The following is a 144,179-nucleotide window of genomic DNA, read 5'->3' on the forward strand; positions in this document are numbered from 1 at the left end:
ATGAAAATCTTGAGGGTTCCAGACTGTTGTTTTCAAATGCAGCCATAGGAACTGTTTACTCCAGAGAGCTCAGGAAAAAAAAAAAAAATTTAGTCTAATTCTTTTGTGTTTATGAAAAAAAAAGAGTGCTAAAATAAAAATTTGGTCTGTCAGCAAGAATGAATGTACTGGGAGGACCAAGGAGACTGATACTAATCCACACTTCCCTTCGCAACAGAAGCATCATCTGCCATTGTTGTTTCTTCTATGCAGCCCGACTCTGGCTGCAGGGAAGCAGAGAAGAGTGGTGACTCTGTGTAGAACCCAAGGCTACATCTCTACATCTGTGTCACAGTTCTGTCCATACAAAATTTGGCCCTGAAGTTTGTACTCAGCACAGGAATTCTCAGTATTGCCCTTCACTTCAAATTGGAAACTACCTATAAAACAAATCCAATTTCAGAGCTTTTTGAACACAGAGAAACAAAAACCATTATTGGCATATTTTGTAAATTAAGCCTTTTATTCATGACATTCAAGTACTGCTTCTCTTTCACCCTTGGTTGCAGAGCTACTAGACTATGATATTCTTGAAAGAGAATCATAGAGCATTATTCCAATAACTCTGACATATCTGTACATCTGCAATTAGCAGAATTGTGTAGGCATATTACTCTGAGTTGAGCTATCCAAGAAATTAAAGTTACCAGATGACTACTAGGACATTAGGCAAGTTGATAGTGAAGCCTGTAAGATTAATCTCTTGAGATAAAATGAAAAAAGAAAAAAAAATTTTTTTTTTTTCAAGTGGATACCTTTATGTTTCAAAACATAAAAAGTGCAGTTGAGGCATAAAACAATATAAAACACATTCTTAAATGTAAGCTTGAAGTCTGCTCAGATCTTGCTCTTGTGCATTGTGTACGTTAAAGAAGAATGCAGTTTGTTTTTTTGACATCACTTGTACCCCAGTCTTGTATCATAGTTTGCTGTAGCTGGTAAAGTTTTATCTTGAATAAGAAATTTCTCTCATTTTCTAAAATGTACTAAGAACTTGATATAGCTGCAAGCATTACTACTCCGTCATACTCAAAGAATAAGTACAAAACTACTCATTGGAGTAATTTTTTGTTTTTTGAATATGATTTTCAGACAAAATTGAATCTATATATTATATGCTAGTGAAAAATATACACATCTCTGCAATCTCCCCACATCCAAATATCTCAAAAGAAAAATGCTGCCAGAACTAGACTGAGTATCTTACCTCCACTTTATTTTACTGTAGTTTTGTTGTAAAGCTATATGTAATTTTTTTCTCTTCTTTCCTTGAGCTTTCCACCTCTGAAATGGGATAAAAATATTGCAGTTAGCATCTGAACAGTGGCTCAAAATTTAACATTACGTATTACTTCCCCATGTTAGTTTTGAACCATAACTGTGCCTTTGATCATATTCAGGATGTCACAAAGTGATGCTATGAGTAAAATTAGATCCTGTCCATTACTTCGTTCAACCTTTTGACCATAGAACAGGAACACCTAATATGGCAATTCCCATGTCACTTGTGTTATTATGCACTTCAAGCCTCAAGATTTCTGACTATGCAAATGCATTTCTAAGATTACAGGAAAAGATACAGATGTTAAACAGACTCCAGCAGAACTACATTTGTTTACAGCAGCTGAAGATCTTTCTAAAAGCTTCATGTAATTACTAATCAGCAATTTTTATAAGGTATTGAAAATATTTATCTAAGTTAATATTGGGATAGACTGTGCAAGTTTTGTTCAAAAATCAATTCAGAATTAGGACATTTTAAATGTCCTAATTTAAATGTTACAAGATAACAAGCACATTTCCTTGTGGCCAGTCTCTTCAGAAATTCCAGATTATTCCCAAAGCCAATGGCAGCTTCACAGACAGGAGCAATGGAACCAAATGAGAGCTTTTCAAAAACAACAGACCACAAAATAAAGGAAATATTTAAAATGAACTTGCACAGTATTAAAAGCTTCTTCAGATTCCCTTTATCTTAGCCATTCATGTCTAACCAATCAAAATCTGCTTGCAGTTTTCATTCTTATGTGCTCAAATCCAAAGTCAGATTAATAAATGGGTAAACGTATAAGTAATAGAAGATTGCTCAGACAGATAAATGATTTAGCAATGTCACTCAAAAGTAAGAGCAAATGACAGAAATACTGAAGGAGTAGAAAGAAAATTTTCTCATGCAACATGCAGCAGGCATCAGGGCCTCCCCCCTCTAGCTCCACAGCAGAGATTCAGGAGCTGCATGCCAGCATAACCCACATGCTGAGCCTCACCAAGCTTACTATGCAGCTTCCCCTGTTCCTGGCTAGATCTTATGACGTGCAGGCTTGACTTCTGCCTGCATCCAGATTCACCACATCACTGGGGATAGCTGTGTCTGACCCTGGCCACCCTCATCAGCCTTCCCCCCCAGAAACTGTGGGACTCCTGCTGTATCTGCTCCTTGACTGCATGTAGAGCCTTCTTACTACCAAAAAAACTGCTGATTACTGTGAGCAACTATGTACCCTCAGCTCCATCCAGGAAATGGTGATCCCAAGTACTCATGATCTCAAGGATGCGAGGTTTATTAATGTTTTAATTACAGCACACCTGGTCATAGCTACACTGTTGGATGAACAGCAAACAGAAAATATGTTACATTATATATCTGAACGTTCTTTTGAAGATGTACAAATATTATCTTCCAAAAGGGCTAGGACTAAAAAGGGCTTTATCTGTCTCTTTCACATTTAAGTCAGCCTGTGCAAAACCTAAGCGTCTTTCTCCTGTCAGATAAAAAAAGCTGCAGGCGTGGAAGGTCCTGACCATAACAAGAAAGCTGAGGGTCTGCATATAGTAAGTGATGCAGATCTCTGCTGTTCAGGACCTCTCAGTGCCTAGCAAGGAGAAACAGAGCCTAGTGGCAGGATAGGGTGGGTGATAAGCTCATGGGTGTCTAACTTTTTGGCTTGCCTGGGCTGCACTGAATCGTGAAGAATTGTCTTGGGCTGGATATACATAGGTCGCTCTGAAGTTAATGCCTCCTGTGTATTTTCATGGAAACTACAACAGAAAGGAGCACAATAACACTATTTAATAGAGCAAATTCTCAGCTACAAAACACTGTTTTTCATCATAGTCACCACCATTAGCTCTACATTTTCACCAGTGATCAACAAGAGCCTGCAAGCTGCACTTGTAAAAACCTATACCAGCCGAAGTGACCCACAGTTGCAGTCGTCACTGGTGAAACACATAACTCACTGCCTCACAGTGCTCACATCCACTGTTTCATCCTCCATAACATCTCATTTCAGGAACTGGAAAGTGGTAGTCCTGTCTGGCAGCAAAATCCAACCTGAGATCTACTTTTATGCTCTTCTGTATAATAGATAGGCCAGATTATGACTAGCAGGAAACAACATTGGAAACACCTCCCAGAGGCATCACATTTCTTTCAAGTTTGACTAGTGAATACAGATTTGGCAGCATAATCTGCAGCTAGTACGAGTGGCTTTGAATTAAACCCAATTATAACTCTGGCACTGATGCTGCCTTAATGACTCCCAAGAATTCCTTTTGTAGGAAGACTCTGGAAGCTGAGGATACTGCTCAATGGAACTATTTAAAATATATCTCAAAAAAAGCCAGTCTCCAGGAGACCTGCAAGTTGGGAGATAAAACAAAAGCATATTCATGAATTAAAGCATGTGCATAAAGAGATTTTCTGCTTCTTTTTTTTTTTTTCTGCTTCTGAAATCTGAACACAGAAGAAAAAGATATTAAAACAGATAGAGACCATAGGACAGTAAATGGCTCCATATGGATTAGATAGATCCCTTTCTTCTTAAGCCAGAAACAACTACCAATGAGCTACCAAAAGCCCCGTCTGAGCATGTTTGGGTTGCGTTTTTACTGCCTTGACTCATCAATATCCTCAGATGACTCAGGAAACTCAGAATTTTGAATAACATGGGGAATTAGGCACCACAGTTAATGAATCCAGAGAACAAATGTGATATCCCTGATATCTCAGAGTAAGCGTGAAGCCACTCTAGTTATACGCTTCACAAAGCATGACGCTTCTCACAATAAACTAAAAGAATCAGACTCTTCAGCATAAAAAAATAAAAAAAATACAAAATACAAAAATTAAAAAAAAAAAATCAAAAGGATATGTGGTCCTTTTCTCTTGAGAGACCTCGTAGCAATTTTCATATAATTGAAAGCCATTTTGGGCAATAGCAGACTTTTAGTATTATACCAGTGCTCTCCTTTCCGGGTGTTGTGGTTTAATACTACTTGGGAAGTTTGGATGTGGAGAAGATAGGGCAAGACAATTGCCAGCAGTCCCTCAGCCTCACTTTCTCTTGTCCTTTCTATAGAGCTCAAGAGCTGATTACAATAGCTCTTTAGTGTGTTAAACATTTGTGGGATGTTCAAACCAGCGTGATCCTGTTTGCTATGTGTTGTAAAAGTGTTTCAGGTTATGTTTAAGATTAAACAATTATTTAAGAGTATCATCCAGAAATCTGCCCCAAGGAAATATATTTCTGAATGGCAGGGAGTGTAGGATGGTATGAGCAGGCGTTTAGAGCAGCGGGCACCCTACAGCGTTTGTAACTTCACTTCTGAACAACTGCAGACTCATGAAAAACAAGTGGAATATTTGGAAAAGGTCTGCAGTTACCCTGGTAATCCTAAAGAGATACAAATCTCTGCAGCATGCTGGGGCCTGACCCATGCCTACCAACTTCTGTTCAACATTATTCAGCATCTTCAAGGGGTAGAGAACACTTCTGAATCTGATAACAGTACAGCAGAGCCTCCAATTCCAATGACAGACTGCAGCAACTCCAATTCCCGCAACAGGTTCCATGGTTGCTTTGAGCATTGTGACAGACCCTAGTGTCACTCCAACCTTCATAGTGAGCACTGCAATTGCTCCTGCTACAGGTCCTGTGTCTGTTTCATATATTGCGATGAGAAAAAGAAAAAAATTCCTCCTGAGGGAGATGTAACGTGCCCAGAGATACAGTCCTGTGGCTGCTCCACTCCCTACAAAGAGCACTGTGGCTGCTCCAACTCCTGTGACAGGCCCTGCGGTTGTTCTGACTTTTTTGACATACCCTACAGTTACCCTAACACTTCTCACGGGCCCTGCAGGTGCCATGACATTCACAATCAATCCTGTGGTCACTCCAATTCCTCCAAGCCCCACACTGGGTGCCAAAATGACTTCTTTGGTTTAACATGGCAGATTGCTGAGCACCACACAGTTGTTCACTCACTCTTTCACTTCCCAGTGGGATGGGGGAGAGAAATGGAGGGAAAAAAAAGAAAAAAAAAAAATTAGAACTCTTGGGTTGAGATAAAACTATTTACTAAGATAGACAAAAGGATAGCAATTACAATGAATATATACAGAGAGAAATGTATATGACAAGTGATGCACAAGCAATTTCTCACTAATCCCCGAGCAATGCCCACCTAGCTCCCCAAGCAGTGAAAGAAAGAGATGAACTCCCATCCCTTTCAAATTCCTTTCTCTTCATGTCATATGGTAAGGAATACCCATTTGGATGGTTTAACTGACCTGTTCTAATTCTGTTCCCTCCTACCTCCTTGGCCCTTTACTGAGAATGGTCTTGGTTCTGTGTAACAGTGCTTAGCAGAAACTATAAACACTGGTGTGTTATCAACATTGTTTTTCTTACAGAACAAAAGCATAACATCATACTAGACACTCTGAAAAAAACAATTCAATCAAAACTGAAACTAGGATACTTAGGAATAAAACAGAGCTGAAACATGCCCAGAGAATTTTTTTGGTTAATACACTTCTGAGATAGCCTTTACCTGTCTGGGCCCGCAGCATGCTAGACATCACAGAATCACAGAATCACAGAATGGCCAGGGTTGGAAGGGACCTCAAGGATCATGAATCTCCAACCCCCCACATAGATGTGATGAAGTGAATCAGGAGCCTTGCAGAAGGCAGTGCTTCACAGGAGTTCATCACTTAGACTATGTCCTCTAAGCCTTATACTTTGGGTTGAAGAAACCTGAATGATATTAATTCAAGTTGTAACTTACAACATCTTCGGGAAATGTGATGGATATGTGGATCAAGGTGTGGAATGCAGTGATCCTGACCAGGTCACCATTGTACACAGATGAGTCGGTGACTCATACAACAGCAGACTCCAGTAGGTGCAGATCTGTGTACTGGTAGGTACTGGTAGGTACAGATAGGTGCTGTACTATGTGTCCAATACAGACCCATGTTAAGCTGCACAGATCTTCTAGCCAAAGGATAACTTCAGCCAGCTCATCATAACAGAAGCATTCTCTTCTGTCACGTCTCTGGAATATATTACAAATTCTCTTATCCTTTTCAACTCAAGATGTAATGTTTCTATATGTGTTTTTGGATTTAAGCCAACATTTAACTCTGAATTTAAGAGCCCAACTGACCAGAAGACAAATGTATGCCACCACCATCCATATGAAAGCCTGGACCAATAATGCCCACATAAGCCAAGTGACAATTGAGGTTCCCCAGACCTTGACACCACAGGCAGATCCAGAGAGGTGTGGAGGAGACCAGGGAAGCCACATCACACTCAGTCTGTTCGCACAGCTTCCATAAGCCAAATATATTGCAGCAAAGTGTTGTGGTGGCAAGACACTATTGTAGCTGTGCAGCACCTTTATGGTGGCATGGCACTGTCTTCCTTCCATGGCACTCCTTAAACCCAAGATGGATTTATGTGGCTGAAAGCAGGGTCAAGACACTTGCTGCCCAAGGCAAGGTGCTGCCCAAAGCCAGCTGTCCAGCCACCCACCAATGGATCACTACCTGTTCCATAGAATCACAGAATCATAGAATTGCTCAGATTGGAAAAGACCTTCAAGATCATCAAGTCCAACCATGACCTAACCATACTACCCTAACTTTAACAATCCACTGCTAAATCATGTCCCTGAGCACCACATCAGTTTTTAAATACATTGAGGGATGGCGACTCAACCACCTCCCTGGGCAGCCTATTCCAGTACTTAACAACCCTTTCTGTAGTTGTTTTTTCTGGTATCCAACCTAGACCTGGCACAACTTGAGGCCATTTCCCCTTGTCCTGTCACCCATCACCAGTAAGAAGAGACCAACCCCACTCACGCTGTAATCACCTTTCAGGTATTGGAAGAGAGCAATAAGGTCTTCCCTCAGCCTCCTCTTCCACAGATTAAACAGCCCCAGTTCCTTCAGTCTCTTCTCACAGGGCGTATTCTCCAAGCCCTTCACAAGCTTTGTTGCCCTCTTTGGACCTGCTCCAGCACCTCAGTGTCCTTCCTTCATTAAGCTGCCCCAAAACTGAACATAGTATGCAAGGTGAGGAATCACCAATGCTGAGTACAGGGGCAGGATCACTTCCTTAGTCCTGTTTACCATTTCTGATGGTAAGCCAGGATGCCATTGGCTTTGGCCAGCTGGGCACACTGCTGGCTCATATTCAGCTGACTGTCCATCAGTACACCAAGATCCCTTTCCTTCAGGCAGCTTTCCAACCACTCCTCCCCAAGCCAGTGGGATTGCCTAGGGTTGTTGTGGCCAAAATGCAGGACCCGACACTTGGCCCTATTGAAACTCATACAGTTAAGCTTGGCCCATCAATCCAGTCTATCCAGGTCCCTCTGTAGTGCCTTTCTACCCTCCGCAGATCAACACTCCACACTCTTTCCCAACTTGGTGTTGCCTCCAAACTTACTGAGGATACACTCAATCCCCTCATCAAGATCACTGATAAAGATGCTGAATAGGAGCGACCCCAGTACCAAGCCCAGAGGGGAAATCATGAGCGGCTGCCAACTCGACTTAACTCCATTGACCACAAATCTTTGGACCCGGCCACTGTTTCACCCAGCAGAGCATATGCCCATTCAAACCGCAGGCAGCCAGCTTCTCCCTGAGAAAGTTATGGGGGACAGTGTCAAAGGCTTCAGTGACATCCAGGTAGACCACATCAACAGCCTTAGCTTTATCCACTAAGCGTGTCACCTTGTCATAGAATGGAATCAGATTTGTCAAACAGGATATATCATTTGTAAACCCATGCTGACTGGGCCTGATCCCCTAAAGGTTGACCTTTAATTGGTCCATGATGGCTCCTGAGATTATCTGTTCCATAACCTTCCCGGGCACCGAGGTGAGACTGATCGGTCTGTAGCTCCTGGATCATTGTTCTGGCTATTTTTGAAGATGGGCGTCACATTTGCCAGTCTCCAGTCCACTGGGACAACCTCGGTTAGCCAGGACTGCCAAAAAATGATGGACAGTGGCTTGGCAACCACATCTGCCAACTCCCTCAGCACCCTTGGGTGCAATCCATCCAGCCCCATGGACTTGTGAGCAGCCAGCTTTGGGAGCTGGTCCAAAACCACCTCAACATGGTTCTATTCTGATCGCCATCCCTACCTACCAGTGCAGGGGGCTGTGTTCCCAGGGAGCAACAAGTCTTACTGTTAAAGGCAAAGAAGGTATCAAGCACCTCAGTCTTATCCTGATCTTTAGTCACCATGTTCCTCTCTGCATCCAGCCTCTTGCTGTTGATGTATTTATAAAAATACACATTGTTGCCTTTCACCTCAGTTCTTTTGGCTTTGGTCTTTCTAATATTCTCTATGACGAACTTCACACAGCCGCACGACTACCGACGCGCACCGACCCCCCACGCCGCCCTTCCTTTCCCCAGGCCGCCCAGGCGGAGCAGCGGGCCAGGCGGCAGCGCAGAAGAGCCCGCCTTCCGAGCCGAGGCGCAGGCGCCCGTACGCACGCAGGCGCCTTTCGCTGCCGGGGCCGCTCGGGGCCCTCGCCGGCGTTCGCCTCCGGGAACTGACCCGGGCGCTGGGCGAGGTGAGGGCAGCGAGGTGGGCGGCCGGGGTCGCAGCTCTCTTCAAGAGTGCGGGTGCGGAGCTTGTAGTCGAGAGGCGGGCTCCATAGTGGCCTGGAGCCTCCCGGCGCAGAGCACCGGCCCCGGCTTTGGCTGTGGGGAACCGCCCTTCCTCTGGGGCGGTGTGCGGGGCCGCCGGGCCCCGTGTCTGCCTGACTGAGAGGCTGACAGGGCCGAGGAACGAGCAGTCACTGACTCTGTCATTACTCAGCGCTTTTCTTTTCTGAAGTCTCCTCATGCTTAGAAGCGCTGAAGTACTGGGTGTGCGCCGCTGTCGTGTCTTCGGGCTGTTAGTGGGTTTTGGGGTCCAAATCAGGAGTGCTGCTTATTCCTGCACCTGGTTGGCGTGTGTGTCCCTGTGAGCTGCCGAGACTCGGGTTGTAACGGGCGCCAGAGGAGGTGAGCAACCCGCTCACGTCCTGCAGTGCCCGGTCACTGACATGTTGCTGTACTATGTTTGGAGATAGATTTGTCACCTGTAACCCATTTTTGTCTCTCCCTTTGCCAGGTGTCCGTGTGTGTGTTGCTGCAGCTGACAGGACCAGCACAACCGTGTTTTTGCCAGTTCTCCGTTAATATAAGCAGTGTGAGTCCTTGCTAGTGGGTGCCTGTGTTCATTCTGCTATTGTTTGAGAGGGTCGCTGGTTTGAAGTGGGAGGCCTTCCTTAAAAGCAAACCACAGCAAATATAAGAAATGTGGTCAAAATGGCAGTTCTCTGTGTTCTGTTATTTAGTTTACCTTAACTTGTAATAGTGACTTCAAGTAAACTTTTAGTATGGACCAAATCCGAACATGTAATGCCAAGAGAACCCTTCTCTGGTTCCACTCTGTAAGTTTTGCATTAGGATGTTTACCATGTCAAAAAGTGGGCCCATGAGAACCTCATAAAGTTCAACAACGCCAAGCGCAAGATTTTGCCCTTGGATCGGGGTAATCCCTGGTATGTGTACAGGCTGGGAGAACTCACGGGGAGCAACAGCCCTGCAGAGAAGGACTTGGGAGCTATGATGGACAAAAAGCTGAACATGAGCCAGCAGTGTGCTCTTGCAGCCCTACAGGCCAAGAGTATAGTGGGCTGCATCAAAAGAGGGGTTGCCTGAGGGGAAAGAGAAGCAATTTTCCCTTCTGAGGCCCTTTCTGGAGCAATATGTCCAGGTCTGAGTCCCCCATCGCAACAAAGACATTGAAGCTCTTGAAGCATGTCCAGAGGAGAGCCTCAAATCTGATCAGAGGGCTCAAGCATATCTCCTACAAAGTCAGGCTGAAGGAGCCAAACTTGTTGGGCCTGGAGAATAGAAGGGTCTAGTGAGATCTCTTTGCATCCTGCTAGTACTTGAAGGGAGCTTATAAGCAAGAGTGACTCTTTGCATGGTTTAATAGTGATAGTACAAGGGGGAATGGTTTTAAACTGACAAAGGGAAAAATTAGGTTGGATGCTGGGAGGGAATTCTTTACTCAGAGGGCAGTGAGGCCCTGGCATAAGGTGCCCAGAGAAGCTGTAGTGCCCCATCCCTGGGGAGACATTCAAGGCCAGGTTGAATGGAGCCCTGGGAAATCTGACCTGGTGGGTGGTTGACCTTGGGCCCAGGAAACAAAGAGTCCTTATCAAGACAAGAACAATGTAACTTGTTAACACTTAGCATTGCAGACTTCTGGCCTGAGAGGCTTCAGGATTTGTAAGGGCCAGTTTATCCCTGCTGGCGTGAGCTATTTTGGCGTGGCTCTAGCAACACGTTAGGAATTGGTTGCTGTGAGAATCTGTAAGATTTTGTAGCGTATCTGTTTTTTATTTGTTTTTCAGCAGGCAGGGAAATGAGACATTGATCACATTGAACCTCTTTTGCAAATGGATGGATTTGATTCAGGGTGACGTTGCTTCCTTTGAAAGATTGTTTTGTGTACAATGCTAACAATCTGTAAGCTGTAAAGTGAAAAGAACAGCAGTATTGGAGTTATTGCTATTAAGGGAGATTCTGCTAGGTGTGGATATTTTTGAGAGGAGCGGAGGGTGGTGGGAGTTGAGGCGATACTATCCCAAATGTTGTAGGGTAAAGCTTTAAGTACTTTTTAAGGTTGTTGCCGGTAGGCCAGAGACTTGCTAACTACCATGAGCTGGGCCTTCCTTTCTTTTGTGCTAAAAATAAGAAATATATAAAAATAGGAAATACTTCTTTATTGTTGCTTTTGCATTTGTTGGAATGATTCTGTAGTAGTTAAGCCAATCATAGGAAGGAGAGAAAGGTGTTGCAAGAAATACTGATGTTTATTCTTACTTATAGAAGTGGCTTGTCATGCTGATTGTCAGCTGTTGCTCCCTGTGAGTTCTCCCAGCCTGTACACATATCTGGGATTACCCTGATCCAAGGGCAAAATCTTGCGCTTGGCATTGTTGAACTGTATGAGGTTCTCATGGGCCCACTTTTTGACATGGTAAACATCCCAATGCAAAGGACAACAGCCATCTCTCCTAAGTGGGATGAAGCAGTTGTTCAGAATTTCATTTAACTAATATCAAGTACTCTCCAAATTAAAATACTTAACCTTAGGAAGGGAAGAAACTTCACCTTTTTGTTTTATTTATTTTCACTGCACCTGTCTTGTCTTACTCTCATTAGATTTTACATCTTCAGTGCAAGGCAGAAGGTTGAGAAAAAAGGTTCTGTGGCAGCAGTGGTGGCAGTGTTAGTTTTTCTTGGTTGTTTTTTTTTTGTTTTGTTTTTGTTTAATTAACTCTAGTTTTTGGTAGTGGTGAGATCCTGTTTTATAAATCATATTTGGAAGTGTCTGCAGCAAGATTTTGGCTGTTGACTCTTCAGTTACTGTTGAAATTTTATATTCATGAAAGTGATAAGCGTTATTTTAGAGTCTTCCTTTTGTGAATAGAATTTGCTGTGGTACATAGTGCATTTGCATATTTCCAGAGTATGATCCTATCGTTTGGAAAATTGGTGCCAATGTTCTGAATGCACTGCACCAATAGCATATGTTGCAATTGAAGTACGCTGTATGCATATTTTGTCTTGGTTCTTTTTGCAAGTGATTAGAGTTAGCTCTTCAGCAAATGCTAGATTGTAGTATTGATTCTTTTTCTTTTTTTAAGGAAGACTTCTGAAATGACTGAAGATGTGTTTATAACAAACGCAACAATTTTGTTGCAGCAGTGGCGTGCAGCAAAGTAAACTGAGTTCTGATTCCTCAAGTTTTGGTTTCCATGTGCTGGAAGATGCATACATATTCAACTTCTAGAGAAATTTGGCTTTTTTTTTTTTTTTGTCAACTGTTCCAATCTCTAACTGCAATTCTGATTTACAGTCTTACAGATGGATTTTTGTTTTATTTCTGCTAATGTGGTAAGCTTAGGAGATGAAAAAAAGTGCTGTAATGTTCACAGCTGCTGTTTAAGCACGCTTAGGCATCATGCTGTTAAGCATGTTTTCTAGCAAATATCAAATTCTATTGCCCAGTCCCGAGCATATTTTTTCTTAATCTGTTTTGCAGGGTATGAGTTAGTGTTCTATGACAGAGCCAAAATGTCGGATGACATCAAGAAGCGGTTTGAATTCCCTAATGCAGTTATTCAATCACAGGTAATTTTTTTTTAAATGTTAAAGAAGTGGAATAATCTGTGAAGACTTTTCTTCGGTTCTGCTATCTGGCTCCAAAGTGGTTTTAAGAAAGACCTTTAGCTTCAAACCAGAAAACCTAAGTAGTTGTTATGCTTAAGATGCAAAAAGAAGCTAATTGCTGTGTCTGTGTAGCCTGAACATAGTACATAATCACTCATCGCCGTGAAATCTCTGCATAAAAATTAGAAGACTTTCAGTCCTGGAAAGTTTAAGTAGGGCCAAATGCTTTTTTAGTAGTCCTGTCAGTTGGGAGAAGCAAAGAGTTACCAGATGTCATGTATGAGGTGGAAGTTCTTGACAATACTTTGTGTAACTGTCTTTAGGATTAATATATTTTTTTCCTTGTGATGACAGCTGAATTACTGCCATCTTGTCTGATCTTAGTAACTCTGTAGAGATTCAGTGTGATCAGCAGACAAAACGCCTTTATTTTCATATCATATGAATAAACATCTGCCTTTAACTTTCTCATTTAAATAAAGTGTTTATCATAATGTCTTTAACAAGCAGCAGGGAAGAAAGTAATACCCTCTGTTTCCAGAGGTTCTGGCTTCCACTTCTATTCTGTGACCCCTCAAAAGCACACTGACATCAGCCGTCCAGGTATTCTAGCTGTCATCAAACATCTGCTCTGCAGATCATTTTACCTGTACAGACAAGGATCAGGAAAGTGAGGGACTTGAGCAGGGTTTTTTAGAAGAAAAGGTTTTACTGATGAATCTTGGAATGTGGTGAGCTAATCTGTGTTTTGACTTCACTATATAGCTCACTTTCTGTTGATAAGCCTTGATAGCCACTTCTGTTGAAGCTTCTTTCTGTTGATAAGCCTTTTTTCCAGTATAATGAAACTTGAATTTTTAAGGACACAGTTGTTTATTTCTAAAGTTTCTGATTGTAGAATGGTTTGGGTTGGAAGGGACCTTTAAGATCACCTAGTTCCAACCCTCCCTGCTATAGGCAGGGACACCTCCCACTAGACCAGGTTGTTCAAAGTCCCATCCAGCCTGGTCTTGAATGCTTCCAGGGAGGGGGCTTCCACACCTTCACTGGGCAACCTGCTCCAGTGACTCACTACTCTCACAGTAAATAATTTCTTCCTATTATCTAAGCCCCAGCTCTCAGCCTGTCCTAGCAGAGAGGTGCTCCAGCCCTCTGATCATCTTCATGGCTCTCCTCTGGACTCACTCCAACAAATCCATGTCCTGTTTGTGTTGGGGCCTCCAGAACTGGATGCAATAATCCAGGTATGGTCTCAAGAGACCAGAATAGTGGGGCAGAATCACCTCCCTTAACCTGCTAGCCATGCTTCTCTTGGAGCAACCCAGAATACATTTGGCCTTATGGCATGCAAGTGCACATTGTTGGCTCATGTCAAGTCTTTCATCAACTGACACTTCCAAATCCTATTTTTCACAGCTGTTCTCAAGTGTTCTCCACCCAGCCTGTATTTCGCTTGGGATTGCCCTGACTCAGGCGCAGCATCTTGCACTTGGCCTTATAGCATTTCATGAGGTTGGCATGGGCCCACCTCTCACACCTGTCTAGGTCCCTCTGTATGGCATCTGTTCCTTACCAAGCTGCACTACTCAGCTTGGTTTCATCTTCAAACTTGCTGAGGGTGCACTCAGTCCTACTGTACAGACTGCCTACAGAGATGTTAAATAGCACTGGTCCCAACACTGATCACTGATGAAAGCCACTCATCACTGGTCTCTACTTGGACACTGCGCTGTTGACCACGACTCTCTGAGTGTGACCATCTAGCCAATTCTTTACCTAGAGAATGGTCCATTCATCAAATCCATTTTTTTCCAATTTGGTGACCAGGATGTCATGCAGGAGAGTGTTAAGTGCTTTGCATAAGTTCAGATAGATGATGTCAGTTGCTTTTCCTTTATCCACTGATGCTGTAATTCCATCATAAATGGCCACCAAATTTGTCAGGTATGACTTGCCCCTGCTGAAGGTATGTTGGTTACCACCAATCACCTCATCTTTATTTTCCATGTGCCTTAGTATGGCCTTCAGGAGGATCTGCTCCATGATCTTGTCAAGTACAGAGGTGAGACTGACTGGCCTGTAGTTTCATGGATATTCGTTTTTTTTTTCTTTTCTGAAAATGGGGTTTATGTTTCCCCTTTTCCAGTCAGTGGGAACTCCACCAGACTGCCATGACCTTTCAATGAATAGCAGCTTGGCAATTTCATAGAATCACAGGGTTGGAAAGGACCTACAAGATCATCTAGTCCAACACTCCTCCTATTACCATTGCTACCACAAGCTACTAAACCATGTCTTGTAGCACCTCATCCAGATGCCTCTTGAACACTGCCAGGGATGGCAACTCCACCACCTCCCTGGCAGGCCATTCCAGTGCCTGACCACGCTCTGAGATAAAAAGCTTTTCACTATGTCTAATCTAAACCTCCTCTGGTACAACTTGTGTCCATTTCCCTGGGTCCTGTTTGTTGCCTGGGGGAAGAGGCCAAAACGCTCCTCATCACAGCCTCCCTTCAGGAAGTTGTAGAGTGCAATGAGGTCTCCCTGAACCTCCTCTTCTCCAGACTAAACAATCCCAGCTCTCTCAGCTGCTTCTCATAAGATTTATGCTCCAGACCTCTCACCAGTTTTGTTGCCCTTCTCTGGGCAAGTTCCAAAGCCTCAATGTCTTTCTTACAGTAAGGGGCCCAAAACTGAACACAATACTTGAGGTGTGGCCTCACCAGTGCTGAGTAGAGGGGCATGATCACCTCCCTGCTCCTGCTGGCCACACTATTTCTAATGCAGGCCAGGTTGCTGTTGGCCCTCTTGGCCACCTGGGCACACTGTTGGCTCACATTCAGCCGAGCATCAACCAATACCCCCAGGTCCCTTTCTCTTCACAGTCATCCAGCTACTCAGTCCCAAGCTTATAGTGCTGCTTTCATTCACCAGTTCACTCAGAACCCATTGATGGATCTGGTCAGGTCCTATGGACTTGTGCGTCTCCAGATTCTTTAGATGGTCTCAAACCTGACCTTCACTTACAGCAGGAAAAAGAAAAATAATAGAAGGCTCACTTGTTCTCTAAAAAACTGTGGTAAAGCTGTGGTCTGAGTGGGCAGACTGTATGTTGCTGCTCTTTCAATGAAATAGCTGCACAGAAGCAAAGTCCTGACTTAGTTCAATTTTCTCATTCTATTTCCATAGTACTGAGGTTCTCAGATAAGCTTTTTTGTTGTTTTTTTGTTTGTTTGTGTGTGTGTGTGTGTGTGTGTGTGAAGTATGGCAGAGTACACATTGAAACCTTTGAGAAGTGCAATCTTGTAGTCTAGGAAGGTATATATGTTTATAGTGACATTGTTCCTGGAAACGTGACCTGCTATCGCAGAGTTCATCATATCAGACTAATGGCCAGCCTTTGAAGGAGCTGCAAATAATTCCTAAAAAGAGAAGAAACCAGGAAACATTTAAAGTATTTTCTGTATTTTTGTACACATAACAGAAATGTTAATCATGTGATTTGTGGTTTTTTTTTGTGGTTTTTTTTTTCTTGGTTTCCTAGTTTATTTTTGTCCAAAAGTAAATATCTGTTCTTACCATAGTAGAGCAGATGGAGCTGTTGTTCTGGTTATGTTGATAATCTGAAACATTCTCATTTTTTCTGCTATGAACTGATATTTTTGTATTTCTCAGGGTTTTCAGTGTAGTACTATCAGTGATTATGAAACATGTACATTTTAAAGGAATTTTGAGGAAGCCAGATATTTCTTCTATTAAAATTCAGTGAGAAAATTATTTTCATACTGATCATATGAACAACCTACTGTATTTAGAATTGAAGCCCTGTTCTTAAAAATTTTTTTTCTGGAGGACCTGGAAAATCAGTCTTGTTTTTTTTTTGCCACTGAATAGCTTTATGAGAAATACAGTTAAATACAAATGTTCGATTTAAAGTAAATTAAACATTTCTGAGTGTAGGTGTGCTGTCAGGTATGCTAACGGTTTAGGTTGTGAGACCATGTTTATCATCAGTGTTTTCCTAAAGCAGTGCTTCAGAACTTTGCGTGTTTCTGATCTGTGTTCAAGTCTACTTGCCTTCACTAAGCAAGTTCAAGTCTAGCTTTAACTAACTTGTGTGGTAAAGAATATAATAATGGCCAGTGCTGTAAAGTGTGCTGAGGTCTGTACAGTGATGGAGCTGTAGGTCTATTACAGCTGATAAATTAAAATGTCTGCAATTCCTGAGTATATGAATAATCCTAATCTTACAGGAAACTCTGTAAAAAGATGCACTTATTTCTGTTTATTTCTGTAGTGGAGAATAAAAAAATAACATTTGATCTGCATGTGTTTTTTATTTCTTATTTAGGCAGTAGGCCATCTGATTGCTGCAGTACTGAAAGAAAATGCTTCTTCAGAGAAGATCATGCAGGCCTCTCACCAGGTCTGTGCCATTCTTTGACTTCTGCCTTCTTTCCCATCCATGGACGCCTACATTTTTCTGTGTATTCTTATTCCTATGTGTGACTTTAATAAATCCCAGAAGTTAAGCACATTGACAGCGTGTGTTGGGTGTACAGGTGATAACTCAGCCTTCAGGGTCAGAAGGCAGAAACCTTAACTCTGCATAATAGCAATATCTCGCTCTGCTCAACCACAGAGAGTTTTGAATTTATTTACATTACCAGAAGTGATGTGCTTTGTGGTGAGATACTGTCATTTTGTTAAAAATAAATAAATTACAACAATATGGGCAATATACAGAAAGTATAAGCTTTCAAATAGCTGTACTGATGCTTTCTTACGTATTAACTATGGAAGAGGTCACATTTATGTTAGAGAGTATGGTGTAGAAGCACACTTTTAATTGAGCCAAGCTCATGTAAGTATGGAGCTGTCTTATTAACCAAGAGCCATATGCAGTGCTGGTGATCGCAGGTGTCACAGTCGTGTTGGGGAGGTCTTAGGATTTCCTCCATTTTTCCTCTCCAGTGCTAATTTGCACTGAAATTAGCAGGAAAAAAAAGTGTGGATTTTTCCTTTGTCTGAAGTCCCAAACCCAAACTAAGAAACCCAAAATCAAAGCTCAAAAAAAGCTCAGTTTTGATGTGAGGAAATGTTTGGGGTGTGTAGTTTCTCTAACAGACTTTTCCAAATTACTAAGCATGGTCATATTTCTAAATGAGATTCTATCTTGATCTAAAACCTGATTTCTCACTTCTGCTACCCTCTGCTACTTAAGTACTGAACTTAAACATAGCAACACTTTCTAAAACAGTAGGAAGCAGAAAGTGGCTCCTGTTAATATTACGTGTGCCCTTTTTTTTTCTTTCCTCTTTTCATAGGAGAATTTTGCAGTATGCAGTTGTTTTTAAATGTTTTCCTTTCTCCATTTGGAAACCACAAAGTCAGCAAACCAACTTAGAAATGCAAATGTAGTATTAAAATAAACAGTGGTTTGATGGACAGATCCTTGTCTTTAACAGCAAGTGGAGAGAATGGAAGGCTTCATTTGAAGAATGAAGATGACTTCCTTCTCTGTAGCTAGAGGCAGGCATATAAACAGCTGTCTGCACTACACTGTACTATAGACACAGTTTGATGTAGCAGTTCCCAATGTCTCTAATTATATATTAACATTTCTAAGGAAAGTAGAATTGACGTGAGCCTAATCTCACAGGCACAGCTGAAAATCCCATTGTGTCTTATTTTTCTGTACATACTGAAGGCAGTGTGTCTGGGGACAAGAAACATGAGAGCCATGCTAGGTAGTCCTTTCCTAGATGAAGAATCTATATTCCAGCTTCCTCTTTGTGCTCTCTAAGGCTTGAGGAGAAGCTGTTAAGCACGTTTTTACTTATAAGTGTATTTGAAATGAAAGAAGATGTCAGCCTTCTTATTGCTTGTCTCATACTTTTAATTTTAGACTCCTGCTCTGAACTTACTCTGGGAGAAGTGCTGCAGTGAGAATGTTGCCTTGAGAACAGCTTGCTCTGAGGGTTTGGTGGCGCTTGTTGCAGAGAACCATGCCGAGCTCAGCTATGTTCTTCATGGAGCTGTCAACCTAATTCCCTCAGCAAGGTAGTATTTGTTTGTCTCATTTTGTGTCTTGTCAGCTACTTATCAATCACTGTTTTTTTCCCTTGTAAGCCATATGGAAGAGAAATGGCTCTGTGAATGAATGTACTCAAACTGATATTCATTCAGGGTTGACAGTGCTGCTGCAGGACAGTGTTTTCATCTTGGCAGTCACCATATTGGTTTGACTCTGAAAGAAGAACTCACAGTCTCTCCCACACATGCAGGTGGACGTTGTTAGAAATTTAAGCTAATGGTCTGAAATGTAATAGCCTCAGAAATCAAGACACTTCCTGGTTTTGTTCCCTCTGTCCTGGGGAGGAGAATGGCAGTAATTTCTTTAAGGGAAGGGGGAATACCTTCCTAATCTGCCTGTCCAAATAACTGATTGTTCACATGGATCCACCATCATTCTCTGGATAGGTATTAGGAATTGCTGGCTTGTGTTTCCACTTCTGCTAAAGGAGAAATAACTATACCTAAATGTGCAGCTATTACCTCTTAGAAAATTCTGCAAACATAACACTTACATGTTGTGATGTACTTTTGATATAAGTAGTCAGTACAATATACTGAGAGAATGCAAATCTGGGGAAAAAGTATACAATGTGTAAAACTTAAAAATGAAAAGTCAAATGATGACTTGGAAAGTGTTATCACTCAAGTCACCCAGCCTTACAAAAAATTTTGGGGTACTTTTGTCTGTCTCCCTAGTGTCATTTTTAGCCAAAGCTAAAATGGAGGCTGTTCCAAAAGTAACGCCTCCTGTTTTATTGTGTTGGTCCACAACATCAGAGGCAGATGTTGCTGATGTGGCAGTAGAGATGGAACCCTCTCACCAGTGTTCCATTACGTTTTATTGCCGTGTGACAGATAGCAGCCGAGGGGCTGTCTGACGAAATGGTGGCTGACATGGAAGTGTGTCTGAAGCAAAGATGTGGAACCTAATCCTTGCATGCAGAAAAATTGGCACCCATTGACATTCATGAATACTTGCTGAATGTTTCTGGAGGCCAAACAGTGGGTGTGAGTGCAGTGAGGTAGTGGGTAGTGCCTTTCAGCAGTGGCAACAGTGGCAGTGGGTGAATTTCACTGGTGCAGATTTTTATGAGTGCAGCATTCAGTCTCATGTTCATTTTTGGTGAAAATATTGAAAAACAGAATTTTGTAGCTGAGATCTTTCTCTATCAAAAAATGTGCTCTTTGTTATAGTTTCCATGTTATTGTGCTCTTTGTTGTAGTTTCCATAGAAATAAATAGGAGGCATTATTTTCAGAGAGATCTATGTAACTAGTGCTACACTGTTATGTAGTATGTCTTACGCTGGTGAGCTCAGTGCAGAGGTTGCAGAAACCATGCAGTTGAAAAGTTTTACACCCCTTCTAAACTCACAGAATCAATTTTAGGCTGAAGTTTCTCATGATCAGTCTGAGCCCAGGATGAATTTAGTTTTGAGTAAATTGCAGTGAAAAGATGAAGAAATCACTTGCTTAAAAAAAAAAAAGAAAGAAAGAAAAAAAGGACTTGAACCTTGTGGCTGACTTGCTTAAAGTTGAATTATGCGTAGAATCTTACTGTGATGATGAGACTGTGCTGAGTTTACAGTAGTTGGTTATGAATCCCTATGGAACGTTTTGTGCATATGTTCTTACAATGTAAATAATTTCTGCAAACCACTGCAGTCAAAAGGATCTGCAATTTGGGAACAAGGGAGGAATCAGCATTGTTAACAAAGAAGCAAAAGCACCTGTGCTTTAGACACTGGGAATCTGAGCACTGTGACATAAATGATACGGAGAGCTTCATTAGCTGCGGCTTACAGACTAAAAAATATTTAATTCCTGTTCTGCTAAGGATTGTTAAGAGTATCACCAGTATATAGGGAAGTTTAAATTTTCATACTATTTCTGCTTCAGGATAAAAACTACTAAAAGACAGTATTTTAGACTGAACTGATCTTAAAGACAAAAACAGAGTTAAAGTACTGCAAGGACGTGACCCTGCCCCAGTTCCACTCATTCTTAGATTTTTCCACGTGTTAAATCACCACGAATGGTTAGTTGCTATGGTAAGTGCTGGCAAATTACCTAGGAACCACTATACATATATTTTTGACATTTTTTCCTCAAGCTGCCACAGTTCAAACCACATCCTCTACAGACTGCAAAGCAGGATTTAGCCTAACCACAGAAGTCCCTGGGTTTAAAATGTCTGTAGCCTCAGGAGCTGATTAAAATGATTGTTTCTCATTGGTTCTTTTTGGTGCTGATGCCTTTTTTTTTCCCCCTCTCAATTGTTTTAGAGTCTTAGCCTGCTGTTTCTTGTTATTCCCAGCCAAATTTTCATCCAGGTTTGCTCTGGGGCTTTGCACAGCAGTGTGCACAGTGTCTTTAAAAGAAAATAAATGTGAGATTAGCAGCCAGAAAGGCACATGAAATTGCTGAGTGCATTTCAGTGCTGGATGAAGTTAAGTAAATGTTTTATTGGCAGAGACTACTGATGTTTTGTTCTTTCTTCCCTTCTTTTTGTTATGACGAATTTAGCAGGGGCTTAGCACACCCAGTGGTTTTTATTTTGTCAGGTGTATCAAATTCTACATGCTAGGAAAGACATTGTTTGTGATGCATCCATTGCTTATCTGCATTGACTTTTTACATGGTTCTCAGTATCTGCTTATTATTATAGTAAGAAACTATTCATATCTCTGGTGCATTGTTGTACTTGTCTGTTAGACTCAGAATTCAGGTTTCCTCTGATGCCTCTAAAGTGTAAACCTCATGGAGAGTTACATTTTGTCTGAGTCTGTTTGTTTATACATACTTTCTGGTGTGTATGCATAAATATGCATACTTATATATATATATGGATATACATGTACACATTTTACTTTGTTTTTGACATTGACTTTCAACTTCCTTTGCTTTGATTCCGTAAAATAGCAGTTTTCTGCCAGTATGAATCATCACAGCCCTTTCTATTATAGAATAGGTAAAACCTGCAGTCAGTATTCCATAATGAATGATCATAAATAACCAGAATATTATATTAAAACCTATTCAGCAATAAATTATTGTGATCTTTAAGAAACTGTTAGAGGGATTTTTGTGGATTTACATTTCAGAATGTCCTTTTTACCTGAGCAGGAGCACTGCAGGGAATTCTTGCAGTATGGCATAGCAGCATGCTACTTGAGTTCAGGAACTGAGTGCAAAGCCTCAAGCAGGTGTTCTTGCCCCATCTCCTATCAGGGAAATTCAGACCAGCAGTACTGAAATATCCAATCAGTCTAGCCTGTTCTCTTACTGTTTTATTGTTTGCTTTTTCTGCACTGCATAGTTGCTCTGCTGATGTTGGGGATACGTCAACAGATTGACCTTTAAATGGCTCAAGCCTTACAGTGCCTCCAAGATCATTTTTCTCTTTCTCCCCAGGCCTGTCCAAAAGACTCCCCTCCTCTGTGTGTTAGGCTGGCTGCTCTGGGATCTATAGGCCTGCTGCGCTCCTTTGTTTTGGTTGCTTGGCAACAGAATTCTGCTGAACCTCCTATTCTTGTCTATGGTTGGATTTCTGTGTTTGAAGAGCCAGGTGTCATGATAGCCACTAATTTTAATGATTACAAGCACATTTTTCAACTGATCCATTTTTGGAAGAAAACAAGCAAACACAGTATGTTGGTTTTTCAGCATTGCTGCAAAGTGTATAAAAGGCACAGAAGAAGGCATATGCTTCTTTGCCTCTATCTGGAGTATGAACCTAAACATTTTCTGCTGGAGGCATCTACTGTTGGAATCTCTGTGGGATATTCCTGGTGTACCTTGCCACTTACGGAAGAGTTGCTCTGCAGGTGGTGTTAAATGTTATGATGATCTGGCAGCTAGACGTAATATTTATTTGTCCATTTTCTTTGTTCTGAGTTTTAGGTTTTGATTCCATTATTTCAGTTCCTTGAATCTTCAGTGAAGTATTCATAAATATCAAGTCTTGCATTTTTTGTTGTTTTTTTTTGGGGGGGGGGAGGAAAAGGAACTACATCAGTCCGTTTTTGATTTTACATGGGCCTAGCCTGGTCGTGCAAGCTCTTGTCTTTTAATAGTGCTAATGTAAAGTCTCATTGCTCTTAGACAGAAATTACTTACTTTTGTTCAGACTTCTTGCATCACTTAAAAGTCTAAATTTAGGTTGATTAAACTCAACATTTAGGAAAGTGTTTATGGAGCATACTGCACTCTATGCATAACGGTTAGTATTAAGTATCTCAGTTTGCTCATCTGCTGAATGAGAATGGTGATTTCTCTTTGAACTGTAAGAGGCTCGTGTGAACTTCATGAAATGTGTAACTTCATGTTTCCAGCTGGTCCATTCGCTGTTGGAGAAGCGGAGTTACAGATGAAAGAGATTTTTCTGACTTTCTACTGCTAGGAAATAAAGAGGAAAAAATGATAAAGAACAATAAAACAACATTAGCCTCTTTTTTCCGTCCTTATTTTTCACTGTGTGATAGAAGCAACTTCTTGCATTTGTTAGGTAACGACCTTTTATAAAACGTATTGTTAATTCTTCCTGTTCATTTTTCTTCAGCTACTGTTTTAGTAATGGAAGCAGTGAACTATATGATAGCATTTTCGGGATGAACCATCAAATAATAGATAATGACTTTTCCTCTGTGTCTACATTTTCACTGTGTAAAACTGGTTCTTCAGAATGTAGTTTGGATTCTGTAAAGAACTGGGTTGGGTGTGGTGTGATATGGTTCGAAAGGTGTGGAACACTGTGAAAAAGGAAACAGAATTTTGAATATCATGCTTTTGAACTCAATCAAGCAGTATCAACCTTTACATTTGTTACTGTCTTTACTACACAATTAGAGGACTTCTATTTCTCCTTATGGTGGACTTTTTTTGCCTTCATTATCGTCATCCCTTGAAAATGGGATAAATCCTAACAGTCAAAAATGTTTCTTGTGTTTTCACTGAAAGCAAACTTAAAAGTGTAAGAGGAGGGAAATAAAATAGTTGTATGTAACAATCTCTTGAGATTTAAAGTCAGGATAATCTAGATATCTCAAGCATTGTTTTCTGAGAACGTATGTTTTAGTGTATTTAGATGCTTTTCTCGTGGAGATGAGGAGTAAGCCTGAAATTTGTGTACTACACTGAATGTTTACCTGTCTATTTGTGCGCAGAGAATCACTAATTTCAGGTTTTAATATTTTTGAATACCAGTGACTATTAAACTGGGGACACTATTTTGCTATTAAATTAGGTAGAAAGAAACCATCACAGGTGTTAATTCACACACTAATAATTGTCTGCTATATAGTTCATTTTCTGAAAAACAGAAAGACTGAAAACAAAGACATGGATATACAGTGTGCCTAAAACTGTGTAGATAGATGTAAAGAGGTCCATAAGGAGAATTCAGTGTTTCTTTAGTGTCAGTTTTGTTACTACGTTCCTCCTTTTTTTGTAAGAATCAAATAACTTGGCTCCACACTTGACAGTATTCTACTTCTTTTTGTCAACAGGAATGTGCATGGTTTAGTAAAAACTATTTGGAAACTACTGCAAATTCAAGCTACACAACTGGGAAGAGATGGAGATGAGGCTGTTCAGAATTTGTATGGAATCAGGTTAGTTTCAATTTGTTTTAAATAGACTCCTTAAAAACATTTTGTAATAAGGGTTAATACTGGCATTTAGTCCGTTTACTTGTTTGTTTGCTTGGGTTATTTGGTCCTGCTAACCAATTCTGGCCAAATTTGATAGAGTAGTGTCTGTGCAAGACAGTTAACTGCTGCACATTTCTTGAGTGATTCAGGGGACAGCTAGCTGACTACAACTGAACCTGGCTTCATTTTTGAGCTAAGACTTTATTATCTTAATGTGTGCTTATCAGCTGGGGGAAGACGTTATTCCAAGTTCACAGCTATACAGATGCTTAACAACATAAAGCAGTTGTTTCTGAAGAAAGAGTTCTCAGCAATTACAGTTCTCACAAAACAAATCTTTATTAGGATACTGTTGTTAATAGAATAATTTGCCACAACCATCTCTGTACATTTTTTAATGCGTTCGAACAGTCCTTATGGTACAGAGAGGTATGTCCTGAAGTAGTGAGTAGCAACAAATGACGCAGAAAAGACTTTTGTGAAATGAGTAATATTATGAGGATGTCTGATGGTCGCAGTGTAATTTTCAGAGGTGATACTTCGCTACTTTCTTTAACCAAGCTTTGGAAATTCATTCAAGGTCTTAGTCATATTTGAGAATCTCACTAGGATAGATATAGAGTATTAGCTGCTTTCTTTTTGCAAAATACGAGGGAGATAATGTGTTAGTTCAGCAGAACTGATCTTCATCAACTTCAGACAACTCCTCAATAACTTAGAACAGCATATTTGCCATTTCCCTGAACCAGTAATGCACCCTTGTGGCAAAGAAGGCCTGCAGCAGCCAGGGATGCAGTAGGAAGAGTGATGCCAGCAGGCTGACAGAAGCAATCCTTCCCTCTGCTCAGCCATGGTGAGACAGATTTTGGTGCTGTGTCCACTGCCAACTTATCAGTGCAAAAAAAATGGAACTTAATGGTGAGAGTCCAGAAAGGACCACACAGATGACAGAGGGGCTGGAGCACGTTTCATATGAGGAAAAGCTGAGAGAACTGGGACCCTTCAGTCCTGAGAAGGCTCAACGATATCCGCATGTATATGTTCCTGAGAGAACGTATGAAGAAGACATTCCTAGACAATAGTGACTACAGACAAGAAAATGGGCACAAATTGTAACACGGGAGATTCCATATTATTCAAGAAAATACTTTTTTTTTTATACTGTGCAGGTGATCAAACACTGGAGCAGGTTGCCTAGAAGTGTGTAGGGTTTCTATCCTTAGAGATGCTCAAAACCCGACTGAGCAATTCTGGACAACCTTCTCTAGCTGTCTCTGCTGGAGCAGATGAGTTGGAGTAGATGGTCTCAAGAAGTTCCTTACAACTTAAAAATGGTTTTCTGACCCTGCTTTTCCTTAAAAGTTTTAACAAGTTTGATAGTACAGAGATAAAATGAATGCTAGAAGCTCAAAAGGGGCAAAGGCAAAGGAAGACTTTGTGACAAAGAACCAATACCAGGGCTTGTGCAAATACAGTAGCATGATGATTGCTAAAAGTGCTTTTATTTTAAGTAAACTGAAGACCACTTCCCTCTCATCTGTTTTTATTTTTTTTTCCATCAAAATAAAGTTCTTAAATGTTCTTACTCTTAAAGTGCTTGCCATGTTAAAGTAGATGATTTCAAAATGCATCGAGAGCGACTAATATGAAGCAGTGACTGCAGTAGCAGTCTCCTTGAGAGGAGATCTTGGTAAATTCCTCCAGCTCTAGAGAAATTATGAATCATCTTGATTTTAGCAACTACTCTTCTGTCTTTCTATGCAGAGAAGAGATATTGTCATGGCATGTTGTATTCTAATGCTTTAAGAACATAAAATACGTTGTTTGGTAGAGGAAAACCATATATTTTCCTTAGTATTTAATTTTGCCTTTGTAGAATGGAGGATACTTTGGAGAACTAGGTGCACTTATATAAGTCACTCTGAAGGTAATGCCTCCTATTTATTTCCATGGAAATGACGATAGTTAAAGAGAGTACACTTTAACAATACTATTTAATAGACCACATTCTCAGCTACAAAACACTACCTTTTTCAACATAGTCACCAGTATTAACTATTTATTTTTACCATCTGTGAACAAGAGCCATCATGGCACACTGTGTGGCTCTCTGGAATGTGATTTGTCTTTTACTATTGCTGCTGAAATCCACCACCCACCACCTCACTGTGCCAACATCAACTTTCTAATCTCCATAAACGTTCTGCAAGCGTCAATGGATGTCAGTGTATGCCATTTTTTCTGCATGGAAGAATTCAATTCCATCAATTTCCTCCATAAGCACTTCTGTGTCAGGTAATGTTTTGTCAGACTGCCCCTCTGCTGCCATCTGTTGCACAGCAACAGAATGTAATGAAATACTGGCAGGAAAGTTCAACCTCTGCTGCCATACCAACATCCACACCTGGTGTTGTGGGCAAATGTAGTAAAAAAGGAGACATTAATTTTGGAGCATCCCTTGTATTGTACTGTCAACTGTGCAAGAGTATACAAAAATCATCAATGAATAATGAAAACGTACAAGAATGTTCACAAAAGTTCATGATACTCAGCCTCCCTTGGAACGTTTGTAAAATAATATTACAGGCTAATGGATAGATTTTTTTAAGGCCAATCTCAATTGTAAGTAATAGAACTACTTACAGTGCATCTTCTTGGCATGATATGATATCATATTTAATTCTTAAAAAGATTTGGGAGAAAATAACATGTTGTAGTTTGCAGGATTTTGTGTGGTTGTGTGTTCTGATTTCATTTAGGAAAGCTTCTGTAGTTTGAGAGCTGTGACTCTACACTTCCTTTAAGCAAATCAACCTTGGAAAACTGAGAAGGGTATGTCTCTGCTGCCGAAGAAAGCAGGAAATGTTCCTTTTAACCTAGTAAATTGATAGGAACTGCCTCATTTATCACTTAGCTTTGGGATTCCTAATTGTTTCCTTAAGCTGTAAGTATCGCCGTCTTTCTAACAAACTGGTATCCCAGGGGTCGCTAAATACCAAATCAAACATGCCATTCAGTATATATGAAATAATTGATGCAACTTAAATTTAAATCTGGGATGGTCTGATTTTTTATGATGAAGTTGGAACCAGCTGTAGCTAGACACAAGTAGTGAAAAAGTGGTTGTGACTGTGAATGAGAACTGTACATTCCCATTGGATTAGTTCTCTCTCTGCTCTAGCATAAAGTTGTTTGGTGGCTTTTTCAAGCAATCCTGAAGTTACTGCTGAAGAAAAACTTCTCTATACACATCTTTTTCCAAATGCCCATAGCACTGTAAAATAAAACTGTTTGGGGTTATGTATTTTGATGTTTCATTATTAATCACAGTTAACTATGGAGCTTAACAGGTTTATTTTAGCATTGAGCTCTGTGCATGAGAGCACACAAAAGTTGTAATAAAAGCTGCTTTTTATTGGATGACAAGCCATCTTTATTTTGGGCTTGATGTCATGTGTGCCTACTTCATGGCATTTTGATTTCGGCATTGGAGGAGCACTTTGGTTACTGATTACATAGTTTTCTCACTAGGAATGGTAATTAAAATATGATAAAGGTATTGAAATAAGCAGATGCTGTAACTCTGTATGCCTATAGAGGGCTGTGCTCTTTCAAGGTTCTGGCATGTCAGTACTGTTGCTAACCGGCTGCCTGAAAAAATGATTCTTTTCATGGTTTGCTGGATTCCAGTGCTAGATAGGCAACAAATTGTCTCTTGAATGCTGCAGTCTTCGAAAGCTGCAGTGCAGCAATAGCCTTAGTCTTTCGAATTTCTGTGCACAGATTATAGAAGATTCTTTAACTCCAGTAAAATGTTTACAGAATCAGGGAAGGTAGACATCTGAAGACCATGTATATAAGTAAACAAATTTTAGATAAATGAATATGGGGATTATCACACATCCAGCCCAAAAATGAGGACTAGAACTGTAATGTATGCCTACTTCTCAGTTAATACATGTTTTCTGAATGCACTGCAAGTAGTCTGTCACAGTGGTCAGTCTCACAGCAGTCCCTGTACTTTGAAGTTACTTATTTTCCTGAATAGAATCACAGATCTAAAGAAGAAAAAATTATTTGACGAGCAGAGGGAAAATCCGGTATAATTAAAAAAAACAAACAAACAAGCAAAAAACTTCTGTGCTTGAAGAATTGTTCCAGTAACTGATTTTTTTCTTAGTGAAAATACATTCTCTTTATATAGACTAAATTTGCCAATTTCAGTTCCCAGCATCTAGTTATTGTTTGCTAGTTTCATCAGTCTTACTGTATTGGCACTCACTAGATGACATCTGAAGTACTGTGTTCAGTTTTCAGTCCAAAGAAGAAGCGATAAACCTGAGTGAGTTTGTTGGAGGGCCTGTAGGATAATCAGAGGGCTGGAGCCCAGAGCACCAACTTCAGCTTGATTAAGCAGCAATCCTGTCTGCATGCCAGTCAATTAGAGCTCTTTCAGGCCTTCTGGGTGGTGTAAGTGGCACTCAGTGATTGATTCTGCGGACTTGCATTGGTGGTAGGAGGCCTGTCTGTGAAGAATAGCTGACTCTGATGCCTTGGTGATCTTTTCAAATCAGCAGTTGTCACAAGGCTGGCAATAAAGAGGAGGATTGCAGGCTGCTGTGGGACCTTCTAAAAAGAAAAGCTGGTTAGGGCAGTCAGCTGAGAACAGATTTCAAGTGTTCAATTGGACAAATGGTTGATTTCGTTTCAGACACTGAAGATTAGTACCTGTGCTTAAAAGACAGAAGTATGTTGTGGTTCAATAGTTTGTGTGCATTATTTGTAACCTACTGCTAAAGGTGCTGCTACCAACTCAAATCAGGTGAAACATCTTAACACTGTTGATTACACTGATTTTAAAAAAAAAGAAATAGAACTGAGCCAAGAATTTTCAGACTGACTTTTTGTTTAATTCTCTTCTCCCAAGGATCCTAGAAAATGTACTAATTTCATAGTGTAAGTCTTGGGAAAGCAGGTAAAGAGGGTTGGTAATACCAAGGTATTAAACTGTGCATCTCTACAGCTGCTTTTATTTTGAACTTAGTAAATTTACACACTTACTTTCTGCGTTATAGATCCAAATGTGATTTCTCTGCATTTCAGGAACAATCCTCATCCATTAATCACTGCCCTTGAAAATAGACCTGATTGCTGGCCTGTTCTACTGCAGCAGATAACAGTATTTTTCCATCAGTGTTCAGAGAGGTAAGTAAATGAATAAACTGAAAAGCAGTAAATATAGGTAACTCAATTGTCAGCAAAATCTTCATGAAGTGAACTGCAATTGTAGAGGCTTGTATGTAAGCAATATTAAGAGTGTCTTTGGAAAAAGAGAATTGTGTCATTGAATTTTGTAATTTAAAGGTTAAAAATAGAACAGTAAGTAACAATATGATCCATTAAAAATCTATTTTTAATTTTTTTCTTTACTCACCTATATTGGTAACATTTTTGTGGATGTGGAGAAATGTGTGCAAAGTTTATTAAAAAATTATTTTGATTATTTATTTTGTAAACAGAGTTAAAAATAGAAATCAAATAAAATTAATTTAAAAAAATTCCACATTCTATGCTAGAAACCACAAATACTGTAGTTCAGCTACTCATGGAAGAAGCTTACTAATCCCATTGAAAACTGTAATCTCCAGCATGTTTTAGCAAGTAGAGTTTTAGAATACAAGAATGTTTTGTATTTGCCAAAATTTTGACTATTTAGTCAAAGATGACAATTAATATATCATGTATATAACTGATCTATACGAAACATGGATGATGTAAGATAAGCACAGGAAGCTATATCTCAGAGGAAAGATGAGGTATTTATGTATGGTATATGCTTCTTGATTTAAAAAAAGAAAATCAGTGGCATAGTCATACAATTTAACAAGAAATAGATATCTAATCTGCCAACAGTTTCAACATTCTTTCATGCTTATCTCTAAGGAACTTCTCCAGTAAAACTTTGGTGTAAGATACCAGACAGAGGAGCTGCCTTGTGGGCAAATGTTTTAAATGTTTTTGCAACCGTATGCATGCATTTCAGATAAAAAGAAACTCCTTTCTCTCATGTCTGGAAGATTCGTGTAAACAGATCAGAGTAATATTACAGTGAAACTGACTTCTATATTCCGCTTATGTAAATAAGTTTATTGATCTTAAAATTCTGGTAGGTATAAGCTTATATGATCAACAGAGAGACATTCAAGTAAAAGTCCAATTTAAATAATCAGAGTATTTTTTAAATATTATTTGCAGACTTGTCTTTCCACTCAGCTACTAAATCTGAGATTCACGAAGAGTCTCAACAGAGGTCTGACTGTGTTTTTTTTGCTGGTGTGTTTCAAATTAAACATCTTAAAGTTTCTTACCACTTTTGGTGCAAAAATGTCTGTGGACTTGAATTCCAGACTGATAATATATTGATGTAGATTTCTTACTAAGTTGCACTAAAGCTCTATCAAAGCAGAGTCCTATTTGTAATTGATCTCTAACATTGATTTTCAGTGTATTTGCTAATGTATTGACCATTATAGAATCACAGAATTGTAGGGGTTGGAAGGTACTTGGATCATCAAGTCCAATCTCCTGCTAAAGCAAATTCTCTAGAATTTGCACAGGAAAGCATACAGATGCAAGGCCATGCCCCAAGCCATGTTCAGCTGCTAAAGGTTCCTGTCAGCCTGCTTCTCCAAATTATCCAGTTTCCTTTGAAAAAATGTGCTTAACAGTGCCTTGAAATCTTTCTCCTGTTTGACATCAGCAATAAATTTGCAGACTGTACTCCATCTTATTACCAAATCACTAATGAAGACTAAGGAGCCCTGAACCCACTAATTATTCCTGTGGAACACCATCACTTGACAGCCTGATGATGCACTTTCCATCACTGATCATTACACTTTGAGCCTAAATGTCTAGCTTGTTTTCCATCCCCTATAGAATGCACTTACCAGGTGTATTTCGCCAAATTTCTGATAGGGAGACAATGGATGACGTTATTAAAGGTCTTGGTAATTAGTCTTATTTGACAAGTCTAATAATAGACTTATTTGACTAGTCTAATAATGTCAGGATCAACTGGCAATCCTAATATGGTCAAACTGAAAGAATTGCTACATAAAAATTTTTTTGCCAGGAAGCTGCATTAGTTAAACTAGCTGTTGTTTCCTGTAATTGTTTAGGATTGTTGCCCAGGGTGGATGGGACTTTGAGCAACACAATCCAGAGGGAGGTGTCTCTGCCCATAGCAGTGGAGTTGGAACTAGATGATCTTTTAGGTCCCTTCCAACCCAAACCATTCTATGATTCTAAGAACTGAGAAGGAATAGATAGCTCTTTTTAGTTGAAATCAGATTTAATAATTAAAAAAGGATAATTCTGAATAATGTTTTCCAAGTTTCATTATGGTGCAGTAGACTCATATTATTCACCACAAAAAGTAACTTTCTTCAATTGAGGAAAAATAGAGTAAAATGAAGAGTATCTTAATGTTCAAGTATATATCAAATCATATTCCTGAGTGAATACTTAGTCTCTTACAATTGTGTTTCATTGTGTGGTTGCTAGATAAGATCTCATGAGCTTTGTCATAGTAAATCGTGTGGGGTTTTTTTCTTTTTTTTTTTTGTTTTGTTTTGTTTTGTGAGAGCTAGTAATGTTTTTGTTAATGCCTTTCTGTTAATTGTATCCTGTGAATTACTGCAGACCCAGGGAATGTAATCTTACTTGAGTTTTCCTTGGAATTTGTTCAGTTTATGGTAGGTTGGCAAAATTCTTTTTTTTTTTTAACTGCAGGGCACAGAGTTCATGTGTTGCTATAATGGCTCCATTTCTGAGATACCTGTACTGCGAACCATCTCAGTTACGGGAATATGCTGAACTGCGTATGGGCTTACTTAGGATTTTACTTCAGCCACGTGGTCCAAAGCATAAAGAAGGACCCTGTGTTCTGGAGCATCATATTCTTCAGCTCCTGTATGATTTGATTCCACACCTTCAGGTAAATTTGTTGCCAGATCCCAACAGCAATGAGAGTACTGTTACTGCCTTTCAAGTGAACAAATACAGCACTATCTTCCATTTTCTGTAGACTTGATTCTGCATGGGGGTAAATTCTACTATTTCTTTTGAGATGTATGTTGAAATCTTAGTTGCATTATAGAGGAAGTAGCCTAGAAATATCTGATTGAAGAATATTTCTGTTAAAATAATATTTCCCTGTTGTATGAAATCCCCATACAATTTATTTGGCTGATAGGACCTCAAGAACTGAGTTAATTTTCTACTGCATTTGAGGAACAAGGCATTTTTCTCATCAGTCACTTTAGGACTTTAATTCTTAAGTTCATCTGTTGATGTTGTGGATAAGTTTTATTAAAGATTCCTGAATTTTGTTCTCTAAAACCTTAATAATAACTGCAATGAAAAGGCTGTAGAGCTAATACAACTAATTTTAAACTTGAAGGAATTCTGCATAAATAAGGAAGGACAGTTAAACTGGGATGTGTTTTTCAACTACCTCTCTATAGGTTAAAGACTTGCCACAAGTTACAGAAGCCTTGTTTTTTCTTCAAGAGCTATTCCTGAGCTTGTTGCGCTTTCCTGTGTTTTGGAAAGTTCAATTATCCCAATTTTGTCTGCAACTGATATGCTTCTGTGAAGTGTGTTTAAATGTAACAGGAGAATGTTCATCTCTGATCTCCATAATAGAGGACAACTTTGAGCTCTTACAAGAGGTAAGAGTAGATTTTTGTGGAGGGAAATAGTTATGTTAAATTTAAAGGATGTCATGCTAAAGGCAGGATTTCAAGACTTTGATATATGGTATTCATCTTTGAGTGATCAGTGTTGTTTGAAAGCTGATTTTTTTTCTTTGTTAGAAACATTCTGAAGGAAAAAAAAGCGAACTGATGCTGTGTATATAAGCTAATTTTTAAACATAGGGGTTGTTTTAAACTGAGCACTGTGTTGTAGTTACTCACTTAAAATACTGCGTGCTATTTTTATTCTTAATTGCATGTTCTGTATCACTGCGTTCATTACAAGGCAATAAGAAACTCCTTAGAGAATTATTGTTGCTTTGCTTGTTTGTCCCCTTGAAAAACAAAGATAACTTGAACCTTTTTCATTTTTTCCCTATAGGTGTTTCCAGTGGAACAGTGTGTAATTGGACTAGCACTTCTGCTGCTGCAAACACCAGAAAGTCAACAGAAGTCTATCTTGAGTCTAGGTAAGGGTCTTCTGAAAGAAGAATCCACGCACTTAAGACTGCGTATTTATTTTTGTTTTGTGAAAATAGGCTCTGCACTCCTCTGCATTTAGATTGAAGTGTGGAATATTTTATATATACAGGATTTTCCATAGATTTGAAAAGTAAAATCTGATCTGATGGCTCAATTTTTCCCACTACGTTGACTTTTTCCATGAATGTTACTGTATTCTATCCCTTTTTATTGAAGCTTATTTGTTTCATTTTTAAGACAATAGGAGGATATTTTCAGTGGAGATTAATACATTCTGAATGGTTAATTTTGATAGATCTTAAGAGAGTAGGCCTGGTAATCTTCTTAATGTTTGTCTGAGCTTTTGACTAACAGTTTTGATTAATTGAGTTATTACAGTAAAAGTGAGGGACTACATTACCTTCCATTATTGAATTTTGTGCAGCCATCAAGTGCTTTACTATAAAGAACAAAAGAGCAGGGTCTCTAAGTAGAATGTTCTACCGAAAATAAAAGGGATTCTCCAAAAGTATTGCCTCCTTTATTATTACATTGGCCCACAACACAGTAGTGGATGTTAGTGGTATGGCAGTAGAGACTGAACCTTCCCAATAATATTCCATTACATTTTGTTGCTGACAAAGGGGCAGTCAAAATAGAAATTGAACAAAATAGCATCTGACATGGAAGTGTGTATGGAGGAAGGGGGTGGAATTGAATTTTTCCATGCAGAAAAAATGGTATCTGTTGACATCCATCGGTGCTTGCTGGATGTTTTTGGAGACCAAACCATGGGTGTGAATGCAGTGAGGCATTGGGTGGTACCTTTCAACAGCAACCGTGGGTCACCTCTGCTGGTGCAGATTTGTATGAGCATGACATGCAGGCTCTTGTTCATTGCTGGTGAAAATGCAGAGCTAACAGTGGTGACTACGTTGAAGAATTTTTGTATAGAAAAAGTTTTGTAGCTGAGGATTTGCTCTATCAGATAGTGTTATTGTGCTCTTTGTATCTGTTGTAGTTTCCATGGAAATGAATAGGCAGCATTACTATGCACTGTGTAATCCTTGAAAATGCTACTTTGTTTGACCAGCCTGTTTCCTGGAAATGTTTGTATCATGCAAAAATACAAACAATATTAGTTCTTTTTCCTCAAGCTGATTATCTTTTTCTCCCTATTATCTTTAATAGTCTACAAGCTCCTTTCCTCTTCAGAAAACATTTCAGCCACAGCCCTTGTTTTGGTGATGCCTCTGCTACAAATCTTATCTTCTTCATCAGTCGGAGACTGCTTACAGGAGGGTGATTCTGGAACTACTAGGCAGCAACTTGCGACAGATATTTTGGAAATATTAAAGAAGGAAGATGTGAAGAATAAAAAGGAATTGGTAATATTCTGAGTTTCTTTTGTTGTTATTTGTTTTTATTTTATGGTACTTATAGGGGTACATCTAACATTTTGCTGCATTATGCCTAGCTGACTGGAAAAAACTTTATATCTATTGTTTATGTAATACTGTTTTATGGAATTACTCTGCAATGTTTATATTGCGTAACACTAGACTACTAATATAACTGAATGACATGTCTTGCTTTCCTTTTAGAGAGCATATAAAAAATTCACCTGAAATATTTATTTAGTAATAGGAATTAGTAGAAAACCACATTATATATACTTATTTTGTTTATTCTGCTTAGCTGTATTCCTTCTCTTACTAGCTAGTTATCCTGGCTTTTTTTTAATATATACTACTGTTCTCCATCTATTTACTTCTGCCTGTTTTTCACATGCAATAATTGTAGTGCCCAAGAAATGTATTAATTTATCTTTAAATTAAATGCTATTTCACAAAGCTATCCAAAGTGGAGGCATTATGCTTCCCATTAGTGAAGAAAAGTATCATTAAAATGAAGCTCTGCAGTGTTATGGAGAACAGCAGTTACCACTCAGAATCTTGTTTTCCCTGGTAATTTAAAGATGTGTGAGCCTGTCCCACTGGGGTCTGAATTCTATTTCTAATTTAAATTTGGAGACTTCTTTTCAAATACTTTAAGACTTGCTTTCTAAGTAAGTGTTTTTCATCTAATTACTACATGCTAGTTATTGTCTTGATAATAATCAAGATTTCTGAAAACTTTGTGTTTTCTAAGGAAGCAGAATTATAAGGAAAAAGATGCTTTGTCTTGGATTTCTTTTAATGAAGAACTTTGAACACATGCATTCTATATAATGAAGACATATTATTTTGCAGGAGCTTTATATTTATTATTTTGTATATGCAATTTAATATATAACTTATATCTAAATATTTTTCTCTGTATAAATAGCCTTTTTTATGTGTGTATTGTATGTATATAATATGTCTTTATATATACATATAAGTAAATTAAATAGCCCGAGTCAGGAGAATTTCTCACTTGTGTTTTAATGCTTTCCTGCTTCTAAACTTCATCTACCATGATGAAAACTGTAAAACATGAATTCTGAGAAATAAAACAGTTACAGCAAAAATAAGTGTAGAGTAAGATTAACATAAAATATGTGTTTTTTTAGTGAGTGCATTGAAAAGCATGAGAATTTCTTTAAAATATTTAAATATTTATATAATGTACATGTCATGGTGAGGAACATAAGCTTTTAATGTATTCCAGTTTTATTGTGTACGTTTTCATGAGGACATAGCACTGCAGTTATCTACAGAAATAGGAGTGATGGATTCCAAATAAAGGGGAAATTTGTGAGTAGAGTATTAACACATTCAATCATCCTAAATTAAAAATTAACGTAAAGCATTGTAAAGAAACGTATTGTAACTTATTAATTACACTTACTGTGTTGGGATCCTCAGTAAAAGATTTGTTTCAGATGATAGAACTGAATAAGTTACTCTTTTTTCTTTGCTCTTTCGTGATGTTTTACGTGTTGAAAATTGTATGTTTCATTTGTTTTCAGATGTCCTGTAAACTCCTGTTCCCCATAACCAGCTCTTATTGTTCATTATACACTACTTGGAAGATTTTAGAGCTCATGAAAGAAAAGTCAGCAGTTATTGACTGGTTATCTTCAGTGAGGTCACTGCTGCCTGTTACAACTCAAGTCCCTACCCACATTTTTCTGCTGCTGGCTTATCTACTGATCCAAGAAAAAGGAGACAGTCTTCGTAATGTACTGCAGACTACTACAGAGGTAGCCAAAACAGATTGTTCTCAGGTAAACACTCAGTATTACTGTATTTTCTTACAGGAATTGGGGTGGATTCCCCACCTCAAGTGGTTCAAGTCTGCCACAGCTTCCTGCTCTCAGCTCAAACCGGTCATGAAACTGAGCATGCACTCCCAGTAGGTACACACACAGGGCACGTGCGTACATCACATATCTGTGGCTGTATGTATATAATGCAGACACACTGTACACTCTCATGAACTTCAGCAGCACTAGTGGCTTTATTTTGCTCCCCTTTCCTGAACTGAGCACATTGGCTGTCAGCTAATAAGGAATACATGCACATTGTGCATGTATGTGCAGTGTGGCTATTTCCAGCAGCAGGGCTCAGACTCTCAGGCACACAGCTGACCTCTGGATCCATCTCCCCAGTTGCTGTCATCTGGACATAAGAGCCCGTGTGGCTGCAGCTCAACTACAGTTGCTGGTACAGACTGCCTTCCAATCAGGCACACTATCCTGGTGATACACGCATGTATACATGTGTATCTTCAGCCACGCATTTAATACATGCGTATTCACACCCATATACTTGACACACACAGATCACCAGACCATTCCTAGTCTCTGTCTGGCTTTTCAACTTGTAGAATTTTTTGCTGTGTATAGTAATGTGTGCATTATGCCTCTGTGTTAGGGTGTTTTCCTATTTTCAGGGTAAGGAAAAAAAACTGCTTTATTTCATGAAATTACCTCATAAGGATGGAATAAAACACCAACAAGTTGAAGAAAGGCTACTAAAGTGTTTCTGGCTTTTGAAGGATCTTCATCCTATAAGTTACAGGAGGACCACCAAGTCACTTGTGATGTCTGTTGTATTACATAGTCAGTACAGTCTTAGTCTCATTCACTATTGAATCCAAGTCAGATTTATGCAGTATGCTTATGTTTGTGCATAACTTAGGTAAATGAGGACATATGGCTTTTTAGTGTAGATAAATAGGTAGATTAGGAATCGCCAAACAGAAATAATCATCTTGTAAAATGAAAAAAAAATGTAGGTAAGAGAGAAGTGTTGTTTTGAGTGTCAGATATACCGTAAGGACAAGTTTTATTTGCTTAAGTTTTCTAATTGCTTTCTTTTTCAAATAACTTTCACACTTCTGTTGCACGAAAGTTGTAAAAAGTTACAGCTTATGAGTATGCACTTAATGCCTTAGGGCACCAAGAAGTGCAGGTCTGGGATGTGCTTGCTATTGAACATGTCCTGAAATGCTGTGCTAAAACAGAATCACTATACAGTGCTTTTGGAGATACCTGTAATTCCTAAGCTAGGAATGGAGATGTTTTTTTATCTTGATGCCAGCTTCATCTTCTTTGGATTGCTCACTGATAACTTTCTTAAATATGCCTTGTAAATTCTCTGTCAAGCTCTCCTTTGTTTTGTTGTTTTCTTGTATGGGTTTGTTTCATATGCAACAAAATTGAAACAGATTAGGGAGCATGTGATTTCTTCATTTTTTTTTCTACCATTGTTTGAACTTGCATTTTTTAACTTGCACAAAATTTATAGCATTATACTACTTCTGTGTTGTAATTAGTTTTGGTGGGCTCTAATTATCTTATTTCAGGGCTTACAAGTTAATTAATAGTTTTTTATGTCATGACTTTGAAATTCAGTAACTTTAAAAACTGAGGATTTTATGTATTTTATTTTTTTTATTTAATCCTATTTGAAAAGTAATTTTGACTCCAATACAGAGACGTACTAACAGATTAAAAGGTCTGTTTTTCAGTCTGGAAAAAATCGCAGGCTTTTGCTGTAGAATTACCAGAACTGTGAGCATTATGTGGGAATAGAAGAATGTGTGGAATGTATTTATTTACATGAGCTGTAAGATCACCGCTGTGGTGGGGAGAAAAAAATAAATAAATTGTATTTAAATGCTAGCTAAACCAACTAAAAGCCTTTGGATGTATTGTTCTGCAATGTAGCTGGGTTTCCAAGAAGTGAGTAACTTCCAAATACATTTAACTCATGGCATTTCCCTCTGCAGCTTGGAGAAACAGACACAATCATTTAAAGGGACTAATTAAAAAAGGAAGGTTTATGTGGCATTTTAAAATGTTTTGTTGTGGTGTCTGTAGCTATAGAATTGACTTTTCTTTTTGGTTTGAAATTAAACAATGGATGCAGCATATTAGCAAGAGGTAAAGTTAAAATTGCATACTAGTAATTCCATTGCAGTTGTGACACTTCCAACCACAAGTAGCCATCCATTATATTGAAAAGGGTTATTGGCTAATCTGCTGTTTTAGTATACAAGTGTAGTATGTGAATTAATTAGGGAGATGTCTATCTTCCTTCATTCTATTGTATTTTGAAGTTCCTGTTATGTCCTGTTTGTACTGCTGTTATTAAACCAATGCTAGCAAGGTAGTTTTTCATCTTAATGTATATAAAGATGGATAGAGATTCAAAATGCTGTTGTACAAAGCCTGAATCTCAACGTTGATATTTGCTGAACTCTTCAAGAAACCTGCAAGACTGCATAGTTAATTCTTACAATTCAAAATAGGAATGAGACCTAGCTCTTAGGTAGTTTTTATTTTTGAAATATTAGTTTGTGTGCTTCGTATACTCCTTAACTTGTGTGTAGAAGAGCTGCCTTAGGATACAGGTCTGAAGTGGATGTAACAAGCTTGCTGCAAGGTAGGCCTGACTCCTCAAAGTAAAGTAGCAGGCAGAAATATACTAAATGAAGTTGTTTATTGTTGTTTTATTTTCTCTTTGTTTTTCCCGCCCTCCTTCCTTCTCTCTTTCTTTCCTTCCCTTCTTCCTTTCCTTCCTCCCTTTCTCCATTTCATGATTCTTTCTTATAACAATTACTACTTTCTTTCATAGGGATGGATTCTTTCTGTAAAAGTACAGATGTAAAATGCTTCTGTTGTAGCCTTGTACTTTTTCATTCCAGAGGACAGCTCAGTAACATAAAACAGAATAATTAAAAAAAACAAGAAAAAAAGGGGTAATTACAAAGCACACAAACAAATCAGTATTTTATAGCACCGTTCTCAGAGCAAAAGATTTTTTTCTCAGACAGCTATAGCAGGAACATACCTGAAGCTGGTTTTTGCTGTTCTGTGTAATGATTGACTTCCTTTTAATTTGTCATAGGTTGTTTTTTTTGTTTGTTTGTTTTGTTTTTTTGCCTATTTAAATGAAAATACCAATTCTACATATTATTTAAAAACTTGTAGTGAAACATACTGGATCGCAAAGGCTCTGTCTATGATAGGAAGAGATATGCGTAGAGTTTTTTAAAGTGGTAAAATTCCAAGTAACTTATTGACAGAGTGCAGTTTCCCAAATGATAGTAGTATTGGTTCTGGTCACTAGGTAGAATAGCATGCCAGTATTTTCTGAATGAGGATGGTGTCAAGCTCATTCACTGAGTTGTTGCTTAAGTGTTTTCAATCAAGTAGAAATCCTCAGGACTTCTAAGCCTTTCTTAACAGATGGCTTCACATGTTGTAAGTTAGAATATTAAAAATGGATTTTCTGTGGTGGAAGGTTTAAATTATGTTCTTAGAAGTGCAGATTAGTTTTCTGGAGGATGTGGTTTTACCTGAGTCATCCAGTTCACAGCTATAAGAAGCCTTTGTGCATTACAGAATCACAGAATGCTTGAGGTCAGAAGGGACCTCTGGAGGTTATCTGGTCCAACCATCCTCCTCAAGCAGAGCCATGTAGTATAGCTTGCCCAGGGCTGTGTAAGTATGTCATTTGAGTATTCAAATGCATGGAATCTTCACAACTTCTCTAGGCAACCTTCAAAGCCTTCTGGATCTGAGGATGAAGATCATTGTACATATTTGGATCCAGATCATAATGGCATTCATTTTTAACTGTTTTTCTTGCATTAGCATTCTAGATTATTGCATTAGTTACAGCTGAACATACATAACAGTGTGCTTCTAAAATGATTACATAGAATAAATAAGTTACAAGAAATAAAAAATTAAACTTTGAAATTTTTCTTTGTTTTTATTATTACCAGAAAGCAAAATAATGCAGAAAGGTGGGAGTTCTTAATATAGTCTTACAAAATCATTCTCTTGTACGTAAGACAATTACCAGGTTAGCAACCTAATTCTGAAGTTACTTTCTTCTTTTGTTTTATTGTAGGTCCCAAGTCTTATCCCTGTTCTGATATTTATATTGGGAAGACCTTTGGAGCCTGCACTTTACAGGGATATATTGTATACTTTGCCTTCACTTGGTGTACACAAGGTCAGAATGAAAGTTCTTTTAGTAAAATGAAAACTGTATCAATAAGTGGTCATTTATTTAAAAAAAAAAAAAAAAAAAAAAGGTGATTTAGACTGAGAAATCCACAGCTTGCTTAAAATAATAACTGACTTGCAAGCATAGGCATTACTTTGTAATATTTTGAATGGCATATGGCACTTGAGTAAGGTGAAATGTATGTTATGCTTTGTTGTCTGTAGCATATCATTATTGTTTTTAGATAGCCTAAAAAGATGTTCTTTGATTCATTGGTTTCCAGCTTCTTTCTGACATTGCTGTTGGACAGTTACATAACTGTGATAGTTGCTGCAAGTAACAATTTGTAGATTTGTGCACCTTCTTGGACATTAAAAAAAAAAAAAAAACAACTAACTTTTGGTTAACAAAATCTCTTTCAGGTTTGTGTAGCTCAAATTTTACGATCCATACACATGCTGGGGAGCACACCGAAGCTTAGAGCTATTACTTTGCGTCTGATGACATCTTTGTGGGAAAGACAGGTTAGAAAATTCTTGTGGTGTCTCTGAGTACAACTGCAATTTGTAAACTTCATTTCTTCTAACCAGGAAAAGAAATTTGTTTTGGAGCATTGTTTCCACTAATAGCTCATTTTCAGCAATATAAATTAAATGGTGAAAGTGGTGCCTTTATTGATTATGCTTTAGTGAAAAATTTCAGTTGTACATATTTCAGGAAAGCTACTTTTCATTTCAGCAAGAGGAAAATTACAATTTTTGAGAGATGAGTTTCTGTTTCACAAAACATGTTAAGAACAAGACGTTAATAAAAAGGCAGTAACTTGCTTCTTTGTTTATGAAGCAGCAATAAAGATACCATCTGCAAAAGTTACTCTGATCTCATTGCAGTATTGAATTCTGATGAAGAAAAGCGAAGTATGGTATGCAATAAAAGTAGAACTTAGAAGTCAAATAAAACTGGTAGCAATCAAAAATCTTGTCACCAAGATAATTTTTATGCTAAATTACTTCTAGGATCGAATTTACCCAGAATTACAAAAGTTCTTGGCAACATCTGATTTACCCTCTTTGTCAGTTGACAAGGATGCTCAGTGGGAAAAAGTGATTGCTAAAGCTGCCTGTATAAGGGATATTTGTAAACAGAGGTAAGTAGAAGAGTTTGTTATCAATCTTATGTCTTTGTATGGGAAAACTTTTTCAGATAAACTGCATAATTATTTCTAGCTAGTCTGTTTGGCTAATACTACAGCTAGTATTTTTCTAGTTGTGCAAGATACCGACTCAGGCATTGTTAATCTCAACTACTTACATATTGTGGATTTAAAAGGATGTATAAGCAATTTTAAAGTTAGTGGAAAAGACCTATCTTCAGTATAAACAAAACAAGGGTCCTGCAACTGATGCAGTACAGAAACCTAAAGCATACCAACTCCAAATTTTAAAAAAGAGTAATGCACCACTGGAAGAAATATCTAATTCTTTTGATCTGTTCAAAGAAAGATTAAATACTTTTCTAAAAGTATTTTTTTCATCACACACAAATTATGGATCTTTATTCAGATCTATAACTGGCTATGTAAGACAGTAATTAATTATAGAACCGTAGAATGGCTTGGGTTGAAAAGGACCACAATGATCATCTAGTTTCAACCCCCTGCTATGTGCAGAGTTGCCAGCCACCAGACCAGGCTGCCCAGAGCCACATCCAGCCTGGCCTTGAACGCCTCCAGAGATGGGGCATTCACAACCTCCCTGGGCAACCTGTTCCAGTGCGTCACCACCCTCTGTGTGAAAAACTTCCTCCTAATATCTGACCTAAACCTCCCCTGTCTCACTTTAAAACCATTCCCCCTTGTCCTATCACTATCCACCCTCATAAAAAGCTATTCCCCTTCCTGTTTACACTCTCCCTTCAAGTACTGGAAGGTCACAGTGAGGTCTCCCCAGAGCCTTCTCTTTTCCAAGCCAAACAATCCCAGTTCCCTCAACCTTTCTTCATAGGAGAGGTGCTCCAGCTCTCCTGATCATCTTAGTGGCCCTCCTCTGGACCGCTCCAAAAGTTCTGTGTCTTTCTTGTGCTGGGGCTCCAGGCCTGGACGCAGTACTCCAGATGGGGCCGCACAAGAGCTGAGTAGAGGGGGACAGCCACCTCCCTCTCCCTGCTGGGCATCCCTTTTTTAATACAGCCCAGAACACAGTTGGCCTTCTGGGCTGCAAGCGCACCTGTACAACTTTTTGTCCACCAGGACCCCCAAGTCCTTCTCTGCAGGACTGCTCTCAGGGATTTCTTCCCCAAGTCTCTATAAATACCTGGGACTGCCCTGGCCCAAGTGCAGCACTCTGCACTTGGCCTTGTTGAACCTTATTCGGTTCACTTGGGCCCACTTCTCCAGCCTGTCCAGGTCCCTCTGGATAGCTTCCCTTACCTCATATTTATCAACTGCACTGCTCAGCTTGGTGTCTTCTACAGATTTGCTGAGAGTGCACTCAATTCCATCGATGTAATCTTTTAGAATACACAACATTCTTACAAAAAGACTTCCATAGCTTATCTACTTAGTGACGTTTTTCATTGCAAACTCTATGGCTGCTGATCTACTTCTCTATCACTCCACCTTTAAAATTCCCAACTGCTTCATTCCATTTTTCTCCTTTGCATTCTAGTTTGTCTATTCTAGTTATCACTTTCGTAGAATTGATTCTTAGTAAATTTTTTTGTACAGAGTACAGTTGTTTATATGTGTGGATACTGCCCTACTACCCTATATCTTTGTGTTTTTTCCTTTAGGCCATACCAGCATGGAGCAGATATGTTGGCTGCAATTTCCCAGGTGTTGAATGAATGTACAAAACCTGAACAAGCTTCACCTGCTGCTATAGTCTTACAGGGTCTTCAGGCACTTTGTGAGGCTGAGGTAAGGTCAAATTTCCTTATTAATGTCTTGGATGTTTTGCTTGTGGATAATGTTATTTTTCCCTCAGTTGAATTTTTTTTTTTTTTCCACAAATACAGCTATATAGAATTCTTTTCTCCCCGCATTACTTGACTTTTCCTGCAAAAAGTTTTACTGTTTTACTATGAATTTTCACTGCAGCAGATCAGGTGGTTGGTTTGGAATTTAATCAGCATGATAGTTTCTGTCAGAAACATTCTTTCATGCATTTTTCCTTCAAATTTGAAAAAGAGCAGCCGTGTGGAACATAATTTTGATTAGCTGGAAAGTATGTAAATAATTTATCATATCTTCTTATTGGGCTGTCCTTTTGTCTTTTATTCACACAGTTCATCTGGTGTAGGGTATGAAATGTATTATTTTAAATATTACAAGAGATTTCACTACAAGTGAAATATTGTAATATTTAAAATAATACATTCATTACTAGTAATGAGGATGGGTGAGCATCGGAACATGTTACTGTTTCCATCCTTGGAGGTTTTCAAGTTGCATTGGATAATATCCTGAACGACTGTATTTGATCTCATAGTGACTCTTCTTGAACGGGAGTTTGAACTAGAAAACTTCTTCCCAGCTCAATCCCTGTCAAGATCTTACAGTATCCCTGAATTAGGAGCCAAGACTCCTCTTTTTCAGTGACAATCCAGATGTGGTGATGCAGATGTCTGAGAATCATCCCCTAGACAAACTGTGGACTATGTTGCCTATGTCTGAGTTAGTGAACTATCACAATCACAGTACTAATAGTACCCTACAGGAGTATGTGATTACTTGTTCACTGCCAAGCAGCAATCTTAAGTTTGTCTGCTTCCTGACTCAGTACAATGTTTACCACGATGAAACCGATCCAATAAAAGAATCCAGCCATTACCACACTGTACATGTGCAATTATGACAGTAGTTCAAGAACAATTTAGAAATGGCTAGTGTTCCATAGACATTATTATTTCATATCGTTAAGTTTCAGACAATAGGTATTAAGAACCATCTTGCTCAGGGTAGCTACTGTGTTTGTTTTTGGTATGAAGTTTGACTCATTTTGAGCTCATATGACTTCTTGGAATGGAGGCCTCAGTAATACTGACATTTTCCCAGACTGTATTATATATAGACTTTGTTGCCTGCAAAGAAGCAGGAGCTAGAGCTGTGACAAATGTCACATGCAACTAAAAGAAAAAAAAACATCATTTAAAAAGCACTGTACCACTGATGTGAGGTGGGAAGACTGAGATAACTCAGCATACTTCAAGTAAAAGGAACACTTTGTGGACAGTGAATGCTTTCCTTTTTTAATTTTTACTGACCCCCTTTACCCTGCTTTGTTTCCTTTATTTCATGCCAGTTTGTTTGGGAAAACAGGTGCTGCAATGAGATACTGTAACTTGTATAGGGTTGTCTTTCGGTAAAACTGGGTAATCATTTGGGGTAAGTAATGCAGTCCATCCCATATTTACTATTTATATTCCAGTCTGCAGAGCAGAAACCTGAAAGGACATAATCATAGAGGGTTTTATTTTGCTATTTTCTTACTGTGCCACTGTCTCAATACATGGGAAAAGGCTTTTGTCTCTTTGAGTTTTTCCATATGTAGCTGCTTAGATGCAGAATTTTAGCAAGCAGCTAATTCTTAGTCAGTTTCTGCCCAAGTATAACAAACTACATTTCCATACATATAGTGCTGACAGTTAATGACAGAACTGTACACATTGTGTAACTGGTCAAAGCAGAATTCCAAGAATCTCAGAAAGTTTTCTTTGTAAAAGTATACTGTAGTAAAGCTTGCTGTAACATAAATTTTCTGGTTGAATGTATAGTTTTACAACTTCTTGAATGCAGTAATCATTTGGTATAAATGTAAAGGCTTTATGCAAAGTAAATAACACTACACAAACTACATTGAGAATATTAGCTTTGTTTTTGCATGACTTATAAGGAAGGCTAAGCCAGTTTTTTTTTGTTGTTAATTTTCTTTATCTGTATAGCAAAAGGTCTTTAATAAGTAGCACACAATGACTTGCATGTCAGAAATGCAAAATGCACACAGTTCTTGCCAGGACACGTTTCTTGTTCCTTGGCAATTTTTATTTATTTATTTATTTATTTATTTATTTATGCCAATATGATTTCAACTGAAGCCAATGTATTCAATATAAAGAAGACATCTATCTTGGCTTCTAATTGCTTTTGTGTGTCAAGCACTGTACACAAACCAAGAAATATTCAAGAATGAAAATGCTAAGCATACTATTTTAAACCCCTTTCCAGCGTTTTTGTGGAAGTGGTTTCTGTTTGTTCATTCAATCCATATTTCTCTGTTTTATTGATCACAAAGAAACAAGCATAGCAGAGGAATATAATGAACTGAAATCTTATGTGAGAACAAATTATATTGACTGAGTTTGACATATAGATACAATTGCAAAGCTGGATGTAGTTTAAACTAAAGTACTGAGGTGTTCTTCAGGGGTCGGTGCTGTCTGGTCCTGTTCAACATCTTCATCAATGATCTCGATGAAGAGATAGTGGCTACCCTCAGCATGTTTGCTGATGATACAAAGTTGGGAGGATTGGCTGACACACCTGAAGTGCTGCCATTCAGTGAGACCTGGACAGGCTAGACAGCTGGGCAGTAGGAAACCAGATGAGGTTTAACAAAAGCAAGTGTCGAGTCTTGCATCTAGGGAGGAATAATTGCATGCACCGATCCAGGCTGGGGGATGAGCTGCTGCAGAGGAGCTCTGCAGAGAGGGACCTGGGCGTCCTGGTGGACGACAGGTTGGCCATGAGCCAGCAGTGTGCCCTCGTGGCCAAAAAGGCCAACGGCTTTCTGGGATGCATTAAAAAGAGCGTGTCCAGCAGGTCCAAGGAGGTGATCCTCCCCCTCTACTCTGCCCTGGTAAGGCTCATCTGGAGTACTGTGTCCAGTTCTGGGCTCCCCAGTACAAAAAAGACAGGGATCTCTTGAAAGATGGTGAAAGGCCTGGAGCATCTCCCCTATGAAGAAAGGCTAAGTGAACTGGGTCTGTTTAGCCTTGAGAAAAGACGACTGAGAGGGGACCTGATCCAGGTCTATGAATATCTAAGGTGCAGAGGGTAGAGTGGCGAGGCCAGACTCTTTTCAGCAGTGTGTGGAGACAAGACAAGGGGGAACAGCCAGAAACTGCAGCATAGGAAGTTCCGCACAAATGTGCGCAAGAACTTTTTTTAAGGTGAGGGTGACGGAGCACTGGAACAGGCTGCCCAGGGAGGTTGTGAAGTCTCCTTCTCTGGAGATATTCAAGACCCGGCTGGACGCCTACCTGTGCGACCTGGTGTAGGGAACCTGCTTTGGCAGGGGGTTAGACTCGATGATCTCTGGAGTCTACGATTCTGTGAAATTAAGTTTCTCTGTGAAATTAAACAGTGTTCGCTTAATTAACTGTATTCTTAAAAATATGGATTTGTACTGAGGTGTTATCAGAGAACTATTGTATTCTTCTTGGACTCAGTTTTCTGTCATTTTATATTTACCCAGTCCAATTTGCTTCTCCTTCTCATCTCCCTAGCTTTATATCCCTGACCTAATAAATAGATAAGAACCTAATTTATATTTGAACTTTTTAGCCAATAAGGTAGGTGCATGTCCTTGCCTATGCAGAGTAGATGCTGAAGGTGGATGCCAAGATCTCTCTGCTTTGTCCCAGGATAAACTCTAAATATGTAAGGGTTTTTCACAGAAATGAATAAGCAAATTAAATAAATGAAATAAACTGATTAGAAACTGTACTGGTCTGCATTCAGTGTGTTTGGTCTGCTTGAACACTCAGTCAGAATTTTTGCAATGGAAGGATATACTTGATTTCTTTTTTTTTTTTCTATTCTTGCTTCTGAAAGTGCTGCTTCTTTTTTCTGTCTTAACTGTGTGCTACACCCCTTCACTGAGCAAAAATCACATTGTCACCTTCATTTTCAAGTCAACTACTAGAACCAGTTTTTTTGCAAACAGTGAAATTAATTCAGCAATTACCTGTCATACACAACATGATGTTATTCTCAGCACAGAATAACACTAAAACTGTTTTTCTTGATTCTTTTATGAAGAATGTTAATAAAATTCTCCTAATTTAATTTTACTGCATAGGTGGATTTGTGTTTCTATGTCTTACTATTTTGCTTTAACTTCATAGATCTTGAATAAATCTTTATAACACTTGCCCTGAGAGTTTAAAGAAAATTTTTATTTGTAATTCTGGTATGTACAAGGCCAAGTATGAGCTCTGCCACTACTGTTTTGTTTTGTTTTCTTTTTCTTTTAGACTTTGGTTCTATGTCCTGTGTTGTAATGAATTTGTGTAGTTTTGATTTGGTTTGTTTTTTTGCTTCCTGACTTTTCTGTTTTGCTCTATTTTTGTTGCCACGGAGCCTGAAAGCTGAAAGATAAATTGTAGCAATGGATAACCACCCTGCAGAATTATTTTAGATACAGTGATAACATCTGAAAAGTGAAATTCTCCACAGGGAGCAGTTTGATATTTGATCAAATGCTACAGAGAAATTATTGAAGTTTTCACTAGAATACTTCACTCCTTAAAGAGAAAAGACATGGGCAACTGGAAGAATCTCACAAGGAAAAATAATACTGTTTAGCTTCCTGTAGAACTCAGGCACTTATCTTTGTGCTCTTTTGAATAATTCTTCAGCTAGAAACTGTACCAGTGACTATCTTACAGCCATCTTTCAGTGCCTAGAAATGTTAAACACTGAATTGTATTGACTGCTCATTGAACTTGGAAGACAAAAATATGCAAGGTGAGGCTATTTTTGTATCCAGGAAGGCTTATGTCTCACTGATGTACTGTAATCAGAGTGCTAGTAAATAGGTATAGTTCATATTGTGAAGCAAGTTTGGAGTTAATGGAATAAGTTACGGTGAAAAGCTAAGTAGGATTTTAGTAAGATGTATCAGTCTCTCTGCTTCATAGAAGGTGGGATAAATGTGGAAGACAGCACTGGAGGCAGCAGACCACTCAACCCACAGGAGCATTCTGAACACTTAATACTGAACATTCTGAAGATTAGGGGATACAAAAACATTTTCCTCTGTTAGCTGCCATAAACAGGCTCATTGATATATGGAATTTTTTTTTCATATCAAGTGTACATTAGTCCAGAGGTAAATTATGACATTATTTTGATAAATGATAAAGAGTATAGATGTTTTGTTTTTTTTTTTAAAAAAGGCAGAAGATCACAACTACCTCTGATAAATTTCACACCAGCTCAAATGGATATGGAGCAGGCACATACTATCATCATAAAATGATTTGGGCTGCAAGGGATCTTAAAAATCATCTACTTTCAGACCACTAGTATGGTTAGGGACGCTTCCCACTAGACCAGTTTGCCCGAAGCCTCATCCAGCCTGGCCTTGAATGCCTGCAAGGTGAGAACATCCACAGCTTTTCTGGGCAATCTGTTCCAGTGCCTCACCACTCTCATAGCTAAGACTTTCTTCAAAATATATAGGTTGTATCTACCCTCCTTTAGTCTACCTTCTTTAATGAGAGTCCCTCTCCATCTTTCTTGTAGGCCTCTGTATTGGAAAGTTGTGATCTCCCCAGAGCATTCTATTTCCAAGATGAGCAAATCCAACTGTTTTCAACCTCAGGAGAGGAGCTTCACCTCTCTGATCATCCTCTTCATCCTTTTCTGTACGCTGTCCAACAGTTCTATGTACTTGTTACGCTGGGGGACCCAGATCTGAATGCGATACTCTAGGTGGGGCCTCACAAGAGCAGAACATAGGGGAAGAATCTTTGACCTACTAGAAACGCATCTTTTGTTGCAGCCCAAGATACAGTTGACCTTCTGGATTGCAAGCACAGAATGATGGTTTATGTTTAGCTTTTCATACATTTGCACCCTAAGTCCTTGTCCTGGGGATTGCTTTTTGTGTTTGGGTTTGCCCTGACCCAGGTGTAGGGTCTCCCACTTGGTCATGTTGAACTTCAAGAAGTTCACAGATACTGTTCTCTCAAGTCTGTCAAGGTATCTCTCTGGATGGCATCCTTTACTCTGATCAGTAAAGTACCGCTGCCGCAGCTGATGAAACTAACCTATGAAATCACTAAGGTATACCTGTGAGAAAAAAGCTGATCTTTTAGTACAAGGTCTTAGGGTTCAAGCTAAGCTCTGGAAGCTGAATACAGTAAGTTCAGAAGCACAAAAAAATTTGAACAGATTTTCAGTATCAGCAATCCATCACTTGTCCATTACTTTAGCCCTTATAGCAAAGAAATAACACTGTGAATATCTAAGAGAACATGTTGTCCCAAGGTACCAAAGGATCTACAGATAGGAATGTGAATCTTAATGTCAAAGAGGTAAATGAGATAAACTGGTGGTATGAGCTGATTTTGTAATATGAACTGTTTCTTAAATGTTGTGATGAATGTAAACAGTGCACTTCCCTGAGTTGAAAGGGTTTGGGTTTTTTTGTGTTGTGTGTTTTGTTTGTGTGTCTGTACGTGACTAGTCTAGCTAAAGCAGATTTTGTTGTCTGAGGTTTGAGGTCATTTGTTTTTTTGGAGATGATTTTGAGGATCTGGATCTTTGGGTCAGATGCTGGAGTAGTGCCATTTTTTTTCACTTGGATGCTACTGCTTACAATTCTCAAAAGATCCCTCTATGCATTTTATGCTTGTGCAGTTCTGCTACTAGTGCAGTTGCTCTGGTATTGCTTCGCAGCAGCAGCATCTTACTCCTTCAGTTAGACCTTCTGTCTGAAGAAACTGAATGCTTTTGTAACAGCTTATCTGTACCACACTTCTGTTACTATTCCTCTTTATGGTTAAGAGAAGTTAAAGAGCCTTTGCTTTTTTCCAAGATCTTCAACAGAATAAATCTCCAGTGCCTGCTTCCTCATCCTTTCCTATGATCCAAAAATTTTCTCATGATTTTTTTTCTACTAATTGTATATAGCACTGAATTTCTAGGTATAATGTCTTAAATGTCTTAGTGAGTGGTTGCTAACCATTTCATAGACTCATGGCTTTAATTATTGGTGAAGTAAGAACAATCATATATTATATCATGAAGTACAGAAAGTATTTAGTGGAACTGTTCACATGTTTAAAGCTAGACTGAAAGCAAAATGCCTTTTTGAATAGAAGCCTGAAAAGTGAAGCATGTTTCCAGAATACCCTCGGTATTAGATTGTGGTGAGGGGGGATCAGCTTGTTCTCCCATGCAATTAGCAGTAGGACTAGAGAGAATAGACACAAATTGCACCAGGGGAGATTCAGGCTGGATGATAGGAAATACTTGTCTTTGAGAGTGGTCAGGTGCTGGAACGAGCTGCCCAGGCAAGTGGTGGAGTCACCATTCCTGGATGTGTTCAAGAAACATTTAAATTTGGTACTGAGGAAAGCTAAGGATGGGGAAGGCTATGCTTACTGAGGGAAATATCTAAGGATATTTCAGCTTCTACTTGTTGCAAAATAACTTTCTGGTTCCTAACATAACTTTAAAGTGAGATTTGAAAGGATAGAGTTTCCTCAGGACTTGGAATGCAGATGACAAGACTCCAAATTCATAATTCATAGAATGAAAAGTAGTTCCATGATGTTCAGACATGTTTCACGATTTTAAGTAACACTTGGAAGTGTGATATTACTGACATCTGCATTTTCTCATAGAATGATTTCATTTTCTTGTTTCTGACTCATTTTTCTTTAATTATCAACTGCTTAAAAACTGATCTGCTTAGCTTAGGTCTTAGTATTGTATTATTGTTTATTTTACTTTGAGTTCTCTGCAATGATTTCTGGATTCCTGCAGTTTTATATTCTTCCTTTCTGTTCTACAAATTTAACACGATTTTATTGTGTTTAAACATTAATGATATTTTGTTTTGGAGCTTTCTCTGCTTTCATGCTGTTGGAACTCCACATACAGCTTGCTTTTAAGCTAAAAAGTGAAGTAAAGTAATTATAATATCCAAAGACAACTTATGCATCTGCATCTTTATTTGTATTGCTGCAGTGCCCTATTTTTCCTACAGAGGAGCTGCTTTATCTATAAGGGTTCATCTAGAATTATTGTGTACAAGTAAATTTTTAACATGCTTGTAGGATTTTTGATCTGGTGGGTTTTTTGTTTGTTTGTTTTAATACAAGTTGCATTAATTCATATTTACAAAGATAATATTTAATAAGAAAGAAAGCTAGAAACAAACATCGTGCCATGCAGGTTGGAATTGCTGTTATTTAACACTGCCTCCCACTTTCCCTTCAGGTTGTTTGTATTAATTCTACATGGAATGCTCTGTCACCAAAGCTGAGTTGTGATACAAGACCCCTTATTTTAAAAGCATTGAATGAACTGTTTGCTCTGGTTCCTTCATTAACAGTGAATACAAATGAATATGAGGTATGTACCTCAGACTACACTGAATCTCTTCTTTCATTATATTATTGTATATGAGTTTTACAAATACATGCATTTTTTTGCCTATCACTAAACTGCAACCCCTCACAATACACATTCCCATACCATTTCACAGCTTTAGTTTGCATTAATGAATCCTGAGAGACAGGTGTGAAATTTGAGTGAAACACTTATCACAAATTTCCATCTCACAGGATGTATTTGTAGTTCAGGCCTGTACCCTTTGTCTTTCTTAATGCAGCGCACATTGAAAAAGCAGGCTATGTAAAATAACTTGACTTCAACTGCATTCTTACTTAAAGAAAAACTGAATGTATGTGTTGTCTACTTTTATAGAAATTCAAAGCTCAAGTTCTCAGCTTCCTGTGGAAAAACACACAAAACAAGGTAGGTGACAACTGGAAATGTTAATTCTGGGTGTCTGTATTAGTAATGGTGTTAATAAATGGTGTCAGCAACTAGATATTAGATTTGATACCTTTCCATCAAGAAAAGTTATCAGTGCCAATAATGTTTTGTGGAAGCATTTTCTTCTTGTTGAATGTTTAAACCTGTTTTTGAAGCAGTGTGATGTACAAGAAAAATGGTAGCTAACTGCTAGTCCTGAGATTTGCAGCTCCCACAAAGAATTGTCCCACCAAAGTAGTTTGAGTCCTGTGGTAGGCTTCAGCATTGACATAGTAGAATTCCTTTGACTAAGCCAAAATTGTGATAACTCGCTTAATTTGGAAAATGTCTAAAATCAGATTTTATATTATTTAGGTAAGTACAAAATGTAGAGATCAATTCAGACCAATTGCATGGGTATGTATGCCTTATTTCCTTGCTGAGGTATTGTGTCTGGGAATGTTGGGCTGCCATAGCCATAAAGTTAGTACAACCAAAGAACTTTAGTTTAAACGTAGCTTATATTTCTACATAAACTACACCTACAGCAGTAGTAGAGTATAGTAATCAGAATGATGTCAGGCCTAGATAATTGGTTTTATTAGTTTGCATTTTATTTATAAAGTACAAACTAATTTGGAGAATATCTCAGGAAAGCACTACTGTTTAAAGAAAAGAGTCGGTTATTCTTTTTCAGCATTCGGTGGTTAGTCGATAGGCTTTTTGTATATGAAATGTTTGGTGTGTACCAGTGCTGTTTGCTGTGCTTGTGATTTTCTTTCTTCCTGTTAATTTCCTAGGATGCTATTGTAGCTGTTTCAGCCTACAAATCGCTCTCATCATTTGGCTCTGACGAACATACAATTCTTCATCTTCCTGAACAGGTAGCAATGTTGTATTTTTAGTAGTGAGGGACATCTTTTATTTTGATACCAGTTTTATCCTGTGAGTGATGCGTCATTTCTATGAGAGAACTGAGAGTCTCAAAGTAAAGAAAGAGTGTGAATTCCTGCTAGTGCAATGATATTGCATATGATTAGCATAACTAAGGTTTATGAGAGGGAAAACCTGCAAGTAGAAGCTAAGCAGTCAGAAAGTAGTTTTTCTTGTTTGAGTGGTCAAATCAGCACATTATTCATTAGACACCAGATTTGCACTAGATTCTTCTGAGAATGTATGCAACTGAGTCTTTACACCAAGGAGCTCTCATGAATGCTCTTCCATCCATTGCAGTAATACTCATGCTTGCTGCTCTTCTTCCTGAAATGGGCAAGTCAATTTAAAAATAGGTGCTTGTTTTGAACTGAGCTGAAAACTTGACCAGCCTTAGTTCTATACTTCCACAGCATGGCATTTTGTTTTTTGTTGTTGTTGTTGTTGATTAAAAACCATAGCCAGAAAGTACTTGAGATCACTTATTAGACATCTTGTTCAATATTTAAAGGACTGTTAAAATCTAAAACTTCAGTCTGATCTGTTGAATCAGTAACCTTACAAAATGGAACAGTAGGAGAAAATGAACAAATAAGATCATTTTTGTGAGTTATTTTCTCTTTTAGAAAAACACTGTAAGGTGACAGAGTTTACCGGACAATACTTAGTACTCCATTGGTATTTTATAATATAGTAAATACCTCTGAGATTTTAGTTCCTGCATTATTACAGAGTGGGCTCAGTTTGGGAAATACAACTGCATATTATGAAAATGCAGATAATTAAAATTTTAAAAAACATACTTGCTGTATATAAATCAATTGAAAGAGTTGAGCGCAAGCCTTGCAAATGAAAAATGTGTTTTCAGAGAAGAGCACAAGACAGAATAAGGGAAATCTCCTACCACTTATTGTAATGCCATTTCTCTTCTGAGGTGGTACATAGTTCAGTATTACTTGTGCTGTTATTTCACCATTATCAGAAAAGGAATATATTTCCATTGAAAACACTGGAAATATTTTGCAGTTCTTCAAATTCTGAGAACTGCATCAAAATATAATTGCACAGAACATTTTTAGTATAAAGTACAAAGCATGGCTTATTTCTGTGCTCGAAGAAGAATGAGAGTAATAATTAAATTTTAGTAATACTATTTCAGTCTGCAAGCGTCAAGACTAATTTTGTTACTGCAGATATCATGGATTATATATTCATTCAGGTAGAAGGAAAGCTTTAATTATTTTACCCCCAATCAATGAAATGGATTGAAATTAATGAAATAGGGAACTTTTCATATTTAGTTGCTATTTTTGATTTCGAAATCATGAAAGATAATGAGGATTTAGAGATTTGTTCTGATGCTTCTGTTTTTAACTTTCTAGGCACGAACAGAAATTAACTCTTTGGAGGATACAGATGTGAATGAAGATGAGGAAGAGAGGGAGGTGGATCTTTCTATTCCAGGTTCTTCGTATATCAAGTTGTTGTCTCTAACACCGGATTCTGTATTAGGAGGTACAGTGTGTACAAATTCAAGTTTGTTTTGTGGATTTGTAACAGCAAGGACTGTACATGCATTTGGCTTTCTTGTAATAACGTGTTGAAGCGTGGGCTGGTTTGTTTTTTTCGGACATCTTAATAAATTACAGGAAAAAGTATAAACTAAAATTTCAGAGGAAAATAAGACCTGCAACTCAGTCTGAGGAAGACAGTGGGTCAGAGGTCCTGATGCTGAGGGGAAAAAAAAAAAGCTTTGAGTGCTTTTTAAAAATCCTTATTTATAATGTTTAGTCCACTAGCAAAAGCCAGTTGCCCATGATGTATTTTCTGGTGTCCAAATAGCCATTGTTTCATTACAGTGCAATGTCAAGAGGAAGGACTGTGCAGGCACTCTTAGAGGCAGCTGTCTATTTTAGTCTGTGACAGATGGAGGGGAAAAAAAGAAACATATGAAATTTCTTGATATGAAATACATTACATGCTTTTTAACAATGTATAAGTAATATACTAAAGCAATGCAATATGCAAAATCCATTCAATCAGTGAAGATATCAGTACTATGTTTATGTGTATGAATACTGAAGTATCCTTTATGGGTTGTTTACCAGATGATACGTTTGTTTTGGCAACTAGGGGGTTTTTGAACCACCTTTAGTATTTGTTGGTGGATGTTTTTTTTTCTTTTTTCTTTTTTTTTTAATTTAAGTTCACTCAATTACTATAGTTAATGCTATCTTTCACTTCCAGTCTTCATTTTCTAACATATGAAGTTAACAGAATACAGCACTGTTGAACAAAAGCTTCAGTAACTGGTAGAGATTGTTGTGAATTTGTCAGTCCTCTGAAGGGGTACGAAACTCAAGACCAATAAGGTCTATATTCTATTAGAGCTGAAACTGTGCCAACTTACCTGGTGTAATTCTGCTGTTACTGTTAATGAAATTAATTCACTACTTTCAGCTTAATAGATGAAAGACCTGTATGCTTTTTAGGAAAAATGTCTGTTACTCAGACTTTCCAGTGAAGCGTTTGCTTGGGTGCATCAAAGTTTAAGGGAAAAATTTGCTTCCATTAGATACCTCTCCTCTTCTTATTTTTTGTTGTTGACTCCTTAAGCTCTCAATTGCATTTTGTACTTCTTTGTCCCTTCTTGTTAAGTCCTTGCAAGGGAAAGAAAAATATATATCAATGAGGATTGGGAATAAGCTTACCGTTCCTGTGTGAATCACTAGTGAATTTCACCAACTGTAAATTCTGACATTTTTCTCTGAAGGATGTTGGTCTTACATGTAGGAAAAAAAAAATCTACAGATAAAGTTTCCCTTCCTGCTGTAACACAAAGATCTATCAGATTTAGACTACTACTCTGTTATCATAAAATCATAGAATGGCCTGGGTAGAAAAGGGTTATGAAGCTGATTTGGAAAAAAATATTGCTAAAAATGATGGAACCATCATGAAAATAGGAACTGTAAGGAAGCTTCAGTGTAAAATATTGTATTGGAATTGGAAATATATTCCAAGCTCACATAGGTATTTCTGGGACCTATGAAGGATAAGTGAATTTAGTCTCCGCTGTTTCAATCTCCTAGTCAAAGCAGGGCTGTATTTAATTTGGGAATTTGTATGACAAAGTTTCTAGCTTAGTTGTTATAAATCCCCTTAAAATTCAGTTATATAACAAAAGCACTAACAGACTCTTGAAGGTACCAAGTTTGCCATGTTCAGGTATGATGTCAACTCTTAGCTGCAATATAGTAACACTGTACAGTTATGTACATTGATAGTACAGCTCAGAAACACCTTTTCGCTAACAATTGCCTTCAGATACACTATACAAATGAACAGTAACATTTTATTAGTTCTGTAAATTTTGAGTCCAGCTAGACTACAAAATGCATAACTTAAGCACACAACATTCAATATCCGTGCTATAGTTATAGAAATCAAGGTAGTACTTCTTTTACTGTATATTCCTTGAATGCACAGACGTTGTCTTTCCATGTACTCTTTTTGCACTCTCTTTTTAAATCTGTTTAAAAACAGTCAAGTTTCAGAGACTATATTTTTCACTATGTTCTCACTTGTTTTTCTGCCAGACTGTCAGTTTTACCAACATAAAGGTAAAAGAATACATTTAGGTAATAGCTCAAGGAATAGTTAAGGCTGTTTTTCTTCTCCACCTGAGCACATGATAAGACTTAGTGCCATTTGAAGTGACGGTGGCAGCAAATGTGGGTTCAGAGAGACTTGCCAAGGGTTCTCAGTTCCTCGATCATGAGCTCTAATCTGAATGTCATTACTAGATAAGCAAACCTACCTGAGGCATGAATGTCAGTCATCTTGGATTTTTCATGATTGGCTTGTTTTCCCACTTATCAACTCTGATGTCCCTTTTATCTCTGTTCCTTTCCTTGTGATTCATCTAGCATTTGAAGAATTTGCAACATCTCTAGTGAAACAGGAGATGACCAACATGCCCCGAGGTGTGTATCATTCTGCCTTGAGAGGAGGGGCCACACGCACAGACCAGGGGAAGACTGTGGCAGGTGTTCCAAATTTCTTGCTGAAAATGTATGAGAGGAACAAACAACCAGGAATGACGCCAGGCCTTGCAGGTAGGCTGTTCCTCTATTGGAGTTAGGCAGTTATTCACACTTTGACCCAGTTATTTCTCAGATTAGAATCACAGTGAATCGGTTTAAGAAACGGTGTTGTCTTAGGTTGCTTATCTATAATTACATATGCTGTTTAAGTTCTTGGATTGTTGACTGTATTTAGTTGACTTTCATTTTGAGTTTTCAGCTGTCATATGCAAGACTTCTAAACTATTATGAGTATTTTGTACTGAGGTTTTTTTTTTCTCCTTCTCTCTTTCTTTAAGCTGGCATGTTGTTGTGTTATGACCTTCCAGTCCACATGGGCAGAGATGGCAAGCCTATTAATCGTTTTCTGACTAGCAGAGGATGTAATTTCCAGCAAATGTTGGTAGCCCTTATTCACGAGGTAAGTTGCTGTTTTTGTTTTTTTTTTTGCCTTTTCATAGATATTGTGCTTCCTTTACACTTGTTTTTTGTGATAATTAGGAAGTAGCTAAAGCAGTGACATGTGTGAATGTATCATAATTATTTAAAGGTTTTGTGAGGGACGTTTAACTTTAATTGAACGTTTTTGAGTGTTTACTGCTGTAGTATCTCTTCCAAAATCAGAAGAAGCAGAAATTGTCCTTTGCCTTTGTCTGACTTGTGGAAGTACTTAGACTTGCCTATACCTGTTGTGTCTAACCACTTCTAGTGAGACTGAGCAATTATGGGACTCAGTGGGGAAATTACATTTATGTCTTGTGTTTAAGAAACGCTTAGATGTTGTACTAGGGGACATGGTTTAGTGGGGAAGTATTGGTGGTAGGTGGATGATTGAACTAAATGATCCTGGAGGTCTTTTCCAACCTTGGCGATTCTTTGATTATTACTAACACTTGCTATTCTATCCTGGCTCTTAAATGTTGCAATCCCTGACCTGTTATAATGCCATACAGTTACATAATCATGAAAGGGCTTGAGTTGGAAGGGGACCTTAAAGATAATCTAATTCCAACTTCACTGCTGTGGGTGGGGCTACCACTCACTAGAACAAATTGCCTAGGGCTATTATAGATAATGATTTTTTTAAGAAGTGTAAAATTTATATTCTGTCTGAGGCAGAATATCTAGAAATAAAAATAGTGTATAAATAGCTTGGCATTTTAAAGATTTTTTTTTTTTCCACCCACAGCAATACCAGTTCCTATTCTATTTTTCAAGGATAGAAATCTTGAACAGGCCTATGATCCCTCCTCTCTTTGTTCTATGCTCAGGCAGTTTGGTGCTATTAGAGATTATTTGATTGTAGGCTATTTCACATGGAAGAACACAGGATGGTTTGTGTGTTGGGACTGAACCAACCCTGTGTAATTAAAGGAAATGTCACATTGCACCTGCTACAGAAGTTGGAAGAAGTGGAGTGAATGTAGTATAGTTTGTGGGTGGGAATATGTCTAGGTACTGATTTTGGTCTGTCACTATCGCACAACAGGCCTGGAGCCCACTTGCTGCAGAGTTCCTTAAGGATATAATGAACCACTGAAACAAAACACTGTTGTTTATAAATTACTATTTATAAATAATTATAACAAGGGGTTTTAGTCGGAGCAAGGAATTTGAGATTACCGTTTGCGAACTGAAAGCTTGACACTGAGCACATTTGTATGCAGTGGAAAATCTATGGGGGCTGTGTTCTGATCCTGAGATGTGTCGGCTTGGCTCTATCTTGGCTTTGCTCTCATATCCTGACTCCTGACTGTTCACATTATATTTGTACTGGTACTCTTTTGGAGTTTTTTCAGCTAGTTCCATCCCTAGCAAACCTGTTTTTAGCATGGCTTGCCTGAAGTTTCTAGACAGGTGCTGTATATTATGCTGAATTTGGCTTCTTTTACCTAGGGCAAACTTCCAAACACATAATACTTGATGCACATAAAGTCTATATCCCATTAGTGGACTGGGACACAGCACCTCATCATTTTGAGCCCTCTGAACTGAAAAAGAGCCACAGAAATTAATTAATCAGGTCTTTGAACCACAGAGACAAATGTCAATCTGCAGTAGATGTTCTACAGTCTACCTAGCTACCCAGCCGGCTCTTATTTCTTTAATGGAGATGACAGGAGCAGTTTATGCTTCGTGCAAAAAGCTTATGAAACAGGCTGCTTTTGGCACGCAGATGTTGTGAATAGTGGCTTTGACAGGCTGAAGTGGCACGGTATTTTTAAAATGCAGAAGGAATATGGTCTGGCATATTTGCATGTTCATCGGTATTCAAGTGTTCACTATTCATTGTAAATACTATAGTTATATTGCCGTAATAATAATACTTGCAGACATTATTGCACAATTGAGCACTACTTGTGAGTTGTATAATGATAAATATGCTGCTCAACAAATAATCATGTTAGACGCTGTACATGCTCAGAAAAGAAACAATCCCTGTTTTTGTGTTAAGCATGCTATGATGATATGCATCTTGGAACAGCTTTTTCTACGTTCTTCCTGGTTTGATTTTAATGTAATAGAGGAATCCAAGGACATATTCAAACCTTGACCCTGAAGCACTTCAGATGGTAATTCTAGAAAGGAATTTTCTGCAGTGTATTCTTTTGTGCCTAGATACTTCAGAGGATGTTATTCACATTATGGACCATTTTGTGCTGGCTTCCCCTAATGAATATATTGAATGTTTCTCCTCCAGTAATGAAACAGTGTTCCAGAAGCAAGTTTGTTGAGAGGTTTTTGCTAATCTCCTCTTCAGTCCGTTGTGGCTTAGAGAAGAACGACAAGTATTTTCGCACAAAGGAAGACTGGCAGGAGGGTTTGGAAGTTTATACATAGAAGAATGTTAAAAAAGAACCTCTGAGCGAAATTTGAGAAGCAAAGAGATGTTACAACACTACTTCGTTGATACGGAAATGTAATGCTAGCTGAGGTCTCTGAGGCTGCACTTTATATGTCCTTGTGTGAGGAGAGTGTTTAAATTCATACGCAGGCATTTCACAGACATGGATTAAGTTTCAAACACATTTCCATAGCCACTTATTTGTTAGTGAGATGAGCTAAATCTAGGGACCATGTGAGTAGGTGGGACTGTCTAGGTGGAAACCTATTGTGCTTAGTAAAAGAACTCACTGGAATTCACTATCTTTCTGCCAAAGAACAAATTTTAAGATGGGTCATAAATATTGATATTTCTGATTCTAGATTCTGAGGTTTGTTCTTTAAATAGTACTATCTTAATTAGATACCCAAGAAAAGGTAGAAACAGTCTTTAATTTGCTGACACCTACGTTTGTTTTTTGTGCCCTCTGCTAGCAATGTCTCAGTGCCAAGTGTCAAGTGAGCAGTGTACAAAGATTTATGGCAGCGTAAAGACAATGGTGCTGAAAGAAAACTCATGCATGTCATGATGTTTACTTTTTATTGAGAGTGCACTTTTTAAGCATACGCACTTACTGTTTTCATTTGAAATGACTTTCCAGTGTTGCAGAAGAATGTGCGATATGTGTTCAGAAGCACTCAAGTATTGCAGTAGTATCTCCTGTGGTTTGTTAGAGCTTCCTCTCCTGTATTTTGATCAACACACTCTCTGCTTGTGTGTCTTTTAGGTGACATGTCCTTCTGAAGGTTTTAAGCATCAGTCAGCAGACTTAGATGGCTAGCTCCTTGCTCAGGGTGTATTTGTCATTGTCTCATTATTGCTAGTTATCCAACACTAGCTGTTAATCATTGTGTATCCAATGACTGAGGAAAAGTAAAGAGGAAAAATAAAGAGGAAAAGTGAAGACAGCTGATATCTTGTACTGAATACTGAGTATCAACACAACTTCACCTGCTAACCTTTAGCATTGTGTCCAGTTATTTTCCATGTCAGATAATCTTTATTTGAGCATTCTTTGCGTTGTGGTTCTGTTTTCTCAATCTTTCTCTCATTCACTAAATTTATTAAAAATTTGTTAATTCATCAATAGTCGCTCAACAGTTCTACTGGCCATCAAGCACACTGCAAATTTTAGACAAGATGTGCTACTAATATGTTTCAGATGAGACTGTATTAAATGCAAAAAATATACATAAAGCTTTCTTTTTCCTATGTGAGCACATCAGGTGTCTTGAAGGCTTGCTCTTCCTCAGACAAATATGGATTACCTGGTGAACCTTATAATGTTCACTCAGATTTTTCTGGTTTCATGCTGAACTCTAAGACAGTATCAGAGTAGAGACAAAGAGTGAGATTGGTGTTTCTGCAGATGCTATGGGAACCTAAGGCAGTTCTGACTGGAGCCTTTGGTCAGCAACATGCTGAATAAGTTGATAAGCAGAGTTGAGACAGGATGCATGAATAAAATTTTGGAAAAAAAGCACTGGTGTTATTGATGCATTTAGGCATGTTTTTTCTGCAGTGTTCATGGGATTTATGGAGAAGTATGTCATCTCTTTGACTTTTGGATTGTATTTACTTGTGTAGGTGTATTTGTAGTTGGTTTTAAGTTGACATGATAAGAATTGGCATGAAGCCTTAGCATAGAACCATATAAAGAAATAATATCTGTTCTGCGTGGATCATGAGGGACATAAAGCAGAGATGAAAACAGAACACAGATAATTAACAAGCAAGGGAAGTTTATTCACTTACCTAGGTTGATTATGCAGAGGAAGCCACTGGAGCATGTGACAAAGAAGACCTTTACATGCTTTGGAACATGGAGTACTTTACATGTTGAACAGTAGCTAGTCTTAAATAAAGAGGAATCTAAAGAAGAAATAACAATTGTGCCAGACTTACTCCCAGAAGGCTACTAGCTCTGCATGGGCTTTTGTCATCTGAAATCTGGGAATACAAGTCTCTAACTCCATTGTGGTTAGAAACTTTATTCCTCATGATACCTACCAGGTGACTTGACAAGCAAGCACGCATGATGAGTTCAGATTCTACACCTGAACAGTTAAGACATACTTATGCAGTACATAGGCATACATCTTCATTCTTTTTCAAGGACTCAGATATGTGCTCATGTCCTCTAGGGTAGTCAAGTGCCCACCTACTTCTTTCCTATTTTCCACCATCAGCTTCACCACCTTTTGACTAACTTTTCAGCTGCTTTTCTCCAGTTTGGAGAATTTCCATTGCTTACTAGACCATAGTGAGCAACTTTTAAAACAACATCTGAGGAAGATGTCCTTGCGCCTACTGAGGCGAAAGATAAAGTATTCTGTTATGTCTCCAGTGCAAAACTACTGAGGAAAAACAAGACTATTCACCTGCTAAGGTTAAAATGGAAAGTTTTAGAACTACCACTTATGCATCCCTTTTGCTAAACAAATTGATCTCTATTGTTAAACAAACCAACCTGTATCACTTCACACTTTGTTTAATCGTAGTTACAGGGCAAGTTTTTCTGTAAGTCAAGGAGTCTGGCATGTTTTTAATTTAGAAATGAAAAGTGCAGGACTTAAACAGAGGCTGCTGAAATATATTCAGCTCATCTCACCGTAGGCTGACAAGTTTACCTTTCTGTTATTAAAAACTTGTTACCGCAGAAAGAGCTGAAATTTTCTGTGGAGATCAAATGGCTGTGACGGCATTTTTTCATCATCTTGGTAGAGGCAAATAGTAGGAATAATTGAACAGCATCAATAAAGATCAATTCTCCATAGTCATGATAAATTATAAATAGACATAGCAATGCAGTTTTAATTGCAGAGGTTATCTTTTTTTTTTTTTTAATCTGAAATCACAGGTATGTAAATAAAGGCACCTGAATAAGACATTCTTATTTTAATTGAATGTTGCTGCAACTAAGGCAGTCATGGGGGGAGAGAGAGAGATTGAGAGAGAGAGAATGAAGACTATGTTTATTAGTTTTGCTACACAGTTTTGTGAATTGATGATTTCTGATTTTATAAGTTCCATGTTAGGCAAATTAGGAGAGAAGATACACATCATGCAGGAGTCTGAGTTTTACAAAAGAACTGGTTTTTAGTGACCTTGAATTTATGGCCCTTGTGTTTAATCTACCGGTCTGTTTACTGTGTTAAGCTACGTGACTAGAAAATGAATTGTTATGGAGATCAGATTTCATTTCTGTTTTTCAATATGTATTGAGAATGTCTTCATGTCACTGTTTGCTATGGCACTTACTGAAGAGAGCAACCTTCAGTTCTTGTGGATTGGCTATGCACGTACGTTAGATTGTATAGCTGTCTGTTTGAGTCATTCATTCCGGTTTTGTGAAGCAGAGGCTGCCATACCTGTTTGAAATTTGGAAGTAGGCAGGGACAGTTGTTGCATATTTATTTAAACTATCCTTGAGGTAGTATTGTTTTCAGCCAGTTTGTTTTAAAATGGTTCTTCCTAGGTAGAACCTTCCAATTCCTTGTTGTGTTTTATTGTTAACAATTTATTTATAGGAGATTTGAAACGTGTGCTTTGGCATAATTGTATCAAACCCAATTATTTATACTGATTCCTTTTCAGTAATCACTCCTGTATTTAGGTTGTCGCATATTTGTATTTATTTCACATCTGTTTAAAGCTCCTAGAGGCACCTAAGAGATACAAAAGTGATAGCAAACGCAAACTGTTCCATCATCTCTGTTATGTATGCGTTTTTTGCCTACCAGTGCTACAAAGTGTTTTGCTTATTGCTATGTATAACTACAGTGCTCTCTCCGGTATCAGTTATATCATGAACAATCTGAAGTCTTGAATGGCCTGTGTACTGAAGTTGAAAAGTAACTTGGCGTGGATAAAACCAGGAAGAGGAGAATGAAAAATGTTACCAATTTTTATTTCCCACAGGAATGTATAGTGTACTGCACATGTTAACAAAATTTTGCCTGCAAATCACAGGTTGAAGAACATATGTTTTGCATATGTTAGACTTAATATAACCATTTCTACCCTTTCTTGTGTGATGCATAGGTTAACATTCAGCCTTCTGAATGGCACCGCTCTATTCTGCTGCCGCAGTCTTGGTTGGGATTTATGAGTCGAACCTATAGTGCAGTCCTACAGGTAATTGTGAGGTACAGAATACTCATTCAAGGTGTACATATTTTCATTTCTTCCAGCAAGAGCATCCATATAATTGACAATAATTTAAAAGTGACGCTTGCAGAATTTAATAACATTTGTTGAAAAGGAAATAAAAATGAGTCTTCAAGCAGCACAGTCTGAAATTATTTGAAGAAGTATAATTCTGTTTACAGTTCTGGTCCTTGGAGTCTTGTTCCTGTGTGTTCCCATACAGTCAGTTCCAGTTGCAGTTTACTTTTTAGAATGTGAAACTTCAGCTAGAACTCTATCCTATTATTTTGAATAGGAATTTTCAGATAACATTACCACTAAATGGTCAGAAGACATTGAGAAATTATTAACTAAATAACATTACATGCTGAATAAAAGTGAGGAAATCATCTTATATTGTCTTATATTGTATCTTATATTGTGACGAAATCATGTTTTGATTTTTTCCAACCAATCTAATGATGAGAAATACAGGAAATACATTTTAAACTTCACTTTAATTAGGTTAACTGAAGTGGTGTCTAGAGCACACTATTTGCAGTAGGAGAATAACATAAGAACTTGTAAGAAATAACTCCTTTCTAGAAAACTCCCTTTGTAGTTCTAGAAGGGCTAATTGATTTATATTTCCAGGCCTTGTCAGCTATTTCCAGCACAAGCAGATCAGACTGCTGAGCAAATTCAAAAAGCTGTGCCTGCCCCTTTACTGTGGAGTAGAACATACGCTTCTCTAAAATTTTTCAAAACAATTTTCACCTGGGATATTTGGGAACATTTTCTAGATTGATCCTCATTATAAAGCAAGCAGTGGTTTTTCAAATTGTCATTTTAGGTCTTAACTACAGAGGGGGCCATTGTAGCTTGCATATAATTACTTGCTTTTTCTGCTGCTTCCCCTCTGACTCCATGAGAAATCTTGCATTTACCAGACTTGTTTCTCATAGCTTCTCTAGGATTTCCTGGCTTTTTTTTTTTTTTTTTTTTTTTTTGCTTTTTTTTTTTTAGAGCAACTTCTGAGGTCTCTCAGTAAAAATCTTTTTTTAAGCTGAGATCTAGTATCTTTACTCCTTGTATATAGTATATTTTATGTGAGCTGACCCAAAGAGACTACAGTACAATGTGAATAATCTGGGTTTAGTCTAGCTCAGTATTTCACAGTAACATTTTCTACTTTCTTGGAGGTAGAGGTTTGTAGAGTCCATGGTTTGTTAACCAAGGGTAGATGCTCTGTCTGCAGTTTATCAAGGCACTTCCATGAAGATATCTTCCCTTTTACATGTGGAAGTTCTCTTGTCTGTAGTATGTCTGTTCAAATGTTTAAGCACTTCTGCCAGTTTGGCCAATTTGTAAATTCAGCATGTTTTTGGGACTGAACTCATTTTCATTATGATCCTACAGGTCTTGATTTAATCTTGATCTTAAGCCACTGTTTACTTGCTTAAGGGAATTGTAATAGATTTAAACACACTATAAAGCCAAGGAATTTCTCATCAGAGATTGTGCTTTTGTGTTCAAGAAGTGTTTGGACAACGCTCTCAGACATATGGTTTTATTTTTGGGTGGTCCTATGTGGAGCCAGACGTTGGAGTCATTCAGTGATCCTTGCAGATCCCCTCCAACTCAGGATGTTCTATGGTTCTGACCAGAACACGGATCTTATGCAGATATCTACTTAGTCAGTGTCATACCTTTTGTTTTAGTCTCTAGGAGTTGGAGAACACCTTTCAAGTGACATCAAGATTTACAGTGTTCAGTATGTAAGAAATACAGCTTATATGCCTACATTTTTCACTTAAGACTTAATAACCTAGTAAGAAGTAGCAAATGATAACCCAAACAAGTTGAGCTGTAGTTGTGTCAAGGTTTGAGAATGAGGGTAAGGGCAAGCTGCTTAGTACATTTAGATAAAACTTCTTAGGCACATCATATCAACTCCTTTGATATAAAGAAAAGAAACTGAACTAAAAGGAGGCTAAGGTCATAAGAAGGAAAAGGATGAGGAACTTTTTGAAGTAGTGAATCAAGGAAGTAATATTTTGCTCTCAGAAACTGTTTTTGGTATAGGCTTCTATATTTCATTCTCTGCTTGTGCATACTCCACTCCCTAAGGGTGCATGTTTCTTTTCACAGACTAAATGAGCAATTTCTCAGTATCTTTGATCACTTGACATAAGGAAGTACTTCTCCAAAAAAGTGATCAGGCACTGGAACAGGCTGCCCAGGGACATGGTGAAGTCACCATCCCTGGATGTGTTCAAGAAACGTTTAGATGTTGTACTGTGGGACATGGTTCAGTGGGAAATACTGGTGATAGGAAGGGCTTTTCCAACCTTGGTGTTTCTATGATTCTATGATTTGTGCTATCTGCATTTTTTTTTTTCTCACTCAGAATGAAAAATTATAAATTCTTTTACTTAATATGTTGTATATTACAGTGGGGTCTCATATCAAAAGCAATTGGTTAATTTAAGAGTTAGCCCTCAAGTAAAATGTTATCTAGGTGTTTCCTGAAAAAGTCTTATGATGATTGACCACCTAAAATCTACTTCTCTTTTATGCTGTGATTCTGCAGGGAAGACAAGCAGAGTTGGAGATGCAGTTAAAACGTGGCAAAGAGGATCCTGAAGATGTGCAATACAAGCAGTTTACAGCATGGCTCTGGTAAGGAATTGCCTGCCTGTTACTCATCACTTGTAGTGACTAGTACAGGACAGAAGAGGGCAAGACTTGAAAGCCTTTAATTTTGCAGATTTAACCGTTGGAAAAAAAAATAAAAATCCCTTTGGGGGAAGAAAAAAAAGTTACCAAGGAGCAGTGAGCAAGGATGTATTCACAAGGTTCAGAGGTACCTTCCCTTCTTCTTTGTCCAAAACTTTGTAGTGTGAGCAACTGGAAGGAGTAGAAATTGTATGTATCGTATGTCGTGTTAAAGTACAGAGATTATGGAAAAAAGCAAAACTTTCATGTAGAGATTTTGAAAGCTGCCTCACTGAAAATGAATTTATGTAAGAAATGTAAGTCACAGAGTGGCATATGTGGTAACAAACAGACATCTCAGTTCATACAGTAAGCTGAAGACACTGTTTAAAACTAAACATATGATGCACGCTCTGTTCTATATCCTTAGTTATTTGTATTTCATCTATGTGCCTCAGTCTCTGGATTTAGTCATGTATATGTAACCAATGGTGGTAGGCTGGGAATTTGGGGGACTTCACAGAGAAAGAACTACATGTCCATGGACAGTACAGGTGTCGCTTTCTGTGCTTGTTCATAAGTGTGTGAACAAAATTCCTAAGTCTGTGTGACCAAAATCTGTACAAAGAAAACCAAAATAACCTTTGCCTATTTCAATCAAAAGGGTGCTCCTAAGTCACACTCAATAGCAATGCAAAATCTTAGTGGTTTTATACCAATTAAGTCTAGTTTAGTGTTTCATAGCAAGAACCAGAATTATAAAGAATTACAAGGAGATTCTTTATGTAGTAGTTTCACAGTTTTCTGTTGTTCTACCTTGCAACTGTAGTTCTGAGAAACTTGGTATTGGTATGTAGCTATGCACTATCTTATCCCTTTCTTCGTAAGGAATAAAGAGAAAACATTTCATATGCCTAGAGCAACACTGCTATTGCAGATTTCCCCTGAATTTAAAGCTGCTTTCTGTTTTTTAAACCATTTTAACGTATGCTATGTTCAAAACAAACAGAATTCCCTTTAACAGCTGAGAAATATAAGTAGGCAATAAATTTGGTCCTCACAATTTAGCTTTCTTATCTTCTCATGCTGTCCATTAATTGCTTGATACTTTCATGGCTCCAACGCCAGTACCCATTAGGTGTTCATGCTCCCTCCAGATTTAGCCCAACTATAAACAACTTGATATAAACTAGTACTACATAATTTTGCATCGATATTTAGATTTGTGATAATGTTTATAAAAGCATTTGAAACTAGGTAAAAACAGCATATGTAAGAGGAAACTGTGACTGAATTTCCTTCAAAGGCTGAGTGACATGACTCAGTCTTGAAAATATAAGTCCTGTTTTATGAGGCATGCATTTTCCTTTTCCTATTGCATTATTTCACCTTCAGTTATGTATTGTGAAACTGTGACTGGAAGTTATATTTTTGTCTAAAGAGACAGCCATGGCCAGGATTTATGGATTGGTGTATGTTGTGGTACACAAGATCTGTCTTCACCCAAACCTGACAAGATAGAAGGTTCACTGCATCTATGCAAAACTAAGCAAATGCAGAAGAGTTGCTTATTATAAAATAATTAGTCATTTGCAAGAAACTGTAACTATTCTTATTGCTGTTGTTTAAGTAGATCCAGATTACTACACTCCCTAACAGCATAACTGTCCATAGTTGTTTTCAGGAAAATAGTAAGTACTGTGTAGATTGTTACATTTATTTGTTGTAAAACATACTTGTTTTATTATGCCAAATTATAGTGCAGTGATTTGGAAGTGTCTTTGTGACAGGAGATAGAACAGATTTATTGCTACTGTATAAACCTGCCTTTTGAAAAAGGAAGAAATTGTGTATGGTGGTCTACATGAGCATGAAGGAACATGGGGTGGTAGGTGAGCATTAATACAGTTTTAATACCTGTGATTATTTTGCACTAAGTTTTCTGAAGAATGTGAAAAATGGACACTTGTAAGACATAAATCAACTGAATTCATACTGTAGTGTAACAGTGGTTTAAATTCTTTGTTTCTCTTGCAGGGTTAGAGATATGTTGACAGATATCATCAGAGGTGCTTCAAAGTAAGAATGATTTATTTACTAGAGATGAGAACGAGGTTTTTTTTGTTTGTTTGTTTTTGTTTTTGTTTTTTGTGGCAGATGATGTAAAATAGTTCCTGCAATTGTCTCTCTGCCAGTTTTCAAGTGACTGGTGCTCAACAGAGAAGCTCTTCCCCACATTGTTCTTTGAGCATTTTATCACTGACTACATCTACTAGGAAGGTTGATGCCTAATGCTTTGGGTAAAGCTTATGTACTACTCTATGCACTATTAGTCACTTCTTTTCTAAATAGCAAACTCTGCCTCCAGTTCCTTAATGTATCTAAAAGTTGGCTGGTCTGTAGTGGAATGCTGGCTCTTCAAAGCTATACTACTTCCAGCTATCTTTTCTGTGCCCAAATGCCTCCAAAGACAAGTAATTATGTGTTTTCAGATTGTGACAGGCTTGTTAATTTGCTATTAGAATTGACACATGGCATAAAAGCAACGAATATCTTATATTTCTTCATTGACTTGCTCCTATCACTCTTCATTGATAGCTGTGTCCTTCTGCTTGCCCATGGTTAACTGGAAACTGGCCAATTACATCAGGTTGAGAAAAAGTGTTAGAAACAATCATTCCTCAGAAGAGCAAGTGCTTAAAAAATCTTAAATCATAAAAATGTAATCAGCTGAAGAATTGGCATGAAATCTCAAAGGGCATTTCAGTGTTAGTAGTCTTGTAAATGTAGAAAAGACTAGGTTTGGAACTAATACTGTGAGCTGAAGGTTCAGGATGTTTGAATCAAGACTTGAACTTTTTTTTCTTTTTTTAACTTCACATTGTTCTCATATTCCCAGCTGCTCAGTTTCCTTGTCTGTCAGCTCATCTTGAAAGGAATCACTTAAAGAAATTTGATATTTAATCTACTCAATAAATACACGTGTTAAGGAATTGGAAAGAGGAATAAAATAATAAACATTAAATATATAATATTCTGTGCCTCAGAGTGAAAGCATCAATTTTAGTCATAAAAGTTCACTAGCAAAATTATTTAAGGTAGTTGCATTTCCAGTTTTGGGAGAGAGTGTAGAATTTTCTTCAGGCAACAGTGGAAAGATTTCCTGTGCACAGGTCACGTCTCTAGGACTTCTTGTGTTGACTGTTTGTATTTTAAGAAAATACTTAATTGAATTGGTTCTGTATTTTCAGTGAAGAGTAAGACCCCTCCTGCGTCCCATTGTTAGTATGATGATTTGTATTTTCATTAAATTTAAAGCCTTTGGCTTTTATGAGAGTATAGATTTAGCAATTACTCTTATGTACTTCATGAAATGAAGTCTCTTAGAATTTGATAGCAACAAAAAAGGTTCTGTAACATAAATGAGGAAATTGTTTAAGGCAAGAGATTTAGGGAGTTTACAACAAACTTAACTAAACAATTATAATCATTTATAGGTATCTCTTATCTGAGTACTTAATTATAAGTATTTATTGTTATCTCTTGTCTGTAAGGAAATACTTTCAATGTGTGAAAAAGGTCAGTGACATTTCAGTAAGATGTCTTTTATAGGAGAGAAAATGTAGAAATCCAGAGTATATTTTCATTGTGAAAATGAAATATTTAGATCAGGAACAAATGCTTAAATTTGTGGAGTAGGTTTATGTTTATAGCGAGAGTTGAGGAGGTTTTTGTAAATGCAAGACTAATATATAACAATTTATATTGTTCTAGTGTAAGGCTCTCAGTGATCTCCTGTAGTTGTATTGATCATTTGCTATTATTGTAAAACACCAAAGATGATTCTAGCAGAATTATACTGTGGCATGGGTTTTTTTCTGAAAATGATGGAAAATGGATATCTTTCTTTTCATGAAACTGAATATAGTTACTTTCTATATCATATTCTCAAGTGGCAGGTTTTTTTTTCCTGAGTTCTTTAATAGTAAAAGTAAGGTTTGCAATGTAGTAGATGTTCATACTGTCCATAATGTGAATAACATTGGAAAGCCGTTCAAAACTTTTTTTAAGCTAAGATTTCATGATAGGTGCTCTACTAAATCTCGTTAAACGGATGCTGTTGTGGCACCTGTCTAACAGTCTCTATTTGAAGAGCTTTTTATGTCATCCTAACTAGAAATGGTACTAGCAATGATGAACGTGCTCACATGAGTGCAATTGATCTGCAAGATGGCTGTTTATATATATTATATACTAAGATGAAATATGTTAAACATTTCTTGAGCTAGAAAAGACCCCAATGAAGTTGCTTGGTACAAAGCCCTTCCGTCCTGGACACTTTGTAACTTAACTTTCCTTTATTGAGATGCTTGTTTGGTTGCCTGCATAACTGTTATGCCTCTTGACTGTTCTTTGCCTTTTTTGTGTCTAGGGAAAGCCCAGTGGTGAAAGGAAACTCTATTTTAGCCTTGACTGGTCTTGCAGTTGCTGTAGCCAAATACGAAAGCAGCCTTTCCTCAGACACTGAAGACATGCCTGAAGTAAGTCAGCCTGGGAAATATTTTTTTTTAGTGGAACGTAGTGAAGCAGTATGACCTGGTATGTTTGAGGATTCAGTGAGTACGAAGTACTTTGTGCGTTGAAATTCAGATTTCACACTGTTCAGTGATATTGTCATGTTGTAATTGCTGTGTGATCTGTATGAAAGCAGCTTGGTGATTTCAGTCAAAGCAAGCAGGCAGCTTCTACAAAGAAATATATGCTAGCTTTGTCATATGAGATGAAGGTGTACTGAACACTGAAGCCCAACCAGTCTCTTTTCTTACCTCTTAATCAGATACAGTAGAATCTCTTAGGGTGACATAGTAGACACACTATTTTTGTGTCAGTACAGCATCTCATAGTGTTACAATAACTGTGATGTTCCAGATTTTATATGTGTAGATAAGAGAGGTCTTAAAAATCAACTTAGTCAAAATCAAACTCATATCAACAGGTATATACTGTAGGTTGGATTAATTGCACTTTCTAATAAAACATATTTTGCAGATCCAGATCACTTAAAGATGGTACATAAAGGTTGCATGGAAAGAAGATAATGCACTTTTGATTAATTTAACTAGTTTATTGTTTTCTGGTGGCCTGAAAAGTTTATTTTTTTATGTACTAACTTGTTTGGTCTTTTTTGCTTGCTGTCTTTGAAGAGCATTTTGAATGAAACTTTTGGCTTGGCTAATGGTGAAGATTACTACACTGTCACAAAATGCATATGATTATATGAACAGTTGGTCGCAAAAAAAAGTTAAATGACTTGTGCAAAATATGACTAAGAGGGAGAGGTTGAGCTTTTTCCTCATTTTGTAAAAACATGTCAATAACTCATTCCCATGCTGAAATGCTACATGACTCTAATCCCTTCTGCCTCAAAGTCTGAGACATTTTTTACATAGTTTGGGTAGCCATTCATCTTTATTTTGTTCCTACAAAATAAAGTAGTTATGACTAGTTGACATGCTACTCCTTACACCTGAGAAAAATCCACTGTTTTGCCATAGTTTTTTGATTTCTCCTCAGAGTGAAACAGCTTTTGAACCACATGTAATAGGGACCCCACAGTCTATTTGCAGAAAAATGGATTACACTTCAAGGTGCATCTTTAGGTAGAAGCAGTTGAACTATGTGTATTACTTATGACATGGATAAGTTATAGCTTTTGTGACAGTGCAAATTGAAGTTGCTGATTGTTTTGGTGTGTGAAGGGCTGTGTAAGGTTTATTTTTCTAGTATCCTCTGTTACTGGCCAAGCCTTTAAAAGAACATGTGGGGAGAAATAGTCTTGTTTTTCCGATGTCCTTTGACACCTTGTATGTAATAGTTACTTCGTTAGAATTCAAGTTTTCCTGTCAGATTTAGATAAGACTAAAATAATTAGCTTAACCATTCTTGTAGATTCTCATACTTTATAAACACACTGCAGTTACTTCACTAGCCATACTGAGTTTTTCTGGTTACATTAAAATTATATCTTAGTCTGAAAGAGTTCATGAAGACTGTAACTTGCAGACAAGCTGTCAGAGTTCAGATTTGTGAATGTGTTTTGTTGTTTGTTTTTTTTTTTCTTTGATGCTGTTGTGTGGCTCTCTGGCTGCTTTTGGTTTAACTGAGTAATCTGTTCAAAAGTGGTGTCTGAAGGGTCGGTGTTGTCAAATAAAACATGCTGTGCATAAGGGTAACAAAATTTCATTATGCATGTATCATAGCTAGAACATCAGCTGCTGAGCTTCTGTTCAGAACCCAATTTAAGAAAAAATAACAATGAATGTTTGGGTTTGATTTTTGCAGACCGTACCAGATTTTCTTCCTATGCAGCAATGGATTTATATGGTTATAGAGACTCTCTTTAGTATCGTGAATAGCCGTTATCGCCCTAAAGGACAAGTTTTCCCATGGTTCTACCAGGTATGTGCTGTGGCATTAAAAGCAAGAGCATATATGTGTATTTTGTACATGGAATTCTTTGTCTGGAGTTTTCTGATTCTGTTTCCCTGTAGCAGCTAGAATCATAGAATGGCTTGGGTTGAAAGAGACTCCAAGAATCATCAAGTTTCAATCCCCTTGCCACAGGCAAGGCCACCAACCTCCGTATCTAATATTAGATCAGGCTGCCCAGGGCCCCATCCAACCTGGCCTTGAACACCTCCAGGGATGGGGCATCCACAACCCCTCTGGGCAGCCTGTTCCAGCACCTCACCACTCTCATAGTAAAGAACTTCCCCCAGACATCCAATCTAAACCTTCCTTCCTTGAGCTCAACCATTCCCCCTTGTTCTAGCACTATATCTACCTATGTAAAAAGTTGATTCCCCTCCTTTTTGTAATCCCGTTTTAATTACTGGATGGCTGCAGTGAGGTTTCCTTGCAGCCTTCTCTTCTCCAGGCTGAACAAGCCCTGCTCCCTCAGCCTGTCTTCACAGGGGAGGTGCTCCAGCCCTCTGATCATCTTTGTGGCCTTCCTCTGGACCCTTTCCAACAGCTTCACATCTTTTCTGTACGGAGGGCCCCAGACCTGGACGTAGTGCTCCAGATGAGTCCTCACAAGGGCATAAAAGAGAAGAGCAACCACCTCCCTATCACTGCTGGTCACCTCTCTTCAGATGAAGCCCAGGACACCATTTGCTTTCAGAGGTGCAAGAGCACACTGCTGGTTCATGTTCAGTTTTTCATCCATCAGGACTGTCAGGTCCTTCTCTGCAGGTCTACTCTCAAGGATTTTTTCTCCCAGTCTGTATACTTACCTGGCATTACTCTGACCCAAGTGTAAAATCTTGCACTTTGCAATGTTGAACCTCAGTTGGTTCACGCAGGCCTATCTTTCGAGTTTGTCAAGTTCCCTCTGGAGTTGTAATATGGGAAATACAGATGTAATGTAGGCAAGTCACAGAATCACAGAATTGTAGGGAAGGGACCTCTAGAGATCATCGAGACCAACCCCCCTGCCAAAGCAGGTTCCCTACACCAGGTTGCACAGGTAGGCATCCAGGCGAGACTTGAATATCTCCAGAGAAGGAGACTTCACAACCCCCCTGGGCAGCCTGTTCCAGTGCTCCGTCACCCTCACCATGAAGAAGTTCTTACGCACATTCGTGAGAAACTTCCTATGCTGCAGCTTATGTCCGTTTCCCCTCGTCCTGTCTCCACGTACCACTGAAAAGAGACTGGCCTCACCGCTATGGCCGCCACACCTCAGATATTTATAAACTTGGATCAGGTCCCCTCTCAGTCGTCTTTTCTCAAGGCTAAACAGACCCAGTTCACTTAGCCTTTCTTCATAGGGGAGATGCTCCAGGCCCTTCACCATCTTTGTGGCCCTCCGCTGGACTCTTTCCAAGAGATCCCTGTCTTTTTTGTACTGGGGAGCCCAGAACTGGACACAGTACTCCAGATGAGGCCTTACCAGGGCAGAGTAGAGGGGGAGAATCACCTCCCTGGACCTGCTGGACACGCTCTTCTGAATGCACCCCAGAAAGCCATTGGCCTTATTGGCCACGAGGGCACACTGCTGGCTCATGGCCAACCTGTCGTCCACCAGGACGCCCAGGTCCCTCTCTGCAGAGCTCCTCTCCAGCAGCTCATCCCCCAGCCTGTATTGGTGCATGCAATTATTCCGCCCTAGGTGTAAGACCCTACACTTGCTTTTGTTGAACCTCATCCGGTTTCTTACTGCCCAGCTCTCCAGCCTGTCCAGGTCTCGCTGAATGGCAGCACAGCCTTCAGGCTTGTCAGCCAATCCTCCCAAGTCAAGCAACGCTTTTCTTTTTTTTCATTTCAGTTTGTCATCTTATATTTGGGTTTTCCTTGAGTTTTTGTCTTTATTAACAAAGTAATAAAAATCATATGAGAAGATAGTACTGCATAAATGAAGGACGTTTTGGAAGCAGCTCTGGCATATGACCCCTATCATCACTGCTAGGGGATACATCACCAAACTAAATGCAGTGTTAAACATTAAACTGGCTGAATGTGAGGAGGTTCAAGTACTTGTTTGGCATTAAGCAGTTTCTTATAACTCCTTTTGGGAACAATACTGTTTTAATCTATACTGTTGTTTTTGAAATGGCATTTGAAGTGGCTCATATTTCACTTCTAAAATCCACTCTGCTTAAAAAAAATAATAATTTTTTTAAATATACTGAATGGATATATATTTTAAATTCCAGAAGTACTGAGTGTTACCACCTGAAAAGGAATTTATTTCCTCTCCAGGAAATAAAAAGTAAATCTTTTGAAAATCATTTTCTAGAAATCCTACTCTGGTGAAAATACTGCTAGTGCTATAGCTCGTTCCTGTGCAGCCACTGCTTTGTCTCTTCTGGTGCCAGTTATCGTTGTATCATGCAAGGAGAAGGTTGAGGAAGTCCTGAATATGCTGACTGCCAGGTTACCTGGGAAACCAAATGCTGACGAGTCTCAAGCTGTTCAGATCCACATGGGTCTTGCTTTGGGGATGTTTATCTCACGTTTGTGTGAAGAAAAAGTCAGGTAAGGATTACTGTGTGTAATGTGGGTGTGGAAATGACTTTCTAATTTTTCCTGCCTGCAGCTTCTATGGTCTAGGGAATAAGTAATTACAAATCATAGGCAAATATTCGTGAGGTGTTTTGCAACATTTCTTATAAAATGTCTTTTATTATAATTGCTTTTTTCCCTCCAACTCTGCTATTCTGGATATTTTGCTGGCATTCCTTCAGAGTGATTGATTCATTTTCAGTATATCCTTTAGGTGCGTATGCAATCTGATAGTTGATTGCTTACATATCTTTAAAGCGTACCAGATGCTCTGGGAGGCTTAATTGTAAAATAGTTTACAGATCTCACTTATCAAAAAGATTTGTCTGTTAGTTGTTAATTTACTCTATGAAGTTAATGTTTCTGAAACAAACATATGCTGTTGAAGAGTATGCAGCATGACTCCACACTGATCTTCATTCTTTGCTGTCAGCTTCCTGCATCCAATTCAAGAGCTGATGCACTGCCCATGAATGATTAGAGTCAGTGATGACAATTGAGATTAAAATGCTCTTAAATGACATTGGTGTTTTGGTGTAAATCAGCTTTTATTTTGTTTTGTTTAACTTTTTTAATTTGCTGTTGACATTTATCTAAAAAAAAAAAAAGCAACAAGTACATTAAAAGGAATCAAACAAACCTCTTATGAACTGAAACAAATCCATTTTTATTCTTCTACTTTACTACCTAATTTCAAAACTTAAAAACTTAATCTCAAATATTCTTCCAAACACTGACTGGCACCACATTCTTGGCATGCAGCTATAGGTAATATCAAATCATAGAGATAATTTTTATTAAACATGCCCTGTTCATAAAGACAGTGGTGGGTATGTTTTGGAAGGGGAAGTTCCTATGACATCTTTGGAATGAAAGAGAGACCTTTCTTTGTTTTATCAGTATATTAGGCAAATGGACAGAGAGACAGACAGATTTCCAGAACTAATAACTTAAAATATAAATATACATGAAATCCTTTTACATATAGCTACCAGTCTAGCTGAGTTCACATTTTCTCTATTATTTGCCTTCTTTCACTGTATAAAAATTGCCATCTTTCACTTTATAAATTCTTAATGCTTGCTTTCTTTCTGAGTTTTGTACCAATAATGGGCACTAACTTAGGTCTAAATGTATTTGTATTATTTGCATAATTATATGAATAAGTTTACCTGAAAGTAACACAAATGGCCAGTTTTATGGTCATTGCTTACAGGCCAATGTGAGAACCCATTACAGCAAGAAATAATTTTGTTTAGTGACATATTCCCACTTCTTAGCAGAAGGTTAATGTCCTGAATGATTTGAAGAGCAGAACCATGTTTCTATTTTGTTTTCTATTTTCTTCTGTTTTGCAGTGAGTTACCTGGTCAACAGATGAATTTAGTTCTAATGAAGTCCCTAGATGCACTAGAAGACTGTTGTTTTGACTCCAGTCTGGAGTACAAGTGAGTTTCTTACATTACTGATTATATTTCGTTTTATTTTGGACTCAATTTTTTTTCATTCAAACTTCTATTCCTAAATTTTGTGGAGAAGAACATAGAGATAAGATAAGGAGACTGCTTTTTTTGTGTACTTTTATATCATCATGGACTTATGCAGGTTGGCAAGGACCTTGGGAAATCCAAATCACATTCCCAAAACAGACTCAGCTATCAGGCTGGACTGCATTACTCAAGACTTTCAGGGTTTGAAATTAACAGTCTGGAGCAGGTCTGACCTGCTTGGGCCACAATTCCATGGCTGGGCCATCCTGGTGAGGAAAAAGCTTCTCTTTGACTCCAGTCTGAGCCTTTCATGTCTCTGCTCATGCCACTGCCTCTCACTCTCCCACTATACAGCATGTGTAGAGCTGTAAATGTGGCAGACTTGTTGTCCAGAAATGGCATTACTATAGCAAGGGTCTTTACAACAGGATGACAGGCACAACTGACTGTGGGTCATATGCCTTAGGTCAACCTTATGCGAGTGTTTCAGCTGTTCTCAACTGGTAATACTGTTTTATTTTAGTTTTTTTTAATACGTACTACATTTTCTGAGAATTTTTTCTGCTGTAGAAATCAGGGAGGGGCAGGGCTCTTTTTTTCCTGAATGCCAACCCTAATCATTTCTCTCCTACAGCTGATTCATGGTCAGTTATGTTCATTAGTTTTCCAGGGGAGATGACAGACACCCAGGGGCAGTTCATCATCCTGCCATGATGTGGACAAGGTTTCTGCCACCGTATCACAGAGACTTGTGCTGCTGTGTGGTGCAAGGCAAACCCTAATGTGGTATATCTCCTGACTCTTTAAGAAAATGTGTTTTTCTGTCCAAGAACATGCTTCTCTAGAGTGTTGAAACATCTCACATATTGAAGGATATTGAGAAAAAGGCTTTAACATTTTTTCTCCTGCCTTGAGTGTTTAGCTAATAAAGAGGTTTATTAATGTGCACGGTATGCAAGCTGGAGATACACAATCGCCCTTCACTGATCATGTCAAGTCTTGATAGGATCATTGTTTACATATATTATTTCTTTGCCCGATTAAGAGAATTTTCATCTTAAATAAGTGCTGTTTTTAATAAATAATAAGTAAAAGGAATCTTTTTTTCCTGAACCAATGCTATAGCATGGCAAGAGTCCAATTAAGTTCTGTAAGAACCTGTTTAAATCTAAGATAAATACAATACTCTAAATAGCTTCTTGTTCAAAAAAGGTCACTGTGGGAGTAATGCTCCTAAATCAGTACTCTGTCTTCAACTACAGGCAAGAATATAAGTGAAATTAATAATCTTTTAAAAGAGCAAAAGTTTTCAAATGGTTTCAAGTGGCTAAGAAAATATTAATATGGTGCATCATCTACCTGGCCATCTAAAGTATCATTTAACACAGTCCCACACAACATCTTTATCTCTAAATTGGAGAGAGATGGATTTCATTGGTGGACTATTTGGTGGATAAGAAATAGGTTAAATGGTTGCAACTGGAAGACTGCAGTCAGCAGCTCTATATCCAGACCGATCACAAGTGACGTTCTCCAAGGGTCCATTCTGCAGTCTGTGCTCTGCACCATCTTTATCAGCAGCCCAGAGAGTGGGATTTGAGGGTACCCTCAGCGAGTTTGAAAACACCAAGCTGGGTGGCACAGTTAGTACAATAGAAGGAAGGGATGTCATCCAGAGAGATCTGGACAGGCTTGAAAAATGGGCTATGACTATGAGAACGTAGTCAGGTTCAAAAAAGTCAATACAAGATGCTGCTCGTAATTTGGGACGATCTCAGTTGTATACAGACTGAGAGAAGAACTCATTGAGAGCAGCTCTGCAGAGGACTTGAAAGTTCCAGTGGATGAAAAGCTGGATGTGAGCCAGCAGAGTATGCTTGCAGCCTGTGAGGCCAACTGTCTCCTGAGCTGCACCAAAAGAGGGATGGCCAGCAGAGGTGATTGTGCTCCTTAGCTCTGCCCTCATGAGGCCCTGCCTGGAGTACTGCAGTCAGTGTGTGTGGCTCCTAGAACAAGAAAGGTGTGGAGCAGTTTGAGTGGGTTTAAGGAAGCCACAAAGGTGATCTTCTCTTACAAGTAGGGGATGAGGGAAGAGGACTTAGTCAGTATGGAGAAGTGAAGGCTCTGGGGATACCGACCTCTTTGCAGACTTTCAGTGCTAAAAGCAGGGTTTTAAACAGGAGGGAGACTGACTTTTCACGTGGTCTAATAGTGATAGGACAAGGAGAAACAATTTTTAACTAAATGAGTGAAGATTTAGGTGAGATGTTATAAGGAAATTCTTTATACAGAGAGCAGTGAGGCACTAGCACAGGCTGCCTACAGGAAATGTGGATGCCCCATCTCTGGAGCTGTTCAAGGGCAGGTTAAATGCAGACCTGGGCTGCCTGAGCTGGAGGGGGGCAGGAGAGTGGAGCTCAATGATCTTTAAGTTATCTTCCAGTCCAACCAGTTCTGTGATTCTATGAAGTGGTTGTGAAGCTTTGCCACACGTTGGTCCAGGCATATTTTTACAAGGCATCACAGCCACATCAGGTTTCCAAGCAGGTTGCCAGGAAGAGTCATCTTCCTTGAGAGGCAATAAGAAACACCTTGAGCTGGGATCTAATTATCTAAAGCTATTGATTGATACTTAAAACCTTCAGAAGGGCATGTTATCTCGAAAAGATACAGGCAAAAACTGTGTTGCATTCATGACTGCTATCTTCTCCTATTTTGCATTTGGATCATACTGAATAAATTTTCTCATGTCAACCTCTATATAGTGAGGAGCGGCAAAAGATAAAAGTAGGCTTTAAATTGTAGCAGTATAGCATATGTGTAACAAACATGACAGTTCATACAGTCCCTGTATTGAACAGTTTTTCTTTTTTTTTTTCCTCCTTTTCTATAAACAAAAAAAACCCACAATGTGTTGAAGATTGAACTCTACTTTTGACACTCTACTTTTGAAGAGTTTTATTTCAGAGTAACAGGAAGCAGTAGTGTTTTCTGGCTTGCCTTCCGATTTCCTGTAACCAGGGTGAATTCTCCAAGATGTGCAGGACTGTCTTCATTTACAAGAATAAATATTGGAGAAATATTGAGCAAATGATGACTGTTGGTACATACTTGTTGAATAAGGGTGTAGTAAAGAGCAGATTATTAAGAAACTTGGAAATATATAATAGTCTTCCTTAAAATTACTGTGCAGAGTCTTTGATTTTTTGTGGAGTTTTTTGCTTGATGTGGATATAAGATATTTTCAGTTAAAGTTGTCATTAAATTTTCTTATTCTACATTTAGAAACTCATTTAAACTCATCTTAGTAACATGATTTAAAAATGTCAGTCTTCCTTCATCCTGAAATACTAACCATTTATTTTGTTTCAGAATTCATTTGTGAAGTCCTTCATTCTGCAACATAATAGACTGTATCACTCTATACAATGCCAGATTATGGTATTGAGAGAAGTAACAGTGGATTCAAAGATGTGTCATAACAACAGGGCAGTATGTCTAATATGCTGGCAGTGAAACATCTGGAACAAGTTGGGAAATCAGAGATACCATATATATGATATATATGCATATATTTGTGTGTATATATATATATATACACACTTGTATATGTATGTATACTTGTATACATATGTATATATATATTTATAAAAATACATATATATATATTTGTAAATCACAAGGAAGATGGCCAAGTGAAAGAGAGATGCACTCAAGTATAATTTTGGGATGAAAAAAGAGTAAAAAAGCTCAGAGCAGCCAAGACATAGCTAATATTCTTTTTTTTTAATTCTTCTTCTTTTTAAGCACTGGATGTATTTTGGGAGTGGGACTTGTTCTTTCATTTCTGAGTCACAGTAGCCAAACAGAATCACGAGTACACGTTTCTGCTTCACTACGAAAACTATGCGCATACCTGGACAGCAGTGAGGATCAAAGCAGATGGGTTCAGGAGGTATGACTTGTTTTAGCACAGATTTCAGATTTTCATTTTTCTTTCTTTGCTGCCTTTAATAACTCAGCTTTTTAGTGAAGCTTTTTACCAGTAGTACTGGTATATTTCTTTTACAGTAATATCAGCCTGGTTTTATATCTGTTGAAGAAAACAATTTTAGAATAACCCATAATACAGCGAAACATTAGGAAATTGACTGAAATGGTTGTTCTCTAAAGTGCTACTCATCTCTTCTACTAGAAAGCAAACAGCCAGTTATTCTCAGAGAACTTTAATATTTCCTTCTTCAGTATGCCTTCTGCTTCCTGCTTCGAAAGCTGTTGTTATTACTATGGATATGTTTGCTGTTCCCTTTTTAATTTGTGAGCTGTTCTCTTTATGAGTTTTGAAAACTTAAAAAACTGAGTGGTGCTAAATTTGAGTGTATATTTCAGTATCATTTGCCAAGATATATTTCTGCTAAGTTTTTACATGGTCTGTGTGCGAGTGAGCCTATTACTTTGCTGAGGTAAAGCTTGAGAAAGAAAGTTCATGAAACTGGGGAAGTTTGCAACAGTAAACGAGAATCAGGATAAATAGGTTTTTGCAGACATACACACAGAAAACCCAATTCTGTATTTTCACATCCAAGCTCACAGCAGCTCAACAGCAGTTACATAATCCTCTGTTTTATCAAGGGAGTTAGCAGAGTTGGAGATAGGAAATAGCTTCTTTCTCCTGACAGACTTGAAGCATTTTACTGAACTTAAGCTTAGTTCAATGAGCAACTTCTGAGATGAAATGCAGCAATTGTTTAACACCATGAGTTAACTTTATATGATACAAAAATTACCTTTATCATTTAAAAATCTGTTAGATATTGCATAGGTAATCACACCAGTTAAATTTCACCAATGCTGCAGGCTGAGTACTACTACTTACTAAAGTTTTAGAGGTTAGAAATGGCTGGCATACAGTCCTGTTCTTAAGAGGTAGCTTTGGCCACATGCAGTAAGGGGTTCAATCTGAACATTGCTTTTTTGAAGTCAGATTATTGCTAACTGTCTTTAATCCCTATATACGTTCTGTTGCATAGCATTGGTGCAAAGCAGGGTGAAAAATTGGCACAGCAGCCTCACTGAAAGATCAGACTTCATTTCTTTACTTTTCATATCTAAGGCTAAAGAACAGAAAAATAATGTCACTTGTGAAACATGAGGCTAATGTCATATATTTTGTGAGGGAGACTGTATATTCTTCCGGCATTGCAGGCCTGTTTCCATCATGGATGGGATCATAACATGCTGTGGATTCTGACATAAATATTGTTTGGATACTTGTGTGTAGGAAAATAACTACATTTATGAAGATCAGAAGCTGGCCCTACAAAAAACAGAAGTACTTTTAAACTTATTTATACTTGTTTAATGGCATAGATTAAGAATCTTTCTTAGAAGGAATAAACATCTGAAAGTATAAATTGAAAATGGCATGACATTTTTTGTCATGCTGCTGCATTCCTCTATGGTTTACAAAAGACTTCTCTCCTTAGCCTCCATTTTTTAAGAGATAATCTTCTTGTCAAGTATGTGCTATAGTGGCATTGTATAAATCCTGTTGCAAGTACTATTCATGGTTCTGATGAGACAGTGAAACTACCATTCTTTTTTCCTATTTGTGGAATCACCAAGTGAAAAGACTTAGATACCATCTTACAGGAAGAAAAGCATCAAAGCCTAGAGTGAGTTTTCTCATTTCTTAACGCTGGAGAATGAAGGGAGCTATTGCAGAGAGTGTAAGGGATTGTGCTTAGCTGCCTTCACAGAATCACAGAACGGCCACGGTTGGAAGGGACCTCAAGGATCATGAATCTCCAACCCCCCTGCCACATGCAATGCCACCAACCTCCACATTTAATACTAGTCCAGGCTGCCCAGGGCCCCATCCAATCTGGTCTTGAACACCACCAGGGACAGGGGCACTGGGCTCTCATAGTGTATACTTTTTCTTGCCCAGAGATGATCTGCAAAGACAACAGCAGACAGATTTATAAAATTTGTTTCTTAAAACATTTAGTCTATATTGTAAAACACAGCATTCTCCCCAGAGAAACATTATGTACAAGTACTGTGTAAAAGCGGGTATGACTGAGGAATGCAATACTAATGAAGACTGGAGCAGCAGCAGCAGCAGACATTGCTTTCTATTTGAACTGCCAAAGAAGAATTCGTGACATGGTCTTAGTGTTTAGTAACTAGGTAGTTACTAGTCTAGTTACTAGTAACTAGTCTAAATCCTGCCTGAGGTTTTATAGATTGCCTCCTTTTCTGCTTGGTTGTTCTGTATTTGTTGTTTTTGTGTGCGTATTTGTTTTCTTCTATTTTTATTTTGTGGGATTATTTGACATGTCTTGTAAATAAGACACATTGTTGCTCTCTGTCAGTGAGGCAGCACTGCAAGCTATGAAAAATGTTGCCTTCTTCTGTTTGCATTGAAATTGAATGGTGCTGCATAAGATAATTTATTTATTGTTTTCAGGTACTTGCCTATTCTGTTGCCTGCTCCTGTGTCTCCGCTTTCAGCGTGGGAATCATAGAAGCAGCAGAGGCTGAAGAAGCCATGAACAAACTGCGGACCTTAGTGGAAAAAAATCTGCAGGTGATGATTCAGAGTTTGGGCTTTTATTAAGTTCTCTTTGTCTCTTATCTATTTAATACCCGATCCTGCTATATCCAGACTGCTGCCTGAAGGAAATTGCATTAACCTACTTTGATCATTAATGAGTATTTACTATATTCTGCATACCATACAATTACCTTATCATTTTGTCCACTGATGCACTATCTGCCCCTCTGGTAGCAATTACCAGAGACCAAAATAATAGCAGACTGTATATATTTTATTATACGTAAAAGGAAAGTTGGTACTTTTGAGATCTTGATGTCTTTAGTTGCCATTTCTTACCAATTCCTGTCTCATTTGTAATATTTTTGTTAAGAAAACACATCGGCTGTGCCCATTTGAATTTTGTCTTCTCTAAATCAGATACATCATCATAACCAGAGCCACAACTTAATCCAGGCTACTGTTTTTTCCCCAGGTGTTCTGAAGTTATCTTCAAAAATGCATAAATATCTCCATATTCCAGTACTTGTTCTTTTTTATTAAATATATGTCAGAAAACAAACAAAAAAGAAAAAGAAAAACAGAACCTTTTAGCATCAAAGCCCACTATTAGACTGGTCAATTGTTTTGAAAATTCACTTAAGAAATAAGGAGTCAAGGCCTTTGTAATTCTTTTAATCTTTGTATAAGAAAGTCTGTTCCGGAATAAAGACTTCAGAGCAGACCGTGTACCAAAGATGAAAAAATGTTGTGTCATTTGACAGGAGAAAATACTTAAAATTCAGAAGCATCTGGTGTTGTAAATAAAGGACTTCTATAAGTGTATGGCTTCTGTAAAGAAATAATAAATGTTTAAGTAACTTTGCAGTAGTAAATACAGAAAAGAGTACTTCTTTGGGAGATTTGTTTCCTAATGTGTGTCTTTCTCGCTTTATAGACATCCGGTTTTGCTTTAGCTCTTGGTACAGTTGTTCACGGTTTGTCAGTTTGTGGCCATGGCAAAGCTGAAGACTTGAGTAACAAACTAATGCCAGCCTGGATAAAAGTTGTGATTGCAGAGGTAAAAGAGTTTGAATTCATATCCTAGGGTTTTTAAGAGGGGGATCTTAACAGAAGAGTAGAGACATAATTTTCATTGTTTTTCCTGGAATGGTTTAGGAAAACTTGGGACAATCTGAATAAGCTGTTTGAGTCATACTTGGAGTTGAAAATATGGCTTTAGATGGTTCACTAAAAAAGAAAAACCTTATTTCTCTTCTGGCTGTTTGCTTTATGGGAAATGCTTATTGGTAGGAAGTCTCGGAGATCTGGGCATCTTTATTAATGTGGAATAATATCAAAAGATAAAATGTAGGTTATTAATTAAATTAAGATACCTGGTGAAATTAGATGCTACTTAACAAAAATAGACTAGAAAAATGGAGATTACAGTGTCTCAGTTGTTTTACATTTACTCCCCTAAATGGTTATTTTGCTAAGTAATAAATTGCCAGTAACCCATGTTTATGATATGGTAATTGCTTTCTCTATACTCAAAGGATGCAATGACTGCAGTGCAATTTTTAGATTGAACAGACGGTATTCATGACTGTGTAGATGAACAGGTCCAGAGTGGTTTGAGGCCCCATTTATCACTGCTGTTGTAACTGTGTAGTCAGAAGATTGAGATGCATTCATTTGTTCTGCTTGCCATTCTGCTTCAATCATTTTAATTTCTCATTATTAAAACACTTGTGTGAAAGCAACCTCTAAACCTAGACCTTAGGGTTGGAGCTGAAGGTGAGTTTCAGTAAAGAAAAAAAAATGTGTTAGAGTTCAAATTCACTGGCGTATTTTGTTGAACACATACAGTGCCCGGAGAAAGTGATTTGTCAGGGAAAAATGTGTGACAATTTTAGATGGAGAAAGCGGGTAAGAAAGTCTCTGCATAAAGCCTTTCATTCAGCAAGAAAGATGAATAATCATTCAGCATGCTGGAGTCTGACCTAAAAGACCTAAAAGTATGGAAGTGGTAACAGTCATGGTCTTTTATTTGAAAGAAAATCCCTTTTGCTTAAGGGAAGTAAATCTGTTGTGCTACAAATTCAGCTGTGGTGCTGTGTGAGCCCAAAGATTCATTGACACTGAACTACATTTCCAGGGTTCTCCAACAATGCAGCGTCTGGCTGCTGTCAATGGGCTGGTTGCGCTGGTGGGTTCTGAAGGAGGCATGATACAGGTGAGAACATACACACAGATGGTACTTTTCTCTCTCCTAGAAATTTGATGAGAAGACAATTTAGAATGATCTCTCCTGCATCCATACAGGATACAGGTTATCTGCCATGGCATCTAATACTGAGTTATGCTGGGTATGAACCAAAAGAGATGAATTAGTTTGTAGAATGGAATCTGATCCATCATATGGCTCATATGCATTATCACATTATCACTGGAAATAAGTTTACTGTTGTGTAGGCTTTTTCCTCTTTTCCTCCCCCACTCCACTCCCCCACAAAAAGGCATGTGTGCAAATATAATCTATCTTCTCAGTATTCATTCTCTGTTGCTTTTCTTCTTTGCTCTTGTTTCTTTTCTTCTAAAAGTCACTTTTTTTCTTTTTTTTTTTTCCCCATTCCTTTGGCAGCTAAAATCTGAAAGCATCCAGACCTCCCAGTTTCAAAGTAAGCTCAATGAAGTCATCAGAATCCTTACACAGGTAAGGAGCTTGTCTATCTTTCAAGCTTTGGATAATGCACTAGGGTATCTTGACACTGTGTCCAAACAGACAGATTTTGTTTGAAAAAATGATTTAATGTTTGTATTCAGCATGATTGTCTAAATATTTGTTTATTGTCTGAACAGATAATCAGTTTTTCGGGGCAGATTGGCCTTCAGACAAATGCAGCAGGACTTCTTGGACACCTTCATATGTCCTGTTTGTCTTCTACCCAAAGCAGGACATCTGGTGAGATGCTGTATTATTGCTGCTTAAAGATGGCATATAGCAGTAGCACCTAATTAAAAAGATAGCGAAGGCCACAAGGAATGCTACAGACTTGGCACTGCAGGCCTTAATATGACATGACAGCTTCTAAGTCAGGGACTTTATGGTCTTGTGTGCCAGACCTAAAGCTTGAAACATGATGGAATTAGTGTGCTGAAAAGGATGCTCTCCACAGCCCACCCTGCAATCTGCTTTTACTTGCAGTATCAAAGTAAGGTTCTCTGTTACACCAGTCAAGCTTGTATGTTGCTTCTGTCTTTATTCTTCAAAAGCAGTGAGGATAAATTGTAAATAAGTTTTACATTATCCAGTCCATGCCTTGAGAGCTGATTGAGGATAAATTGTAAATAAGTTTTACATTATCCAGTCCATGCCTTGAGAGCTGATTGAATCTACTTTGTTTTAGCAGTTCATAACATTTCATAAAGAAAAAGCTAACACTTTAACAACAATGAGAAGCTTATTCTTCAAGTCAATTAGTAGTAGAGATTTCTACTTAGCTGAAGCTGAAAATTCTGTCAATGCTTTTTTAATGTGACAGTTAACACAAGTTCATATTCTGTCAATATACCATTGCATGATTGGATTTTCTACTTCTATATAATCTGATGACAGAGTGCCTGAGTTTAGATAGACATGGAATGTTTCTGTTCTATTAAATTCCAAATGGAGCTTTAAAGCTTACTAAGGCCTGACTTGCAGTGGCTGTTACATTTAAGGAAATTCTTAGCCCTGGCTTTTAAGTTGGTTATTGAATTTGTTTTTCAGACCTGATATTTTTCACAAAGACTGATGTTTAACTTGCCTTCGCAGTGGGAATGCCAACGGATCTATCAATAATCTTTTGGTCTAATTGCATTGAATCACCTGCAGACATAGTGAGCTCAAACATAGCTCCATCTGGTATTTGTATTTACATGGAAGCTGGAAGTTCTACTTTCTACTAACACATTTTAGTATTTAAGTGTTTTTTTTGTCTTCACAGTTCCTCCAGATTTTAGCTACTTGCCTGAAAGCAGCTTTATCAGGGCAGCCATTGACTTTGCCATTGAAAGTGGAAAAAAAGGTAAGAAGGGATTAGTGTATAATGCCTAGGAAATATGTTATGGCTTTAAAAATACGACCTTAACAACGTGCTTTTATTCAAGAGAGCTTTTCTAAGCACTGATCTGAGCTACACTAATGCTTCACTATGCTTCTGTAACATTTGCACTCTAAACTTCTATGTGCAAACTCCTTTAAAACAAAAAAATTGAATTACACTTAACAGAATTATATACTTCTGTCCGGACTTTTCTGTTTTTTTAAAGCTTCTATCTCTGCCTATGAGATGATGTATATCCCTTGTGGGAGTGAAAGTCTGACCACTTTAAACGTTAGCATGTATCCTCAGGTATATTTCATCAGACAGGGTTTCTTCTGTCCCCTGCTATCAGGACTCTAGGTTAAGAATCTGTATGACATTCTGGTATTTAAGTGGATTTGTATCTATGTGTGAAAAATGCAAAGAAACCTATTGAAAGTGTGCTGTTATGTGTGGAGTGCTAATAAAAGAGATCTGTCCAATTAATCAAGATTTGCTTTTAATGAAGGTATAGATTGTTTTGCTTTCAGGAAACTGAGTTAATTCATCATGTTTAAGTAACACAGTATGTAGTAAAGGTTAGCATGTCTAGCAGTTTTTTGTGTCATGCATCTTTGGGTTGAGACATCAGTACAGTATCAGAAAACGTGGCTGTTCGCCTACTTAAAAAAAAAAAAAAAAGCAAAAATTCAACCTTACTAAATGGGGAATATCTGTGATTAACTTATACATTGATTCAAGAGAGAGGAACCAGAAAGCTTCTCCAAAGCTGAAAAACTTTTGTCAGGTTATTAGCGTTAAACATAGATCCACTAATTACAAACAGGAGACAGCTAATTCTTAGATATAGGGGACAAAAAACAACACAAAAGCAGCAGGTAATTTTATAATGTTCTGTAGTTCATCACTACAGACTGGTCTTCAGTGCAGCTTGAGTTGATATAGTACATGCACTTTTCTTCTGAAGCATTTAACCCAACATATAGAATCCAGATTAAAAATTGTGATTGAATATTATGTTCCAGGTCCTGAATCTGTTCCAGCTCAGCTGGTGAAAGTAGCATTGGCACCCATTGCTGTAGTTGGAGGAAGTCATCAGTATCCACCTGTAAACTGGGCATCTGTTCTTTCTCCTTTGATGAGGTTAAACTTTGGTAAGTTTTATCATTCTCTGTTGTCATTTATATTTGCCACAAGACTTCTTTACTAACACAGTTTTTGTAAACTACAGAACCTGTTAGGTGCTTCAGAAATTGAAGTGTTTACCGCGCTCTCAAGGGCAACTTTCTAATGTTTGCAGGCATATGTTTGCAATTGTTGTGTTGGGCGTAGGTTGTTGTAACATAAGAAAAGGTTAGAGAACAGAACTAAGAGGTTTAGAACAATTTGGAAGTTCTCTTAGGACACTAGTGGATTTCGTGAGAAGAACCCATCAAAAACTGTGTTTAGTATCTACTGAATGCACTACTGTTGCCTATGTTAGAAGATGCAGATAGATTTATCACAATTTTGAACTTCAGCATATCTGGCTATCGCTATTCTGAAATATAGTGTCTACTAAATGGCACTGGCTAACAGGGGAAAGCATACCCCATCTTTCCATCACAACTCTGGATTCTTTGTTTCTAGGATCGTTTTTCTTCATATTGAAGAGCAGTTTTGATCCTGAATGTCCTGATTTTAACAAGAATAATTTTCTTCTTAATAGCTGTCATGGTGCTGTGTTTTAGATTCTGGATAAGAATAATGGTGACAGTACACTGATGGTTTCATTGTTGCTAAACAGTACTTTCAGTTCCTCAGACTGCTCTGTCAGCAAACAGCTGGGGATGCATAAAGAGCTGGGAAGTGACACAGCCAGGACAGCTGGCCCAAACCAGCCAATGCCACAATATAATATTATGCAGAACTATAAAACTGGAGGAGTTGGCCAGTGGAGGGCTGTTGTTTTTCAGGAATTGGCTATGTGTCAGTTAGCAGGTGGTGAGCAACTACAGCGTGCATTATTTGTTCTGTATATTCTTTTGTCATTATTTTTATTTTCCCCTCTTTTCTGTCCTATTGAATTGTCTTTATCTCAACCCACAAGTTCTACATTTTTTCTAGTTCTCTTCCCCATCCCACTGGGGGTAAAGTGAGCAAATGGCTGTGTGACATTCAGCTACCTGCCAGATCAAATCACAACACTGAAGTATGGGACTGGATAGCTTTTTTCAGGATATCTGCTGGTGTCATTTTTGGTTGACGTAAATGTCTCTGACTTTCACTCATTTCCTTAAAAAACACCTACTGTTCATAGTTCCATATTCCCTTGATTCTGTTGAGTTTTGTTTCTCTTGATTTATGTAGTTGTCATTACTGGCTTTGCAGATTGTTTTTTACAGCTAGGCTGAGTAAGAGCTGTTGATTTAAATTGAGCCCAGAAAACGGAAAGTTTTGCTTATTTTTCTCTGATGCTTATTTTACGTATACAAATTGCCTGCAAAAGCACTAGAAATCACTGAAAAGTCCAGTGTGCAACAAATACTTGCTAGATCTGGGAAAGATTTGGCAATAAATGAAATGCTTTTACTGTTAATTGGGCTGGAACTTCTGTAATCTTGCAATGGATAGTAGAATCTTTTCAAGAATAAGTGAAAGAGTTTCCTATACTGAGTTGTGCAGTGCATGCTAATGCAAATTTGTGTGCAACCTTATGAATAGCTGAAACTTTTTAAATTCTTGGGAAATTTTTTTATTCCTGTTTTTTGCTTAGGACTCTTACTTTTGTAAATGAGGGGAATTCCAAAGGAAATTGTACATCAGTTTTGTGGCAGTGTTTTTATTAATTTCAGTCCACATGATAGTCTGTTTTCAAATATAATTTCTCTTGATTCTTCCTCTGTGCTCCTGTGGAAGTTGCACGTTTTACATTATATATCTGTACAGAAATAGATCTTCTTGTGTACTAATAAACATTATTCAGCTTGTTTTAAAAAGCATGATGCAGTACAGTTGACATAGCAGAAAATCTAGAAACATAAAACTAACATAAATATGTTGAAATAACTACGTCATGAATATTTGTCTGAAAAATAGACTGTATATTCAATTATCTTGGATTCTTACATGACTGTTATTTATGAGCATTTTTACAAAACTTAAACGCTTTAGAAATTCTACTTTGAAATTTATCTGTAAAGGTATTGCAGATAACAGACTGCCTTCCTATTGTAGAAAATTTATTGCAGTTGTTCAGCAAAAACTACATAATGTGACATAGGTGGGATATGTTATTTAACAGTGCTCTGTCAACAATCATTAATAAATTATTATCTATGATTTAGTACTCCAAGCTAGTGAGACAGTTTTGAATTGGTTGACGAAGTATCTTCTAACAGTTCTATCCTTTCAGAGCTCTGCAAGTAACATGACATTTAATGTAAGATCTTTTAAGGAGCTTGAGTCTTGAATTATTTGCTTTGCTCATGCACAACTAGTGAACTGTGTAAAAGACATGTGATATGGATGACCATTGCCTGGAGAAGAGAAGGCTGTGGGGTGACCTCATTGCAGCCTTCCAGTACCTGAAGGGAGTATACAAACAGGAAGGGAGTCAACTCTTTACAAGGGTAGATAATGGCAGGAAAAGAGGAAATGGTTTTAAGTTGACTTGGGTTGGATGTCAGAGGGACGTTCTTTACAGAGAGAGTGGTGAGGTGCTGGAGCAGGCTGCCCAGAGAGGTTGTGGATGCCCTGTCCCTGAAGGTGGTCAAGGCCAGGTTGGATGGGGCCCTGGGCAGCCTGATCTACTATTAAATAAGGAGGTTGATGGCCTTGCCTGCAGCAGGAGGATTGGAGCTTGATCCTTGAGGTCACTTCCAACCCAAGCCATTCTACGATTCTATGACCACTTGAAAAAACATTTGAGTATCGAAGCACCTATTTAAATTTTAAATGCTGACAAGAATATGTGATGAATAAATGCCAGTATGATACCTAACGTTTTTTATTTTGTACTGCTTTAACAATCATGAGCTACATGGAAGCAATTGCATTGCTCGAAGTCTCTCTTGAATATATTTACGATGAGTTACTCTAGTAGGAAACAGGCTGTACTAGTCACTAAGAGGTCTCTAAGAAGAAACTAGTAAGAGGGATTTCATAACTATTACAACCTGCATGCACAGTAAAGTCTTCCATGTGTTAAACTGTAAAATTTTCCAGCCAAGCACCAAGGGTATTAATAGTGACTAACCTCTGTTCTGTGACATGTTACATAAACATACATAGTACAAGGATGTGTATAAGCAGGTACATAAATGCTAATTACTCTCACATTTAGTATGATGGAAAGGGACTAATTTACTTTGTAGATTAATCTTTTTTTTTTCCTTTTTTTCTTTTTTTTTTTTTTTAGCAAGGATCATTTAAATTTTTATTTCCTTTCCATTCTTGTATTTTTCTTATTGAGAAAACTGAAGGGAACTTTCAGCAAGACATCTCAGAATTTGTCCAAGTATGAATGGGGAGGGGAGCATTCTACAGTGAATGTGCTGAAAACTCTAAGTAGCAACTCTATAAATGGAGTTTCATCTGCAAGTGCTCAAGTAGAACGATAATCTTCAATGTATAAGTTGAAAATAAATTTAAAGTTAAAATAATTTATTTCCTAACTTCTATTCTGTTTGTTTTAGGTGATGAGATAAAGTATCTCTGCCTTGAACTGGCTACGACACAAGCCCAATCATCTCAAAATGCTGCAATGCTTTTGGGGATGTGGGTCGCACCTCCTCTTGTCTACAGTCTCAGTGTATGTATGTCAGAAAATCTGTGTGACTTCAGCACTTCTTTCCTAAGAGATCGCTCAGATAGTAATGAAGGTTAGAGTGTTAGACTGTGAAATGACTGTTATGTTCAGAATTCTGCAGAAATGAGTACATTTAGCATCTATTTGTAATGATAGACTGGAGTATCTTGTCTGGGACCTTCAGGTTCAAGATGAACTTAAGATATGCAACATTGTTTTTGTTTTGATCATGTAAGATCTTTTGCATCTCTTTCATTTCCTGCTGCATTTCTGATAATCTAGACATGTAAGAAGGCATGGCATGTAGGGAACAAAATTGTTTTTCAGTATGTCAGTTGATAGACTTGAGAAAAGTCTTACTTATTTGTCCAAAATCTTGCCTGCTTCTTCTATCAGCATTTCTTGATTTAGTAAAAGATGTTACTTTTAAAAAACCTAACTCTCTAGATAATTACAGACACACGTATAGTAGAATCAAATTGAGGCTTATCCTCCCCTACAATGCAGTTGTTTTTATGGAGGTTCAATATGGACTCCATTATGTAGTCTCTAAAAGCTTTCTGAATCTCATAGTGCACTTGAGTGTGCAGTTCCATTAGTTTATTCTAAATGAGGAAGAGATTCAGAATGATTCTCAGTAAATCCAGTGCAGATTTCTATGATCTATTCCAGTTCCTTGAGGGGTTTCTTTTGACTTGTGATTTTAAATTAATCTCCACAGATAGATAAACAGCAAAGCAAAGTATTTAGTTTCTGAGCTCTAGTTTCTCAGTGCAGTATGAATTTCAGGTCACAAAATGGAGTCAGCCCCAGGATATATTAGTTTTTATTTTTTTCAATGTAATTGTACTTATCTTCATTAACCAATAATATTAATGGTATTAGGTGTGTCATACTAGCATGCTTGGCTGCCTAGGCAAGGTCTGTGTGTCTTGTGTGGGAATGCAGTGCACAGGTGCACAGCATACAGGGAAACCAAAATTTTTCTGCCAGTACAAAAGATCTTTAGTAAAACAGAGTTCATTGAAAAGAAGTTCCTCAGTTTTGAAGGAAAGCAGAATTTTGCCATGTTTGAACTCCTTCTAATTCAAACAATCCATAAAAAGAGGGAAGAAATGAGTCATGCTTATGGAAGAGATTTGATTTAACTGACTTGGAATGCTTTCTGAAATGCTTTATTTGAGCTGCATTTTTTCCTTTTTAATTTAATACTTTATAATAATAGTTGAATGTCATGTTCCATCTGAACTTGGAATAAATGTTTCATCGAAAGAAGGGTGACCAACAGGACAAGGGAGGTGATTGTCCCCCTCTACTCTGGCCTCATGAGACCTTAGTTGCAGTACTACATTCCAGTCTGCGGCCTACAGAAAAGATGTGGAGCTTTTGGAGAGGTTCCAAAGGAGGGCCATGAATATGAATCCAAGGGCTGGAGCATCTCTCCCATGAATACAGGCTGGAGTAGCTTGGCTTGTTCAGCCCGGAAGAGAGAAGGCTGCAGGGAGATCTCATTGCGAGCTTCAAACATTTAAAGGAAGTTTATAAACATGAGAGAAATCAGCTTTTTACATGGGTGGATAGTGATAGGACATAGGGGAATGGTTTTGTACTAAAGGAGGGAAGATTTAGATTAGATGTCAGGGAAGTTTTTTTTGCTAACAGTGATGAGGTGCTGGAACAGGCTGCTCAGAGGGGTTGTGGATGCCCCATCCCTGAAGGTATCTAAGGCCAGGTTGGATGAGGCCCTGGGTAATCTGATCTAGTGTCTGATCTAGTAGTTGGCAAACCTGCCTGTGGCAATAGAGTTGGAACTTGGTGATCTGTGATTATAGAATTAGAATATGAAACTAAGTGAAGATTAGATTCTGTTTTTAGCACAAAAAGAAATTATTGGAGTTCTTGAAACATACTAATTTATATCACATGGAAAAAAATCGTTTAGTATTTAAAAGTGATTTAAAAATTTGTTTAAAAATTTAAAAATTTGTCAAAAAAGTGATTTAAAAATAAGTGATACCTCTTCATTTGTAGATGGCTTCTATGTAGTACAGGAAACACCAGTGAATTGAAAGCCAATTCCAAATATCTAGACCAAACAGAAAGACCTAAATTCAGTGAAGATAATTAATCTGGAAATCACAGCAAACTTTAAGACACTCCCACCTTCTATTCTCTTTTTAGACAAAAACGCAGAAATACCTTTTCACATCCCTGTCCCTGTGGATGAAACATGTTGCAGAAGACAAGCTACAGGCTTTTACAGAAGTGTTTCTGATACAACAGTTTGAAGTGAACCGCACAAAAAACCCAGAAATTTGCCAGTGTGTTTTACAGGGACTCATGCAGGCAATGAAAATTCCAAACCCTGCCCAGTACTGCTGGGGCTTTTTGTGCCAGGCTATTGAGAAAATATTTGAGCTTCTACCAAATGAAATTCAGGTAAGGAATAATGTATGAGACATCTAAACTTTGACTGGTTATTTTTACTGATGTAAAATCCCATCTTTTTGCACTGACTCATCAGATTTGAAACATGAACTAGGATGTAAAAATTTTTAGTGAGAGCAGTTAAGATTCCTGCATATTTTGTATTTGTTACTTTCAAATATTCTGTTGATTGAGTTGTGAGGGCATTTTAATACAGTTTTCCTCTTAAATAACTTGGTAATGGGAAAACACAGTACTGGTACCAAAATCAATGGTACTGAAACAGTAGTAGAGAACAGTCAGAGATATTCTTTCTCAATAGAGGATTCAGCATCTTGCAGTGTTGTAAAGAACAACCTAGATACAGAAAATATCTGCTAGGAAGGACAGTTCTAAAAAGTGTTTAATTTAATAAAAAAAAAAAGAATATATATTTTTTCCTACATGAAGTGCATTTAAGTTGTCATCATGGTCATTAACAAAGTTCCTGGATATAGTGGTTTTAATGACGAAGAAATCTGGTGGTAGATGTCCAAACGTGCATTTTCTTTTCTGTTGCAGAGAAGTAAACTGGAGATGTATGTCAGTGTAGCAAAGTGTATCTCAGAAATGGCTGATTCAGAGATTGATCGCATTGTTCAGATCTCTAAGGTAATTATAGTTTTCTCCTGATCTTTTATCACAAAATTACATGAAATGAGCATATATTACCATTTTTCATCTCATCAGAGTGTTTTAGTTGCTGAGGAACATTGTTAGTGTATCCTGCATATGAGAGTTTTGGCACTACTCTACTAACATCAGAGAGAGGCAAAAGTGCTCAGTCCACATCCATTGTTAAGGCAACTAAGTAGTGCTGATTTTATCCCGGGACTTTGAACTGGACTGTTATTTAGAATAGGAGTGGTGTTAGATTTTCTTAGTCCAGCAGTGCAAAAAAGACTCTAGCCTTCATGTGTTAACATAACTACCAACTTGAAACAAATTCTAAACGCATCCTAGTGAGAACTGTTGGATTTTTTCTTTTGTTAAAAAGTGAAATGCTTCAACTGAACTATCTTTCATTTGTGACTTAATATGCTATATTTGTATTCATTCGGAGTGTTTCCTGGTAGACAAGATGGCTGAAGATAACAATGGAAACTTTCATCTGCTAGCTCACCACATCAGCTAGCAGTGGAACTCTAGCAGCTGAAAAATACTATATATTGAGGAAATAACCTGCGTGGAAGGGCTTCATGAGTTGTAGAGGGTCTTTATGAACAAATATCCATGACATAATGCCATGCTATTCCATCTGCTGGAAGATTCACTGATCAGAGAGAGTGAATCAAGCATTTAAATAGGTTAGGGAAGCTGAACTGTCATTTTCTTGAGTTCTTATTTCCACACAGTAAAGAACAGTTTGTGAAAACCTCTTTTGTCACTAAAGGAAATCTATCATGCAAAAAGTTTTGGATCTCAAGAACTGTCACTATGGCTCATTTCAGTTTAAAGGGGAGTGTAAAACCTAAAGCAGTATGGAAACAATCAAACTGTACTGCATTGCCCTTTGCTTAATTATTCAGGTGCATGTAAAATTAAAGTAGTATGTACAGTCTTAGGTTTCATAATTTGTCTGAAAGAAAAATAAGCCTGCTAGATAATCAGAGAATTCCTTCCCAATTTTTATAGAGAGAATTCTTTCCCTATTTTTCTGTTTCCACAACATAAGGCATATTTTGATTTATCTTTTTTTACTGTCTTTGCAGAACAATATGGAGAAGGCCATCTTCACCAAAGTGTATTTGATTTCTCAAGGCAGACTGCCTTTGAAGAACTTGAGTGTTGTGATTGATACTTTGATAGGCTATTACCAGAAAGAGTCTACAGTATGGATGTTCTTGCATAGTTTCTATCACTCCCGTATTGTGAGCCATGAAAACACTGGTAAGACCAGCATTAAGTAAGGATTAGCAACAGTATCAACAACTATTAATGGGTCTGCACTGATATTATTTATATAATTTTAAGATACTCTGATGCAATTGTTTTCAAACTTCTCCACACTGGAAACTACCCAATCTTCAGAATCTTTCAGCTTTTGAAATACTTATAACAAATGCTATTTTCATGTTTTTCTCCATTTCTTTGTTGTTGCATGGATCAGCAATGAGTCACGTGTCATAGACAAGTGTGATTTGCTGACCACAGCTGTGACTACATCTTGTGTCTCCCAGTTGTTCTAAACTTTTGAGTAATGTTGGAAATATACATAGCACACCAGAGACCAGTGCCAGCGCAGTCCTGCTGTCCTTCAGAGCTCGTATCTAAATTAGCAGTGTGAGACAAAATAAGTAAGAATGTGTTTCTGTGAGCCTGGCTGAGCTCGTTGTGTTGAATTAATGCAGGAAACAAAATTGTTCTTCCTCCTCCCTGCTGTAACAGATAGTTGTCTAGTGGGTTATATGTTGGTTGGCTCACCTCAACTTCTGATAAGCACTGGGGCTGACGCAAGGGAAGTAACAGAATCAGGCAGTAGGATAAACAAAGAAGAAACAAGTACAAATGGAGTGAAGAATTAAGTCTCTCCATTTTCATGGCTGCAAGACCTTGAGCTGACTATTCACAGGTGAACTTCAAAGTATTATGTCGCTCATTCATGCCTGAGGTCCAAACTGTGATTGAAGAACTTCAACCATTAGTGAGTTTTGAATGAAGTGAGTTCTTTCACTGAAAGAGGAGGCAAAGTGGAAACAGGCGTATGTGGGGAACAGCGGGAGAGGGTAATGACACAGACTGAAAGCTGAAAATAAGACAAAGGTGGTTATTAGGGTTATTAGTTTGTGGGAGGGAGAACTGAATTTGGACAGAAGACCAAATCAATGAAATATGTTCTATCATTGAGTTGAGGGCACGTTTTAGTTCCATTGCCTGACTATTTTAATGATCCCAAGGCAAAAACCCTGGGGAGGTTTTAGGTTTCAGGAGTAGTCATGTCTGCAGAGGGGGCTGCTGCTACATGAAATTAATCTTGCTAAACATTTCTTTTTCTGCATGTATAGTGTGTTGCCTACGTTACCAGCAAGGGCTTTTTACAATGTAAGTGCCTGTATGCCTTCTGCCAGTGGCAATCATGGAACAAATGGTTACAGTGGTATTGCTGATTGTTGTTCCTCCACAGTTGTTGCCATTTTGTTTCCTCGCTCTTGATTTTTTAAAGAAAAATAATGCACTGTGAAGTTTAACTGAGCCAATATTCTTTTAGGAGTGATGAAAAGGATGGACTGGCTGCTGGACTTGATGGGCTACATCGGAAATTTAGCATACAAGTCAACACCTGTACAAAATGTTCATCTTAAGGAGGTACATGCTGTGAAAATAATTTGCAGCTTTCAGGGAAAAAAGGTTTTTTTGGTGTAATTCTTTCTCAGCACTGAGTATTATTCCCTACGCTTTCATATTTTCAATTTACATTCTGAATGTGCATTTAAAACTTTTACTTCAAATAATCATAAAATCTAAATTGTGAGAAATTCTATAGGCAGCTAAAGAAAATTGTTGCTCTTAACTTGCTGTGTATAGAACTATTAAAGGAAAAATTGAGTTCACAAGTAGAACTATCTAAGGACATTAGAGTTCTGCATCTGCTGGTTCTTGAATCTTGGACAATTTTAGAGTACTAACATTGTTAGTTATAACATCTGTTCAGCTCTTAGTCTTCTGTCTTAGGACACCAAGGATGCTACATGTTTTGCATTGCTACAATATTTGTCAGCTTCTTTAACACACAAGCCTGACTCTCAACAATCTGATTACTGTAAAAATGTTATTTGCCGATTTTAATGAGATGTGGTCAGCATTAAACTAAAGGATGGCTGTAGAAGAGTGTATTTTTGCTTCTCTTTCTGCAGACATTTTAGTTTGATTTTGAGTTGAGGAAAAAAAAAAAAAAACCTTACACTGCTTCAATCCATTGAGAATATTAAGAACTTTTTAGTTGTTACATTTTGAATCTTAGGTGGATTTCCAGCTGATTACTTTGAATAAACCCCCATTTGTTATTTCTTTTTTTCTCCTGTATTACTCATTTAATAAAGTGTGCTTTTACTTTTTTCCTCTTTAGGTTATAGATTTTCTTCTGTGGCTGTTTGCAGGTTCTGTGGTGGCCTGGGCTGACCATAGTGCACCATTACTGCTTGGCCTCAGTGCCGACTGGTCACCATGGAAGCACCAAACAGTATTACCAGAATTATTTGAGGATCATGTTGGCAAGCACCCCGCTGACAAGCTTGCTATGCAGGAGACACTCACTCTTCTTCCCAGTAGCATTTCTCTTTTGCTAACTAAAGAGCCTTGGAAAGAACAAACACAAAGGGTAAGATTGCACATAGGGGTAAGCTTTTTTCCAAGAGTCAGAAAGAATCCATTCCAAGTAGCCTGCTGAAGTCTGAAGTGCACCTGAATGTGATCTTGGTTTTTTTTATTCATACTAGATATGACTTGTCTCAAAACATTTGACTGTAGTTCCTCAAGTAAAATTAGAGTTACAAAGATATAAGGAACGTTACAAGAATCAAAGTTTTGAGGGAGAATTGGCTACTGGTAGCAAGTTGGTTTTTAAACACTAAAAGGCAGATCCACTAGAACTGGACATCAACACCGTGGCAATGTAGAACAATCAGTGATCTTTGTAATGTTTAAGTTTCGTTTTATTTTCAAGTATTTCATTAAAATAATTGTAAACAATTATGCTTAATTTGGCAAGCCTATTGCAGATTGCTCATCACTGAGATATGTGGAAATATTATGAATCCATAGATTGATAGCTAGAACCACTAATTGGTTCCTGCATGCTTCTCTCAAGTCAGAGTTCAGAATATGGGTGAAATGTATAAGTGGGGTGTTAATATGCAAATACATGATTAGGCTTTAGGACAGAATTTGACACCATGTTCCGAAGATCATTTCAATAAAGTTGAAATATCATGTTCTCCTGCAGGCACCATACACTGCTAGAAAAACCACTCACTGTTAGTGAGAAATGAGAGAGTTCGGAAGAGGGAGAAATACATTAAGAGTAATGAAGGATTTCCCTTAAAACATTTGGACAAAAGGGTTGTATTAATAAAGATGTAAATAAGCAAGAGGAAAGGGTTCACTGTGTCTTCTTTTCTACAAAGAACTATTGCTTACATAGTAGGATGGAACAAAAGTACCAAATCCAACAGTGGAAGAAATTACACTAACGGTGAGATGCAGTTTGGTTAGTTTGGGCGGAAGCTTGATTGGCCACTACCTCTGATGAGATAACTGTTCAAATTTAGCAGCAGTGTGATGTTGCTTATCAAACTGAAAAGAATTTGTGGTGTTTAGATGAAGAGACTCTTTTAATTCAAGTCTTTTTTTTTTGTTTTAATCCTTAGTTTATTGACTGGCTTATCAGTATGTTGGAAAGTCCTAAGGAAGCATTATCAAAATCTTCTACAAACCTGCTGAAAGGTAGAGTATTTTTAATTGATTCCTTATCTTTCTGTAATTATCAATAACAGAGAAAAATCCAGTTATTAAAAGGAGCGAGATGAAACCATGCAATTAGCATATGCAGGAGAGCTATATTTTGTCTTTTAAGGGAACCTTCAGAAGTAAGATTGAGTACCTATCTGTGACACCTTTTTAAAGTCTTTGCTATCTTATCTGCTGCCTCTTGTGATACACTGCTGAAGATGTAAGGAACCCAGTGATCCCAAGGGAGATACCCAGTTCTTCAAGAGATTCAGTGATAGATCTGTCAATTGTTTTTGAAATTATTTTTTAAAATTAATGTACTATTTGTAAAGCCTCCAATTCTAGAATAGAAATCACAAAACAGAAATTATTCTTATGCATCCAGGAGACAAATACATTAAGAGTAATGAAGGATTTCCCTTAAAACATTTGGACAAAAGGGTTGTATTAATAAAGATCTAAATAAGCAAGAGGAAAGGGAAAGTAGGGAAGGGAGAAGAGGCAGACAGTGACAGCCTGGATAGTTGTCTAACTAGTGTAGTGAGTCACAGAATGGTGGAATGGGGTTATTGAAAAGAAAGATAAAAATAAATATGGGAAATGCACAATATTTTGATTTACAGTAACATATTTTGACCCTCCCTTGTACTACATTGGTCACTTTGAGATGTAGAAGCGTAATACAATCTGTGCAAATGATTTTAAGGGGACACCATAAGTGCTCTCTGGTGAAGGAAGTGTGCTTTTTCTTCTTTCCATTAACACAAGGCACTTCCTTTGAATCACTTGATTTGTTGGACCTAAACACAACTTCTCATAAGCTGCTTTACTAGGATAATTAGCCTTGCTTTTGAAGGTTTTCAACTTCTAATCACTCTCTGATAAATCTAAAGATTCTCTCACTGTCTGCTTATCTTCAGTGGAGTCAAGTTTAGTATAGCAGAAACATGCTAATGGATGTTGAGAAATTTTCTGTAATCAGAAAATTCTGATGCACACAGTATATTCTCAGTATGCAATGGTTGAGATGAGTTGACTCCCTCCTGGATGACTAAAGCGTGAGCAGTTTGGTAACCAGATTCTGCTTAAAAGCATGATCCTTTTGAATCAAAGAAGCAATGAATTGCACTGTGAATCAGAGAACTGAGGATATAAGACCTTGCACTTCATGCTTCTGTCCTTCCCAGTATCTCCTATCCCCCACTACTCTTGGATGCCTGGTCACTGAATTGAGGCTCCTCGCAGACTTGGTTGATACATGTGCTGCTTCAAAGTGATGGCCTAATTCAAAAGAGGTGATGAGATGTGATTTCAGTGGAAAACTTGCCACAAAGCAAGCAAAAGGTCTTGTACAGCATGACATTTTGGAGGGATGTGGAGACTAGTATATCTGGGAATAGCAGAAGTTGCATCAGAAGCTGTCAGGCTAGGAAATGAAAGTCATGAAAAGAGTCAGTAAAAGGGGAAGTGAATCTATACCTGTTAGTAAAATGACTAGGAAGAATACTTTTCAGTCTAGACTGCACATATTAATATGATTTTTCCTTGTCTTCATAGTTACGCTTCTGGCCTTGAGACCTCTTGCAGAGTTCAAGAAGAAAGCAGTGTGGACTAAAGCTTATGGCTGGTAGCTGCATGCAACATCTTACCATGTGTAGAAAACTGTTCGTATTTGAAAGCATAAAGTTACTTTTCAGGCATCAAGAGGACTAATTTCAAAGATGTTTCCTATCAGAATTTTTTTTGTTTGTTTTTTTTTATTATTATTATTATTTTTTAATCCTCTCTCCTCTCCCAAAGATTCATATGATGAAAAAAAATATTTTTCACGAGTGGGGTCATTCTCCTACAGACTGTCTGGCATGGTTTGAGCTGTGCTGAATCTAAATGAGGAATATGCTTTCAGCTGTTTCATTTAAGTTGGTTTCAGTGACACCTGGGAGCCTCGGAGGCTAGAGTGGTATGTTCCAAGCCTTGTGAAGCAAGTGGAAAAAAATAAAATATTATAAGAATTGTTTGGATGTGGCCTATTTACTGAAGTGTGTTTTAAAGACTTGAATGAGTACTAGTTTTCAACTGATAACTAGCTTTTTACTAACAGCATGATGTCTTTGTGCAGCAGTGGCACGACAGGAAAGGTATGTAGGATACAGCTTCTGAAAAGGGTGTTACGCATGTCAGTTTTGCAACAGCTTTATCAGGACTGTTCAAATAAGTCAGTGTCTGCTAGGACATGGGGAACCCCTAGCTCCAGGATTACTGCAATTTTCCTGCCACTAAAAATTGTTCTTGTGTCTTTGCACAACTTTGTATATGAGAAGAGCTTTACCTCTGCAGTCTGGGGAAGAGAGGTCTTAAAGTAGGAAAGTTGTGTTTAGCAATCGTCCTCACTGAATGAAAGTTAACTGACAATAACTGCATGTGTACTGGAATCTAATGTCTTGCAAAGCTCTACTGCAAGGAAGCATTATGGCCTTTTGCCTGGGAGCCAAACCCTCTACAGGAACTCTCTCAATTTCAGGGCCGATAACATTTCTGTGCAGAAGAAATTTTCTACTGAATTCATCCCTGGCATTTCCTACCTAACAAGGTGAGTTCTAAGGAACAGCCATTGGCTTTTGCTGCATTGTTTCAGCAATTGGGTATGTGAAAAATTACCACAGTGCTTGCTTGCATTTCTAAAGTAGTGGATGATAATTTCCTGTTCTGTAGACCAGCAGTATGTGGAAAAGACAGTCTAAAGGTGAATGCACAGAAGGACTGAAACCATTATGCTCTTCAAAGTAACCTCTAACAAAGCCAAATCTTTTAGTGCTGCCATATCTAGTGTGCTATTGTAAAGTAACTTACAGTTCCACTCATCTTGAATTTGTGTCTGCATTAACATTCTACTTCAGATGAAAAGTGTGATCATTTAAGCAGAATCTGTTGGTAACACTCAAGTGCTGCATTACAGTTTACATAGTGGAACAGTACACAAACTACTGAATTGGAGTATATATATATAGTGAAAATACTCCAACATAGTATATAATTGTGTGTTAGCCCACAGAATTAAACAAAAGCTAGTTAGAAATACAATCCTCTGAAAGGCTGAGAAGTTCACTGTTGGGTACTTGCTGTGTGTCCTTTTATGTGTTGTTCCATTTCTGTTGGGCTGATCTTCCTGTAACATATGCCTAGCCTGTTATGGAGAGAGACTGTTTCTCCAGTTGTGTGGTGGTGCTGAAGAAATGAATATTATTTTTATTATTAGATGATCTCTTTCAAAATAGAACGTTCCTCTGGAAACAGTGACTTTCAAGGTGGACAAGTTAATTGCTACTGAAGTTTAAATATGTGATGAGGCAGCAAAGGGAGCTGGAGCTGGAGTGGGCAGTAGGTTGAATTCTTGTGATTCCAGCATAGCTGTTCTATAGGCAAGCAAAAGAGCAATGAACAATGGCTTATAAAACTTAAAATGTTTCTTTAATTCTTATATACAAATCCATTTTCACATTTCATATATATACTTATGAACTCAGTCTCACTCTACATAAGCTGTATAAAGACGGATTTTTTTTAAATGTAAGACAAATGTAGATATGCTTCTGTTCCTGAAGTGAATGTTTAATGTATCATTTTCTAGTGATATTCTTTCACCCTTGTTTATAGAGATGGCTCTTTGTTATATATATATATTATACTATATAAAGACTATATATGTCTTTATATAGTTATGTAAGAAAAGTGCTTATTTTGTTCAAGGGTTTTATTTCCCAGAGGTGAAAAGAAGCTAGGCAGTATTTGAGGCTTTTTTTTTTTTTTTTTTTTTTTTTTGCCTGCCCAGTCCTGACATTTCCAGAAATTACATCAGGTGGAGTTGAAGTTACGGTGGCCTATTGTGGTCATACATTGAACACTTTCTTCTCTAAATCTCCCTCTTGTCTGCCCCAAGTTACCTGTGCACCAGAAATGGGAGAAGTTTCCTGTAAGTAACTTCATATGCTGGAGTTCCTTCTCACAGTGATTTCAAAGAGTTGTTCTACAATTCCAGCCTTTTAGCCAGCTATTAGAATCAGTGCAATGGAAGCAGAATACATATTTTTATATTAAAACAAGCAAACATGAATATCTGTGCTGGGCTTGAGCAGGCTTGGTTGCTGGATGCCTACCCAGCCTCCTAACCAGAACAGGAAGAAAATCTCAGAGGTAGGGCTGAGTCGAAGGCAGGGAAATTCACCACTTACCATCATGAGCAAAACAAACTTGAGTCAGGTAAAGATCAGTTTATTGCCAAATGAACATACTGTGGTTATAAACAAATACAAAAACATTCCCTCCTACATGCTCAACTTCAATTCTTAATTGCTGTCGGAGGGGTGGGAAATAGGGATTATGATAACACTTTGTCTTTTCTACTGCTTTCTTCTCATACTGCATCCCTGCACTGGTGTGAGATCCCTCCTTCAGCATCTGCACTGGTGCAGGCCCTGCTCATGCACTGTAGTATTTCAAGAGCTGTTCCAGCATATGTCTTCATTGTGGAGTAGAGGCCATCTAGAAAAGGCTGCTCCAGTATTTCCATGGCTTTTTCAAGAAGTCCACATCCACTGCTGCAGTACTTCATTGCTGCATTTGGAGTTCTGCTCTGTGCCTGGAGCACCTCCTGCTGCACTGTCCTTGGCACCCACAGGGCTGCTTCTCACATATTTTCACTCCTTTCCCTCACAGCTAGTGTGCAGTGTTTTTAACATTTTCTTAAATAACATTTTCACAGAAGCGCTACTCACAATGTTAATAGCTCATTGGTGTCCTGTGGCAGCTGTTTTGGAGTCATCTCATACCAGCCCTCTGGCCAGGTCACAACTGTGGGCCTCTTCTTACAGAAGCCATCCATGCACCTTCCCTTGTGCTGCATAAACCCAATATAAGATGTCATGTTTCCTCCTACAGAGTCACTGAATAATTAGTTGGAGGGGATCTTGAAGATTCTCCAGTTCCAACCCCCTGTTGTGAGCAAGGCTGCTTCCCACCAGCCCAGGCTACCCAGGGCCCCACCCAATTTGGCCTTGAGCCCCCTCAGGGATGGAGAATCCACAGCTTCTCTAGGCAGCTGTGCCAGTGCCTCACCACCCTCTGAGTATTCTAAGAATTTCTTTCTAACATCTAACACAAGTCTATTCCCCTCTACTTTAAAGCCAATCTCCTTTGTCCTATCCCTATCAGACCATGTAAAGAGTCTGTCTCCTCTTGCTTACAAGCTCTCTGAGGTACTGGAAGGCTGCAATGATGTTTCCCCAGAACCTGTTCTTCTCCAGGCTGAAAAAGCCCAGCTCCCTCAGCCTCTCTTCATAAGAGGGGTTCTTCCACCCTCTGACTGCCTTCATGGCCCTCCTCTGGACCCACTCCAACAGCTCCACATCCTTCCTATACTATTAACTCTGGTTTTAGATCAAATGCATTCGATTGAATCTCCAAGAGGGGAGAAGTCCGTGTTTCACTTTGCATATTGCAGTGTCATTCGATTGTGAAGTGTTCCTGTTTCAGCTCTGTCCTTTGAAGTTGCCATCAACTTTCAGTTGCTTATCCTTTTCCTTATGCAGACTGTCTGCATTTGGAGTAGTTTGGGTCAGGCAGAAGTCCAAAGTGAAAGTACCTCTGGAAGTTGTCTGTAACAACATCCAAATTACTAACTCGTGTCTGCAGTGCTTTCAAACTATCCATGGTCCCCATTAAACTACTTCATGTAGGATCCCGTTGCTTATGCTTTGCATGTATCCCAGTGGTCACAACAGTCTGCAGGCGTTGTCTGCCACATATATTAAATAAAAATCATAGCAGGTCAAGACCAGTCTCACTTGGCTGCTACTTAGAATAGTTTGAACACCCTCATAAGAGCATGGTTTAGAAAGTTATACTAACAGCCTCTTTGTAATATGAAAGTGTTAATTTCCCCTTTAGCTCTTCCATCATTTGCCCAGTTTTCATTCAAGCTTAAGAAAAAAAAACAAGCCTCAGTTTTCTCCCCCATCTTCATGAAGTAAAATGCAGGTGATAGGCAATATGGATGAAACATAAGAAATGTTCCTATGCAGTTTATTCTGCAGCAGTCTGTTTTCTCCTTTTTATGAGGTTTCCTGGGCTGCTATCTGTTCGTGACTCCCAAATTCAAAAGACTATGCTCTGGTTGCTTTCTCACAAGTAGTCCAATAGAAGTAAAAGTGGCAGTGAACTTAAGTAAAACTGGTAGAATTTTGCATGTGACTTTTTTGATGGTCAGTATCTTCACACTATCAACTCACACTTCTATTGCTTATCTGTTTGCTGTTCAGCATGGAAGAAAAATCACATCAATGAAAAAGGTTCTCAGCATCTACCAGCACAGTGATGATAAGCTTTTCTTGGATATGTAGTACCCAAGTACCTGATCATTTGCCCTTATGGTTTACTTTGCTGGAATCCCTTTGGCAGAATGGGCCAGAAGGTCAGGGGTCTTTTGTGAATGTCTGAGGCAATCAGCATATGAATCTCATAGGATGCTTCCAGCTTCAGCTGTTTGAGAGATCCCCATTATAGCCAATTTATATATAGGAGGCACATACATGTTTGCTTAATATAATACAGTAAGTGTTGTTGTTGTTGTTACCTGATGATGATGAGGCAAGAATTAACACCAAAATAAGGGTTGTTAGTTTAACTGTGGTAAAGGCATTCTTCTGTATTTTTTTTTCTGAGTCCTCTTTTATTAGAAAAATATTCATTTTTAAAAATCCTGACATTTGAAGTCAAAACTTTCAAAAGTAACAAGTTATTTCAAACTGCTCCATTTTTGAGGAGCACTAGAGATGTTTCTTTTCTGAATATTCATCACAGCTGGATAATGTGCAGGCAAACATGCATGGAAAATCTTTGTCTCTTTTTTTCTGCCTATGACATGTACTAGCCCTCTGGGAAGAAATTTCATATTTCAAAACAAAGTATCAGCTTAGCTTCTTTTCTTTTTGGAGTTGCCTGTCTCTAGGTGAGCCTTCCTTTCTGAGAAGAGGTTCCGGATAATAAAGCACATACCTGAATTAAAACACAAAATGATGTAAGAATGAGGGAAGGTAGTCCAAAGCACCCTCAGTTCATGTAGGAGGAATAATACAAGCCTTTGTATGGCAACTCTGAACAGTCCCTTTCATGAACATAAAAACTGAACACTACATTACAATGATGAGATTCTTCCAATTAGCCTTAAAGCCAATAACAGAACAAAGGCTTAGCCACAAGGTTAGTTGTAGTCCAGATTTTATAACAGTATATTGTTGTGAAGGAGAAAAAGCTCAGTTTATATGCAATTTTTGGCTTTTTTTAAATCCCTTCGATGGATAAATAGGCCACATAAGTCTTAATATAGATGTAAGTCTTCACACCAACTGAGAGTAATGAGTGAGGAGGCATAGCACAGAACATGACCAAATAGGAACTGATTAAAAAGAAAACTTCCAAAGTTTGTATAAGGCCAAGATAATTTAAGAACTTTATATATGTATATATATGTACTTTAAATATATATATATATATATCTCCAACACACACACCACGTTTCTTGCAAAATTAATTATTTGTGAATGAAAACATCTGAGTTCAAATCAACCGGGCATAAGCCACCCTGCAGTACTCTACAGGAGGTATTGCAAAGAAAGTTACAGTTTGTGAAAGGAGCTACACTGATTTGATTGTGATTTTTAGTTGTCAAGGGCACTACAGTTGTGCTGAGACCTGGCTTTCTGAAGGATGAGATACTTACCTGTAAATAGCACTAGCAGGTACATTTTCAGAACATAGGGGAAGTACACTGAGAAGGCAAATGGAAATGGCAGCTTGACGGAGTATGTGCCAAAGGTTTCAAAATAAGGCAGTGATACACAGATCGCAAATGCTGCAAAATAACATGGTAAGCCTTTAGTCAAAAGAAGTAGAAGATCATCATAAAAAAGATCTCTAGGGCACAGATAGCCATACTGTATGCTGAATTTACCATGTCATTTATATGCACAGGTACACATTATTTTCTCTTGAGTTCAATTTTGTAGGTCTGAGGTATTACTTTCTATTAACACAAGAATTAGGAGATTTTACTATTCATAAAAAATTCTGCCACTGCTGCAGTTGTGCTGCTGCCCATATGATCTCAGTGGGCACATTTCCCAATGTAAGCGTGATAAGTGGCTAAGCATGGCTAAGCTGATAGTGTCAGCCTCAGTGGGGAAAAAAGCAGCACTGTTATTTGTAGGCTAATGCAGTCAGTCTGGAATCTGTGTTTGACCATACTCTTAAAAAACAGAGAACGCCTAAAAAGAAAGAAATTACAGAAAAGACAAGTGACACAAAAGTTAATTAGACTGTACAAAAACATTTATGTCTGCTTTGGCAACACAGAAATGTCTTAGAAACACAAATGACAATTGAACAGATTAAATTTTATTGGAGAAGATAAATGAATCTGTGGTTGGTCCCCCATCCCATCTCCGTACCTTTAGCCAGAACTGAAAGTGGATAGAGCAGGATGCACAGTGAGAAGTTCAGCCACGTCAGTGGTAAGTAGTGTATTTCCATCCTTGCCAACATGTTGTAAGTGTACCTACAGCAAGAGGAAGAGTAGGTGATCTCAGATGGAATACGCCTGTCTTTAAAGAAGCATTACTGAAAAATCTGAGGGGGTTGCAGAAGAGTATGGAAGTATCCATCTGAGAATCTTTCAGAGCGTAACTTTAGAAATTTTGTTCATACTCTCATTCAGGTTGAAAATGGATAGTTCAGTTTTCAGAAGTGTTATTTGCAGTGCTAACCTGGAGCAGGCAGACAGCAAGACAGCTCTCCAGCCCAAAGTGCACGATTCCAACTCAGTCCATCAGACAACAGATTTCAGATGGGCACGTTACAAGGGAGGGGCAGGTGCAGCATGACTGCTGGTTGGATTAAGAAAATGCTGATATATATGTCCACTGGAATAGTTACAGCCCGACTAGAGACTGAACAGCCAGGTACACACAGGTATTCACTCTTCTGTAGCATGGCTGCCCTTCCCCTCAGGGCCTCAGAAGGGGTCATTGGTATCAAAAAAAAAAATAAAAAATAGTAGTAACACTCCAAAGTACTGCAGCATTTTGTTCTTACTGTGGCTGCTGATGTTGATGTCTCCCACAAGGAGACCTGAATGTGTAGGACCTCAGTCTCCAAAAGTGAGCTAAAGATAGCGAGTTTCTGTGACCTATAACTAATAAATGGCTTTCTAGACAGTGCAGAAGCTTGCCCATTCATACTTTTGGCCATCTGAAAGGCTCTTTGCCCTGTGGTAATGCTAAAGATATGTAAAAAAGGATAAACCACTGTTAGCCAGAAATGTTTCTGACAGATAAAGCCAGCATTAAACAAACCTCATATTTCTTCTACTAATTAATTAGACTAATTTTGTATAATTTCTGTACTGTAGGAGAGTGACAGGCTAGAAATGTATCAGTTTCTCTCAAGCTTACTCTGTACAACTTCTCTCTTTTTTAAATTAGTGTTTCTAAGGCTTAACCTCAATCCACTGGAAAAAGGAGACAGCTACTCCGTTTCTATATACCTCCCTGGACTGTTTATGATATAAGCAAGAAAGCTCAGATATGGAAAACTTTGCAGTATTTGCCATCAGTGTATCATTAGCCCTAATGCACAGCATATTTATGTCCCTAAAGAACTATGTGCTAGAGTTTGGTAATACTTCAAGACTCATATGCTGAGGGATAGAATAATGTCTAATGCTCCTCTGAGTTGCTAGACCACAGCACAGATGCTGTAAAGTAAATCAGTTAAGATGTCTAAGTCAGCAGGAGTTATTTTATGCATTCCTGTTTTAATTGTACACTTGCTGCTTCCAACCACTATATCCTATCTACCTATTAAAGAGCCACTGTTACTGCCATAAAGTTGGATTCTGTTCCTCAACAATAATGTAAAATAATTATGTATTTACAGAACTATTATGCATCAACAGGACTGTATAGCCAATATTATTTACATTTTTGGCCTCTCTCCCTGGCTGTGCAGAATGTTTTCATTTGAAATTAAGTTCCACTCTGTTGGCTTTACTAAATTCAAAAATAAATGGAGTGATGATCCAAACAAGACAACAAGTGGTTTATTAATGCATGTAGTACAAACAGATTTTAACTCAGTTTCAGACTTTATTATCAATCCTACCAGCTATTTTATTTTTCCAGGTCTCTTGTAACTAACATTTCTTCTGTTGCTTAAATATCTACACCCCAGTCAGCCCTCAAAACGATGTATTCAAAATGGCAGAGGACTATTTTAGATGGATAGGCAGTGTGTAACCCATAAAGAAATCAGCTCCTGCTGGGAGGCTATCATGAGGGCTTTGCTTTGTTTGAACGCTTGACTCCATCTGCCCTCCTTGCTGTAAGTCTACAAGCTGAGGTTCACAGAGGCTTAAGTAACATTTGAAAAATGTTACTGACTGCAGATATCAAAGCAAAAATCAGCAAGATGGAATTTGCGCTGTTATATTCCACCACGGTCACCACATAAATCTTTTGAGACAAAAATCCTAAACTGTGTTGTGTCCTTTTTGTCTCTTGTGAGTTCTCCCTATGTATATAACTATACCAAAATTCTTGCTCTCTGCAGCAGGAGCTCTTGGCTTTCCATATAAAGCACAGTGCAATTAAACGCAGAATAACTTTTCAGTCTCAGGAATAAGTTCTGCAGGTGCTGCCTTACTGTGTCAACTGTCTGGGATCAACATGACATATTAAAACAAATAGCTGTGCTCTTAAATACTAAAGCAATGGAATTGTAAATCACACTGGGAAACTGCAATTCCTCAGTAGATTGCTAGGATTTTCTTCATTCTTTTTGTTAATAAAGTCAAATCCTTTGAACTAGAAATGTTAATGCAGTGATTTGCTTCTATAAATTGCTGTCACTCAGATATGCCAATTATTATAAAAATTAGTAAGCAGCTTATCAAGTCTAAGCTTTTTTTTATTTAAAATTGAAAAAAACTTTTTTCTGTCAATTTTCAATATAGTGAAATGATGAACCTGCAACACAGTGGTGAGGCTTTCTTTGCAAGAACAAACCACTTTCCCTTCACAGTTTAACCACTGACTTCTTACCTGACCACATCTAATAAATTCCAAAGGAAAAATAAAACACACACAATGTATTTCCCTTGAACTTCTTCCTGACTGTTGATCACGACAAACAACACAATTATTCTCTCAGTGATCTGAAAGGAAAAAAAGAATTGTGAACTCGAGCTAGCATGTTCAACAACTCTCATTTCTATGCTATTTTAGCAAAACAGTATGCTAGACAGCAGTAATGTCACATTCCCAGCTCTGCTTTCCATAGCTTGGAGATCTGAATCTTGAAGGATATCTCTCACAGGAGATTTCCAAAAATTAGGAAGAAAAGTTAAATTACTTGGTTTTCTTCCTTTCTTATTCCTGCATAGAAGAAATGGCTTTTACCTCATCATTTATATCAATTGTTGCCATGATATTTATGTCATAACAACATTTTCCTAATGGCTGACCCTTAGCTGATCCAAAAGGTATTCTTTTACAAATGAAAAGACATAAAATAGATTGAACAGGCAGTGCTGCAGCTTAAATCATATTGTAGCAATATTACAGCTCAATATATAATAATATAATAAAATAATAATACTATATAATATAATTTAAAAAAAATGGGCTATTTTTTTTGCAAGTAAAAGAAGTGGAATATTGAATGGGATTGTGGGCTGCAGAAAATAAATAGAACAGAAACTGAGTTAAAAGGATTTTGGTGAAGAATGGTAAAGGAGTACAGTGCTGGTACTGGGGGCAGTTTGTTACAGACCCTAAAATCAGACTGTGCTGTGGAGAGAGAATTCTGCAATTCTGCTAGTGTGAAAGATACTTCAAGGAATTGCCACAGAGAACTGTCTCACCTGGAGACAAAGCTTTATCACAGTAATGAAAAGTTCAACGTATTTTTCTTTGTGAGAGCTGGCAGATTTTCCAAAGAATCACTTGCTAATGAGGACATGGTGCTGGATGGAAAAGTGCTACAAAAAACAGAGGCTGAATGGCTGGGAACTGATGCCATTCCAATGAGACAGGAGGACATGCAGTAATTCTCATCCCCAATTTCAGAAAGATGAGCACTGGCCAATGTAGCCAGTATTAACAGAGTAGCTTTGGAGAACCAGCTTCATGGTCTCAGAGCAGGAGTGACTGTGGTGCTCCTCTCCTTGGGCACAGATTGATGCACAGGAGCACAAGTACTGCCTGACAGCTCAAACACATATCCTCCACCATAGGACTTTTATTTGGAAAGGGCAGAGCTGGGGGAATAAGCCACCCTGACTGCACAAAATGAAGCCAGAGATCAGACTGTAAAGCAGGTTAAGTGCCTGCAGTAGCGGGGAACAGGCATGACACAGAGCAAGTTCTGGGCAGGTATTCTGCTCCAGCTAAACACCAGTCTCAGCCAACGTGCCATGAGATGCACAAAGCAGCCATGGAGTTTGAAAGTGAAAACCACCCATGGTCTTGCAATGGAACAAACTTGTGAGGATGCTCTTGTGAGCATGCAAGTCTAGTTGCCCAGTGTGCTTTTGATGGCTTCAGGAAGATGGAACGCATACTTCATTTCCACGCCAACAAAGAGGTTGCCCTTCTGCTTACACCTACTCCCTGTCAAAACAGTGTGTCCTTTTCTTTCATAGCACTCACACCTTGGGTTACCCAGACAAATGATGGGTTAGTCAGAGTCCAGGGAGATCTGAAGCAAGGAAAAGGACACAGTGCTACCTGAGAAAGAGGCACTTCCAGGAAATGTCACTTGGTGTGAGCCTGGCACACGTATCTGGAATTGTGTAAATACATATGTGTGCACACATACACGAATGTATATAGTTAGGTTTACATACATATACAAACTGCTAAGATGCAGCTCATTTGTATAGATCATCTGTCTCTTGCACAAATGAAAATACATCCTTCTCTGTCACTACTCCCTTAAAAAAAAAAAAAAGTAGCAAAACCAGAAGTCCAGTGTTTTCATGTTCAGAAAAGGGAAGTATGTGCTAACACATCACAAAGCATAAATAAAACAGTTTCATTTTTAATTCCTTCTTGATCTCTGTGTTAAACTGGAGTTTCCTTCCTGTCCCAGCACTGGTCTCTCACAGGACACAGCAAGTGCTGTAGAAGAGGGTAAATTTCCACAAGGCAGCCTGGGCATTTAAATAAGTAAGTGAAACAGAACAGATCAGACTAGCTGAGGCTTGGGCAGGAGCAGACTGCACATTCACTTCCATTTACTAATAACAGTGACTATGCAGTATCATTAGTACCTGAAACTCTTAGAAACACCAGTCTTTCCCTACATCTCTTGCTGATGTATCAATGCCATCTGTTTTTACTCCCTGGGCAGAAGAATACTAAATTTCAGTGATTTGGCAACTGCAGTGACACGTGATACCCTGTCTCCTGGCCTCTTCTCAGTCACCCAGTCTGCAAATGCCATGAGGGACATTCATTTGCACCAGCTTTGTGCCCCTCCCTTCACTTCTCTTTCTCAAGAGCACCCATTACATGAGAACTGTCTTTCTTTTGCAGTGTGGCTTGGCCATGACCTACCTAATCTTCTCACAATTCTAGGGGTCTGAAACTGTCCCTCAATGAAGCTGTCCCAAACTGGTTTTCCTGAAAACATCTGAGCTTGCTTTTGCACTGTCTGTAATGTGTATCTTGACGTGTTCCCTGCAAATTCTTCATTCAAACTCCAATAAAAGTTTCTTTCTGCAATAGAGTCTGCAGAAAAATCAGCTGTCACAAGGGTGCATTTGCAGCTGGTTTTATTGAAGGTGATGTTACCTCTGTCCATGTGCTGCCATTGCCACCTGTTCTCATCTCTGAGATGAACTTAACTGTGGATGTGCATGAACATGCGCACTCCCAGGGACGCATCTAAGGATGTTGTTTACACTTACAGTCAGAACAAGCAATGGAAAAAAAGAACTGCACAACCACTACCAAATTATTGCAGCCTTACAGTGCACTATTGGCAGTAGCCCAGCAGGCTATGGTAGGATAAGCCTCTCTACTGTTTTTTCCCAGTGCATTATGGAAAATATCTCCTCTTCCCAAGATGCAGAGGAAGGCATGGCAAAGCACAAAGGATTAATGTAAGCACACAGATGCTTAAGCTGTACCGTCACAGCAGAAACAGACCAAATGAAAACAGAGCCTGTATTCAGAAACCTGTGCATCTTATCTAGAAAGCATGAAAGTGATGCTAACATCAAGATAAGACAGTTTTTTTGAGGGGAAAATAGCCAAGTAACGATCCAAATCTATCTTTACCATAGAGCAAATGCTGAGAGTCACAGTGCCAAACTCTTCCCTGACTCATCTTGTTAATGCTGCCCTGGGTAATACTGCACTAATTGCAGTACCCAAGAAAGATCACTCTTTTTTTTCTCACAGTTCACATCTGCTATCTTCTGTGCTGGTTCACAGCAGTGTGTGTGCAGGCTTCTCTGATCTCTGTTCCATAGGATGAGTGTGAAAAGAACATGCCAGGGTTGGGGAATGTGTAAACTTTGCCAGGGCAGACCTCACTCTAATGCCAGGCAGGCTTACCGGACTGCTCTTCTCTCCAAGAAATGACATGAGGTTTGTTAAAGGATTATATATATATGAGATTGGATGCTTTTCAAAAAAAAATAAAAATAAAAATAAAAATCCTGATTAGTATAAGAATGTATGGATTTAAGCAGGGAGAAAAAGCAGTTAATTGTTTTTGGTAAATTTGATACCATACTGCATGAACAGCATGAAGAACAGAGATCTCTACCAGTCAGTCCATCTCTAATGGAGATTTTGAAAGAGGAACATCTTCACCCTTGTAATATGTCACTTGGCAAAAATGGACTATTCAGAAAACTAAAAACACAACTAACTTACTCTTAGTCTTCTACCTTCTGACTGCAGAGAGCAACATTAGTTTCACCATTATTCAAATGTTAAAGATTAGAAAGGTTTGAGGTAAATTCAAGTCAACAGTTTTCCTTTTTCTGATGCATTAAAAAAAAAAATTTCCAAAACCTAGTTGAACTCCCAACAGAAAGCAAGAGTGCAGCATAAAAAAACGCCAGCAAACCACAGAATTACAGGGGCTGGAAGGGACCTCAAGATATCATAATGCTCAACCCCCCTGCTAAAGCACAATAGATCGCAAGGTAGGCATCCAGACCTGTCAGAGTAGCATGGCTAGTTCAGAATTATATATGTTGTAGAATACAGCTAAGGACATACCTGCAAAAACCTGGGGAAGAGACGGCTTTTATCAATGCCAATGAGGATGTGTAGGATCTCCAGTACAGATAACAACTGACAAAGGCGCATCACAAGCCCTATGGAGTAAAATGTGTCGGCTAATGAATCTACAGGGAAAATAAAGAAGAAAATTGGAATTGGTTACAAAGCAAAAGTCCAGATCAACTGCTGAGTTTGATTCTGCCCGTCGCACCTGGAAATGACAAGAAATAGAGTTCATATGGTATCAAAATTTCAGTAGCAGAAGCAGACATTTAGGGAGGGAAAAAGGCAGCCTGCTGTGTCTGCAGGTCATAGAATCACAGAATCACAAGGTTGGAAAGGATCTAAAAGATCATCTAGTTCAACTGTCCTCCCATCACCAATGCTACCACAAGCTACTAAATCATATCTCGTGGCTTCTATCCAGGTGCCTCTTGAACACAGCCACGGACGGCCATTCCACCGCCTCCCTAGGCAGCCATTCCAGTGCCTGACCACTCTCTGAGAGAAAAAGTTTTTCCTCATCTCCAACCTAAACCTCCTCTGGTACAACTTGTGGCCATTTCCTCGAGTCCTGTTTGTTGCCTGGAAGAAGAGGCCAAAACCCTCCTCATCACAGCCTCCCTTCAGGAAGTTGTAGAGTGCAATGAGGTCTCCCCTGAGCCTCCTCTTCTCCAGATTAAACAATCCCAGCTCCTTCAGTCACTCCTCATTAGATTTGTGCTCCAGACCCCTCACCAGTTTCGTTGCCCTTCTCTGGACATGTTCCAGGATCTCAATGTCTTTCTTGTGGTGAGGGGCCCAAAACTGAACACAATACTCAAGATGCGGCCTCACCAGTACTGAGTACAGGGGGATGATCACCTCCCTGCTCCCTCTGGCCACACTATTTCTAACGCAGGCCAGAATGCTGTTGGCCCTCTTGGCCACCTGGGCACACTGTCGGCTCATGTTCAGCCGAACATCGACCAACACCCCCAGGTCCCTTTCCTCTTCACAATCATCCAGCCACTCAGTCCCAAGCCTATAGCACTGCATGGGTTTGTTGTAGCCAAAGTGCAGGACCCAGCACATGGCCTTGTTGACCCTCATCCCATTTGTCTTAGCCCAGCGATCCAGCCTATCCAGATTCCTCTGAAAAGCCTCCCTACCCTCAGGCAGATCTCACTCAGAGGCAGGAAACAGAGAAAAGAACGGGAGTGTCCATATTTGATGCACTGGCAGACATTGCACAAGACATGTTGGTTTACAGATATCCCTTTAGGATATTTCTAAACATGAAGAAGCATAAAATATGGAGATGCTGAAGTTCCTGCCTGTATCAGTACCCATGACACCTCCTAAATCAACTAGACCACAAAATATATGCGTTATGTATCCACAACTGCCACCTATAAACTATTTTGAATTTCCAGTCATTTGTTTTCTATTTTTGTACACTGACTTCAGACAACTAAATCTGAAAGAGAAATATGCTGTAACGTTTTGGGAGATGCAAAGTTGTGTGCAGTAATTACAAAGATCTTCCCTCCGAGTGGCTTCAATAGGACTGATACTCACCATAATGACTTGACCTACTCACATGTAGGTCTGCGTCTAAATCAAATGTTGCTGGCACAGTACCGAATATTAAAATGCTCAATTTTTGCTGCAGTATACAAGTAAATTATTCATCCTTTTTAATGGAAAGAAACAATGCTTTTCTTAATTAAAATTACAGCCCATGGTATTGGATAGAACTATGTATGTCTACATTTTGTTAAGTTTCTCTATACCATCGCCTCGTAAAATGTTTAAGGGAAATACAGAATGAATCCTACCTTTTCCAAACGACATGTACCTGATGATCATATTTGTAAATATCCAGGAATGCCCACAGAATTGCATCAGGTCATACACAAAGAGGTAGGTCTTCACAGGAAAGCTGTGGAGGTGAAAATGTTAAAGCAAACTATATTATTTAAATACAACTCCAAAAATAACGTCTTCCACTTAATTCCATGGAAATTACAACCGATGCAAAAAACGCTATTTGATAGAGCAAATTCTCAGCTGTGTCATTCTGCACACTTACATTTAATAAATTGAATCATCTGTTGAAGCAGACAAATTTTTATAGCTATTCTGATTTTATTTTAATAGATAAGCACAGAATCACTGAATGTCAAATTGGAAGGGACCTTGAAAGATCATCTAGTCCAAATAATCTGACTGCAGAATGGTATAGGTTCTGGAGATATTTAATTTCAATTCCAATAAATACATTTTCTTATCACTTATTCTGTAGACAGATGATTGTCTGTCCTCCAGCTACAAAAAGGATAATCTTTTTTGGAAATGAATTCATTAATTTTTTATTAGAATTCCTCTCATGTGTTTCACCAATTGATTCTCTGTCCCAGTAAGTACTAAGATCTCTTGCCCCTTGATCCCATGCGTTTGTGTTATCGTGAAATGTTTGCCACCAAACCTTTTTTCCTTTATGTCCACACATAAACAAAGTGAATTTCTGTTCATTATAAATAAATGCTTTGGAATATCTGAACATTATAAATGAATATAATTTATTCCCAACATTGTACTAAGTCTATAAATAACAAGAATATGGATGGTTGTGTTGTTTTGTTGGTGGTTTGTTGTTGTTTTTTTTGCAAACTGACTTAGGTAATCTGACCTAGATTTTTAATCAAAGTATATCCTATGGTTATCATAGTAAATGCCTTTCTTCCTCTCTTCCTGATACATAGGATGGCTGCTCTGCCAATAATTACTTCTACAAGCACAGAAGGATTTGTTGGCACAATTCGCCTCCAAAGAGACATCAATGCACTTTGATACTATGAAAGTAGGACACTGAAGGTCCAAGACAAGCGACAATCCATAAACTTTTATTTTGGGAAAACTATGATACAGCTAAATTGGCCTTAAATCCAGTAAGACCAAGTGACCTAAGAGTCCACCTGCTTTTTTGCTGGACAGCGTATTTCTTTCTTCTTGTAGTAAAAAAAAAAAAAACAAAAAACCACAAGTGTGGGACACTGTACAAAAAGACAAAAAAAAATATTGTTGTGATTTATTGTCTTATTACTATAGCCTGTAATGGTAGGAAAGTTATAGGAATCATCATAAAAATCTTAAGGCTTTCCAGTCAGTGCCTCCACCAGTCCGTTTGGCCCATACTGTCATGTGGGCTTTGCATTGAGTCCCTCTTCTTCTGGAGCTTATCACATCTGCTAAATCTATCTCTTTTCCTCAGAACTTGTCTTTCAGTGGTTCAGGCTTTTATTTTCCGAATTCTTCCTCCATCCACTGGCTAGATATTATCGTATTAGCAATTCCTAAACAGCCTAATCTTAGCTAAGCAGAGTGTAACCAAGATGTTTGTAACTACAGCTTCATGCTAGCATTTAGTCATTACGGCACACATTCTGTGATAAACTCATGAACTTTTAAATGTATATGCTGTTGTTATAGAGAGCCCCATTATTGCCCATGAAGCATAGAGATGTGCTGGCAGGAACTGCGCAATTTTGTTACCTGGAAGACCAATCTCTCATGTGTTGATGTTCTTTGAGTGAAGGAGTGCTCCTGATCTCAAAATGGGGTTTCATCCCACTGTGTTAATATTTACACAAAAGGTACCAAAAAAAGACCAAAGAGATGACTTTGGCAGATGCGAATAAATCTGCAAAGAATAAAAGGTGGTATCAGTGTAATCACAGGAAATGGAAATGTAGTTGTTCCCTATGATGTTCCTCATCTCCAGGATGTTAAGGCCAGACCCTTCTCTTAGGGAACCAGAAGCAGATTGAAGTTAACCTGTCTCTCTGTTCTGTCAGTTTTGTGTCACAAGACAAAGTTTATCCACATGCTTCTGTTTGACTGGCCACTGGCAGAAGAGATGGGCTTTAATTACATTTCCTTCTCTGCTCAACTCACAGCAGGCACCACTCTACATTCACCTCACAGAGCCTGTGGCTGTAGCACCCTTGCAGGAAAAGCATAGATCAGCAAGTCCAGCAACTGCCTGTGGACATCACTTTACTTTAGACTCACTGACTGACCTTACCAATCTCATTCTGCCTCCTCAGTGCCTGGTTTGAAAAATGGAGTTTCTGCTGCCTTTGTTGTCTGTAACGTGGTGCACTTCAGCGCTTCCAGATTGCTTTTAATGTTTCTCAGACTGAAGGCATTGCACATCACAGTACTCTGATAACAGGTGAAAGAAAAAGACATGGGACTTGCAGTAAAGAGATACAGAAGGTCAATATGCTGTCTGTTGTTTTGGTTTTCAATTCCACATTACCTATTGTGACTGATTTTATAACACATACACTGAAACGCTAGCAACCAACACTGCCTTGCATAGTGGCAGTGCTCACCTTTCTCTGGCTCTTAGCTGAAAACCTAGAACCCTAACTGAAACACTGGGCCATTCTGATCTTATCCAGGCAAGACGTTCCGAAGCTTCTTTTCCTCCCTGCTCTTCAGCAGCAGAATCATGTCAGCGTGGCTGGGCAACGGATCAGCCTGCACCTTGTTCGGTGGCTGTGCCAAATGAGGCCTCCCCAGGGGTCCACCCTTTCCAGCCAGGGCCTATGTGGGCCGGGTGCTTCCCTGCCACCGCAGCAACTGCACACCCTGCTGCCTTCTCTGAGCCCAGACTGGCTCACTGTACATGACAAAGCAGCCCTTGCCCTGAAACCAGGCAACAATGTTCCTTTTGGATTTATTTAATTCTCTAGAAAAGGTCTGCTAGAAAAGCCCCTTCACTGACACGGTTTCCTTCTAAGTCACACTGGTCTGAATTTCTGCCCCTTCCCCCTCCCACCCTGTGGGAAGCTGCAAGTGCTGCAGCTCAGGAAGGAGAGCTGCTGAGACCCTGCACGAAAGACGTGCTTTTCTCTCACAGGCACATCCCACTCTGCTTTGTTTTCCCTTCCTTTTCCTGACGAGCAGCCTAGGTCATCTCTGCACAAGAGTCATTACCTGTTGCAGGGGTCACACTGCTGCAACTGCTCCTGATCTTCCTCCTTTTTTCTCTTCACAGCTGCAGCAGCTGTTTGCTGGGATATCACCCCTCCTCTTTGCTCTTCCCCCACCCACAACGTCACTCTTTTGTAGCACTAAGCAGGAACAGTACTGCACTTCCGAGAAGGGAGTTTCTAACCTCAAATGTCTCCACACTGCCAGCTATGCTCCTCACACAGCCGAGCCCACCCTACTTTCACCTGGCTCAGCCTAGCCCAGCCTATCCTAACCTAACTTAGCCTACTCTACCCCTACCCAAGCCTAATCTAACCTTGCCTAGCTACTTCAGCCTAGCCAAGTCTAACTTGATCTAAATCTAATTTGGTTTCTTGCCTGCACCAATAAGCTACTCTGTAAATCCCACTAACTTTGTCTTCCAAGACAGAGCAATATTTTGAGTGATCGCTCAAATGCAACATTATTTTTTTTTCTCTCTTCTGGTTAAATAGTCAGTGCTACAACAATGCTAAGAAGGAAGGCTGACAGCATAGCATAAAGGGGCACTTTACTTAAGATAGAGGAAATAGTTTTCCATTTCTTACCCAGAAGTATCTATTAATTCATGCCCCTGTGAAATATGGACATTACTGACAAGGGAAATGCATACATACAAGATTCCTGCTGCCTTTAAGTCTTTTGAATATCTCAATATAAATTAGATGAAAATCATCAATGACTTTTATAATAATATATAAACTGCCTTCTGGCAATCAATATTTTCCCACGAACACTCACATTGAAGCATATCCCACCTTACTGGAGGTTTAAACTTTAGTACTGTGAAAAAGTCACCAAGGACATAATAACTGTATACTAGGATTTCATGCAAAAGTGCAAGAAGTCTGGGGGATGCTATCCCCCAGATATGTCCACCACCTCCATCCTGCCATGTCCCACAGAGGCAAGAAATCCCTCCCTCCATGGCAACCAGGTGATTTCTCCTGGGGGGATGCTGTGTTTTCCCTGGCTGCATCTCCCCCCTTGTACCTCCATGGTAGGGTCATACAGGCATACAGAGCTCTCCTGCTGGTGTGGTACTCTCTTCTACGGTTTTTTCTTGGCTAAGTATTTCTTTCTTAGGAGAAAATAATAGATCAATATTAAACAAATGGCTAAGCAAATAAGTTAAACAGACGGTTATTGAAATGCTCTGCTGCTAGCTCTTGCAACACAGCTCCTGTGCTGCATGCCTCTGGGAAGTCGACTGGTGTAACTAACCCTGTCAGCAGCTGAGATCATGACTGTAATAAGATCCAGCAGCTGGCAGAGCAGCTCTTTTCAAATACCAGGACAACATGTAAAAGCAACAAAGGCTCATCCAGCTTCATGATTTGCAAAATCCATTGTGGATAAATGCCAAGTTAATACTACGGAAAACAAGAGCACCCGCAGTTTCTGATAGATGTGGTCCCCATGCCCTCCCTCAGCACCAGTGCCAGTCACCCACAGCAGAGACTGGCAGGAGGCATTTCAAGGAAAAAAGTCCCACCCCATCTGCTTGACTTTCGTCATCTGTAACCAACCTTTTGTATTTGCCACCTTTCAGGATGCTCCTTCTCTACTGTAGGCATGGGTATTTTAGAGAAAGCAGGCTTTTTCTAAAAGTCATGACTTTTCTTCACCACTGCCCTGCAGCTGGAGTGGAGCACAAGGAAGGAAAAGAGGGCCAGAGACAGCCTTCTGGTAGCTCATACCCAGATCTCCCAAAGTGTCACTTGGAGGACACGTGACACCATTACTCTCTTTACTTGTTCCTTCCTTAGAGTCTTTCATGGGAGCAGGTGATCTGCCCTCTAGATTAACCTTGACACTCAAAACCTGCCCTCCAGCTTGATAAAAATAGATTGACTTGGGTATTCACTATTTTCATTGATCTGTCAGACTATGATGGAGGTAATCAGTAGAAGCTTTTCGACTATGCTTTCAGCATAGGAGAAACATGCAAAACACGTTTCTGTAACTCAGCATTATTCTTTTGCAAGGGCTCTCATCAGGCCTCCTGACTCCCTACCAGTCACTTTTCAGCAGATAGGTTTTGCAGAGGGAGGCAATGAAAGGCTCAACTGAGTATCAGACCTACCAAGCTCTGCAGTGAGTCATGAGTCTTTGTGCTCCAGCTCACTGCCCCCCAGTTTTACTGGGATGAGACCAACAGACCCGTCAAATCATCAGGAAGAATTAGTGCTCAGGAAAATTCCCTTTTTTTGGCTTTAGCTATTACTAAGTCACTTACTACAGAAGTTGTGTAATAGTTTTCAACACTTTCAGGAGACTGTTACCCTGCTACGGGGAACTCAGAAGGAATGGGAAATGTGCTAGTGACCAAATCCTTTCTGAATACAAGTCAGTAGCTGTGACAGGCTTTGAACCTTGCCCAAAGGAAAACAGCATGAGTTCTGCAGAGAAATTTTTTAGTTTTAACTATTAAAAATTATAATCCCAAGTAAAAATCTGCAACACCCAGTGTGAGCTCTACACAAAAAGTGGAGACCAGAACTGAGTCCACCTCTAAGTTGAGGAAATCTGAACAGAAAGCATATTAATTTCTTAATGAAAGAACAGCATTTTCACAAATATTCAAAGTAAAACAGGGTTGGGTGGGTTTTGTTTGTTTTTTGGAAGGGTTGTTTATGGGGTTTTTGTTGTTGTTTTTGTGTTTTGTTGTTGCTGTTGTTTTTGGTGTTGTAGAAGAAAAGCTTTCATTTTATTTAAATATGTTTGTCAAGATATTTCCTTTCTGGGAAAATTAGCTGTACTCACTGTCCTCCAGCTAAGTCCAGAGGAAGTTGTAGGCTCTGGCCTACCAAGATAAGAAACCTGGGAAATACAGCATTCAGTAAAAACTAACGTGAGTTGACATCATAGTCAACTATGTTCAACTGGTGCGAAGAGGGCAGATATACTGCTTGGAATCTTAGTATTTCTTCTTCTTAGTGTGGTTTTGACTTTGCAAATGCTGTTCTAAAGTTATTTTGTGGAGATGAACATTAATGGTTCTTCCGTATACTTCCGTATTTTCAAAAATCAGATGAGGGATTTGATTGTTACTTGGTTTGGGTCTCAGGCTGTTATTTGCTCAAAATTTTGAATTATTGATCAGTGAAATTAATACCTGGTTTTAGAACCCCAATTAGAAAGAGTCTGGGTGGAAGAAGGCTGGTTCTGGAGAATCAATCAACCCTGCTGTCTCTTGCTAGGAGACATGAAGAAAGACATGAATTTCTCTGTGCTCATTTATTCATGAAGTTCATTGCTTCAAAACTAGCACCTCTTCAATGAAATTAAAACAGAGGACTCCCAGTTCATGTGTGCTGGGTTTTGGTTTTAGTATCATACAGAGAGAAGAGGCATTCACCCAAGATGCAACTGATGAGGAACCTAAATTTATTTGGAAACAAGGCAGGCTCAGCTGCAAGTTGGTGCAGAAGGGAGGGATCCCACTGCATCACCACAGTTGCCCTCCAGTTTGTAGAGGTGGAGGCTCAGAGTGGCTGCAGGCTAAGAAGCCATTGTCCTTGCTCTCCCTGTCAGAGTTTGCTCCTATGGGAACTCTGTGTTGAAAAGAGATGCTGTGCCTTACCAAGATTTCTTGATAGAAATATGGAAAACACTGGTATAAATGACTCATCTTTGCCTACATTTATAACATTAGATTTTTTTATATTGAAAACCACAGTCACCATATTGGGAAATATCAAGTTCTTACTTTTCCAACTTCTATGCAATGCATGAACTTTCTAAATGAAAGTTAATTTCCCCATGAGCAGCTCCTGCTCCTCTCTCCAATCCACATCTCTGATAGAGGGGTTCACAGCTGTCCTCCCTACCAGCAAGGGCTAATCCTAGATAATTGTTACTCACACAGGTTTTGTTCTGTTACGCTGCCCCTCCCCTTTCTCCTCCCCCATCCCCCTCCTATTCCCCCCCCCCCCCCCCCCCCCCGGGCTTGGTTTGGTTTTGTTCTCTCTCTCTCTCTCTCTCTCTCTCTCTCTCCAATTTAAAAATGAAGTAAAGGCACAGTTTGCGGAACATGCTAAACCTGTGGAAGAATTGCTTTGGACAGCTGTATATGACGGTGACTTCTTGTGAAAAAAATCTGCCACAGTAAAGTCTGGAATAAGTACTCTTAAGGTCAGCTGTAGCTACTCTCATGTTTCATGTCATGTACAAGGTAGTTGATTCCAGTCTCATAAACATACTCCTGGAAACAGACCTTGCATAGATTAAATCATATACATTTTCATTAAATTTCCTAAAAAGTGCAGCATTGCACATGTAAACAACATGCTCTTAAACTAGCCATGAAAAACAGCCCAACTGAGAATGTGGGACCGGAATCTGTGCAGCAAAGCACTAGTGTACATCTTTTGAGAAAATGTATGGCATTTTTTTACTTATAAGCACTCTCAGCTTGGAAATATTTTGTTTGTCTGTGTTAAATTTTCTACCTGGATTTAAGTCTTCATGTTCACAATTTTATTCATTTCCATTTGAAAACAATTTATATTCAAAACAGCACTTTACTATAAATGTCTTAACTTACAAAAAAATTCTAAGTGGACAAAATACTGGAAGATTTCAGGTCAACGGCGTCATATACAGCTGACCTGGTAACACAATGGTGATAAAATACAGCTCGCTCCAAAATACTATAGTGGCAAGTGAGAGAAAGGATCTGCTGACTTTTTACATTTCTTTCTTTACCTTTCTTTCTTTGCCTTATAGACTCTCTACCTTTCTTTGAAAAACCAAAGAAATATTGTAAATACTGTTTGCCATTTGCTTTTTACCTCTTTTTTGTCCAGCAGCCATATCTGTTCGAAAGTCTCTATGCTTACATGAGTCTTTGAGACACTATCTTTTTACAAATAATTTCTGTAACCTCACAGATGACTGAAAATTAATTGAAACCAAATGCTGGTTTGCAAGCTCATATCCATTGTCTCTGAGATCCTCTTCCTTTCTTCATCAGTAGTTCATTTTTCTTTAAATTCCCTTCTGTAAACCCAATAGCAGTTTATTGAATGATAGGCAACACGGTAATTAAGAGCTGAAATGCTGTCTTGCCAAAATATACATACATTTACCTGCAATTCTTACACTTGTCTATAATCTCACTTTGCCCTCTAGTGCCCATTCTGTTGTTTTCTGCACTGTAAAGTACTCTGTTGACTGGAATACTTCAAAACATATATCTACTTTGTGAGTTTTAAGGATAATTGTGAACCACAAAGGAAGCTTTTGGGGATGACAGTTTCTGAATAATCTGTGGGCTATGAATTAACATCTTCCTACTGCAGGAAAGTGAGGCAATCCGTCATGAGAGGGCAGTTGAAGATATTTCATTCCATTTCCATGTTTCAGTAAAAATGGGTCTGTTTCAGTATCAGTTTACTGCATTGCAGAAGTCTGCTAGAATGTCACACCAGAAAACTAAACAGGCTGAATGTCCTTTTATTGTACAGGCTTGCAGAAGTGCAAAAAACAAACAAGCAGGAAATCAGATTTCCAGCAGTCTGGCAGTGGAACTACCCCAATGCTGTCAGTTACAAAGCACAAGAAAATCTCCTTCAGCTGTAGTTTTTTTGGTGGGATCTCACCCTTTTTTCTTTCTGGTTGTGCCGGATCATGGTAGCGTTGTTAGCAAGTTTTCCTTCTGGTATTTCAGCTTCAGACCTGATACCTATAGCTGTCATCGTTTCCTTTAGCTTGCATCCATAACTGGAAGAGAAGAGAGCATGTCACCCTGTAAAAGAGACTTCTGTCACAGACAGTAATTGAGATCTGGATGACCATTGCTATTGTTCTCACCAGCTCATTTTTATCCAGACCCGCTTTTATTATTCGCACTTTGAATGCTACTATTCTGAATGGCTACAGACCAGGGAAAGCATTCAAATGTCTCGTGACCAGATGCTAAAAGCAACCCCTAGCAATTTCAGCCCTCTGGGACTGAAATTTCCTTCACTTAAGAGCTTATTTTGCCATCTCTCCCCTACCTCTTCATGTAGAACGCAGAAGCCTGTGCCTGCATGTAACTCTGTATTCGCTCTTTCTAACATACAGCAAGCGGCTACAGAAAACACAATTATTTGAAATGGAGTTACCCAGGGACAATTTCTCAAGCGTAAAATCCTATCTTATCCTCACAGAAATCAGTGGACTTTTGCCCAGTAGAAGTAGTTTATTTTGAGTAACTTGTTTATATTGCCATTATTAGTCAAAACTATGTGGTCTAGGGGGGAACTTTGCTGGAATACTAACAGCCGCATGTTTCTGTGAATGAATTTATGAACAAATGGCAAGAGGCAGAAGATTTCATGCAACAAGAAAGCATGGCACCAAATGAAAGTGAACTGGAATGGAATCAAGTCTGAGATTGCAGCAGCCACAATGAATATGCCCAGGAATAAATAAGATGTGCCACTGGCTAATGTGGTTTTAGGAGTTTTACATAGAGAAGTTTTTTCAGATAAGCTTGTGAAAGAAGTTGAAATGAATTGGAAAGATGGCAGGATGGAAAAAAAAAAAAAAAAAAAACATTTCCCCAGAAAGTTAGAGGAGGGAAATGTAATTTAACTAAACATAACAGCATGCAACTGACAAGTTAATGCAGAAACTGTAGTTATTGCAAGCAATTTTCTGCATAGACAAATTCATCTAGTATTACTTTATCCCTTTGAACAAAGCAAGTGTTAAAATGCATCAAATCTGTAAAAGGAAACATCCTTGAAGGAGAGCACACAAAACTTGAAATAATAAACAGCATCAACCTAAACCAGGACCATTTAAATAAACTCACTGAAAATTCATATGGATTATTTTACAGGCAGTGTACACATAGTGCTTGCCAAAGAGAAGTTTACCAACACTGAACAATATATTACATTTTCCAAAAAAACATTAGCAACATTATCATGCAAACATGATCAAAGTGAACTAGAAGCATTGCCCCAAGATAGATCATAGTATTTAATTTTAAAGATAAGTTATATCAGGTCAGAATCTTTGTACCTTAGTTGTAAAGCTTCCTTATGACTTTATCAATCAACTGAAGACATCTCCTCATTTCTGCACGGCTGATCTCCCAGGAGCACAGGTTGTGTTGTTTCTCTTTAAGAAAAGAGTCTATCTTTTGGAAATACTTTTTCAGTTTCAGCCTGTTGACTTCTTTACTCCAAACATATTGAGTCTGTTTCTTGATTATGCATGCCTCCAATTGCTCAATTTGCTGATAGAGTCCATTTTGGAATTGTTCTAGAGCTGCCCTATCCCAGGCAGCTAGAGTCAGATTTTTGCTAAAGATATAGAAGATGTGTTGCAAGATTTCTTCAATGGCTACTTTAATAGTTTCTTTCTGTCTGGGTTTTAGAACCTGCTCAGGAAATCTGAAGGACATTTTCTCTCTTAGACACTGTTGAGGAAACCGTTTGCCCATTTTGTCCAAAAGTTGCAGGCTGCTCTCAATCACTTTTCTTTGCTGTAAAGGAAGGTGATTACAGGTAAGACTTGAGATGGTGATAGTGCATAACAGAATGAGGCCAATTTGTATCAAGCCAAAAGCGTACATGATAAAGATAAGCAGCTGTGCTTCTCCTTTCCTGTACAAATCCCAAGTGATAGGCTGGATTGCTTTGAAGGTCACTCATAGGCTCCTGTTTCTTCAAAGTCTTGAAATTTAACCTGTGAGAGAAGTTTTCTTTCATCATTTTTTGGTTTTTAAGGTTTTCCCCCTTGTGTACGCTTTTACCACTTTCATTTTCTGCTTTATGACTTCATTGTCTTTTTTTTTTATGCCACTTTCTTTTTATTTCAGCTGAATATGAAAGAATGTGTAGCTTAGATCATCAATTCCCTCTTCTTCAAAAATTGTACAGTATTATACAAAGAATTTAAAAGAATAACCTACAGAAATATCTTTAGTTTCTAAATAGTTTAGCAGTGGGAACCTACAGAAATATCTTTAGTTTCTAAATAGTTTAGCAGTGGGATAACACAGTGAAACATAGTACTGTCAATGAAAAGTTGAGGACCTGCTGAATATTAATATAACGTCTCCTTAGCATGGTTTATACTCCCACAGTTCAGCTGAACTTTATCTACCTATTTTCATTCAAGGAAATTATTTTTTCTCCTCATCTTTAATTCTGATGTCCATTTGGTGACAGCAACGTGAAAGACAAGCCACATTCCAGATGGCCAGACAGATTTTTATGAGTGGCAAAGGCATAGCTAATGATAGTGACTACAATGTGAAAAATACTTTTCTGACTGAGAATTTGCTCTCTTGAATAGTATTATTGTGCTCTTTGTATCTGTTGTAGTTTCCATGGAAATAAATAGAAGGCATTACTTTCAGAACAACCTACATATTTTAAATGTATGTATATCTCTAAATTTATGTGTATTTACATTAATATAACAATATATGTATTTATATATACATATATTGTGGTAATTAAATGGGGTTTGATCTCTCTCTGAGACTGTAAGCGCCATGAAAATCCAAGTGCTAACATTGAAACAAATATACTTTTTAATATGAGAACTGAGTAATAATTAAAATCAATGCTAGTAGAGCACGGGCCAGAATACTGACATTAAGTGGAGAGAAAATGAAAAGACAAAACTTGCCCTAAAATTCAGCCATTTGCTTTCTTTAGCCATATAAGTCATCACTATTAGTGCACCTGGAAATCTCGCTCTTGTCTTTCATTTTACTTTGATGAAAAATACTTTTAAATTAATATTTAGCTGTTTCTTCACCTTGCTGTGCAAACATATCTCACTGCAAAGGAAATTTACAAAGGCGAATGGTTACATCTGTATGAAGATGTAAGAAAAACTGTTTTTTCAGTCTGAGAACTAGTTTGATTTTGTGCCGTTGTTGCAGTGCCACTCTTTGCTACATGGTTCATTCTTAGTCTGATGATCACCATGAACAGATTTTATGATACTATTTTAGGGCTACCTTTGTGTTAAGCATATACGTATTCAGGAAGCATTAAAAGCTCATAAATTAAGATGAGCACAATTGTCCACATGAGCAAACACCTTGGTGTCCCTGGAATTTCTTAAGCAAGCTTGGGTTGGAGGTACTGCCACTACAGAATACAGAATAAGTTATTCCCTTTTCATAATTTTGGAATGGTGTTATTAAACAAAAACAATAAGAACAGCTAGAACAGGATGGAAAGTGAATGACATGAGACCAAATCTTTTTGCTTAGTGGGAATGTTCAATACTTTGAAAAAATAGCTATGAATTGTATTACTGTCATTAGATACCAAATGGCCGTGAAGACATATCATATGCAAAAATGCAGCTGTAGAAAGCAAATATATATTATAGCCATTATGAAATCAATTAAAAATGTACCCAGCCCCAGAAAAATATTTCCTACTACTACAGTATGTTTTTCAAAGCTGTAATAATGATCTTAATCCTTCTACTGATGTTACACAGGTATATTTAATTTAAATAAATAAAATTTAAATAAATAAAATTTATTTATTCAATTTAAATTTATTTAAGTAAATTTATTCACCTCCATTATGTCTCCCAAACATACGAGTGTTTTTATTCCCTCTTGCAAAATACTTTTTAAAGGTTTCCCTCTCAATGGAGAACTGTAAATGTCATTCCTATTTTATTTTTTTATAACAACAAATCTTTCTTCCCCACTTTGTCACTTTTTTTTTTGCTTTTGTACTGAGCAGAGTAATAGTACCACTACATAACTTAAAACACAGTCTTCCCTAATCATCCATCCTTAATGCTTAATTAAGGAATATTTCATTAAAAGTAATTACTGGAAGAGCAGCAGGCTGCAACCCAGAGTGCTCTTCATCATTTCTCTGTCTGTGGTTGAAGCAAAACACACACTAACCTAGAATAAAAAGAGGAAATGTGTTTATGAAGTACAGCTATATTTCTGAATAGACCTAATAGATCACTCTTGTAAAGAGCATGCAAGCAGCTCTGCCCTTAAAAAGTCATCTTCCTACACAGGTATTCATCACAGGAGTGTAAGACTAGAGATAAATATATGCAAAACATCTTCATTTCTAACACCTTTAAATTATTTAAATTGCTTCTCCAAGGAAAGTTTTTAATCTCATTGTAAAATGCAATGAATACTTGGGATGAGTATTTGCCATCCCTTATCACATGGTTTCTTTTATCTCAGACACCAATGAAAGCAATAAATCATAGTTCAGTCTACATTCATGCCAGCAAATGGAGCAGCACACAAGAACATTCTGGCAAAATAGAAACATGGAATATCCAATCAAAACAAGCAGTTCCTCTTAACATTTCACCTTCTCTAGCTGTCAGTTTCCTTTCTCCGTTAACTTGTTAAAACCACACTGATATTAACAAGTCAGCATGCAACCAAGGAGTCCAAACAGGCTCAGCTTGTCACCATACATGGTATCTTAAACAGGAAATTGTGCATTAATGCCATCCTTGCAATGAGTGCACAAGGATGGATAAGAAATTTATACATTTTTTTAAACTACAAAATCTGAAGATATGAAGAATATCTGAACATGTGAAGAATATGTTAAGTAATTTAAAATGTTTACAGCACAATTAATTTAGCTTATATACTACAATTAAATTCACATTCAGGTTCACAGTCTGCACTGAGAAGTTAAGATCTAACTCAGCCATGTGATGTTTCCAGCCTGCTGTCCTGATTCCTGCATTCTGTTGACCTGTCCCAATCCAATTAAGTTGTTTTATCCTATGCTGAATTAATTCACTGAAATAATTTATGCAGTGTATGCTTGATTTGGCAAAGTATTGTTTCATAAATTGCAACTCTACAAAACTAACAAAAAAAGTGCTACAGATATTTCTTGGAAAAGAGATTTGAGAGTCCTCAACTGAGCAGCAGCAAAGATAACTATTATAATTTACTCTTTAAGCATGGAATTTAAAAAAAATAATGACAACTTCCTTTATGATACTTAAGGATTGTCATCTTACTTATAAAAACTACAGACTGACTAGGAATTTTTTATGCTTAAAGAGGAGCAGGAACAAGCTGTAGGCTCAAGGGCATTTCCAAGGGACTGTGTTCAGGAGATGGAGAGGTGGATGGAGGAGATAAGAGTCCCATGTTCCACTCTCCCCATACGCCTTGCTGCCTCAAGCCCTTTTCTTGCGGGCCCTCAGCACATGACACACCCAGAGAGGTCTCACCCAAGAGGGCAAGGGGCTGCAGATTGTCCTGGTCACCTTCGTTCTGCAGGAAGCATAAGGAGAATCATGCTAAGAGGTGGGTGTGGCCAGGAACATGGCAGAGCTGGAGCAAAGGGGCCAGGCTGCTGGCTTCAGCAGTTGCAAGGCTGAGTAGAGAATGCTAGGGAAAGGGGGGAACCTGCAGCAGTGAGGCTGCTCCTTCTCCCCACTCTAGCACCTTGGGTTGGGAGCATCGCCTTTTTCTGATTTCTGTGCCCTCCTATCTGATTTCTGGAGAATTTGTGTAGATAGGTCATACTCTCTGAAGTGATTGGCTTCCATGCAGGCATGCTCTGCCAAACGGTGGGAGGCCACAATGGGAGAGGTGGACCTGAAATCCAGCAGATCCTGGAGTGAGGCAGGAGACATCAGAAGGTGCCAGGAGCTCTCAGTCTGTTGGAAATATCCAGATAATTTATCAGGATGTTATCTCTGATAAAGCAGATTTTATTCACAGGTGCAGTGGTGGGCATCCTGCAAGCAGGAGCGCACACAGAAAACAGCGTTACATCTTTTATGCCCTGTTGCTTGATGCTTACCTCTTTCTCCCCTGATTCCTCATTGGCTGAGGACTTCAGGTTCACAATCTTCCCAACGCTCAACTAAACATATGGATAATGGATAAACATAAATTTTTGCTAGCTAAGCATATATTGCTAATTATTTAACTTCTAACATTTGTTCGCTCGATACTTGGCCATTATTTCTGGACACCTGCTCATTCTTGGATACAGATAAGTTTGGAAGGAGGATAGAGGGGAGCATCTTGATGACTGCCTATTGCATCCCAACCTACTCAGGGAGCAAGACAATCCAGCCTTGTGTGGAAGCCCTGGCTTCTTTGATGTTTGTTAAATCTGTTGTTCTTTTGCTGAGGGTCTCCCATCCAAACAGAATAACCTTACAATCTGCTTGCTAGTCCATAATATTAAAGCCATACTATTTGCAACATTTAAAAACTATTGCAGTTTTGCAAGCAAGAATTAATCACACCATTCAATTACTATATTTCTAAAGTGGTGCTACTAACATATATGGTATTTCTGCTTTTTCCCATCAGCCATTTTTAAGGACAAGTTACGAAACACAAATACACTGTGCTCTACTTCTCCAGATCCTTTCCTCCTTTTCAATATCTAATGGAGAAACAACATTTCATTCCTAAAAGTCCTCATGAGAACAGCTGAGGAGGTATGAATGAGGCCAGGAACAGTGGTGAGACACCCCCACATGTATGTAGGCAGCCTCCAGGAAATGAGTGACTGGCAGCATGGGAACAGAGCAGGCAAAGAAGACTGGAATGGCAGGATGTGGGCAGCAGTGGGTGAGAGGGCAGGTAGGGAGTAGGAAGGGTAGTACACAGGGAGGGCACGAGGCAGCTGCTTCGTCTCTTCGGAAAGCTGCAAGAAGACATCTTTCTATACTGAATCAATATAGTGACCACCCCCTGTAGTCAGAGGCTGAAGCAGAAATCCAAACTGGAGGGCCATAACCTTGCTGTTCAAGTGCATGGACCCAAGCAGAACTCCAGAGGAGCAACAGAGCTGCCCAGAACTTCCATTGCAGGGAACTCCAGAATCTGGAAGTGCCCCTACAGCCTTAGGGCTGAGGGGGCAATTAGTGCAAGTGTGCCCAGCTCGGCGAACTTACTGAGCAAGTGGCCAGATTGCATGAAGAAATCACCAGGCTGAGATGTACCCAGCAGCCAAAAAGAGAGTGATGCCTGGAGTCATGCAGTGACACAGGCAGACCAACAGCCTGAGGAGATCAGCTTCAGGGCAGGTAAGCCTTTACTGAAAGCCAAAAAAAAAAAAAAAAAAAAGCAGACAAAAGCTCATTTGGGGACTCTTTGAAGCCAGCTAAAGTGCTTCACTTGAGTGGGGGGCAGCTGGCAACTTGTGGGCAGGCTGCTGAGGTAGCATGGGTGTAGCCAGTGCTGCCCACCCTTGACCTCGACCTTGACCTTGGTTAGGCCTCCAAGCAGTCTCAGGGTGGGTGGATGTTACACAGTGCAAACAAAGCAAAGGATGGATGGGATCAGCTGCTTCAGAGCCTGCCCAGCTCTGCACCAACTCCCATAGGAGACCAGCTCACCTATTGGCAGTCTGCAAGAAAACAAACCTACCATGGTCTCCACTAGACAGAGAGCTCACTCAAAAAACACTGCGCCGACCCAGATGGAGGGCCTGTCCAGAGATGTGTCTGTTCAGGGCTCTGGCTGCAGTGGGTGCCTGGGCTTGCAGATGCTAGGGGAGGGCAGCAGGGAGACTCAGTCTCAGCTGGAAGGTCTGCTCATCATAGTGGTTAAGTTCAAGGAGGAGGTGGAGAGACTAAGTAGCATCAGGGCGTGCGAGCAGGAGATTGATTGGTGGGGTAGTGCCCTGGGTGTCCCCAGAGTGTGCTGGAGTCCTTGCCCTGTCATTTATTGGGCTGAGGTGGGGGACCAAAAAGATGAAGAGGGTTGAAAGAGAGCCCAAGTTAGCATGACGGGCAACCTACCTCACTTCCCCTGGGGCTCTTCCATTGTAGGTTTGAGGCTCTGGATCGTGAGAGAGAGGTAGGTGAGCTTGTGGTGGAAAACCCATCTACAAGCTCAAATAGGAAGAGGCAACTGATACCATGCCTCAAGACTGCCTCTGATAAGAAAGAAAGAAGGGTAATTATAGTAGGCAATTCCCTTTGAGAGGAACAGAGGGCCCAGTATGCAGAGCTGACCCTCATGGTAGGAAAGTCTGCAGTCTGCCTGGAGCGTGGATCAGGGATATCACCAGGACACTCCCCAGCCTGGTGCGCTCGACAGTCTGCTACCCACTACTGATCTGATACTGACTTTTGAATGAGGATATGGGACAGAATAGAAGGATCCAGTCCATAAACGCTTGGCTACCAGACTGATGCTACAGGCAGGGCTTTGATAATGGCTGGTTTAATAGTAGCACATGGGAAAGGTTTATCTCACGGGGGCAAAAGGGTTCCGGGATGGGAATTAGCGGGGCTCATCTGGAGACCTTTAAACTAGATTCAAAGGGGGATGGGGCTGTAACTGGGCTTGCACTGGTGGGACAGTGGGAGGCCTACCACCCCCCTGAGTGAAATCTGCATGCTCAGCACACTCCCCAAAATGCCTCTGCAACAATGCACGCAGCATGGGGAGTAAGCAGGAGGAGTTAGACATCTGTATTCAGTCAGGAGATTATAACCTGGTGGCAATTACAGAGACATGGTGGGACAGCTCACGTGACTGGAACATGGTCGTGGATGGCTAAGTCCTTCTCGGGAAAGACAGGCTAGCTAGGTGAGGTGGTGGAGTTGCTCTTTCCATGAGAGAGCAACTGCAGTGTATTGAGTACTGTCCAGGAACTGATGAGGAGCAGGTTGAGAGTTTGTGGGTGAGGAGTAAGGGGCAGGCTGGCATGGGTGATACTGTCGTGGGTGTCTATTACAGGCCACCCAATCAGGACAAGGAGGTTGATGACGCCCTCTACAGGCAGCTGATAGCAACTTCACAATTAAAGGCCCTGGTCATCATGGGGGAATTACGCCGGTGTTTGCTGAATGGCCTACTCAGCCAACCATTCACAGTCCAGGAGGTTCCTCCAGTGCGTTAATGATAAGCGCCGGATGCAAATGGTGGGTGAGCCAACTAGGTGAGGGGCACTCTGCAGCATCCAGAGAAAGCCACAAAGATGGTCAGAGGGCTGGACTACCTATCCTACAAAGAAAGACTATGGGGAATGGGATTTTCAGCCTACAGAAGGCTTCAGGGAAACTTCACTGTGGCATTTCAGTGCTTAAAGAGAGTTTACTAAAAATATGGCAGGCCCGGCGTTTTATATAGTCAGACAGTGACAGGACAAGGGTGAATCATTTTAAGCCAAAGCAAGGCAGATTTAGAATAGATGTTAGTAAGAAAAATTGCACTGAGAGGAACAGGCTGCCCAGAGAAGCTGTGCATGCCCCATCTCTGGAGGTGCTCAAGCCCAGGTTGGATGGGGCCTTGGGCAGTCTGAGCTGGTGGGTGGCAACTGTGTCTGCGAAAGGGAAGTTGAGACTGGACGATCTTCATGTCCCTTTCAACCCCAAAAGTTCCGCGATCCAATGATCTTCAGTGTTCATCTGAAGATAATCAGTGTTTCAGCAATTGTGCAGTCCTGGAGGCTTTGCAGTTGCTCCCAGTTTTGAATGGAAGGCATTTTCCTCCCTCCTGTGAAAGCTTGATCCCCCTGGCACTTCTGAAGAACCCCATCTTCAGACTAGCCTAGATAGTGCCAAGCGCTGTGAAGCTACAGTGCCCATTTTTCAGGTCTGGGCACTCCCATGATGGTTGTCACCAGTTCCTTACTCAGAGCACAAAGTTTCAAAGTGTGTGTGTTGGCACAAGTCCCCATGGGCTGGTCTGGAGCATGTGGTCACCATGTGTCTGGCAGGACAGACAGCAGCACTTTGGAGGTCACATGGAGAAAGGAAAGCAGCAGTATAAAGTGTTGCGTGGTTCTGAGATATCTTTGGGGCAGAAAGTGATTAACCCAGCTAAGGCATCAAGATGTGGCAGGAGGAATAAGCTGCTCTGAGAGCGCGTGAAAAGTGACATCACTCTGTACCGAGATAGCAGACATGCATCAGATCAGATTTTTAGTTACTTTGCTTGCTCTTTTTAAATTTTGTTCCTAAAATGTCTCCAGATATCCCTGGTGAATGGCATTTATTCCCACTACCTTTCTTGTGAACCTGTAATGCCTTAGTTCCTGCTTGCTCCCGAGTAGCTCTACAGACATGCACTTTGTTGTGGTTTTGTGATTTTTTGTTGTCAGTATTCCACATCAGAACATCATGTGGACCAGTGGGAGTTAACGAGTTAATGTTCTGGTTCCATATCCTGCCTTTTACGGGCACTTTGAGTATACTGATGGGAGGGGAGGGGAAGGGAAGAGAGGAAGAGAAGGGGAGCGGAGGAAGGGGAGGGGAGGGGAGGGGGCGGCATCCCCGGAGGACCTGGCGGGAAGAGGCAGTGGGGCGGACAGAACCCGAGCGTGTCTGCCTGTCCGTCTGGCCCCGGCTCAGCCGTCTCGGCTCGCCCCGCGGAAAAGCACGTGCTTTCCCTCGCACTGTCTCTCGTGGTTTGACTCGCATTTTGGATACTCTTGTCTCTCTCGTTTTGTTTGACTTAGTTACATGCAGTAAATTACCGTTCCTGCTCACATCGTTGCCACTGTGTTCTCTCTTCGTTAAAGCTATCTGCTAGCTCCGTGCCCTTCCCCCTCTCCCGGAGCGCACGGGACCGGGTCGCTGCAAACCGTTCGTACCCCTTCCTTTTTCTTTTTTTTTTCTTTTTCCCGGGGCCTGTGCCCCCGTCACGGACTTACATCTAGGGATAACCCCGTGACAACTTTCAGAGAAACTCTGTAGTGTGAGTGACACACAGAACTTAAGCGTTGATGTGAAGGTTGTTTGCTTTCTGTGGTGGAGGAGCGAGAGACAATAATCTGCACTGCTTCTCTTTTGCCTAGATTTTGCCTGGTTCTTTCCCAGATTGGGACTGGTCCAGAGGGTTGGCAGCAAAGGAACGGCTTGACTCAGAGTCGATGTGTGAACAAAACAGAAGTGAAGACTGAGCCATTTCTCCTGATCTGTTCCTGAGTTTGGAATGCAGTCTGTGAAAACATCCGATACTGTGTGGTTTTACTTTTCTCACCAAATACTTGGGGGCTGATGCTGACTCCGTCACTTCAGAAAACCTTATTTGACGTTTCACAAAAAGTTCGAAATCAACACAGAAAAAGTACTACTCGTTCATGTGTTCAGCTTCCACACTCCTCAGAGGATCAGGGCGTCTCAACCTTGGCAGAATGTTTTGGTACTCTGTAGGATGAGGGGAGGCTGTGCAGTGCTGTTGGTATAACCTCCTTCATCGATCTGAGTCACAAGGGAAAGCAAATTTCAGCTAACACTCATGGAGCAGACGTTGGTCTTAGAAGGACTGTCTTTCTCTTCATAAACAATGCAAGATAGAAAGCTGTTTTTTCGCTGGCCTATTCTGTTGGATTCCTAATTAGTAAAAAATCACAATGTGTGACTTATTCATTAGAGTCAAATGTTGAAGAGCTGTTGGTTGTTCTGTTGCTCAGCATGCATAAATTGCTGCTACAGAAAAACAGTGAAACTCCACTTCCTTAAGCAACGCTGAATTTGCATTGCTAGTTCTACTTGAATATGTGTCTGTAGGCCAGAATTTTACCAGTGCATTTCAGCTCTGTTAAATTCCAGGCCATGGAATTCAAGTCCGCTCTGCACAATGTGAAAGGGATATTAGTAAAGAGACAACAAAGCAGGTCAGAAGGCGGAAGGCGTGTCCTAGGAGAGCTGAGAAAACATGGGTTGATGCTCTTACACTGACTGGTATAAAGGATGGATGCTGTGGGACTGTGGAGTTCCTGCGCAGGAGTAGCCAAAGGGAAAGCCATGAAAGAGCTCTGTGTTGGCTCTGGGGCCAGTTGGAATCTGTGTGCAGACAGTTTCTCTGAAGCTGCCTGAGTGGCAGAAGTGGGAGAGGAACACCCTCCCACCTATGGGAGGTTTCCATGGGATTTGGAGTCAGCAACAGCAGCAGCACCACGGGGGCTGGTTTTGGGGACGCACCACCTGAGCTGCTTCCTCAGCCACAGTGGGTTTCTAAGCTCCGTGCCTGTTGCAACGCCCGCCAGCCTTCACAGATGTCCCTCACATCCCTCCAGACCACACAGGGCTAGGGCACCGTCATCTCCTTTTGCCTGGTTCACTTGCATCCATGGAGCAGAGGCAAAGTGAGGAATGCCCAGTTTCTGCTGGACAAGTAGAAATGGGCTGCTCAGAGGAGGCCTGTGAAGGAGCACCTTCTGCACCACAGCAAACACACATCACTGAGGTGGAACAATTTTGTGTTTTAATTTTTAAAGAAGCTGTTTTCTAGAATGTCTTCTGTATGGGGCTGCTGAATCACGGCCTGAACCTCCGATTAATCACCTGAGGCAAGCAATGAGTCAGCCACGGGAGCACAAGTGAAGGCAAATCAGCTGTGCTGCAGGAAGGGGTGGAGCCTGGCTCCACCTCTCCTAGACCCATTTAAGAGCTGACTGCCAGTGGGGAAGGATCTCTTTCTGGAGATCTGCTCCATTGGAGTTCATCTCGTGTGCCCAGGATCGGGTGAGTGATTTTTCTCCCATTACTCCATTATACATTATATTGGCCAAGCTCCTGGATATATATATATATATATATATATACATACCATCTGTATATCCATTGATAATACAATTGGCGAGCCAGGCAGGCCAAATCTACTTTAGATCATGTCTTTCTTGTGGAATTTCTATAAATGGGTCAAGGGGGAGAACACCGTTCCCCTAGATAAAATGATCCCCGGGCAGATCCCAGGGTTTCTGGGATCTCCTTATTATCAATGGCGACTATAATTGAGAAATGGGGTCCCTTGCGTACTTTGGGGAATATTTCCCCAGTACGCATAACAGAATACTCTCAGGGACTAGACAGAGACATCTTAACTACGAAAGAAAGGCAATTGGCTGCATCCACAGCGGCATGGCCACTGTTAAATGCTTTAAATCAAGCTGAGGCAAGATCAGATAACTTAGAAAATAAAAATCAGCTACTAAAAGCTCCTATTGACAAACTGGAACAAGAACTTAATGTATTAACAGGGGAAAAAACAATTTTACAGTCTCTAGGTGAGGTCCATAGTATTTCAATAGATGATAGTCATAGCTCTGAAGTAGCGGACCTGGTTCAACAGGAAAGCAGGAGTTCTAAGTCAGATCTAGAGGTTCCGCTTATGGCGGATCCCCTGGAACTCTGTCCTACTATAACTCAAAAAACAAAAAAGGTGCAAGATAGACCAGCAGGGGTGCCCCCTGACCAATGGCCCCCTGCTGAAACGCATTTGCATGTGACAGCCAGGCCATATACTCCAACTGAATTAATGGACATGGACAGCGATTTCAGCAGAGGCCGAGAGAGAGTATACCTGCATGGCTGCTCAGGTTATGGGATTTGGGGCAGAGAGTGCTATGGTTAATGGGCCAGAAATGGCAGAGCTGGCCACCGTAACCTTACACCCTGCTGTCAGGCAGTGACTATACTCTGCCATCCAGTATACCAATGAGAACCACTCAATAATAGATGGGTAATGGCAGAATGCTGGATGGTCTGGCCAAATAAAACAGACATTCCATTAAACACAGGACTATGGTCCTCCATGGAGGACCTTCAAAATTACATTCGCGAGTTAGGTATGAGAGAAGCAATATATGAAGACTCGTATGATAGCCCAGATATGATCAAATTCTCGGCGGGCATGCGAGATTTAATTTTACAACAGGCCCCTTCCCACCTATATGGGACCTTAGTTTTGCTATTAAAACCCTCTGGTGACCTCGGAAGCCGTAGTTCAGCAGGCTGCTCAGATAGTAGCTGATCTGGGGGAGACAGAACGCCTGCGGACTAGGCGCAACATTTGGATGTTAGAAGAAGCTGAGGTCCTGCCAGTGACTAACACCAAGATGTTGGCTACTCGAGCTCCTCGATCGGGACCCATAAGGGTTTCCCGAAAACAAATGTTTAACGACCTAATCCGAGCTGGGGTCCAATTTGCTAAGATTGACCGCCAGCCCAACCATGTCCTTCTCCAGCTTTGGAGACAGCTAAAGGACAATCCAAAATTTCAAAACTACCCTAAGAAACCAAGGGTAAGAATTATAGAGAGAATACCAACAACAATATGGAACCTAGAAGACTTCATTGTTCCTAATAGGAAAAAAAAGCCGCCTCAAGTATCTCAGGCCACGATGCCTGAGCCATCGGAAGCAAAAGAATTGGCCCTAACGCAGTTCATGGCGTGACGAGGGATATTAGTCCCCCTAAGGCCTCCAGACGGGACCGGAGGCCCTATGTAGAATTAACAATTTATTGGTCCCGAAGAAATATTCAGAGAGTTATGGCATTAGTGGACACTGGAGCAGAAACGTCAATCATTTACAGAGATCCAAACAAATTTCATGGAAACAGAGTGATGATTGATGGTTTTGGGGGACAAATTATTCCTGTCACCCAAACACGGTTAAAACTGGGGGTTGGGCGTCTCCCACCCCGGGAATATAAGGTATCTATTGCCCCAGTCCAGGAATACATCTTGGGCATAGATATTCTATGCGGTCTGGCTCTCCAGACAACCGTGGGAGAGTTCAGACTTCGACAGAGGTGTATTAGTACTCGGGTGGTGCAGGTAATATTAAGAGGCCAATTTGCCTGCCGAAACTGTGCGGATTACTAATGTGAGACAGTATAGACTCCCAGGTGGGCAAGATGAAATATCAAAAACGGTGCAGGAATTAGAAAAAGTGGGCATTGTAAGACCTGCCCACAGCCCATAATAGGTACTACTGATAGGCCTACTGATGTTGTGGTCAACACTCTGATTTTCATTGCTAAAGGGACTCCCATCATGTCCCTATGGCAGATCAGGACACCTCCTTTGGTGCCTGATATTATTATGCAGCCGCAAACATCCGGCCAGAAAGTGTGGTACACGCGGCCAGGACGTGCCCCTGTACAAGCAGAAGTGTTGACCCAGGATAGAAATACGGCCTGTATTTTGCTCTGGAGGGCAGACCTTCCCCTCTTGGTACCTCTGAAACATCTGTATTTCTCCCTGAGTCTTTGAGCCTTCAGGATCACCGGAAGGAATGAAACGTCATCAAAACGTTCCAGTGTTACTGTCAGATCATGTGTAACACCTGGTGACGGTCTGCATGGGACTGATGGAACATAGGATGGACTGGCACCTCACGACCGCATGCCTCCAGTAACGTCATCGAGCGCTGGCCCATAGACGGATGTCAACTTTCACCGATCGTCACTCATCTTGAAATTTACCAACATGTGTCGCGATGAAACTGTATAAGCGTCGCGGTGTATTGGATCTCTGTATTAGGGAAAGCTCACCCTTTTAGTCAACCTAATCATTGGTTCATGCTGTGAAGGGGTGGAGTGTAGGGGGCTGCTGAATCATGGCCTGCACCTCTGATTAATCACCTGAGGCAAGCAATGAGTCAGCCACGGGAGCACAGGTGAAGGCAAATCAGCTGTGCTGCAGGAAGGGGTGGAGCCTGGCTCCACCTCTCCTAGACCCATTTAAGAGCTGACTGCCAGTGGGGAAGGATCTCTTTCTGGAGATCCGCTCCATTGGAGTTCATCTCGCGAGCCCGGGATAGGGTGAGTGACTTTCTCTCATTACTCCAATATAAATTATATTAGCCAAACTCCTGGATATATATACACCATCTGTATATCCATTGATTATACAGTCTTCGAATCCTTCCAAGTCCTTAGTCGGTGTCATTTTAATCCTGCGCTCTTGCCATGAACCTGCACCCGATAAATGCATGTGTGTCCTGCATTTCCCCAGTTGTTGAGTACGCTGAGCTTTATATGCCAGAAGGCTCTGGGGGTCTCAGTCTGCAAAAGAAAGAAGACAGGAGACTTCACTCTTGGCCCAGAAGCAACTGCCTCCGTGCACTTCCTTGTCAGCACGATGGTGCCTGCTTGGGGGCCAGCTCCCTCCTTGGCTGAGGAGGAGGCTTTTCTCTGCTTCCCTTCTCCCGAGCAGCCCCACTAAGGCCCCCTGTGCCCCAGCTGAGCCAACGTCTGGCCGGTGGGAGCAGGATGAGCAGCGGTGGAAGCCCGATGCCGTGTGGTTCCTGAGGACGTGGGGCCTAGCAGACTGCTTCATTCAGCTACCTCTGCCATGTCATGTGTTCTCAGCCCTCTGAACCTCAGCATGTTTCTTCTAGCTGGCGCTGGACCCCTGCCTTGGCACGGACTGCTCACGCTTCTCCTGCCACTGACTTGCTGCCAAAGTGGTCTGGAATGGTCTCCTGCCTGCGCGCAATGACTGTACCTGCAGTTCAAAGGTCTGGGACAGCTCTTCCCTGATATCGTAGGTGAATTTCCCAAGCAAAACTTTGTTCTCTCCTTTCTCATCCAGTCCCTACGAGATAAAGCACAGGGCAGCAGGTCAACACGTGTGTCACACCTGGGCCGCCAGAGCTACAGCAGCTCCTCATGTGGTGGGGCTGAGTCTCCCCTTGAGCACCGC

General features: G+C 39.1%; 4 protein-coding genes across 6 annotated transcripts; 2 read left to right on the forward strand and 2 right to left on the reverse strand.

Moving 5' to 3' along the window:
• Positions 1-8,784: 8,784 nt before the first annotated feature.
• On the forward strand, positions 8,785-103,419 carry FOCAD (focadhesin). Of its 2 annotated transcripts, none has more exons than XM_085212923.1 (45): positions 8,785-8,929; positions 9,475-9,552; positions 12,466-12,554; positions 16,945-17,019; positions 18,502-18,656; positions 24,178-24,282; positions 29,425-29,526; positions 32,116-32,320; positions 32,850-33,056; positions 33,463-33,550; positions 34,734-34,930; positions 36,496-36,753; positions 40,895-40,999; positions 41,416-41,517; positions 42,010-42,140; positions 43,784-43,910; positions 52,227-52,361; positions 52,716-52,766; positions 53,567-53,650; positions 55,082-55,214; positions 57,629-57,817; positions 58,084-58,205; positions 64,713-64,805; positions 67,390-67,478; positions 69,552-69,593; positions 71,947-72,055; positions 73,857-73,973; positions 76,315-76,553; positions 77,939-78,028; positions 81,878-82,025; positions 84,543-84,662; positions 85,567-85,689; positions 86,770-86,847; positions 87,256-87,327; positions 87,474-87,576; positions 88,601-88,681; positions 89,725-89,853; positions 93,376-93,491; positions 95,670-95,927; positions 96,477-96,566; positions 97,667-97,844; positions 99,163-99,260; positions 100,021-100,272; positions 101,321-101,396; positions 102,960-103,419. In XM_085212923.1, the coding sequence occupies exons 3-45, from the start codon at positions 12,498-12,500 to the stop codon at positions 103,031-103,033; spliced, it is 5,403 nt and encodes a 1,800-aa protein (XP_085069049.1). In that variant the 5' UTR covers positions 8,785-8,929; positions 9,475-9,552; positions 12,466-12,497; the 3' UTR covers positions 103,034-103,419. The 2 variants fall into 2 exon arrangements, with proteins under 2 accessions (XP_085069049.1, XP_085069050.1); XM_085212924.1 differs by lacking the exon at positions 8,785-8,929 and adding an exon at positions 9,029-9,365.
• Positions 103,420-105,655: 2,236 nt separating this feature from the next.
• Positions 105,656-121,943, reverse strand: HACD4 (3-hydroxyacyl-CoA dehydratase 4). 2 transcript variants are annotated; one of them, XM_085212925.1, is made up of 8 exons: positions 121,742-121,936; positions 120,290-120,437; positions 118,573-118,676; positions 116,750-116,877; positions 112,553-112,665; positions 109,904-110,010; positions 109,177-109,308; positions 105,656-108,452 (listed from the first exon to the last, which is right to left on the reverse strand). In XM_085212925.1, the coding sequence occupies exons 2-8, from the start codon at positions 120,361-120,363 to the stop codon at positions 108,370-108,372; spliced, it is 741 nt and encodes a 246-aa protein (XP_085069051.1). In that variant the 5' UTR covers positions 120,364-120,437; positions 121,742-121,936; the 3' UTR covers positions 105,656-108,369. The 2 variants fall into 2 exon arrangements, with proteins under 2 accessions (XP_085069051.1, XP_031413173.2); XM_031557313.2 differs by lacking the exon at positions 120,290-120,437 and having other exon boundaries at positions 121,742-121,943.
• Positions 121,944-127,487: 5,544 nt separating this feature from the next.
• LOC104915046 (interferon alpha-7-like) lies at positions 127,488-129,422 on the reverse strand. Its single transcript, XM_031557290.2, has 2 exons — positions 128,804-129,422; positions 127,488-127,531 (listed from the first exon to the last, which is right to left on the reverse strand). The coding sequence occupies exons 1-2, from the start codon at positions 129,351-129,353 to the stop codon at positions 127,488-127,490; spliced, it is 594 nt and encodes a 197-aa protein (XP_031413150.2). The 5' UTR covers positions 129,354-129,422.
• An 8,589-nt stretch (positions 129,423-138,011) lies between these two features.
• On the forward strand, positions 138,012-143,385 carry LOC146542198 (uncharacterized). Its single transcript, XM_085213209.1, is given in 2 exon segments — positions 138,012-141,443; positions 141,445-143,385. Coding segments are annotated over 2 exon segments (711 nt in total). The 5' UTR covers positions 138,012-141,212; the 3' UTR covers positions 141,925-143,385.
• Positions 143,386-144,179: the final 794 nt, after the last annotated feature.

The sequence above is a fragment of the Meleagris gallopavo genome, chromosome Z (genome assembly GCF_905368555.1).
Source record: "Meleagris gallopavo chromosome Z, MGAL_WU_HG_1.1, whole genome shotgun sequence".
NCBI lineage: Eukaryota > Metazoa > Chordata > Aves > Galliformes > Phasianidae > Meleagris > Meleagris gallopavo.

Coding starts and splice junctions, on each gene's coding strand:
- LOC104915046 (XM_031557290.2), bottom strand. CDS start 129,353: ATGTACGCTTTTGGCTTGATACAAATTGGCCTCATTCTGTTATGCACT. Junction 127,532..128,803: donor AGTCATAAGGAAGCTTTACA/ACTAAGGTACAA, acceptor AGTCTCTTTTAC/AGGGTGACATGCTCTCTTCT.
- FOCAD (XM_085212923.1), top strand. CDS start 12,498: ATGTCGGATGACATCAAGAAGCGGTTTGAATTCCCTAATGCAGTTATT. Junction 78,029..81,877: donor GACTCCAGTCTGGAGTACAA/GTGAGTTTCTTA, acceptor CTTCTTTTTAAG/CACTGGATGTATTTTGGGAG. Junction 96,567..97,666: donor GCATTGTTCAGATCTCTAAG/GTAATTATAGTT, acceptor CTGTCTTTGCAG/AACAATATGGAGAAGGCCAT.
- HACD4 (XM_085212925.1), bottom strand. CDS start 120,363: ATGAAACCCCATTTTGAGATCAGGAGCACTCCTTCACTCAAAGAACAT. Junction 109,309..109,903: donor ACTTTCAGTTCTGGCTAAAG/GTACGGAGATGG, acceptor GTTATTTTGCAG/CATTTGCGATCTGTGTATCA. Junction 108,453..109,176: donor CCTGCTAGTGCTATTTACAG/GTAAGTATCTCA, acceptor GTTTTAATTCAG/GTATGTGCTTTATTATCCGG.